The sequence below is a fragment of the Vanellus vanellus genome (assembly GCF_965231255.1).
Source record: "Vanellus vanellus genome assembly, chromosome: 10".
NCBI lineage: Eukaryota > Metazoa > Chordata > Aves > Charadriiformes > Charadriidae > Vanellus > Vanellus vanellus.
In genome coordinates this window covers 13,530,826-13,652,721 of record NC_138915.1, presented here as the reverse complement: position 1 = coordinate 13,652,721, position 121,896 = coordinate 13,530,826, and the positions used below count along the sequence as shown (strand labels likewise).

At 48.4% G+C, this 121,896-nt stretch overlaps 1 protein-coding gene across 1 annotated transcript; it reads right to left on the bottom strand.

Annotated features, from left to right (window-relative positions):
* Positions 1–11,936: 11,936 nt before the first annotated feature.
* AR (androgen receptor) lies at positions 11,937–71,049 on the bottom strand (the record flags this gene model as incomplete). The annotated part of the gene is made up of 8 exons (XM_082488496.1): positions 11,937–12,092; positions 13,056–13,213; positions 13,778–13,908; positions 14,772–14,916; positions 22,346–22,633; positions 29,559–29,675; positions 40,947–41,098; positions 70,031–71,049. 8 exons carry the CDS (start codon positions 71,047–71,049, stop codon positions 11,937–11,939), a joined length of 2,166 nt encoding a protein of 721 aa, XP_082344622.1.
* Positions 71,050–121,896: the final 50,847 nt, after the last annotated feature.

Genomic DNA, 121,896 nt, shown 5'->3' with positions numbered 1-121,896 from the left:
AGTCAGGAGGATTTCTGTGTGAAGCTGGTGTGTGCGCACATAGCAAAAATAAATAAATAAATAATAACGACCCCCCCCGAAAAGCCTCGTAGCAGAGGCTTGGCATGGACAGCATATTGCTGCACTCCCACCCCGGCTGTGAGCTCCTCCCCTGTTGAAACCTGCACCTTCCAGCACTTCGTGGTGCTCCCACAGGGGTTCGGGCTGCGCTGAGCAAACTGCTGAGCCGGGCAAGAGAGGAGCAGCGAGCTGCAGGAGCCCACCGCTGCCTGCGCCCGGGTCTCGGCCGCTGCCGGCAGCAATGCCGCGGCACTGATCACAGCCCGGGTACCGGAGCGGGGCGGTGGGATGGCCGCAGCCAGGCTCCAGGTGAAGCTTGGGGTTTTAATTAGTCAGTCCCAGAGGGACCTGCAGAAACTCGTTATGTAAAGTGGAGAAACTAAACTAAATTTAAAGGACTTTCATAATAAGCAATGAATTTGCTCATTACCAGGCCCTGTGGCCTCGGGCACACCATCCCATTCAGCTTCTCTCAGCTGGGAGTCCTTTACCGCCCGGGTCTGTACAAACAGCAGTCTGGGGCCATTGTCTGCAATGGCTTTCTTTAAATAGGCCATAGGCAGTTTGAGACCTGTGGAAAGCTAATGTCCTGGTGGCTCCTGGTCCTACTTCTGGTCTTTGACTGGGCTAAATAAGTGCTGTAAGATATCATCAGTGTCAGGACAGTTTGATGGATGGATTCTTAGGAAGGGTGGGTTAGATGAATGGACAGTGGCGTGGACTGAGAACTGGCTGACATAGAGCTCAGAGGGTTGCGGTTAGTGGTACAGAGTCTGGCTGGAGGTCAGTAACGAGTGGTGTCCCTCAGGGGTCAGTACTGGGTCCAGTCCTGTTCAGTATATTCATCAATGACATGGATGAAGGTATAGAGTGTACCATCAGCAAGTTTGCTGATGACACGATACTGGGAGGAGTGGCTGACACGCCAGAAGGCTGTGCCGCCATCCAGTGTGGCCTGGACAGGCTGGAGAGTTGGGCAGAGAGAAACCTTATGAAATTCAACAAGAGCAAGTGTAGGGTCCCGCACCTGGGGAGGAATAACCCCCTGCATCAGTACAGGTTGGGGGCTGACCTCCTGGAGAGCAGCTCTGTGGAAAGGGACCTGGGAGTCCTGGTGGCCAACAGGATGACCATGAGCCAGCAATGTGCCCTTGTGGCCAAGAAGGCAAATGGCATCCCGGGATGCATCAAGAAGAGTGTGGTCAGCAGGTCAAGGGAGGTCATCCTCCCCCTCTACTCTGCCCTGGTGAGGCTGCATCTGGAGTACTGTGTCCATTTCTGGGCTCCCTGGTTCAAGAAAGACAGGGATCTGCTGGAGAGAGTCCAGCAAAGGGCTACAAAGATAATTAGGGGATTGCAACATCTTTCTTATGAGGAAAGACTGAGGGACTTGGGTCTTTTTAGTCTAGAGAAAAGAAGATTGAGAGGGGATCTTATTAATGCGTACAAATACTTAAAGGGAGGGTGCCAGGGGGATGGGAACAGGCTTTTTTCAGTGGTGCCGAGTGATAGGACAAGAGGTAACAGGCACAAACTTGAACATAGGAAGTTCCATCTAAGCATGAGGAGGAACTTCTTTACTTTGAGGGTGGCAGAGCACTGGCACAGGCTGCCCGGAGAGGTGGTGGAGTCTCCCACTCTGGAGACATTCCAAACCTGCTTGGACGCCGTCCTGTGCAACTGCTGTGGGTGACCCTGCTCTGGACTAGATGATCTCCAGAGGTCCTTTCCAACCCTGACCATCCTGTGATTCTGTGATTCTGTGATCCTGTGATTCTGTGATTCTGTGATTCCGCACCCTTTGTGCGCTGCAGAGGCACGACACCTGCGTGGCCTGGGCTGCGCGCGCTGGCACCAACCTGCCGGCCGGCACGGCTCCGCTCCCACCCCGCTCGCCAAGCCCGGTTTGGCGAGGGGGGACGGAGGGGCTGCCCAGGCCAGCGGGGACAGAGATGGTGACCACAGCACGCTGGGTGTCCCCGCGGTTGGAATGGATTTGGGCTGTGCTGCTGAGTGAGGTCCATCCACATCTCCTGACATAATCCAGCGTGCGGAGCGTCTCCCTCCACCCCCCTCATCCTGGTGCAGCCTTAGAGGGTCAGTGCAGCCCAAACCCTGATACAACTGGAAGGCATACAGGGAAACGGTTGCCAGTGCAGCTGTGTCAGCGCGCGCAGCGCTCCCAGGGCCCCCGGGGAGGTAAAGCCCTATTGAAATGTGTGTTTAAAGCAACTCATTATCGTTTCAGGAAATAGAACATTTTTTCTGTTTTAAAACATTTCCCACTGGCTGTTCTAAGGACAAAGGCAAGCAAACGGCTTTAAAGCAAGGAGCCATTTTAGGGCTGCTTGACATGACATGTTTTCAGCAGGAAAAAAAAAAAAAAAACCAACAAAAGCAAGCCTTCTTCCTCACTTGGCCTCTGCTGTTCGATCCCATCCTGCGGCAGATGGGCCCCCTGCCAGGCACAGCCTTGCTGCTCCCCGCTGCTCCATCGGGAGACGCAGCCCCTGATGGAGTCTTTCAGAAAAGGTCCCGCTGCATTCGTTATCGCAAAGGTCCAGAAAGGGCTCCCGGCAGCCTGCCTGGGACAGGGGCTATTTGCTAACCGGGCCAGGAGGGTGAGGGCCAGCGGTCTGCAGAGACCTACAGAAAAATGTACCTGGCAGCGTGAAGTGGAGCTCTGCAGCCCTCTTAGACCTCCCAGCAAGACAACCTTCATGAGATTTCATACGTGTTTCTCTTCTCCCTCCGCTTCTCTCTGTGTAGAAACATGTCACCCCGAGACGCCCCTCACCAACATGTGTCAGGCCTGGTTGCCCAGGCTCTTCGCTCGCCCACCCTGGAGCCCCTCCACACCGTGTCTGCCTTGCCCTGTTTTCTTCCTCTGGCTGGGGAATGATGAATGGCTGTCGGAGCTGATGGGGCAGTGAGTCTAGCGGCACAGAGTCTAGTTGGAGGCCTGTAACCAGCAGTGTCCCTCAGGGGTCAATACTTAGTCCAATCTTGTTCAATATATTCATCAATGACCTGGATGAAGGGACAAAGTGTATCCTCAGCAAGTTCAATGATGATACCAAACTGGGAGGGGTGGCTGACACCCCAGAGGGCCGTGCTGCCATCCAGCGTGACCTGGACAGGCTGGAGAGCTGGGCAGAGAAGAACCTCATGAGGTTCAACAAAACCAAGTGCAAGGTCCTGCACCTGGGGAGGAAGAATGCAAAGCACCAGTATAGGTTAGGGGCGGACCTGCTGGGAAGTAGCTCAGAGGAGAAGGATCTGGGGTTCCTAGTAGACAGTAAATTATCCATGAGCCAGTAATGTGCCCTTGTCGCCAAAAAGGCCAATGGAATCCTGGGCTGCATAGGGAAGAGTGTGGCCAGTAGGTCGAAGGAGGTCATTCTCTCCCTCTGCTCTGCACTGGTGAGGCCACAAGTGGAATACTGTGTCCAGTTTTGGGCCCCCCAGTTCAAGAGGGACAGGGAACTGTGGGAGAGAGTCCAGCAAAGGGCAACTAAGATGATTGAGGGCTTGGAGCATCTGCCTTATGAGGAAAGGCTGAGAGCGCTGGGACTCTTTAGCCTGGAGAAGAGAAGGCTGAGGGGAGACCTTATTATGGCGTACAAGTATCTAAAGGGTGGGTTGAAGGAGGATGGAGCCAGGCTCTTTTCAGTGGTTCCCAGTGACGGAACGAGGGGTAATGGGCACAAGTTAGAACACAGGAAGTTCCATTCAAATACACGGAAAAACTTCTTTACGGTTCAGGTGACAGAGCACTGGCACAGGCTGCCCAGGGAGGTGGTGGAGTCCCCTTCTCTGGAGATTTTCAAGACCCGCCTGGATGCAGTCCTGAGTAATGTGCTCTGGGCACTCCTGCTTTAGCAGGGGAGTTGGGCTAGATGATCTCTAGAGGTCCCTTCCAACTCTGAAAATGTCATGATTCTGTGATCTGCACAGCATGGCACAGGCAGCTCTGCAACCTGGTCGGGAGGCAAACGAGCCCCGCAGCCCTTGTTTTGTGTGTGTCTGAGCAATGAGAAGGATTTCCCAAAAGACAGACCAAAGTGACGCTGGCAGCTTTATCTGAACACCTCGTGCTCTGAATTCAGAGCCAGGGCAGAGAGTTGACGAGTTCTACCATTATTAGTACCAGAAGCTGTCCCTGCCAGGCGTTCACTGATGGTGTCTTAGGTGGGCGTGCTCGCCGTTGGCAGAGTAAGGACATACAAAGGAAGATGTTGGCTGAACTCATCCTGGACTTGCACACCATGATTACCTTCTTCTCCCTCATGGTAGCTGGACTTTCTTTGGAGAGATTGGTGCTGCTCAGTTGGAGAGCAGAGGCTTCTCCAAGGGCTTCTCTCAGCGCAAGCACCGGCACCGTGCCGGCGAGGCGGCAGTCCCCAGCTCTGTCAGCCTGCACGGCTCACGCGCTGTTAGAAACCATCAGGGGTATCAGCAGTGTCCATGTGATCTGTAGGTCACGGTGAACATCGTGGCAGATGGATGCATGATGTGCAGCAGAAATGGCTGGAGCATAACAGAGCAAAAATAGTTCAGCTGAAGGGAACTTTTGGCCAGACCCAATCCTCTGCAGACACTCAGACTAATGTCCTTACTGTCCTCATACAGGCGAATACTGTGCAAGCCACACAAGGCTGGAGCCCATTCAAAGCACAGAGGCCGGCGTAAGACTGGGAGACGAGTAGCCACGTGAAGGACGGTCTGTCGCCCCATTCCGTGTTGGACTGGGGGACGCTGGTGGCCAGGTAAAAGTTTGATGGGGGACACAGGGACTACCGTGTTGCCAGGTACCTGAGACGGCACCGCAGCCCATGAACGGTGACGGATTTTTCAATGTCAATTAAGGGTGAATTTTGAAAATAACACATTCATTTTTAACCGTGACTCAAATAGAGGGACAGGAGCAGATTCTCTGCAGATGACTAAGCATGACACTACTCCACATGGGCAAGGCTTTTTGTACTACTAAGTACATTGTGCTTTCAGCTTGTGGGGTATTGGTACATGTACCACTGCTGTGCAATTATACAGTAGACATTGCCAGCTATTTGTGGACTGATGAGGTATTATTTTTTTTCCAAGCTCTTTAGTTTGTCTCACAGTGAATAAAATCTTGACCCTGTGCAGTATTCACATCTGTGCCTTGAATTAAAAAGTGGGCTGATAAGCAGTCTTTTTTATTACTTGGGGAGCACAGGTCAATTTTATAAAGAAGTTCCAGCAGAATGGATTTACAATTGCTCATAAAGATACTGAAAACAACAACAAAAGGAGGAGGACACTGGCCTTTATTAGCTCCTTGCTTTGAGAAATACATTAATCAAATGAAATTCAATTTAAAAGACCCAAAGAGGCATAGATGAAAGGATTAGTCAATTGATGTGTAAATGAATTAACAGTTCAGACATGTGATTAATAGCAAACTCTGACTGTGAAAAACAGCCTATGAGTGACCCAACATACAGCCTTGTCCCCTGAAAAATGACCCACTTATTCCTGGCATCTTCAACAGCTAATGTTTGTCACACCGGATAACGTTTTTCATGCACATAACTGAAATGAAAGCCAAATACACGCATTGCGCAGTGTTCCAACACACGAGATTTCGTCTTTATCGTACTTAGAACAACAACAGATTTTAAGATTACAAAAAGAGCTGAACACCAAGCGTGAGGGTCTGCCCTGTGGCACAGCACAGGCGGAGGGCTCGCGTGGGAACCAAGCACGGACCAAAACAGTCAAAAAGTGAATATTTTCATTTCCCCATGCGTAGCGTAATTGGGTTTGTCTTTAGCCTGGATGCCAGACAGGCTCCTCTGTTTGGTTATGAGAATAAATGTCCTTCGGTCCCATACGGTGACTTCTGAGTCAAGGTCATCTCCTGGGCATCCTCCACCGCATCTCACTGGCCAAGGCAGCGGATGTCACTGCTCTCCGGTCTCAATGACGTCGTAACACAGTAGGTCTCTATTCTCCTTATTCAATGTAATCAGTTCCAATTTAAAAAAAAAAAAGAAGAGTGGCAACAAGCCAACTAACGTCCTTCTCTAGAAGCAGGATTTGGCCTCAGATGCTATTAATTTAGGCAAAATACTGCCATTTCTAAAAGGTGACTGAAAAAGACTAGTGTTGCAACTGCAATAAAATGATACGAGGATGCTTTGACCTCATTGCACATCTTGCAAAGGACAGAGGTTCACAACGCAGCAGCAAAGTCCCACCGAGTCAGGGCAACGGCTTTTTCCACGTCACGCGTAAGAACCTGAAGGCTTTGCCCTCGCCTTGGAACCGCTCGCCTTGGAACCAGGCCTAGGGAAATAACCACATTCTCATACCTGGAAGTCTTGCTGCCCATTCTGTAGGCTACTTGTTCTTTTCCTTTCGGTGGTCCTGCGGTGTTTGCTTCAGGCCTTGACTCAGCTATGGTGAAACAAGCAATTACAGAGACATTATGCTTTGATACTTTCATGAATATAGCTGTGGGCTGGGAGTCCTCCCCAGGCAAAAAGGCACCAGCAATGAGCTTTTTGGCTTATTACAAAGAAAACAAAATATATCAATATAGAGAACTCTTTTTATTACAGAAACATGTTAACAAATAAAAACAGCATTAAATTGCCACAGAACACAAAATACCTGGCACAGAGAGCAGCTTATTATAAATTTGCTGTGGCTTTATGTGTGGTGCAGATATTTACTTTTCGAATCACGAGTGCAGGTTCCCCTGCCATTTTAAAAGGCAATGAGCAAAAGTCTCTCCGTGCTGCCTGGGAGTAGGTGAGCGAGCGTAGGTGGGCGCCGGGGGGGGGTGGGGGGGAGGGAGGGCTGCATCCTGCGCCATCCCCCTCCAGCCCCACGCCGTCCCCCCAGGAACAGGCTGGAGCATCCTGCAGCAGGTTTCCGTCCCCGCTGCCCCGGGGCAGCACGCGCGGTGCCAGCCCTGCGGCGCTGGTCCCGCTGCCTGTCCCCCTGCCACACGGGCACCTCGTGCGGCTGCCGGTTTCCAGGTACTCTGTCCTTTGATAGCGGGCACCAGGACACGGCGGTGCAGAGCGCGACTCGGCCAGTCGTTATGGTACAAGAAAGGGTTTCTGTGCCTCTAAAAGTCTACTTTGAAACAGTTGGAAAACAGCTACCACTCTACAATTCCGGGATTCTGCCCTAAAGTGCAAGGACACTTTGTGCAGTCAAAGATGGCAGAAACAAAGGGCACTCTGTTGTCCCCCAAGTGCAAATACTATCCCTGTCTAACCAGAATCAGCTACAAGAAGGCTGGAGAAGCAGATACCGACACCAGAAAAAAATATTAAAAGTTCCCATTAATATTGGCACATACTGACTCACCTCCTGAAGAAGATTTGGTTGCAATCAGAAAAAAAAACTCTTCGAGCATTATATTAAATAGAGATCTTTAGCAATATAAAATGGGGCATGCCTTTTTTTTTTTTTTTAAAAATATATATATATGTTTAACATATATTATGTTATTGGAACATCTAGGGAAAGAGATCAGTAAGGGGACCAACAGCCACATGTGGCAGGGAGCTGCAGAGAGAGCCCGTGTTGGCAGGTGACTCTGCAAGGGAGGCCAGCTCTCCCCTCTGGCTGGGAGGCAGGTGACACCTTGGGTACCACCTCAGCGTCCCTACGGACCATGGCAATGACCCCACCGGCATCACACAGGCCAGAGCGACAAGGGTGAAACCAGCACATGCTGGTAAAGGCGGTGAGTGTCCTGCCTTCCCTCCACAGGGCTGACTCACTTGGTATTTACCTTGCCCTGCACGGTGTGCGATGCTCATGGCTTAACTCCATCTCTCCGGAAGCCAAGCACAAAGGGCCTTTTGACTTCTCTGGGAACAGCGTTCGGATGCTGCCAGGCTCCCCAGAAACTGTCACACAGTCTCGCCAAGCGGAGAGCTGCTACCCTAGCTCTGACTCTTGCTAAGCGAGGCTCCCGGCCGACCACGGATGGTGGTGGTGGGATTCCGCTGGGTGAAGGTGGGCAAAGGCGGGCGAAGGTCTGTGGTCGCTGGCGCAGGCGTGCTGCCTACCCAGGCATGCAACTGCACCGCGGCACCTGGCTTGCTTCTTCTGGCATTACATAGCACTGAGGAAGACTTCCTCCTGCGCTAACCTCATCTCACACTCTTTATCTCATGAAATTGTGCTCTTCCGTGCAACAAAGCTGCTCCCGGGCCGAGACCAATGTGTGTGTTCCTCGTCGTCCATCTGCGCCGTGACCCGGATTAAGCCAGCAGAAAAGCCCCCACACTTCCCAGATAAACAGCCACTGGAACCACAGAGGGACGCGGTTTGTTTGCTGGCTGTGCCAGTCAGTGACGCCGAGGGGGTCCCCTCTCCCGGGGCTCGGCCGCCCCGAGGGAAGCCTCAGGGACAGCTTCTACATGACTGTGAAGATGGTGAAATTCTCTTTGCTTTATTAAAGCAAAAGTAGACAAGAAAACACAGAAAAAAACCCCACAAAGTACAAAGATATATGGCAGTATCTGGACTTTGGTATTTCTTAAACCTTTTTTTCCCCAGTTCCTGCAGCAGCTCATGAAAATAAAGAAATAGTGTTAACTCCCCCCAGCAAATACACGCAGGTGCTACTGATCCTGGTTCCCACATCCTCCAGTCATCTCTCTAATAATATCATAAAAAGTCAACTTTTGAATAAAAAAAGCTGCAGAAGTTTACTTTGGTGCTGAAGAGACAAGGGACGCGAGCCCGGTGCCCCACGCGAGCGCAGAGGGGCTCTGGGGTCCTTGTTGCCGAAGGCCGCCTGACCGCTCCCCTGCCCCATGGGCCGGGGGGTACTGCATGTGAGCTCCTGCTCCCTCCTTGAGGCATACGCAGCTGGAGAGGTTGCACGCACGTGAGTTACACGCATCTGGCAGATGATACATAGGCAGTATCCCCTTCGAAACCATTTTTCATTCGCACTATGCTTCCACCAGCAATCAGTGTATGCAAATCCCTATTAAGTTTGATTTCTTCCCAATCTCCCAGCAGAAAAGTACCCAGCAGGATATCTCCGCTCTTATTACCTAATAAAAACTTCACTGACATGAGCTCGTACAAAATATAAAGCTCTCCAAAGGAGCCATTCAGATTGCTCACAAACATCCTCCTGTTGATGACAGAGATCGGGGCATTACCAACCCAGTTGTCATTGCATTCTTCTGCCAATAGCCAGAAAATGTTCAAGAGGAGAGGAACGCACCAGCAGGATCTTTGTACTGGTTCATCTGCAAATACTAGTAGATCATATCTACATTTAAAATGCTTGCAGCCCTCTAAAACAGGAAAAGCTATTGAGAACAAACATCGTCCTGTTGGCTGGCATTCAGAAGGTTATCTGCAAATTCTGTTGCCACCTACATGAAGGGATTTCAGGAGGAAGAGCACAATCAGAGCCGTATCTAGCAGGGGGGGAAACTCATCACAAATAACTGTAAAGAGAGATCCTCCCCTTCAATAGTTTGGGGTTTTATTTCTTCCTTACCCCTTCCCTAAATGAAAATCCGACAGCATGATTGAAAAGTATCAGGAAAATTGTTTGTTCTTACTGAGAGTTTGCAAAGAACCCCGACGTAGCATGAGGGCATTTGCCCGAAGAGCTGACGGTGATGCTCAGCTTGCGGACAGTCCGGGCAGCAGAAGCGTTAGCACTGTTTTCTGCACGACTCGTACGCGGCAATCAGCCGGCCTAAGCCTCACGCCCTTCAAATTAAAGACACCTGACACACACAGGTAGCTGGTACTACACAGGGGGAACACAGCATGATGTGACGCACGTGTCTGATCAGGTCCACCTCTCCAGACTCCGGCATTTGCTTCGTGCTTGTGGCGTCTCTGTGCCGGAGGACCACACCAGCGCCCTGGGTGGGCACAGCTCCACCACAGGCTCCGCTCCATGCCGCAGCAGCGGAACCGCCGTCCGCCAACGAACCGCGAACTCGCTGTTTGCCGGCGCCGGCAGGAGGAGCCCTTGTAGGTGTCTGGCGGTAGGGCCAGAGCGCGTTGCAGCCCCCCATGAGAAAGACTACCCTGGCACAAGCCGGTACATGCCTTGCCTGCCGACAACCCCCAGCCAGGCCTGACCAGACGGTTTTGGTGGGCTCACGGCTGTGTGGGAAGGGGGGAACTGAACTACCGCGGGGAACGCAGGCTTGGCCGCTTTGTGGGAAGTGGAGCCCACCGAATCAACAAATCTGAACAAGGGCGTCGGGTGGGCCTGCGTTGCCTTCTGAACTTGAGGTATGAACGGGAGTCCAGCCAACGCTCACGCCTGAAAAAACAACCGGCTTTTCCCAGATGCTCCTGACTGCCGGAGTCACCAGCAGCTGCAGACCCATCAACCATTGCTGTTTGCTGGCTGTGGACCGAGTGCCCCCGTTAGCCAGGGCGCGTTTACCCATCCTTGCGGCAGAGCTGCAGCCGGCCCTGCGCCAGCCTGGGCGCGGGCTGGGCCACCACTGTCCCACCTGGAGCTGCTGGGGACAGGCGGCACGCGTGGGATGGTGTCCCTCCAGGCTGCAATCAGCCACTGCAGTTAGCAGGAGCCGTGCACGCACCACGCGGAAGGGCAGAAGGTCTCTTCTGCGTTTCCTTTACAACCCCCTGAAGCGCCACGGCAGCACCAGTCAGTCACCACAGCCACCTCCCAAAGGACAGGATCAATGGCGGGAGTCCCCTGGCCTCGCAGGTCCTGCAGATCCCGGCCCCGCTGCTTCGCTCCTGGGACGCTCGTCTGCTGGCATCAGAAAGAACAGTCGGGACAAACGGAAAGTAAGTAGTGTAGCTGGAAACGCGGGGTCTGGTGACACCCGGCAGGAGCAGAGCTGGTGAGGGGCTGGGCAGGGGGCTTCGGGTGCCCAGAGGAGGAGGGGACAGCGTGAGGTCTGAAGACATCAGGCACTTGCGGAGATGGGTACGGCTGTGTCGGAGGAGCAGCTGTCGAGGACGGGAATGTGACTGCTGAGCACTCGGGCATCCATGGGGCAGACCGAGATCCAGCTTGACCGGCCGCAGGAAAAACATTCCAGATGGAAAACAGTAGCCATCCGCCATCTCTGGGCATTTCCGAAGGCCACCTTCCCCTCCAGCCCTTTTGCCGACAACCCCGTAACGCTCCATCAGCTGATATTAACGCCCGTCTGTGCTGCGGGGCAGGCAGGGCTGCGGGGCCGCGGGCGGCAGCGGGGTGCTGTGCGGGGCAGACCCCGCAACGGCTGCACGGCACCTTTCTGACCCGGCAGCAGGTCCTGTAAATTCATCAGGCTGCAAATTCATCTCTTCCCCCAACTCTTCGCTGTTTCTCTACTGCAATATTTTAACTCACCTGCTTCTCAGCACCATAATGCAAATAAAAAGTCCCAAAGGAGGCCAGTAAAGTAACCCACACTCAAACTTATAGGTTCAACCTGCTTCTTGTCTTGTTCTGTTTAAAAAAAAAAAAAAAAAAAAACCACAAAAACCAACAAATCCAACAACTGCTGACATTTCTCGCAATCTCCCGTGGCCCGGGCCACTAAAAGTTACTGCAGAAAACACACAAATGAGAGAGCACAGACACAGTGCCGCTGCCACCGTGCCACAGTCCCCTGTCCCAGCACAGCGAGCCAGCCAAATCTAGGCAGAAGCCGTGGCAGGTAGTTCAGTTCAGAGGTACCTCAGGAAAAATAGAAATCTCAGGAATCCCAGCAGGTAGTCATTTCTTACTGTCCGTCTTCTCGGCCTCTGTAGAGGGGATTCCCCAAGGCACTGCAGTACAGTAGTGCAGAAATAACAGGCAAGAGATGGCTGAAATGGGGGTGGCAGAACTGGGAGGTCCCTCCGGAAGATCACTGTGCGTGGAAGTAGATAGGCTTGACTTTTCCAGACAGGATCTTGGGAACCTGCACAGAGATGATCTCGGCCATCATTTCAGGGTAGTCCACACTCACCATATGTGCCTTAATTAAAAGGTCAAATGTAAACTGATGCAGATCCTTGGCAATCTGGGAAAGGAAGAAAGTTTGTTAGGCAAGAAGTCCCTGGTCAGTGCTTTCTCCGGGAAGATACCGAGCAGACATTAGCTGCACAGCAGGTCAGGGCTGGCCCTGCTGCAGTGGGACCTGCGTTGCTCTCTGGCCATCGCTGCCTTGCTAGCAGTTATCAGGCGGCAGGTATGCATCCCGAGGATTAGCGAGGGAACTACGCGGTCTGGGAGCATGTAGCGTATTTTGCCATGGCCCTTCACACTCAGACATTACTGAGTCCCACCAAAATGGGGATGTATAAAAATGGCACTTTCTTACTCCTGCTGACTTACTTTTTGCTTGTAGACATATAACTGCATGGAATGGAGCTGAGCCCCAGGAAAGAGGAAGGGTCTGGCTCACTTTTCACCAGTACCACTTTCAGTCACAAATGGAGAATTTGTTTTCACTGCTGTAATCAGAGAAGATTCATTTGGGGCACTGAGATTCTGAGCTGTTCTGCTAGGCTGATGATGGAGAAGTATTGTCTACAAACAGCTTTTCATTGCTAAAAAAGGAAACCCATAAACCCAAGCACAAGAGTGGTTATTGCAAGGAGTGACAGACACGGATAACTTCCACCCCTTCAGCAGAGTTAGTGGCTGTCTTTTCTCTGCAGCTTAATCTGGGAGCACAAGGCAACACCATCCCTGCAACGGTATGCCAGGAGTTAAAAAACAAACCACAATGAACCACAGAATCATCGAACAGCCCATGCTGGAAGGGACCTCAAAAGGTCACCTGGTCCAACCTTCCCTAGGAAAGGGAGCCCAGACGAGCCTATCATCTAGTGCCCCATCCAATCGCATCTTGAAAACCTGCAGTGATGGGGACTACCACAACCCTGGGGAGGTTGTTTCAGTGAACGATCATTCTCACTGTAAAAAGTTTCTTTCTTAGATTGTTATGTGTATAGATAGACATTTCACCGTCCTCTCTTACAGGATGCACGGAGTCCAGGACCTTGGTGAGCTGGTAAAATCGCCGAGAGCAGGAGGTAGGGTTTTTCCTCTTGCAAGCGATGATACGGTCAAGTTCCTTAATGTAATTCATTCGAAGTTCATCAAAGAGCTTCTGGTTCTTCAGGCCATCCACTGGAACTGGGTGGAACATGGGAAGGAAACAGTAAGAGTTGCCCAGAGAGTGGAGAGAATAAAAGAGCAAGAGGAAGGCTGGAGAAGTGGTCAGGGCAGACCCAAGAGGAAAGATCTGCCCCCCAGCCCCGTTTCTGCTATGTCCCTCACTCTGATCAGCTTGTTGGACTACTGCTAACCCAAGGACCCTTCTTCAGCACTTGTTAGAAAAGACAGGCAGTGTAACCAATGGCAGTGCTATCTTCGTGCTCAGCAGCTGATGCTCAGAGGTCCCCATGATGGCCGCAGTTAGGCTGAGGAGCAACCTCTGGCAGGAGCTGCATGGGAGAAACGCCGCACTGCCCACAGGTGGGACGGGCTAGCGGCAGGGCAGCTGGGTGGTGGCACCCTTATATTTGGCAGCTCATTGTCTCTGAGTGGCTCAGCTTGAAGCAGAGAGGAGAACCTCCAAAGGCATCCCTTGGGAAGTGTGAGTACATGCCCCTGCCCACGGAAAGCACCAGATCCCTCCAGGGCGATACAGAGTACAGCAACTTGAGATCTGTGGGAGGAAAGGATGTGAGTACTTACTAATACTGAAGAAGAGTAGAGCCTTCATACAGAGAAACTCCTGGGGTGTGATCTGAAGCCACCCAAACTCCTGAGAGAGGTGCCGCATCCTGACACATTGGCTGTACATTCTGGATTTGTGCATCCGGTACCTGGCACGGCAAGGAGATCAAAGCGTTGCTTGCGTGATGTGTGGGGGAGGACACCCTCTGCCCAACCCAGCAACCCCAGCCTCGCCTGGCACATCCCCGCTGCTGGGAACCTCAGCTCGGTCGCAGGGGATGCTGGCAGCAACACGCCTGCATGCAGGAGAGGAACGTTTTCCAAAATGCCCACGTGTAATCCTCTTTGTCTGGAAATGGACGCCTACCTGGGATCTACAGGGTTTGCCTGGCTCTCCGCCTTCCTGAAAAACGCCCGCAGTGATTCACCAAATGCAGCTAGCCGCAAGAGATGCAAAGCTGAGCTCGAAGCTCTCAGAGAGAAGGTGGGGTTTTGCTCGCTGCCGTCCTTATTGTTTTTAAGCTCTTCTACCTTAGTGCCAAAAAACCCTCCCCAACTCCAAGGCGATGGTACATCAGAGAGAACCCATCAGGAACTTACAACATACACTTGTTTCTATTTCTGCCCACTCCGGCTGACCAACCAAGCTGAAAACAGGAGCTCACATCCCTCAGGAAAAAGGCAGGTCTGTACGGACCGGCCCTTCACACCCAGCAGCAGCACTTGCTGCTGCCCTGATGGAAGCTGAACCCAAGGCAAGGTTGAGGGAAAGGGAAGAAGGACCAGGAGAGACATTTCAGCTCTCCTTATTGCTCCTGGAGATCACTGCAGAGCAATTAGAGGGGAAAAGCAGGGCCCTCCTATGCTTTGTTGGCCAGCTCTGAAAGCACGATTACTCAAGCTGCACATTTCATAAGCGGACAGGAGAGGCAATTCCTTGTTTTGTTCTCATGTCTCACTTAGTCTGACCCAGACAAAGCACAGTATTAGACAGCTTTTATTTCGTACTGACTCGTTAAAGACCAAATCTGGAGCGAAGTAAAGCATCCTGGAATTGACGTTGGTGAAAGATCTCCAACCCATAGCAAAAACCATAAGGCCCATCCAAGAGTACTGGATTATTGACATCTGGTCATCCACATGCAGGTTGCGAAATCCTATTGAAAAACGAGAGAGGGATGTTACAAATTAATATTGTCTCCCTGCAGTTACCAGGCCTGTTTTCGTGCAGGCTCCAGCTCTCCCGCAGCGCTCCTGTTATGACAAAATGGTCCACAGCCTAACCTCAGCTTGTCCCAGGAGGCCCACACGCAGCGGGGTGACACAACGGCAGTGTCAGCAGCAAGGTGCTCACAGCCTGATGGGCAACCACTAACAGCCAAAGCACAAAACTGCAACTGGCAGGGGAGAAAGGGGATTCCCAAACACAAGGAAGGGATAAAGACAAACACAAGCAGCAAAGCGTTTTAAAGGAAGGCAGTGACAAGTGGTAATAAGCAACATCTTCCCCCTAAGAGTCTCAAAGATCTCCACAAATTGCGTTTGAAGGCTGTGCGAGACCCCGTGAGGTGAACCAGCCTCATTCTGCAACAGACCGGACAAAAAAAGATGCAGCAGGATGGGATTCGGTGACTTTCTAAAGTCCCCCGGGATAACAGATCCAAGGAGGGGTGCTGAGCAGGTGCAGCTCCCCCAGCACCAGGCTCGCCCTGCCGCAGCCCTCGTTTCTGGCACTAATTAGACGCTCAAACCAACCCAGTCTTACTGTGCCATATGTTCTGCAGTCACGGCATAACCCCCAAAGTCTCCACCCCAAAACGTTCACAGTTACCGTGTGAGACGGTATGTCAAAAGCGAGTGAAATGAACAGCCCGTGAGGATTTGTCTGCTTTGCTCCGCTAACAAATCCATGAGGATTTGTCTGCTTTGCTCCGCTAACAGAAATAAATCAGCTGAAGGGGAGCGGGAGCCCCAGCAGCAACGCAATTAACCGTATCGTATTCTCCAGGCACTGAGGCAGAAACAAGCCCTCATTAATCAATTACCTCATTTGGTCCAATTCTGGCACTCAAGGAAATAAGCTAAAGAACTTCCTTGATTTTCAACCCATTAGGACTTCACCAAATTTAAGTAAACAGATGTTAATGTGTGATGCTCAGAGCCAGCAAGTAAACCCGAGGGCTCATCCCACGGTTAACGGACTGCGGTTTCTCTGTCAAATACACAATGCATTACTCTAATGATTATGAAAATGAATACAAAGACCTCTGCTGAATCGCAAGCTAAACAAAAATAGCAATTAAATTCAAATTAGTATTCCCAGATGGTGGTTCACAGTTAAATCCCAGGCATGTTTACAACACATGCACAAACATCACCTCCAACACTGTACTTTTTTCCAGATACTTATAAGTAGTCAAATGTAACCCGGTTTCAAGAAAATCGTATGTTATTTCAATCAAATATTAAAGCAATTATAGCACCTCCAGTGTACAATTATAAGCCGTTGAGGCAAGCATCTGTCTCTTGCTTGGGAAGCCGTCAACTGCAAACACGCACAAGTCATGTTTTACTGCTGACTAAACTTGCTTTACATTTGTACATTATCCTTTCGGCTTGCAAGTCACCGGATTAAAAAACTGCAGCTGGCCTGCAAGCAGTGTCCTACCGAACCTGAAGAGGTTTGGAGGGCTCTCAGCTGCTGGCTGAACATGAACCTTCTGGCAACCAGAGTGAAACTCGTTAACAGCACGGAAGTACAGACCGACAAGGCATCTGGGCAACTCAAGGACTTCATAAAATCGGTCATACTCATCTCCAGGACGTAAGTTTAAGTTAGATTTTCATATTTAATTACAGTACTGCACGCTATAAAAAACCTTTCTATTTATCCAGTACATTTGGTCAGAGATCAATCGATCCCCTGCCTAGTAAAACCTATGCCATTCACAGCAACTGCTTCCTTGAATTTCCTTCTGCTCCATATTTGCCACTGTTCTTCTTCCGTGCCCACACTTTCTGAGAAGATTGGAAAAATTTGAGATACTTGAAGAGGAGCCACGCTGCTCCTCTCACAACATTGAGACTCCGTGGTGAGTAGGCAGTGAGACGGAGCAGGGAACTCTCCCGCACTGGCACAGAGGGATGAGGATTAATGTTTCGGCAGTCTGCTACACACTCATCCCGCCCCAAACCCATAACATTGTTTTTTTCCCCTTTTAAATTGCTCTTTGAAGGAAAAACATATCTTTTCCTCAGAGAGAATTAGCAGACAACACTCTCTTACAAAAAAGGGCGAACATGAAACAGTACATCAAACTGAAGACTGATGGCCAAAACTTCTTCTGTAGTTTGAAGGAAGCTCTGAGGAAGGCTCAGTGCAGCTCTCCTGACAGGATGGTGAGGACACACACCCCAGCAGGCTCGGGTGAAGGAGTTCCCCAGAAAAGATCACAGAACCATAGAATGGTTAGAGTTGGAAGGGACCTTAAAGATCACCCAGTTCCACCCCCCCTGCCATGGGCAGGGACACCTCCCACCAGCCCAGGCTGCCCAAAGCCCCATCCAACCTGGCCTTGAACACCTCCAGGGATGGGGCAGCCACAATGCTCCTAACCACACAGACAAGAAAATCCCGTGAATACAAATGTATTTATGACGGCGGATGCTCTGTCTTCAAAAGAGATGCAAGAATGTCTCAATGAGAAGTTGGGCCCAAGAGGTGCTGTAGGGCCAGAAATGAATCGGAATCCAAGGCATGATGGAGAGGATGAGGTGGGGCAGGAAGAAGGCAAATCAGAAGTCTCTGATGTTTGCCTTCCTTCATGCCTATATGCTGGGAGCGAGGCCCATAAATCCTACTACCGAAGAGAAAACCTATACACTGTAGGTGACTTGGGACAGAAAACATACCCATGAACAGCCAATTCTGTGAAACTTAGCCCTAATTCACAGAAGCGATCCATCCCCCTTTTGCTGGGTTCAGCATCAAGAGGACGAAGCCACTGGAGACATCAGCATCCATGGCAGAACCTCCTCACCCTGCTCGCCCCATCGTGACGCTCCAAGCACTGCCTGTGCCCGGGCAAAGCAGCGCCAAAGCCACCTCTGCAGTTCTCATCTCGGACTGGCTTTCCCTTAACCACTCAGCATCAGCTGTGAAAGTATTTGTTGCACCTAATCTTTGCTATGAGAAGGATTTTGGTGCATTTGTTCATTACCTCGTAATTATGTTCACTGAAAAAAAAATATTTGTGCAAGCTTTATCACTGGTTAAGGAAAGGTAATTGAACACAACAGTTTTGTTGTTACAGGACTTAAAGTTTGCTTTCTGCTTGTCCACAAAAACAAATTCTAGAAACACAGTGCCTAACTTTTCTAAAAGGAATCACTGCTTCCAGTTTCTGAGCTGAAACGCCTTGACACAAAACTGATTTTCAGAAACCAGATACCTATCATTTCCTGGAAACCTCCTCCCTCCAGGCATCTTAGATGATGTATGGCCAAAATCACTGTAAAAGAAAATAAATACAAACCTAACAGCACAATATATTGTTAGATTTTTAGTACTGGCATAGCTTGAAGAGACACAAACGAAGACGCCTTCTACAGAAAGAAATCATAGCAAAACTAAAATTAAATTTACTGATAACTAGAAAAAGATCAATGCATGACCGTTCTCTTGTGAATAATCTTAAAGCAGCATAGTTTGGAAATAAATGCATTATCTTCTCTCTCGATGCACTGCTGTGCCAGAATGGCATCTTCCGAAGAGATCAGCAGCTGAATACCTCACCTGTTACCATAAAGTAACATTTCCAGTATAAACAAATATTCATTTTGTAGCTGGAAATTTTGTTGTCCAGAGAAAAGAAAAAGATGCAGAATTAGTTGTATCCTTATAGTTACAGGGTGATCTAGATATAGTAGGAGGCAGTAGATCTGAAACAGAAAAGCAAGCCATGACCTGGAACACCCGTAAAGCCCTAGCTAATGGCAAGTACAGAGATTTTGCACCGGCTCTAATAAGTAGGTCCGTCTCCCGTGATCCCAGGTGGAGCATTTCACCTGATCACAGGTGCACTGAGCTGCTAAAAACGCGGAGGCTGTTAATCTGCCTCCCTGCCCGTGCCCTGCCCCGGCTCCGCTGGGAAGGAGCCATTCCCCGCACAGGCGTGGGCCGGTTGTGTTTTATAGACTGATTTCCTAACAGCTTTGGGAATGAACTGAAGACTTTTCATTTGCTGCCAGTTAAAACAGATCTTTAAAGTAATGTGCTTGAGTGCTGATCTAAATTAACTGAAACACCTTCGCTGAATTTATATATATAGGAAAGGGAAAATACATACTCCTTTCACTTACCCTGAAGTGAACAGATTTTAGGAATTTAATCAGATGTTTTAATTCTGTGTTTCAGCAGCTTTCTCAGCAAGCTGTGGTTATTTAATCTTTCCTTTCCAGTGAAACCACAGTTTGAGTTGACCTTCTCCTGTGCAGAATTTCAATTGCATAGGGTCCAAGGGGCCATACGGTACATTTTATCCACTGGACAGAGGCTGATATTGCTGCTGTGGGCACTCAGGATTCAGAAACGCTCCCACCTGGCACAGCCTTGTTTCTAGGACATCATTGAAACCTCACTGGAAGAAGCGCAGGAGTACCTTGCTGCACATTAATCACTCTTGGTATACAGGTGGTGTTCAATGCAGGATGCAAGGTTAATCACCTATTAACCGACATTAATCTATTGCCAGGACAATCAGGCTGAGGCTACCTCTATTAGAGGTGCAAGCTCCCCCTCCTCCCACCAGCAGCAGTCACTGGGAAGTAAAACCTTTGCCCCTGTACATTGATATATATTTTAACTGACACGCAGGGCTGCTTATGCTTACTTAAGCCAACACTCGTGCCAGATGTGCTTCGTTAACGGGGAAAGGGGAAGAGGGGATAACATGTCCACCCTCACTGTGGACCTACTGAGGACCAGGCAGCCGATGCCTGCTGCCGGGCTCCTTGCAGGGCAGGGGACAGAGTGAGCTTTGCCTGCTCGGCACCAGAAACCCCGGCTGAGATGCGCTGCTTCGGCTGTCGGCCGTGGGCACTGTTCCTCCTCCCGGCCGAGGCAGGCTGTGCCGTGGCACTGCAGCGGCCGGTCGAGCCCTCGGGTCTGCTCCCATCGCACCTCGCCGGCAACGGTGTTCATTAAACAGCCTCCAGTCTCCCAACAGACTGTGTGAAGATCTTTCTGTTTTGATAAAAACAACTGCATCCCGCTGTTTTAAATTGCTTGGGCTTTGTTTCCATTACTTCTCCCCCTGCACGCATTCGCCCGCGTCGCCCCTCTCCTGAGCGCGCCGGGCGCCAGGCTACCTAGTGAACCCGCAGACCCGGGAACTGAAAACACTTCTGCTTTATTAACCAAAATGTAACTCAAATAAATCACAGCTAGCAAACTACCTCTGGCTACGGGGCAGGATTCTGCAAGTTTACCCCAAAAGCGAGGCAACCGTGGTGCGCGCAGGGAAGGGCACGGCTCCCGAGGGAGCACCAGCACCGCAGCGGGCAGATCCCAGCAGTGGATGAGACCCTGGATCGCTGCTCGAGCGAAGGGGCTGCGTAACCACCGCCCGCAGCACCAGAACAGCAACAGTGCTGCAGTTGTTTACTCCTTCCTTGGAAAATATCAGGAGAATGACTAAATGGCAAATTTGTGGTTATTACTGTTGAATAACAGTTGGCACATGTCAGGGAACTGCTGAGAGAAAGCTGGGGAAAACAAAGTGGCTTTGCCTCTCGCTCCGGACACAGTGATGCTGATAGTCCACGCCAGCTCCACAGTGGCCAGCGGGATGGGGAGGCAGCATCCCACCAGGCAGGAGAGCTGGCTTCCGAAAGGGATCCCCTGGCCTGCGGAGGGGGTTGTGGTTGTACTGTAACTGCCCAGAGAGCGGTGGCCACTCAGACATAAGATTAGAATTAGTTTTGCCCAAATGCTGTCACCGGCACCGGGAGGCAGCGGTGCAGCAGCCGGCACCGCCGCGCCGCCACGCACCGCGAGGGAGCACCGCGGGTCCGAGATCTGGTGCAGCGCAAGAGAGCGAAAACCTTTGATGAGGGGGTGGATACGACAGAAAATTTTTTTGAAACCCTTTCCATTAGCGCTACCCTTAGCACTATTACAACCTCAGCCCCCGGTTCGGCGGTGTCCCCATGTACTTTTCTGAAGAAATCTTGATGTCTGATGCACATCAGCCAGAAGAGAAAGCATGATTTATCCCTGGTTTCACAAGCTAGGTAAACCTTTTCTGACTCAAGAATAGAAGAAATAGAATGCGCTATTCTGCATTTAAGCGTATGCAGACTAACACCCATCCTGGAGCGCTGGTCACGCTGCTTCCAGGGGAAATGCTGTATTTCTGGGAATGTCAAACGTCTGACTACAGTTCATCACCAGGTTTTGGCATATAGTGGCAAACTTATTTTGCCTCAGATTCCTCCTTTGGTTTTATCACCCTGCACATAAAAAGTATGATCCCTGTTTTCTGTGGCATTTCCCGAGGAACAGGGCCAGGGTGCAGATGGCATCTTGGTATCACCCCCACGCCCCGGTCTCAGGGATGCGGGAAGGTGAACTGGATCCCACCGCACCCAGTGATCTCGGTCTTCTGTAATTTCACTCGTTCGGTTGGCAGGATTACTCCGCACAACGGGCAGTGTGTTACAGACTGGTAACTTCTATGCTCACAACCAAGGAGCGTATTCAACGAAACACATATATCACCAGGATGTTTTCATTTACAGCACCTGATAACTATTACCATTTGGAAACTTCCCAACGCTAAGGTACTCCCATATCACAACTCGGAATGCATCATAAATATATTCCAGCAGTCTGTCACACAAGAGCAACCTGACTGCCAGGAAGAAGCTCTTTGGGATTTTGTTTCTCTCTTTTGCTCTTTTACAATTAATTGGCTTGTGAAATACAAAAACAGCGAGGAAGGATCTCTCCCATCTCTCAAGCCCCAACTCCTTTCAGCCCAGTTTCCCCCACCCCACTTTCACATCACGAAGTGGCACACCTCTCATTCACCTGGGGAATTTACCCTTTTCACCACTTCATGCAGGTTATGGGAGGGGCTAAGACTAGTTTAGAGAAGACTTGGGCAGGTCTGGTAGACGCAGCCCTGCAAGCGGAGCAAAACCCCTGCAGGGAGAGCGGGAAGAGAGCTGAACCCCTCACCAGCAACAGCCCTTCCCATGCGGGGAAGCAGACGTCTGCCTACACAGTACCACGTGGTGGGGGTTATCAGAACCCAAAGCGTAAGTTTCGACATACTTTGTCACCCCTTAGTCACCTCTCCCATCAACTAGCCACCCAAAGGAGAGAAACCTGCCACTGCCGCGGCCTGCTTGATGGAGATATTACACAGCCAGCCGCCTTGTGAAGATGCTCCCCAAGGAACAGCGTGATGGTGGGGCACAGGCTGCAGACCACCTCCTTCAAAACCCATCCCAGGCCATGCAAGAAAGGGGCTTTAGGAACGTGCCAGGGAAGGGACGGGATTTGTTAGTTTTCCTCCTCACCTGGCAAAGCCTTTGCCCATTTGACCACGTAGACCAGCTGCCTCTCCCCGAGCTCATTCAGGCTGGTCAGCAGGTTGGAGAAGGAGTCCGGCTGGCTGTTGTCATGGCCGGCACACACCACACCGGGCTCAATGGCCTCCAGGACGTTGAGGAAGATGGGCTGGCACTCATACCCATCAATGCGCGTCATCACCATCTTGGGAGCTTGCTCCTCTGTGGGGCTGGATAAGCTGGCTGCATCAGCGTCGTCTTGTGTCTTCAGGTTACCCAGCTTCTTCAGCTTGCGGGCTGTGGAAATGACACATTTTAGTGTGAGACTTAAAAATATAAATGAAGCTTGAGGTTTCCTGGCTTCCAGCTCCATCACTTATATTTACGAGGAAAGGGAAACCGATGGCCAGCAGCAGCTACTCCTTCAGTGCACACTGCCCAAAGAGTGCCCCGGCATCCCAGACCTCACATAAGCACAAAAGGGAGCACACACTGTGCAAGGAAACCCATTTGCTCATTAATCTTATATGGAAAAGAACAAGTATTATTTACATCTCCAGCCGTGACTCGTCTCACATTAACTCCCACTTAGAAACGGAGAGGAAGAACTGGGGAAAAGAGGGAAGAGGTGACTCTGTTCAAACTCACATGCAATTAAAAAGGGAAACAACACAAGCAAATAAACTCAGTACCCAGTCACATTCCAGAGAAAAAAAGCCATTGCTCAAGTGGGATTGTTCCACCCCAGGCCAGAGTGGAACTGGGATGCAACCGAGAGAAAAGCCTTCTCCCTGCCCGGGGCTCCTGCAACGCCTGCTGCCCTATAACCGAGCTCTCCCAGCTGGGTCATTACTCTACAAATATATTATCGAAAATGCATTTTAAGAGCTAGCAGGTGATCCCACGGCTGTTTCCCTGGAGTCTCCCCGGCTAGCCCACCAACAAGAAGACTCTAGCAGGGGTGACCTTGGTCTGCCAGCCAGCCTCAAGAGTAACGTCCACAGAGCGGGCTTGTGGGGTTGGGACTGGAGGCAGCCAACGACTGTGCCCGTGTCACTGTGACAAAGTGTCTCTCCTGTGCACCCAGCTCTTAATTACAGCTGCGAGTCTGCGAGCAAAATACACCAGGAGCTTCAGATGTGTGACTTCAGAACTCTTTGAGAGCTAGCATTCACCTGATTTGATATCTACATGGCGGTGATCAGCTCAACACAGGTTGGCGGGCTACTGCAGACAGGAACGGCTTTCACCCCTTACCAACTCCAAAAAACACTAATTAGTTACAGACAAAAAGCCCATCGTTTAATTCAAGCAGAGAATATAACATCAAACCAATTGCCCTTGGGGTTCTGGCTCCTTCATTACATGATACTTATCTCAAATTTCCTTTCAGCTGTAATTAGAAAAATAAGCAGTGAAACATAAAAACGTCAAGTTAAAGTGCAGCTTTGTAAATCAATTCAAAATGTTGATCTTTAAGTAATGTACTTTGGATGATCTACTGTACGAGCAATTAAGACAAGGCTGCTCTGTAAAAAAAGGAGGGGAAAGAGGAATAAAAATAAGAGAGGGCAAGGGGAAAAGAGGGCTGCAGTGCGGCGTGACATCCTTCAGCCACGGTCTGCTCGGTGGCAGCCCAGGCAGGGCACCGAGCCCCCCTCTCCCACCCCTCCAGGAGTCGCAGGCGGCACAGGCAGCACCAGGGCCCCGCAGGCTGCCGACGCTCTCCTCGCTAAACCCCGGGGAGCCGATCCCCCGGGACAGGGACGGCATCGCTCCCCCTGGAAGCTGCGCTCGGGTTTTGTTCCCGACACGCAGCACGGAAGGAGAGGAGCGCACAACGCTGACCGGCGCCTCCCAACAACCTCGCGCTGTCGGCCGGGGCTGACTCCACCTGAGGCTGAAGCCATGTCTCATGGTCGTGCTTGGCCCCGGACCTTTAGAGACCGGAGTGCTGCTAAGAAAGAAAAGCTCCCGGGCTTAAAAGAAGAAATAAAAACCAAAGATGAATAATCAGTGCCCATGAGGTCCTGCGCACAACTGGAGCCAAACCCACACTGTATAAAACACACACATGGTTTGGCTTAAATGTTACTTTTTTTTTTCTTTTTCCTTAAATATGAATTATCTAGTACTAAAAGATATTGAGGGAAATAAGAAGAGAGCAAGCAGCCGACCATGCAGGCTCTGAGACTGCAGCTGTAAACCAAAGCCGTCCACGCCGGAGAGCGGTGACGGTGGATGACAACTGCTCTTATCAGAGGAGCCTCATGTCTGCGCTTTCCAGGAGCAGCTCTTCCACGGACCACTGAAATACTGTGGTATTCAGAGGTAAAGAGTATCTTATATTCAGTCTAAAATTTATGGATTACGGCAGGACTCCTCCAGGTTGTTAAACTGCCGTGCTTATTGCACCCTAAAATTCAGCTGCTGCAATGGCCTTAGTGGAATCTTCACATTTATTTTAGAACGAAAGATATTGGGGTCCAGGTCTTCTCACAAACACAACTTTAAAGACACTAACCCTCTTGTAGTAAAGCCAAATACTTTTGTCTTAGTTTTATGTCACCTGTGCAAAACCCCTTTTTGCTGGTAGCTCCTACTCAGCAGCTACTGGAAACAAAAACAGAATAATAAAAAAAATAAATTGAAGAGATCTGTTAATACTTTTATTCTAGGATGAGCTAAGCTAGGCACTGGACTTCTCCAAACCAAGTTGGGACGAACGCGTGACTGAAAGCAGGCAGTTCACCGGCTGGGCTGTTAGCCGGGACGACAGGACCGGGGAAGCCCGGAGAGGCAGGGCTGGCACCGCGCTGCCCCGAGCCACCCCCCAGCGCCTCTGCAGTTCGGCTGGGCTCAATTGAGAAAATGTATCAGGCCAGTTTGGAAAAAAAGCTTAGAGGCTATAATTATATGGCAGCACGACAAAATATTCACCAGCGCATTCGCCCCAGGGAGCACACTATAGAGCGATTGTCCAAGCGACACACATTTTAAGCAACTTAACCTGCCCACCCTCCCGCCAGGCGTTTCTGAAGCTGGTGAAGGAGCGCCCTGGGCTCCAGCACAGGTTTTTCACGAGTGCTGGGACTGGGGGAAGTTCTGGGGACCGGGAAGGAAACTGCTGTTGCACCAGCAATGGCAGAGAAATCCCGCCAGCCCCAGGCACCAGGCGCTGATTTCAGCTGCAGGCAAAATGGCACAGAAGCTGAAACAGGACTTGACATATCCTGTTCTTCAAAGTTTCTACTAACGTCGACCAACATGTGGCTTGTCAAAACCAGATCCCATCAAGCTATCAATCTTTTCTGGCACAATAATTTTAGTTGATAATTGTACTAGTGCTGGTATAGCAGACATGTTTAAGAGGTCTGAGTCAGTCAGGCCCACGTGAATTAAAAAAACTCAAACGGTATAAAATCAGACAGTACCGCTGAACGGTTTTAAATCACTCAGGTGACACATTTCAAAAGTAATTATAAATGTTGAAGCAACATCAGACGGGTTTGTTTCTTACAAGGGTTGCTCATGGCCCTTTGCTAAGTGAATGTCTACATTCATTCCAAAAAGAAAATTAACCATTTCTACTAAAAAAGCCTGTGTGACTATCCATAGATGGGAAACCAGTAATGAACATTAAGGACTGAACAGATTGATCAAGGTCTGCTGATAAGCTCAGTCTATTGAAGCAAAGTACATTTCACTGTAAGTAGATATATGGAGCGACTGAAAAAGTGAGCCACACTCAATGAGTGTCAAACCCCATCCTCAGAAGCCTGAACTCACACCAAAGGCTGACGGACAAACACACACAGTGGCCCGTGTGGCAGCACGGTTCAGTGGACACAGCACTAACGGGATCCTGTGTCACGCGAAGGAGGAAAACGCTGGCCTGGAGAGCATCTTACCGCCACCCTTAAGCACCGACGCTGCTGACACTGGGAAACTGTGGTTAGACATTCACCGTACGAGGGGGGTGTTTGCAAACTGCAGAAGTCATAAGAGTAGTAAAGACCAGACAACACAGCCTGGAGCACGGAAGTAAAGAATTTTACCTAGGTGGTTATGCAGAAGGCTAAAGAGTTATTAAGTCACAGCCAACAAATACCCATGGCGGGGACAGAAATTCAATTAAAGTAGGTTTTTCAATCTTGCAAGCAAAGCTGCAATAAAGATCCACTTGCTGGAAATAAAGGACAGACAAGATGAAAAATACGGTACATCTATCACAACACTGAACGTAATTAACTACTGCAACTGTGCGGCAAAAAATGTGTTAGATTCTCCACTGCTGGAGATGCTCACCTCGATATCAAATGCTTTCATAAGACACGAGCTCTACTCGAACCACAGCAACCGGACCTGAATTAGGTCTAAATACAGCTATGAGTCATGCCTTGGGCTTTTACAAGACACCGGCAGTTATTACATGAGTTTTCTAGTCTGACCATCAATGAACTGAACTGAATTTTATATGTTTGGGAGGTTTCACCCCAAGACAGGACCTGCACGGAGCGCAGTCGCGAGGCTGAAGGTGCACAGCAGACGTCCCACAGCACCGGCGGGCTGCCAGCTCCGGCCGAGGCGCTTGGTTTGCACAACGGGAACAGCCTACGCCACCTCGCACGCCACGATCACAATGCGCTGGCAGCACACGAACAGGAGGCACCTTAAATCCGGAGCGCTGCAGTTCAGCGGCAGTTGCGCTGGCGAAGTGATGGGCAGGGTCCGGACCCGAGCAGGACAGAGGGGTCCGGATGCCCGTGTGTGCAGCGGGGCTGGCGGGATCCCCGCAGCCCTGCAGGCACCTGCGCTCGCAGTAGGAATTGCTGCTGTGGGAGAGGCAGGACAGTGCACCAGCAGAACCAAGCACACGAAACTGGCATTATCGCTTTTTTTTTTTTTTTTCTCTTTCCTTCTTTTTTTCTTTTCCTCCTCTTGGGCTTTGCAGTGTTGATCAGGAGAGAAGATTCTGTTTAATGGATTTCAGCTTGCAGGTCAGAGTGATCTCAATCAATAATGAAGTGCTTCTACATATTGCTATTCTGTGCCAAAGCAGAGAGTCCTAAATAAGGTATTCAGTGTGTCACCTCCTCCTCCCATTAAACATACTGAGAGCTGCAGATCTGCTGGTCACAGGCAGCTCTATTATACCCTAAACAGTGACTGGTAATTAACAGGCAGTTAAAAACAACTGTTTGGGGTTTGGAAGCCTTTTCAAATGCTCTGCCTCTCTACTGTGGGAGAAATAACTGTGGACAAACTCATAGCACGCATGTTTTTAACAATTGCCTTTAAACCGACATTCAAAACAAATGTAAAACAGACCAGGCAGAACAGGTCAGGGTGACCCAAAGAGCTTAAGAAAAAAAAAAGGGGGGGGGGGGAGGGGGCTATCAGTATTAGCATTAATTTTGTCAGAGTGTCCTGCAGAAGAAGGTTACACTGACGTATGTCTTCTCTTACTTAAGGAAATTTCACCAGAAAAGAGCACTTAAAAACAAGAGCACGCTTGGTCCGGATGGCATTATGAAGCCCTTCTGCTGGCTGCGGACTGGGGAGCTGGGTTTGGCTCCTCACCCCTCTCCCCCGGCTCGGGAGCCCAACCATCCCGCCGGCAGGGTGGTGGTGGCATCCCAGTCCCGACCCTCCCAGGCAGACAAGGGAAGTGTCCCAGAGGAATCTCCCTGCTTCCCCTGGGAAGCGACGGCCACCAACGGCCACGAAAATGACTGTCATCAGGAACTCCTGCAAGAAGGCATGCGGGCAGGCACTGACGGCGCTGGGACGGGCTCCTCTGCCCTCGCACCCTCCCAGCTGGGCTGGATGACCGGGGCCGGGGGCAGCACCGGTGAAGCAGATCCCGGGGAACTGAGTCGGAGATAGCCACTTGCTAGTTCAGCAAGCAAACTATCTGCTTGGTCGCAGCAAGTGGATGGGCAACCTCCCTGGTGCTCCGAAATCGTGCTGTGCCTTTGCAGTTGCCCATACACATCGCTCCCGAAGCGCTGCAGCAGCAGCACCCCGCTGTTTGCCGCCGGCTCGCCCGCCACGGCGGGGGGGGGGGTGTCTAAGTGAAGAGCGGTCAGAGCCAGCGCACGGGGTTGACGTCGTGAGGTTTTAGGACTGCATTACCTTTCGGGATGTTTGTTGCCTCTGCTTGCTACCAGGAGGAAAGGAGCGAGCTGCACGTCTCCGCATCACCCCCCCTCCCCAAGAGATGTGTCCCGACCGCGCTCACGTTTACTACCCGCTGCTGCAAAAGCAGAGGGGAGCAGGCTGGCTCCGGCCCCGCTGACTGGACGGGTTTGTTGGTATCTGAGCTCTAAGAACTGTTCTGGAGGAGAAATACAGTTGTAACCACTGCTCCTCAATGAGCAATAAACCAGCACCTTTTCAGCAGCAAGTTCTTCAAGACAACATTGCAGCAGTCCCGCCGCTTCGGGAGGCACTGCCCATCCCAGCAATGGTGGAAGGATTTAAACTAAAATGTTGGCAGGTTTAACTAGCCAGGGCTCCCCCGCTGCCCTCTGCGCTGTGCTCACACCGCCGGTGGCTTTCCTTTCTCTGTCACCGGGACTCCCCCCTGCTTCGCCACAGCTCAGGTCCATCAGCTCTGTTTTTCAGGGTATTTTCTTTCTCACTGGTACATCAAATGAACTCAAAGATGAGCCACCCGCTGATCTACATCGTAGCTTCTAGATTTTGAGCAAAAAAACGTATTTCGGATACGAGCACTCTGTCAGGTTTTGGTAGAGCTACAGGTTTTGGAACAGAGACAAACAGTAACACAGATCTTTACCAGTGACACAGGAGCAACTTCCATTCAGTGAAGAAAATTACTGGGGCTGTAATTTTATAAAGAAAAATGCCCCTTTCTGCCTGGGAAAAGGCATCTTAAAATGCGACTGCTCTATTCAAAGAGGCTTCGGTGTGAGCAAGAATCCAGCTTACCCGGCCATCTACATTTTTTTCAGATTAACAAGGTTTTAAATTAAGGAAAAGAATGTTTCCTGAAACTCAAATAAAAGTTTAATGAAATTCACAGCTTTGGTATTAGAAACCTGCAAATGTTTTCCAAAGCTCATTACGCTCCATCAGCCTCATTTATTCAGACATTTACTGACTATTAATATGCCAAGTGCATTTGTTATCTGCAGGATTAGCCCGGCATCCCCAGCCCATCGCAAAGACCCAGGGGATGTTATTCAGACCGTACCTCCGAGAGTCATCCCAGCTTCGTAGCACTTCCGCAGGCGGCAGGACGGGCAGTTTTTCCTTCTGAACTTGTCGATGGTGCAGTCGTTCCGGCTGGCACAGAGGTATTTCTGTTTACCTACAAACAGCAAGGGAAACGGCAGATGGGTGATGGGTACCGATCAGACCAGGATTCTAAAGAGAAATGGGCTCAGGCTTTCTCAGTATCACCGGAGAGGAGAGGAGAGGAGAGGAGAGGAGAGGAGAGGAGAGGAGAGGAGAGGAGAGGGAGAGGAGAGGGAGAGGAGAGGGAGAGGAAGACCAGGATTCTAAAGAGAAATGGGCTCAGGCTTTCTCAGTATCACCGGAGAGGAGAGGAGAGGAGAGGAGAGGAGAGGAGAGGAGAGGAGAGGAGAGGAGAGGAGAGGAGAGGAGAGGGAGAGGAGAGGGAGAGGAGAGGGAGAGGAGAGGGAGAGGAGAGGGAGAGGAGAGGGAGAGGAGAGGGAGAGGAGAGGGAGAGGAGAGGGAGAGGAGAGGGAGAGGAGAGGGAGAGGAGAGGGAGAGGAGAGGGAGAGGAGAGGGAGAGGAGAGGGAGAGGAGAGGGAGAGGAGAGGGAGAGGAGAGGGAGAGGAGAGGGAGAGGAGAGGGAGAGGAGAGGGAGAGGAGAGGGAGAGGAGAGGGAGAGGAGAGGAGAACCATATCAGTGCTGATTTTCCAGTTCACCCCCCAGGAGGAAAGTTGGAAGTTCATATCTTTTGGGAAAGCAGCACAGTTCTTCCTCTGCTGCTACTGGAGTGGTTCACCGCCAGATACATGCACCTTGTACAAGAGCTGGCTACCCGAAATGCAGACGCGGTCACTGCTGTTTTGCCATACTTCAGCATCCCTTCTCTGCCTGCCCTCCCTGCTGCCAGACGGCACTGCTCCCCCTTGACCGGCGCACAGCGGAGGCTTTTAGACCAAGATGTCCAAGGAGAAAATTCACTCTGCGCTCTGCAGCACAGCAGTCAATAAACAGCAATTAAAAAGTAATGAAATATGGTTCTCATTTTTTAAATGTCATACATCTATTGCTTGGCTTTTTGCTGTGAAGAGTGGTTTTTCTCCCAGAACGCCTTCAAAGCACAGTGTGATCCTCCTGCCACAGCACTTACCTACAGCTTGCTGAATGTAGTCCCCAGACAGTGGCCGCCCCTCTACAACCACGACTCTCTTTACAGCCCCGTTTTGGGGCTGGATTATTTTTTGCGCCATCCATTAATATAACTGGGTTTGCTGCCCGCAGGTTACAGACACTGGGGTTGGGGAACCGATTGCATGGGGAGCTGCTGCCCCACGGGCTCTGCCACCGTGAGCCTCATGGCACCAGCCACCCCGTCCCCTGGGCTGCACGCACAGCCAGCCAGCGGCAAACTGGGACCAGCGATCCCCTGCAAGGGAGACCCTGCGCAGCAGCAGGTTTAGGGGGGCTTGCACAAAATTCCTAAGTTACTTATTGTCAGACCAACTGGTATCTTAGACTCACCTTTCCACTTGTTTAGAGAGCAGTCCCTAGAGCTCCTTCCTGACTCATTATTTGTTTTCTTGTCAAGTCTAAACACATTTACTGGATCGGGATCTATCTGATGTTCTTCATAGTGTTCCAAACTAAACCAGTCTCAGTAGATAATAGAGCTGTGCACCTCACAGGCTCTGAGTAAGAAGCCTACACGGGAAATCAGTCTATATCCAGCTTGACCTTTATTTATCATCCTGCAAGCGTTTGCCTTCTACATTCTTACAGGAATAGCCCGTTGTAATCATCAGAGATCCATTAAAAGGATGAGGTTGAATCTAACCGCTTAATACACCAGTTTTGACAAGAGATGCACTGATTTGGGTGCACCGATTTAACAGCTCCCCACCTCCCACACACACATCCACAACTTCTGAAGGTGCTGGAATCATAAAAAGTGGCACAGTTTTAGCAGTCCAGTATCACAGACCTCACTGGCACCGTCCATTGCTTCTCCATTGCCCTCCCAGCGCCAGAGAGAAGCTCTATTCCCTGTACCCTGTGGAGCGAGGAGCCCACGGAAGGTCCCACCGCTTCTCCCCGGCTGTGGCTTTGCTGGCGTGACCGGCCACCAGCTGCAAAATCCCACCTGCAGCCCCTCATCACAGGGGCACAGAAAAGTCATTATAAGTCTCAGCGTATAATCAGCTCCTCATAGTGCGTGTGCACGGCGCTACGCCAAAGGGCTGCAAAAAACACCAGGCTTTTGCACTCCTTAGAATTGTCCCCATTAAAAGCTGATCATTACACCACCCCCAGTGCCTTAGCTGTTAAGACTGGAGACATAATGGGGCACGAGTGCATTACCTGCAGCACGTGACACCTCGCTAAACCCTTTTAACAACGTTCTCATCAGCACCTCTTCTCATCCCCCTCCCCTTGCTCATTACCAGCGTTAAGGACACTTCGACAAGCCTCAGGAGCAGCGGTTACACCAAATCCCGGAGGACACAAGCACCATCCTCCCTTTCAACGGTTCATTGAGGAGGTTGAGTAATAAACAACTTCAGCTGAAACTGGGTTACTTGGAGTTATTTTTGTGCTATGGGAAGCGAGCGCCGAGGCCATACGCTCTCCACTTGACCTCTTTACGTGCATACATCAAACAAGAACGGATGCCCTACTTTCACGGGCACGGGCATGGAGAACTGTAAGGTGATTTTGCTCTCCTTCCCCTCCAGCTGCACGGCAGGATTCCTGTCTCGTGACAACGTCTGGCACTGGGATGCTCCAGAGCCCATCAAAACCACCACGAGTATAAAATGGCTGGGGTGGGGACTACTGGGGAAGGCTCAAGCCCAGCCCACAGGGCTAACTCGGTCTCTGGCCGAGGCCATCGGGCTCGGTGCTGCCCTGGGAACATCCACACAACCCTCCTGCTCTCCCCTCACCCTTCGGCTCCTGCTCCTTCCCTATCTTGCCTCTCTAGTCTAAACTACAGCGTTTTTTGCAACAATAAGAGCTCAAAATCTTTAAAAAGGTCAAGCCTCTCCTGTGAATGGCTTTAGGAAGGGAAGGCGGCGCAGTCACTGCCCGAGCTCCCCAAGGACGCTCCGGGGCCAGGCGCAGCTCTATCTAAATTCCTCTGCCAAGAGGAGGAACATCCACCAGCCCCAGCCCCCTCCTCTCCCCCACGCTCCAGGCAGCATCCCGACACCCATGCTTGTCCCCAACCCCGCTCTGTCCCCACAGGCACCCACGGGAGGGGTGCGGGGAGCGGGTGAGACTTGGGAACCGGGTTCAAGCCTCGATCAATGAAGCAGCCAGGCCGTTTCCCACCAGCTCTTCCGCAGCACCCGCCACCTCTGGCGCTGCTGGGAAGGGACGCGGAGAGGGAGCGATCTCCCACCAGCCGAGGCCAGGGAGGTGCCTCAGTGCCTGCGGCTCTCCCGGATCACTGTGCACAAAAGGGGCACATTGGAAGAGTCTCTATGACAACTTTACCTCCCTGCCGATGGGCTCGGATGAATGCAAGCTTTTAAGTTGCAGTCAACAACTCACCCCCACGGTCATGGTACAGTGATTTTGCTGAAATAGCGAGGGCCTGCTTCCTGGTTCACAAAATAAACTCTTTGGGGCAGGAACCGATTTTCTGTTAACTCTACTCACATCGTCTGGCACTGTTTATTTTAAGCTGTTAGCCATTAACAAAAAGGGAAACAAATGATCATGCAATGGCTATTCATAAGTCTCCTTCTGCTCAGCATGAGAATACGCTGCTCCCTCATCTTGTCCCAATTCCTAGGGATGCAGAGTTTCCCTTTTTAACTACTGGAGAAACCCAGCGCCCTCATCACTACTATCCCCAGGTGTGGATACGGTCTGGGAAAGAAATCCATGACCTGGGAGAGGGACCACACCATGTCACTGCCCCGGTGAAGCCAACCGTCCCGAACCTCCTGCGCTCGTCCCATCTGCTCGACACTGGAGATGTATGCCAAGGGAAGTCCCCCCTCCTTCCCTGCCGATCCAGATACTGTTCGGCATGCACGCAGGCGAGAAGTGAAGTCACAAAGGTACTCGGCATCCCTCTGCTATGTCAGACCAGTGCAGGAATCCCAGGAGATCAGTCTGTGCAGCCGAGGCTCTCGCAGGCTGCTGTAGTTCCCCCCTTCACCGCACACCATGAATCCGCTGCCGTACCACTGACTCCTTCGCCAGCTCCAGCTCCCTCCTGTGCCATCTCACGGCAGGCAGAAAGACGCTTCTGCCACCACTAAGTCCTCCTGCTTATCACCTGCAATAACCATCAGGAGCAGAGGCAGTCGGGGAACAGCAGTTCTCCAGCCTCGACTGAAAATAAAGATTTATGGAGAAAGATTAGTTGTTCAGTCCAGGGAAGTTATTTAACTAAAAGCCTGTTGCCACATGAATTGTTGTGCCTGGAGTAGCTTTCTCTTCCAGAAAGCAAAGTAATCTATGCAAACATCTGGAGTAAGATTTACAACCGTGAATGTGAAAACCCATTAAATGCCTTTTGGAAGAGAGATATACCCTTGTATTTCAGGGCATAAACCAAATTCTGACAGTTGAGGGATAAGGTCAAGCTTTCTAAGAAAGCGAATCCCCCAGGGCCTCATGTAACCACAGGGCCTCTAGTGCTCTTCTGTAAAAATAACTAAACCACTATTAAGAAAGTATCTTTGCAAAGTAGTTTTCGTAATAGTCACCTGTATTTACCAGAAGACTAAAGAAAGCAGAAGGAAAGCATCCAGCCCCAGTGACACGGTGCAGGCTTCAGCACCAGCTCCAGTTCTTTCCGAGGGCAGCGACTCCAGCAGCCGGCGGTGGCTGGCAAGGCAGGCTGCCGGCGGGAAGAGCGAGGGGGAAACCCTCCAGGGAACCAGAAATGATGGTCTGCAAGTGAGAACATTACCTAGCCAGAGAAACGCAAGCACGAAAGTTAGAGATGTTGGTGAACTAACAGCGTGGGCAGATAACAGCTCCGTAGAGGAGACAATCTAGCAAGAAGCCCGGAGCAAGCCAAGGCTAAGCGACGAGCTTTAAAAGCAAACAACTATAGGACTGTGCAAACTGAAATGGCTTTATTTTAAAGATGCTTAAATCCAGCAAGCAAAAACTTTTTAATTCCTCAACTCTCTGGCAACAAGACAAAACTGTAATGTTTCAACTCCTGAGCCTGGCTGAAGTCAAACTGTCTGCTCCAGACGCCAACCAACCTCATGGCTGACACTTCGCCGACAGCTCGCTCGAGCGCAGGCTGAAGCGGCGAGTGGCTGCCAGTTAGTGGCACAGGGCAGAGAGCTGCCACCCCTCAGGGCACCCAGCGGAGCGGATGCTCACGCATCAGGTAACCCACAGAAAAGCACTGCTGGGCTGGGCTGGGAGGAGCTGGTCTGTGGACACCCAGGGGAGAGAAGAGCAATCCCACCGGGCAGGGAGACACGCAGGAGACAGGCAGTAGGCTGTGCCAGGAGAGCCTGACCTTTCAAAGGGCTGATTATTCCACCTCCCGCTCTTCCCACGGATTTTTAAGGCCAATAATAACCAAAGGGCAGCGGGAAACCCACCACTGCAGCAGGAGCATCATGGTGCTGCAGCACCACAGAAGTCTTTTGCCGACGCGACTCTTTTGCATACTGTCAGATCAGCCACGAGATGGAGAAGAACGAACTTTAAAACATGCTGATCGTCTTGGAAAACAGTTAACTGTAACTTGTTGTCATCTTGAAAACTGGCAAGAAATTGCTGAGTTGGCCCGCAGACATTTCTCCGGTGCAAGGCAGGATCCCCAGCAGGTCGGGATGTAGAACAATAATCCATATGGATAGTGACTGAAAGGGAATCGGGACAGACTGCACAGCAGTCTGGCTGTTAGCCCTCTAGGAAATTTGCCAAATACTGTGTTATTTTTTTCATTTAGCTCTCTGCTACTTAAAGGCAGCCCCATCAGGAACACAGCCTAAGGCATCCCAGTCCTGCGCTGCCAGATGGCCATCAGATTTCATGCAGTTTTGGAGGGATGAGGAAGGTCTACCATTTTTCAGGGATGGATTCAGGGGACAGAAAACCAACTCCCTTCCCAGATAGGATGGTACAACAGGAACCCCTGGACTGCCAATTGATTTGGAAGTATGTCGTGTTTGAAGCATCTTTCCGTTTCAGGGACAACTAGGATACCATGAGGAGCAAACCATAATGTCTTCAACTCATCTGAGCCTAACTGTGCATAGAATCATAGAATTGTTATGGCTGGAAAAGACCTTTAAGATCATCAAGTCTAACCGCTATCTAACTCTACCAGGTCCACTTCTAAACCTCGTCCCTAAGCGCTATATCTAGATGGCTTTTCAATACATCCAAGGATGGCGATTCAACCACTTCCCTGGGCAGCCTGTTCCAGTCTTTGATAACCGTTTCAGTGTAGAAGTTTTCCTAGTGTCTAACCTAAATGTCCCCTGGCGCAACTTGATGGCATTTCCTCTTGTCCCATCTGTTGTAACTTGTGAGGAGAGACCAACGCCCACCTCTCTACAACCTCCTTTCAGAGAGCGATAAGGTGTCCCCTCAGCCTCCTTTTCTCCAGAATAAACAACCCCAAGTCCCTCAGCTGCTCCTCATAAGACTTATTCTCAAGACCCTTCACCAGCTTCGTTGCCCTTTTCTGGACCCTCTCCAGCACCTCAATGTCCTTATACTGCGGCGCCCAAAATTGAACACAGTACTCAAGGTGCGGCCTCACCAGTGCCGAGTACAGTGGGACAATCAGTTCTCTACCCCCACTGGCTCCACTGTTCCTGATGCAGCGATGCCTGGGACACAAAGTGATGCCTTGCCTACTTGTGCTGAGAAAAGCAAAATCTGCGCTGAGGTGAACACACTTTTGCTTCACCAAACCTTTGTTATTGTAGGAGAAAGAGTAATTAGAAGGAGGAGGAGTCCTCCTTTGCAGGCTGCGAGTGTGTCTGGCAGCAGAGGAGCAGCAGCACTCCTTGCCGGGGCTGCGAGCCCCAACCATCTGCATCCCTCAGCGCTCGGACACCAAAGGGGTGACAGAAAGGGAGAGATAAATGCCCGGTTCGGTTACAAAAATGAGGCTGGCCATCTTGCAAGTGAGGAAGTCCACATCAGTGCTAAAGAATCTGCAGGATGTGTTTCAGAGCTTGTCTATATATAACCTGGACATCTTGAGATAGTCTATAAATCAAGAGCACTGACAGAAAGAGATCAGGAAAATATTCATGCCTTTTCTGTTAACTCTTCCAGCATCTTTCTGGAAAAACCAATTGGACTTGAGCTTGGAAAAAAATTCAAATCTGTCAAACATTTTATCAAAGCAGGAGTGATCTGCTCTACTGGAAACCACACGAATCCCTCAGTGTGTTCCGAAAACGAAGAGGAATTATTATCAAAACTTTTTTTTTCAAATCTTTTACCTTTCTAATCCCTTAGAAACCAGTGTATGTCTATAAAACCTTCTTAAAAATCCCTGAATTACTGCCAAATAAGTTCAGTATATGATAAAAGAAAAACTACATCTAGCTATTCTCCGTTCCCTCTAATGTGATCTGTTTGTGCTGCTCTTCAGTTCCCAGTCCATTGCTTCTCTGATCCGTCAGAGGCTGCCGGTTTACACCAGTAACAGGACGGTAATAGAGGCAGAAGAAAAGGTTTCTTTTCTCATCCAGGAAGCTTTCTGATCTGCTGTTGTAAAAAGTCTCCAAAGGTCACCTAAGGTTTTCAGAGGTGCATTTTATGGACTTTAAAACATGAGAACACGCTGAAATATCAGCTTTCAATATTGCTCCTCAACTTTAAAAAGGAAAGGTCTGGCTGGAAAATCGCCAAGAGTTAGGATAGAAATCATCACCTACTACTACCCTGCATTCAGTATTTATAAAGGGCTCTGATTTATTGTCTCTTCTCCAAAACGAGGACTCTATCCATGTACCGCAGCGTAACATAAGGTGAAACCTCACACTCGGGCAGGTACCCCCCACCGCTGCCGCTCCTCACTGCAGACACACTTCACTCCACAGTCTCATCCAGGGGAAAGGCAAAAGGCTGCTGCTGCCCGATCCTAATGCAACTGAACACTTCTAACCCTTTGCAATACCTCGAGGCTTAAAAACTAAGAGGAGGCATAAATACGACTTAAATTAATGACATAACACAATCAGGAAAAGGAAACAACACCACAGCATACGATTAAGAGCAGTGCAAGCAGCCCCCTCTCCCCCGGCACATCTCACAGCCCTCATCCGCATGCCCACCGGACCGAGCCCACCCTGGCATAAAAGGAAGAGCATCGCTCCGGGACTCGCCAGCCGACACGGGGCATTTCATCAGCACTTTATCTGACAGACAGAGCCAAGACTCCACTTACTATAAATCAACAATAACTTGCTGACTTAAACAAGCATCTGTTATTTACTCTGGCTGCACAAGCCAATCCATCTGGCCTTACACAGAATTAGTGTATAGCAAAGAGACATATCTGTAAATAATTTACTTGGGGGAAAAATGCCAAACTTATTATCTATTAATATTATTTGACTGTCCTATTACGGCAACAGGATGCTGCTGTCCTCTACGGCACAGCCCCGATTCATCCCTGAACCAGTGCTAGCAAGTTCACTGGGGGCATGCATGATGAATGAGGGAAAAGGTGACTCCCAAAATGTGCAGGATAATGCTGGAATTAATCAAGAAGCAGGGCTCTGGCAACAGCAGGTGATCACCCATCGGTTTGAGACCTCCGCTCGACAGCGGGGTGATGTAAGGCGCAGGAGGGGAAGGTCATGGCAAGACAAGCCAGAGACAGAAACCTCCATGCCTGTCACTGGCCACTGCTGGGAACCGCAGTGCCCCCCTCTCCCAGGGGTGCCATGGCCTCTAACACCAACTGCCAACGGTGTGCCGGTGCACCAAATAAATTACGTTAGCACCAAGGAAGAATGATGGTTTGTATTGGTTCATCACTCCAGAAAACAAGTCAGATGTGAGATTTACAGGCACATTACATTACTGGACAGTTAAGCTTCCTCAGTAGAGACTCACTGCTGCCAAGGAATCACGACTCTTAGAAACCAGATACCGCTCACCCACAGCCGAAGAAAACAGCTGGATGAGGTCCTTCTACATGCTAATTACCAAGGAAAGATGGTGAAAAGACCTTGCTGTTGACAGGGAACACCTGGGCTCACATGTCTCTCCGGCGAGCCTGACACTACAGAGCTGGACGTGAAGAAGTTGCTTTCTCAAGGGTTGAGAAGGATCGTGGACACCAAGGTCAGAGCATGACTCTTGATGGACAGACAGTTCTGCCGTTTTGCAGGTATCGAGAGAAGTGATCCTCTGAAAGGGATACAAGAGAGGAAAAGCATCCCCTAACTTTGGAGTTGTGGGTCTGAGCTTGCAGAAGGGTTGATGGGAACTTAGAATCATAGAATTGCTGAGGTTGGAAGGGACCTTTAAGATCATCAAGTCCAACCGTTAACCTACTCTGACAAAAACCACTTCTAAACCATGTCCCTAAGTACCACATCTACCCTTTTTTTAAACACCTCCAGGGGTGGTAAATCCACCACGTCCCCGGGCAGCCTATTCCAATGTTTAATAACCCTTTCAGTGAAAAAGTGTTTCCTAATATTCAATCTAAACCTGCCCTGACATAACTTAAACCCATTTCCTCTCATGCTATCACTTGTCACCAGGGAGAAGAGGTCAGCCCCCACCTCTCTACAACCTCCTTTCAGGTAGTTGTAGAGGGTGATAAGGTCTCCCCTCAGCCTCCTCTTCTCCAGGCTAAACAACCCCAGATCCCTCAGTCGTTCCTCATAAGATTTGTCCTCCAGACCCCTCACCAGTTTTGTAGCCCTTCTCTGGACACACTCCAACACCTCAATGTCCTTCTTGTAGCGAGGGGCCCAAAACTGAACACAGTACTTGAGGTGGGGCCTCACCAGTGCCGAGTACAGGGGGACGATCACTTCCCTAGTCCTGCTCACCACACTATTCCTGATACAGGCCAGGATGCTGTCAGCCTTCTTGGCTGCCTGGGCACACTTCTGGCTCATGCTCAGCCGGCTGTCCACCAACACCCCCAGGTCCTTTTCTGCCAGGCAGTTTTCGAGCCACTCCGCCCCCAGTCTGTAGCGCTGCATGGGGTTGTTGTGACCCAAGTGCAGGACCCGACACTTGGCCTTGTTGAACCTCATACCATTGGCCTCAGCCCATCGGTCCAGCCTGTCCAGATCCCTCTGCAGAGCCAATCTACCCTCAAGCAGATCAACACACTCGCCTTGTTTAGTGTCATCTGCAAACTTACTGAGGGTGCATTTGATCCCCTCATCCAGGTCATTGATAAAGATATTAAAGAGAACAGGCCCCAGCACCGAGCCCTGGGGGACACCACTTGTGACTGGACACCAACTGGATTTAACTCCATTCACCACCACTCTCTGGGTACGGCCATTCAGCCAGTTTTTTACCCAGCGAAGAGTACACCTGTCCAGGCCACGAGCAGCCAGTTTCCCCAGGAGAACGCTGTGGGAAATGGTGTCAAAAACTTTGCAAAAATCCAGGTAGATAACATCCACAGCTTTTCCCTCATCCACTAAGCGGGTCACCTTATCATAGAAGGAGATCAGGTTTGTCAGGCATGACCTGCCTTTCACAAACCTGAGCTGACTGGGCCTGATCACCCTATTCTCCCGCATGTGCCATGTAATGGCACTGAGGATGACCTGTTCCATGACCTTCCCAGGTACCGAGGTCAGACTGACTGGCCTGTAGTTCCCCGGATCCGCCTTCCGGCCCTTCTTGTGGATGGGTGTCACATTTGCCAACCTCCAGTCAGCTGGGACCTCCCCAGTTATCCAGGACTGCTCATAAATGATGCACAGTGGCCTGGTGAGCACTTCTACCAGCTCCCTTAAAGCACCCTTGAGAGTCAAGAGCAGAAGGAGACACTGGGTCTCACTAGGACACTAAGATAATCAGGCATTGAAAAGGACTGTTCTTTGCAAATTGCTTTGGCTACTTTTTGAGGGGAATTTGTAATGTGGAATAACAAACATCTGACAAAGAAATCAGTTTATCCTTGAATTTTCTCCTTTACTAGGTTAAGAGACCTTAGAAACCCACCACACTTTGTCCCCACCACTCCTGCCTCAGTCCCCTCGGCTTGGCAGGCTCCCCAAAGCAAGGCTGCTCAATCTTCAACAGGAGGAAAACAGATCACGATGCCGCAAATGCCTCCAGCACTTATACATTAATGACCGGTGATGAGAGAATTTGTGACAGCAGAACTTGGCTCTTAGGCTACTATGGTAGAGAAAGCCAACACCTGGAGGTGGGAGTGATTGTCCCTCCTCTCTTTGTATGCGTTACCTTCAGCCGCCCGTTTGAAGAAGACTTTGCAGCTACCACAAGTGAGGGCTCCATAGTGGCACCCAGATGCTTCATCTCCACAGATCAGGCAAGTCTTCTGCGGTGGAAAGTAATAGTCAATGGGCAAGACGTGTTCATGGCCAGTCTCCAATCTGCAGTGTAAAAGAGAAAGAACAAGGGAAAGCGTCAGCAAATGAGGTTAGGATGAGCTATGGGCGAATGCAGCGGATGGCGCTTGGGAGAACTTTCGTGGCAAACCCCAAAATTTTGGTGTCGGGACAAGCCAAGCACTGATCAGAAAGGAGGCAAGAGATGACTAAGCCAAACCTCGCTCTGGCCATGCAGAAGACCATGCTGGGGCGCCCCTCCTGACACTGCCCTAGGTACAATATATGACTATGTGTGGCAAAGTACAGGCACAGTGACAGCACATCCTAGAAAGAGAACACGACTGGGACTGGCTGTTGCACTGTTCATGTAATTTTGGCTTAAACAGTGAGGCTTGTATATCAAACAAGGACTCTGCATGCTCATTAAGCTATGTGATCCCACTTCATTAAAGTCACTGTTGTCACTTCACTACAGATTAATTTATCGTTTTGATTCTTAATTTAAAGAAATTAATTTTTTCCTGAGCTATCAAACTCCCTTAAGCTATTCTTTTCTTCTCGCTTTTTTCTCTTGCCTGTTTTCTACCCATTCCCTCTTTCAATACCCAGCAGTGGCTGGACTGACTTTTCTTCCAGGATGCCTTGTTCATCCACATGACTACTAAAACCAGCCAGAAGCCTCTGGTGAAAACATAAAGCATTTGCTGTGAATGTGTCCAAGCAGACTCCTGTTTATACCCATCCCATGACTAAAGGCACTGCCTCTGCGTCTACCAGTCACACAGGGCACATTGGCATAGTGCCACCAAGGTCCCTGCTCTGGGATGGCCGCATGGGCAGGGCACAGCGCTGCCAACCACGGAATGGTGAAAACAAACCTGAGAGACAAAAATAAAAGTCGCAGGGTCTCCCATATAATAATTATGATTAAATGCTGGAAGCGGGTCGGTGTGGGTTACAGAGCTTCACGTTTTCCACTCACCAGCTCAGTAGTCTGAACAACCCATTTTGAATTTTCAATCTGGGTAGCTGGAAACAAGGATGGGGACAGAAACCGGCTGTTAGCAAGGGCAGAGCACGGACTCCCACGAAGACCTGGGGCCATCTTTGCCTGTTGCTGCTTTCCCCAACCCCCAGTTTTGACATAACCTCTTCCAAGTTCCGCTGGAGAAGCACGAGGAGCCTCCTGTAGCCCTGGCACAGCCCAAGCAGGTGCCAAGCACAACGAGAGGACCGCGGTGGTGCCAGGGTGCTCAGGAGGCAGAGCTCCACACCTCCGACCCTCCCACCACTCCCCGGCCAGCACAGCCCGCAGCTCACGTGGTGTTGACAATGTGGGACGGGTTCCCCGTGAGACGGAACGCTGCGGGAGGACTTCGCGTGGCACGGTGCTGCCCGCGCGCGCGCCGGGATGACATAGTGCCAACCAGCTGCGTTAACCACAGCATCGAGACGCTCCGAGAGCCAGCCCTCCTATCCGACCACGTATTCCTCATGCTTCCCGCCATCCGCATGCCCAACCCCTTTTGCCTTGGCTGGTACCCGTCCTGCCACCTCCCTCCCGACACACGTTTGCCACACGCTTGTTAGATCAGACCTATGGAAGCTGCTTTTTTGGAAGGCATGGCGGCACGAGAGGTGCTTATCGGACCTGCAAGTCAAGGCATGTCTGGGCAGTATGGGGAGCAATAGCATGTGAAGTTATTTGCTAAAACGGCCTTTTTGTCAAAAGACCGGGTGAGGCAATTAGCTTCTAACAGTCAGCCAGGTCACTGCAACTTTTTGGTCAAAATTAGATCTGCTTTTAGTTTCGGGGATTGTTTGAATGCTTGCAGGTGAGCTCTTAGAAATCAAGTTATATTAAGAGCAAACGTGACAAAGCTGGGACTTCTTGGAAAAAAATTTTATACTCAGAAAAGTCCCATTTGGGCCCATAGGGTGAATAAACTCAAAATCCACTGAAACAGAAAACAGCCCTGGGAGAGATGGCAGCCAGAACCCATACCATGAATCTTCTGAAAAGTCTTGCAACTTTTAGAAAAAGGGGTCAAAGACCAACACAGACCGCGGGGCAAGGGAACACTGTCCTGCTTCTCAGCCCCTCTGCCCTGAACTGCCGCCCATGGCAAGAGCCTCTCTGCATCCCGCAGGCAGCTCTGCCCGTCCCAGCACGAGGCAAGCAAGGGGACATCTCACTCACTGAAAGAGCAGCTGGCAGCATCGAGGTTTAATTAAGGAAAGATACGCGTGTTGTCTGGGCTAACCATCAGCTTTTCCACTGGGGTTTCCATCTCTGCAGTAAGTTACAATTCCTCAAGAACAGACGAGGAACCAGTATTTGACTGGTTTAAACCGTACCATAGGCTGAAAAACACCTTCAGGTGCAGACAGGACTTAAGGGACTGTTGCTGTTATGTGAACAACTAGCTGGGATGCTTAATTTCAACCAAAGATTAACTCTGTTACCAGAGTACCGGTGCGGTTTGCCTTTCCCACGGGTCAGGGCTCTTTGCTGAAGTACGGCTGTCTTTTCTAAGCCCCTCACACCTTGACAGTAAGGCATGAAATGGGACAATTATTGGTGAGATCAAAACCCAGGCTCACCTCTCTGCTCTGACCTTGCTGTCAGTTGTGTCCTTCAAGAACGCTATCTTCTATTCCTCATACGAGAGCTATGCAGATCCTACCTAAATTGTAGGTTAATAACTGGAACAGCAATTTTATCCTCTGTTTTTAAGGCAAGAAACGTTTTGAGTGATTTCTTGTCTTTTTAGCAGCAGCAATCAGAATCAGTGACTCATCTGTAGCTGCTGCTCGACTATCCTTCCCTGCCAATCTCAATTTCCAAGGCTTTTCTTGAATTATTGATGAAGCGGAGGAGATACAGTTGGCTGCAACATACCTGCCATAGTTAAGTCCCGACGCGACAGACATCTCCCTGCCTCGCCCTCGCAGCATCCCGCCTGTCCTCCCGGCGCGATCCCACTGTCCCATCCCCAGCAGCAGCCCAGGCCACCCCCCACTTTCCCCGCGCCACGTCTGCACAAGCACCCAACGCTCCACGGCCTTGGCACTCACTTTGAGGTGCTGCCGTAGAGCAGACACCACTAAGAAATAACCAGCAGCAGATATAAAAGCTTTGCTAAAAACGTCTTGTTTACCCAGCAATTTTTTAGATTCCAGTAGTACCAGACCTTTCCTCTAATGACCCGTTACCTTTTTTCTCCTCTCTGTGCATTCAGAAATCTGAAAAGGGCTAATTTATGTTTTTCCGTAAGGCCTTCCATACTGTGCTTTCCCCGTTCTTTGCACTACGTATTTCAGGTTGGCAACGAGCAAAAGTGACTCTCACAGCTGTTGCGATGACAGAGGCAGGACCCCCAGAAGACCTTGGAGCGGTTTGTGAGGCTTAACTACTTAAAGCTGCAAAGTAGGTTAGCAATTTTAAGCAGTTTGGTAAATAGCGGTTTCTGCTAAATAACTTAATAATTTTTCTGCTAAATATTTAACTCTGTTAAATAGCAGAGTTGTGCAAGTACAAAACCGCCTTCGTGCACGCGTGTACGTAGCGCACCTATCCACGCGCACCTGCCTACCAAGGTGCTGAGCGGAGCATCCCAGAGGCGCTCGGGCTCTCCCCGCAAACCCCCGTGGGCTCGGCCAGTCTCGCCCCCAGTTGCCCACTTACGGCGGGAACTCAGAGGGGGCGGGCAGACACTGAAGGTTAATCCTGGCTGTGAGACAGGCTCGGCCCCAGCTGTAACGCTCCTGCCCTTGGGGTTTGCCCAGGGGAGCATTCAGCCCCCCGGCGTCCCATCCCGTCCATGGGGAGCTGACGTTTCGGCAGCCGGGGAGCGGCTGGGCTGCAGGCTGAGCCCCGCGGCACCAACGCGGTTTCCAGCTCATTCCCGCGCCTCTGCTACTGGCAGCCACCGTCCACGGCGCAGAAGGAATTGCCCAGGAACGCCCCTGATTTTAAAAAGACGCCAATTTGCCTTTTCTTTTTTGTTTTTAGAGGGAAAATTGTAAAAAAAAGATAACTGAAAACATGGGCAACTCGGTGTGAGCTGTGATAATGGCACCTCTAACGATCTATTTTCCAGTTTCCGAGAGACTTTTTAAAGGCGTTCTCAAAATACGTAGGCAATAACACCGCAACGAGCCATAAAGATGGCTTACGGAGGCTGCAGGGGTGTGCGGACTGGCAGCTTTCTGGACAGAGCCCCAGACACCCACCTGGCACGGGGGTCCCGGCCACCAGCAGCGTTTGCAGCTCCTCCAGCCCTGCCCCGGGGAGCGGAGGGGTGGCTGAGCGGGAGGCTCACCACGGGCTGCCCAAAGCTTTCCTCCGAGCGGAAGTTTTTACTCCGTCGGTACCTGCTGACACACCGAGAGCGTTGCGGAGGGCTGCAGAATACGGGGCCGTAGTTTGCACAATATATGGCAAGTGTCACACTGCCTCAGAAACCCAAAGCAGGGAGATAGCGCGGCGCGGGCAGACACAACTGGTGCAGCAGTGACGTCGGGCAGAGATTCCAGCCCTGGCACACGGCTTGAAGGCCAAGGTCAGGGCTGCTCACAAAGGAGCACGGCGGTTTTTAGGGGATAGAAAAAACAACCTCAGTATCTCTCTTAGGGCTATAGGAAGAATTTTACTGCCGTCTCAGAAGGGTTCTTTAAGGAAACGAAGAGCATCTATTGAGCTCCTGCCACGTGCAAATATTTCTGTACAGTAGGAACTACAATTTCGCCACGCAAGCCCTTGTTTGTCAATAGTTGATTTCACCCAACAGCCCAAATTTCACAACGCACCCAGAAAACCAAGGGCAATCACGGATAACAGAAGTCAACCACTTCTCATAACCCACGGAGAAAGTTTCCGTCTCAGCAAAGGACAGCACACGCAACCCAGAAGGAGCCAAGGCACGACTGCCCCCTGCCCAGAACTTCTGGCTCCGAAGACAGACCATGAAAAAGTATGTTTGCTGCTTTATCTGCAGGGCTTCTGCAGTCCATGCCTACCTGCTGGAGTAAGATTAATTCATTAAGCAATTCACCATGCTAATACAACACGATGCATATTCCTTACGCTCCCTCTGTTTTCCATCAGTCTGACAGAACTGAATAAAATTTCCACCTCCTTGGCTCTTAAATTTGACTACATTTTCCCCGTTGAAATGACTCTAACAGTTGCAGCAGAACAACCCCCCAGCCTGAAGCGGAAGGCTGCAGCGTTGTTCCCTGCAGGGCTGTGCCCTGAGGGCTGGCACAGCCTCCTGGTGGCATGGGCTCACCGCGTGAACTGCTCAGTGTCGGTGTTTGCACCAGCGGGCTCGGCACCCGCTCCGGGATTTAGCTGCCTTGTCCAGAGACATGCCTGCTAAAGCACAACGCTGTGGATTTGCAAGCACGGAGACCCAGCTGGGCTGGCCTTCGGAGAATCCCTAACCGGGATTTGCCCACCAGCCCGCCCACGGCGGCTGCCACGCGCCCCAGCTCATCCCAGCCTGACCAGCCATCAGCTGGGAATCCCCGGAGCAGAGCACACACCGTGCTCTTTGGGGAAAGCGGCTGGTGGTTTTGCACCTTTACAATGCTGTATCTAAAAATGTGCCTGGCCAGGATGCTCAAGAAGATGCTGAGCCATGAACCAAATAAGTACTTGCACACAAACTCGGATGACACGGAATCCTGTCCAGTCATCTCAAGCACTGTCATTTCTGAGATACTGTGATGTTATCAGTAGTAAATGTTGCCTTTAAAATGGCACCATCTGTGCATGACACTTTCGAACAGAATATTAAACATAACTGGCTTCCCGTCAACGGAGTTGCGTGGCTCCTGCCCGGACAAAGGTCTGTGACTCCCAGCGAGGTGCAAGACCCACGTTTAGCTAAGAGCAGGACTGTCCATTTCAGAGTCTCACGTCCCCTTGCACATTCCCGTTTCACTGCCAATGGCTTCAGCCAGATCTGAACCGAATCTTCAAACCACAGCCACTAAGCCACTCTGATTCAGATAACAAGGCCTGCACGGAAACTTTAAAGCATCCCATCTGTTAAAATGCTTTGAGCAGTTTAATCTATAAACACACAGCCTTGTACACTGAATTTATTTCCTTTTTTTTTTTCTAAATAGCCTTGAATATGTTTCTAAACTGACCATGCCTTGTTTTCATGTGTAACTGCTGGAGGCGGAGAGGCAAGATAGCATCTCCGAGAGAGCAGAGCGTGGTGCACAGTGTGAACAACAGGGACGCGTCTGTGGTAAACACATATGGGAACCTGATCTTCATTGGATTTAAATAAACATTAGCAGATGACAACAGGTTCTCCAAACATCCCTGGCAGAGAGGGCAGGCCGAACCAGCACGCCCTCAGGAGAAGGTCCTCCCACCAGCAGCTCCCGGGAGCAGCAGCGTGGGGCTCTGCGGCAGAGAGGGCAGCAGCGGCTCGGGGGCTGCCTCCCCAGCCCAGGGGGCACAAAGAACTTCAACAACAAATCCACAGATCCATTCGCAAATCTCCTAAATTAAATTCTCCCTCTTTTTTTTTTTTTTTTTTTTTTTTTTTTCTTTTCAAATGCTCTGTTTATTTATTGTGACAGTTTCACACATCGGGTCCCAGCCGCAGCCAAAGTGCCATCTCCACCAGCCCGGGCAAGCCCACAGCTCTTTGTCCTTTTGCTTTCTTCTGCTGCTCCAGCCTGGAGCTGCTCAGAAGCCGGCTGCCGTTCGCCCTGGCACCCAGGGGACAGTCCCACACAGCCACCCCAACCAACCGAGCCACCCCACGCCTACTGACGGGATGGACGGCAGATGCCGTGTCACAACCCAAAGCACTGGGGAGTCTCCGGATTTTAATGACCATCACCGGCTCTCGCCTTCCAGCCATCCCTCAGAAGGAAGCAGAAAATGAGGTTAGAAAGGTGAAAGGAGGGAGGTATGCTGTATCTGAAATGCAAAGCCTGGGCAAAGCCACTCTGCAGCCTCTGTGTCACATAGGTGGCCTCTGTATTTTGGATACAGTACTGAGACCAAAACTTCTGCCTCAAAACATGATCTCCAGCCAGTGAGCTCGGGGAGCAGCTTAAATAAATCAGCTCAGAGAAGATGAAACATTTGATTTCCCCAGATAGAGAAGGTATCCACGAAAAGAGACAGCATAAATGTACTGCAAGGTTACTTCAGATGGGAACTCACCTGATCACGAAGCACAAAGGGGACAAAAAGCAAAACAGGAGTAATGCAAGCGGGCTTCAGCCCTGACGAGCACCCCCGAGGTCATCAGCGCTGTACACCATATCGTCCTGGTGACTGCAGAGTCACCTGGAGCCTCCAAGGACAAGACCTTGGTGTCCTCGGTGCACAGAGCGCCCTACTTATTTCCCAAGGAAACAGTCTGTCCTGACTAATATTTTGCAAATAAGTTTAACCCACACCATAGTCTTCCATTCTCAAATCCATCTCCTCTGCTGACAAAAAGAACATGTGACTATAAAGAAAATTAAAAATAATGCGATACTTTTGATCCATATATTTCACACTCCAAGAAACGCTGCCATCGTGCCAGTCAGGGAGTACTGCCTTACAGTCCCCTAGAAAGCATCCTGGCTGTTACTGTCCTTGGCAGGGTACCGCGGGCTTGTAGTACCACATACTAAGTCTCCTTTTATAGCAAGACATTTAGCTTTCCCTCTTCGAAAACCAAGCGCAGTGATGCTTATGAAACACTTCGGCAGAGATGATGCGAGTTCCTTGGTGGCTTTGCACAGCAGCCAGGGCTGAAGCGCGAGTCTCCAGAGGTAACAGAACATCTCCTTGGCTGCGCCAGCTCCGATCCCGCTGGCCAGGGCCACCCCTTCGGCAGCCCAGGTCTCTCCCACGGGGCTGGGAACGGGGACAGGAGGCTGCCGGACCCACAGCCGGCCGTGCCAGCAGCACGGCTCCCGGCGCCTCGGAACAGCACCGGGGCGGCGCTCCCGGGGCAGGAGGGGTTTTCTCACCAGGAATCCCCATCCTCTCCCAGGGCTTGCCGGGCTCACGCAACCACAGAGATCAACGTGGGGCTGAAGACCAAAGTCACTCTCTCCACACATCCTTCACGTACAGATTAATGTTCCTTTTGTTTCTGTAGCGCACGGATCTGAATGCCAGCACTGCATTTCTAAATTAGACAAGTAGTCCCTGCTCCGGCTCCCAGACCCTCTGTAGAACAATACCTGCTCTGAGACCTTTCCCTGGCAGGGTTCAGGGACAAGGAGAGGTTTGCAGGGGCTGGTGGCCGGCCAGCACAGAGCTGTGTCCAGTGACGGGGCGCAGCCAGAGCACCTCATGTGAACCGGTCATTTGGTATCTCCACAAATCTTGGCCAATCAACAAAGTTCTGTCATGCTTAAAACTGAAAACAGCAGCTGCTGGAGGGAGAGACGATAGGGTACGCATGGCGCTGGCAGGATGGGGACACCGATGGCAATGCCCTCTGCAGATGCCCCGCTCACCTCTGTGCTCGGACAAGGCCAGAGCTCCTCTCCAGCCCACGGACATCTCCTCTGCAGCCTGGCAGCAGGATGAGCACCACGAGCCCCATTCACCAGCCTGGGCTGTCTAATACAGAATGGGAAACCTCAGGACCCGCATCCCCCTGGGTGCTGTCGGCAGAGCGCTCGCCATCACCTCCAGTCCACAGGTAGCAGAACCGGGCAGCCGACCCTCGAGCATCTCAAGGATCTCAACCCCCTGAGCCCCCAACCGGGGATGACCCCGAGTCACACTGTCTCATTCCGAACGCCAGGCTGACCCCTCCAGCCGTCCCTGGGCAGGGACCGAGGGGCTCGTGCCCTGCAGGAGGGTGCCTGCTGGAACAGGGCTTCCCCCATGGTCCCCCCAGGACCTTCAGCTAACTCCATAGAATCTGGTAAGTTACTGCAGAAAGAAACCCAAGGTGGGCTGATTTAAAACAATATCATATAGAACTTCTAATGTAATCAGAATTTAATTTGGCAACAATGATCCCTCTACTTAAATAATCGATTTCCATCTTTTCTATGCCTCTCTTGCAGTGATTTTCCTAAAGAATGCTTTCAGCAATGTTCCCTACCTTCATGTTTTCTCTTTGCAATGTGCAGAATGTGTTCATTTTAAATAGGGTGTGTTGGTGCCTCTGCAGAGGATGTGACTTTGTTAGTAAGAGCCTTCTCCTGTTTAGCAAATATGGTGGGGTTTTTCAAGCAATTATACAGTTTGTCATGACTTTTCATTTTCCATTCTATAACTTAGAAAATGGTATATGACACATTTCTTATTTATTAGATGCTGGGTTAATATTTTGTGATACCTGTCAAGTTGCATTCAAATGGATCCATAAATTCAATGGAAATGTGAACATTTTAAATCACTCTTCCAGTAAGTCAGAACTAAATTTATCAAAGCAGGCTATTTCAAATCAATTGAGCACTAAAGCCAAGTCAGGCTTATCTGTGAGCTGCAAACTCTGCCGACTGGCCTTTTCCTAAGGGATCTCCAAGATTTAATAGCTGTTGGATACCGCTGTCCCATGCCTCATTCTCTACACAGGTTGGAAGAAAATCTCCCACATTTTCTGGCTTTTTCAACTCTGAGTAGGTCTCCGTTTTGAAGGACTAGCCTTTGAACTGAACTGGCTAAATAAATGGGATTTTCTCTGCTTTCCAGAGCTGGTTTAGCAACACAGCGAATTCCTGGTGCTGAGGTGTTGTCTTCTGCTGGGAGCCTGACCTCTTCCGAGACGCCAGCAAAACCCATGAACCACCCACCATTATATTTTACTGACCTCCCGTGAGCTTCACAGACTCTAGTAAACACAGGCTTCCACATTCTTCCGTGATGAGAAAGTGGGAATACGGCTCCACACCTTGCCCCGCTTGCAACGTGTGCTTAACAGCGTTCCTCTTACGGACCACGAACTGCCCCATCAGGTCTGTAGCAGCCGGAGGTGGCATCCGCCACTGCTTCTGCGGGAACCTGTGGAAACCTGTCTGATAATCCCACTCCCGAGTTATTCCACCAAAGAACAAGTCGGTGCAAAGAAGGGCCGCAGACCGGAGCGCTCCCTGACCCACTCAGACCTCAGCCCACCAGTGCAACGGGAAGGCTCCCAGACGGATTGCTGAGGGATGTTCAGGAGTCACTTCCAGACGCGGGTATTTAAAATACCTAATATCTTCCCCACTTCATTTGGCAGTGGAATCATTGCTAAGGAAACCGCTGCCGCAAATTCCGCATTTTTATTTCTCTATTGGACGAAGCAGGAGTTGAAAATGGGCAGATGGCAGACAAGGGAGGAATCCAGCATGGAAAAAGGAGAAGACCACAAATACCCCTTACGTCGGCAGCAGCCGACCGGGGAGGCACACCACGCGAGCAACACCTGCTGGCGCCGGCAGCAAAGCAAAAGGCAGCACCGCTGCCCCGGGGAGGGTCGCTGCTCCTGCCTCTCCCACCTCCCCGCTGCGGAGCCGGACGGCACCCTCCTCCTCCTCCTCCTCCTCCTCCTCCCGGCAAAGCACGGCAGCCCTGGGGATGGATGGGGAAGGGAGAAAGAAACAGCAATGTCCCGCTCGGGGAGCAGCTCTCGGCCCCGCAGCATCCCCTCTCTCGCAGGAGGAGGATGCCGGGACTCGTCGCGGTGGCTGTGCATCGCCAGCCGTGACAGCTCCTGCGCCGCATCCTGCTCCCGGCACAGCCGCCCAGAGCCTGCGGTGGGGTTTTCGGGCTGGGCTAGGTGGGAACTTCAGCTGGGGCCAGAACTCACTGGCAGAATTGTTTTATTATTAGGCGTGTTTATACCACGACCAAACCTTTGTGGAGACACAGCTGCAGGGGCATAAAAATGCTTCTCCTTATTATGTCTGGAAGTGGGTATAAGCTATATCTGCAAAATTTCTCTTCTGCAAGCAAACCACTTGTTTTCTAGGGGAGACTTCACAATTTACGCAACAATATCATCTCCCCGTGCCCTCAAAGCAGATCATGCCTTGAGTCATCTCATAAAGAGTAAACACACAAATTATAATGAACGTTTCACATATCTATGGTCTTCTTGGCACTCTTAGCCCTGATCTCAGCAACAGAGGCAACACAGAGGCAAATTCCTCAGCATCCCGCAGCAACCGGCTAACCTCCAGCCGGGTCCTCCCGCTCCGTGGCCTTGCCTTCCCCAGCGGCCGCCCTACGGCCGCGCGTGCCCGTGGCTCCCAGCTGCCCACCCCCGCGGCTGCAGTAGGACCCCGGCACCTCCGCGAGCCGGGCCGGTGGGGATGAGCAGCAATCCGCGCGGGTATGAAGCCCAGCGGCACGCTCGCGGCAAGCCCAGGGCATCCCAGCCTGGCACGGACCCGGGAAACGGTGCCTTGATGCTGGTACACTCTTTTAGTGAGACAAGGCACGGCTGGCCGGAGCTGTCGTTTTGGGGGCTGAATGCATTTCTTGGGAAATACAGAGGGCAGAACCCCGCAGCAGCAATCGGCTGATCCCAGGGGATCCGCGTGTGTGGGAGGCATCCCCATAACCGCAGTCAGACATGGAAATCTGCAGACACGCCAGCCCTGCTGGCCAGCCGTGTCCTGAGAGAGCCCGGACGCTTTTGCAATCGTTTAAGAGCCCAGCACCCTGTCTGCTTCGCCTCTGCTTCACCCTTCCAAGCAGACAAAGAATGAAAGCAGCCAGGAATCTTTTTCTTTTACTCCCGCCTGCAAACAAAACACAGATGCCACATCTAATTTTAGGTCTCCTAGCCTTGAGAGCGTTCTCGTCATTCTCTTTTAAGCGAGCAGCAAGATAGTCATCTGGGGACAAAGGCGCCGAAGCGGCCGAGCGCCTGCCTTGACCCCAACTCCTGGAAAGCCGGAGGGTGTGCAGGGCAGAGCCCCATCCCCTCCTCCGGCCGCGAGGGCACGGCTCTGCCCTGCCGCCCGGGAGCGAAGGGATCGCCGCTGGTCCCAGAGCATCCCCGCAGGACACACAGACCCTCTCCATTAATGGCAAACAGGCGCGCAGAGGGATCAGCCCGCCGCCCTGCTCACCTCAGGCTGCCACCGTATCCCTGTGGGAACCTGGGCAACTGTCCCAACTCAGGCCATAATTCAAGAGTTTAAGCACCAACGTGGCAAAAGGGAGGGCGAGCTGAACAAAGGGAGCACCGCTGCCCCCCAAGCCCCTCACCCTCAGCCCAGCCCCGTCCCAGCCTCAGCACAGCCCTGGGGGGAGGATGCTCCATCCCACAGGCGTCCCGGCACTGCCCCGCTCTGCCCCTCTTTCGAAGCTGCCCTCCGAAATGGCCCAGAACCAAGGGCCTGGCATTTGGTACAGGCTCTGCTTTAAACAAGAAAGGCAAAAAAAAATCCCTGTACTGTTATTTTTTTTCTAACCATTTAAAGATGTTCCTGGGGACTCGGGAGTAGATATGGAAGTAACAGATTTCTTTGCAAGTGAAAGATCGTGTTATCAGGGAAAGACTTTCCTCTCCGACCACAGGGGACGCATCAAACCAAAGCAAATAAATGAAAACCAGAAAACTAAATCCATGTGAACAGGCTGAGCTAGTTGGGATGACCTTACACGTTCTGAAGCGTAGGAGCACACGCAGGGACAAATCCCGGAGGCAGCCGAGGAGGGGATGCGGTCCCTGTGGGACCCATGGCTCCAGACTTCGGACGCAAGCTGGACACGTGCCACCCAGACCTGCCCTGCTGAATGGAGACGGCACTTCCAGACGGCGGGAGAAGGGATGGTTGTACCTGGAGGGTTATTTCTCAACTTTGTGCCTGAGCAGTGAGAAGCAACGATGCCGGTTTCACGCCAACCCTCGCAACGTCCCGGCGCAAAGGCTTGCAGAGCGCCATCCAGCCGAGGGGGGACCCGTGACCTTCCCACGGACAGGATGGTGCAAAACCCCCGTTTCTCCACATCTCCTCCACAGCGTCTGTATACCGATTGCTGCAGGCACTGGGACAAGGAATGGAGATGTTAGTTATACAAGAAGAGGTTACACGTACAAAACCCATGCGTTGTGTCCATGGGTAAAGGACACACGCCCACAAACGCACACACGCGATTCAAGAAAATTGTAGGTCATCTGAACAATATTTGCATGCAGTATTTCACTTTCCAGCTAATGCACCTAACGGCCAGCCAGATGAAAGCAATTAACCTCATCTGCACGCAAATTATTTTCCTCCTTTCCTCTTTTTTATAAGAGGAAAGAGGAGCTGCTGAGACGGCCCGTCCAAACCCTCCCCAGCGGCACGCCGGAAAATGTGGGAGCGCTGCTGCTGCCCGCTCCAGATAGGCGGGGAGCGGGGGGAGGCAGAAGCCTTCGCTAGGAAATTACTGATACAAAAACTTGCGCCTGGACTCCGTTCTCAGCACATGGGCCAAGGTCAAAGCATTTTTTTTCTGCCATTTCTAAGCAGCAAAGAAGCTAATGCAGCTAAAATATGTAACACCAGTCAAACTGCTGAAGGGTCGGTGAGAAAACACTGGAAAAAGAAGTAAAGTATCATCTTGGGGAAGACAAGAAGCAGCCCTCTAAGTCCTTCCCCGACCAGTGAGAACACAGGGGGAGAGAAAGCAAAGTCCAGGGTTTTCCCACCTCATCCCGGGAGCTGACCCTGTCCCAGTGACTCTATAAAATACATTTTAGGAAATCCGCAGCCTTCCCTCTGGCATTTCTGGGGATTGCTCCTGACGGCAGCAACTCCAGGAACACCCAGCGGGACAGTGGTCTGGCGGCAGGGGTGAAGATGCTGTTGTAAACGGGATTCACCCCCAGGACTCTTCCCAAAGCTGCCAGCCGCAGCCAGCCCCAGTTTCTAGTCCCAGCAGGAGCACATCGGTGCGGAGGGACAGGGCACCCACCCGCCTGCACCCACCCAGCGCGCACCCACCCACCCCCAGTGCATCAGACCCCCTAGACTCCAGCAAGAGCTTAACCCCGAGCTCCGCAGGCGGTGCTGGCACCCCGGATCATGCAGCCAGCATCCAGGGACATCCCTCCCAGCGCCGCCTGTCAAAGACAGCCAGCTAAAGACATAAAACAAGTTAAAGATAAATCATTACAACTATGCCCGTGCACAGCGCGCGAGCAGTCGCCGCGACAGGCTGAAGCAGTTCTCCGTGCTCTGCCCAGCATGACCAGGGCTCTGCCGGCCCAGGCGCACAGCAAATGTGTGCTGGAGGGAGTCCAGCTCCCCGTGGTGCAGACCTGCTGGTGTCCACCATGGTTACGTACAGTAAAGCGTGCCTGGCTGCTCTCCCCGGCTAACTCCCGGGGCGGCTGCCCGCAGCGCTCCGTCGCTGTCACAGCAGAGGATGTCCCGTACAAACATTACTGGTGTCCCAATATTTGCCGTTCTGCACTGACTTTCTAAGCCTTATTTAAGACATATCTTTTGCTCTCAGAGCTGAAGCAGCAGCCACCTTAGTGCAGTCTCGAGGAGCTCACTGTGGTCCCTGGCACCGCACAGCCCCTCGGCAGCCCCACACCCCAGGCAGCCACGTGGCGGCACCCAACCAGCCCCTCCAGCAAAAACACGGGCTTATCCACCGCTTTTCACTGGGGACTGTTAATTTATTTATTACGGTGTGCTCCATTCCACTTTTTGACTGCATGGGAAAGCCACCAGCTCGGGGTGTAATCCACCCTGTGCGGATACCCGAGATGCTCGGCGCAACGCGGTATCCAATTGCCGCCCCAGTGGGACGGATGCCTGCTGCCCACGGAAAGGGCAGCAGCTATAAATACCTGTAGAGCTGGGCTATATTTTTAAGATTATTTCTACTACCGCAAAATCATTTAATCTGCGGTCTGTGTCCCGACAAATCATTCTTACCACTTCTGAGGACATGTCAGCATTTGACTTTGTTCTCATTATTTAAAAAAAGGCCTCCCCAGAGAAGGGGGGGGCTGGGGAAGTTTCAAACCACAGAGGAGCGCGGGTGACCTTGCTCTTTCTGGCTTCTGCTCAGATTGCATTAAACGGGAAAAAAAGCAGCAGCAAGACAGCACCCGAGCCAAGGCTGCCCTCCCTGCCTGCCCCTGCCCGCCACCTGCGCAGGCAGCCGGGGGCTGCGGAGGCTCCTGCCCGGGTCCCCCGAGGTGAGACGCTGTACTCCCGTAACCCCTCTCCTGCAAACACCGTCCTGGAGCGGGACGGGGTCAGGCATCCCTGAGGACAGCGCTCGGCTCTGCTAAAGTAAATGGGACTATTGACAGGGCGTAAAGTCCAGCGCAGAAGTACGCTCCTGCAGGACTCTCTCCCAAAACGGCGCACAAACCCCAACCCAGCCCCCCCGGCAGCCCAGCTCCGGCGGCTGCCAGGGCCCGCGGCCGCTCCGACGCTCCAAGGGACTGCTGCCACAGCCACCAGCTCACGACAAACCTCACCTCCCTCCATCTTGGGAAAAGGAATAATGCCTATTTTGCATGGTTGCCGGGAGGCTCAAGGAATTGCTGCTCATAAGGGCTGCAGAAGAAAAGTGCCATAAAAGCACAAAGCACGATTACTGGTAGTATTTTCATTACTGTTACAGGATACATTGACCTTCACTTGAGAATACTCGTGAGAAGAATCGGGGTTGTAACCATTCTTTCTAAAGCAGAATAAACCACAAACACACGTTGCAACAACTGCCAGCGCCGCCTGTTGCAGGCACCTCGCCCCGGTGAGTGAGGCGTCCTCGGCTTTGCCCCACATCCAGAGCTGGGAGAAGGATGAAGCTGTAGTTGGATGTGGCTGAGTAGCACGGCCAGATCAGCGGAGAAGACAAAGACAGCAGCGGATACGGCAAAAGGGAATATGGATGAAGATCCTCCGTCACAAGTCTTTGCCATGACAACTAGGTCCGTTCCTTTCTATTTTAATGAGCTTGCTCATACCACTATTATTGTTAAAAAATAAAGCCGGTCCTGGTCCACACAGTGTGCAGTAACTATCGATACCAGGGCCAGCAGCCCACCTGAGTTAAAATCCCAGTGATCAAACTGCTTTCTTCCACCGCAGGAAAACAAACAGAGCCGGGCTTCTCCCCAGCACGCAGCCTCCAACGCCAGGTCAGGGCTGGACGAGCTCACCCCAACTCTGAAGCCAGGAGTGCTCATTCACGCAGATGCGGCCATCAAACCGCCTATGCCCATGCGGGTGTACTCATTTGATTCCCTGCGAGGGCGATATTCCTCACCTTTCACTTGCTGAGGAGGGACTGCTCTGCTACCCTCTGGGAAGCCCCGGGATGCTGTGGCACGGCGGCTCTGGCATGGCTGTGCCCAACCGCCTGCCCACGGCCGCACAGGGTCGGCCGGGATGCAGCTCTCAGGCTTTTTTCAAACCACATCAGTCTTCCGAACGCTATGACAGACTCACTAATCTAAACAAACTCTCTGCGCTCCTCAGCTGAAGAGTAATTGATGCTGTATCTTGATAGCAGAACAGATTACGGCGTCCAGTCACGCCGCAGTGACAGCTGAGAGAGTCTCAGTCGGCACTGGCACATGGTATAGCGCGGTGACATTGACTGAAAAAGCACTACACCCCCACCCCGGCCAAAGGAGGATGAAAGGATAAAATAGCCATTGACCACCACCTGTCTCCCTTCGGGTCCCCCCCGTTGTCGCAACCAGCGTCTCAAAATGCCCAGAATCATTGAACGACGGGAGATGACAGTCATCTCTACATTTTTTCCCTTTCCCCTGCAGCAATACTGCTGTGCATTGCATAAATCCCAAGCCCTGAAACACCTCCCTCCCAAAAGACAGATGCTTTTACCCAGCCAAGAGCAGCTCACCTGCCCAACCGGACTCCAGCTTGCCTGGCTGCCAGCTTCCTCCAGGTCCAGATTTAACTCCCTCCGCACGAACGGCAAGCAGAGGATGAATGCCCCCCACAGCCTCAGCCTCGGCTCTTGGGATTTCCACTGGGATCACAGGATAACGCGGGGATCCTTTGCTGTCAGCATGGAAGCGCACTAACGGACGAGGCTCCCTGCCTCGCTCACCCGCGGAGCGCTCGGCCAGCAGGACACCGCTGCTGGCAGCCCATCTGTCAGCCCCGCAGGGACACGTCAGCTTCTTCCACGGGCTCTTTTTTCTCAAAGCGAAATTTCTACTTTCTGCTGCACAGCACAGATCTGAAGTTCACAAGCCAACTTCTTTTTTCATAGGCTTTAGCTTTTTCAAGCAAATTCTGTTAACAATCAGCCCTGACTTCCTACCCCTGGATGCCAAAGCTCTTTCCAGAGGAAGGCTCGCCGCTCTGCAGCTGCAGCCTGCGAAACTGGGGCCTCTGGACGTCCTCCTCACTTAGGTGCTAACACAAAACTGTGAGTGGTGGGGCCGCTCAAAGTATATTGTTCTCACCCCTGCGGGTGTATGTAAAATCTAGGATTTGCTTCTCACCCCCCAAAATAAACGAGCGTTTTTATTTTGCTTTACGCCATGTGACCCATGTCTGCAAAATATCCGAACCTACAAGAAAATGAACGTGCCTTTGTGTGCCAGGTGAAAGTTCTTTGTGTCCTCCTACTGTTCACATTCAACGTCAAATCCTAAGTTACGCTTTCTATTAATTGATTTAAAGCTCTTATGCAGAGCAAAACAAGCTTCTGCAAGGACTCGTACGTGTGCCGATACTCGATGCACGGGGGTACCTCCTGCACCGCCCAGGGAGCGCGCTGCGGGACGCCGTGGCCGTCACAAGAGAAGCAGGGACGGTACGTGCACGTGCAGCATGGTGCTCCATATGGTACGGCACAAGCACAGCATCCTGCATCCAACAACAAAACCCCACTGAACAGCGTGCCGGGCCCAGTACAGACTGAGGGACCAACCCTTCGGGCTGGCTGGTCTGCCCTCGAAGCCAAGGAGGAGAGGCAAAGGAAGCGGGACCCAGATTCGGAAGTGCTCCCATCTGAGGCCAGCTGTAGCAGGGCAGGGACGCCCCGCGGGTGAACGCTGGATCTCGGCGTCAGTGTGGCAGCCCCCTAACGCCCGGCAGTGCAACCCCTCGGCCCTCACTGCATCCTACCAGTGTACTGGAAGGTAACACATCCACTGCTGTCCTCAAGACTTCTTCAAAGAACACTAACGAGATCCAGAGAGCGGTCCTGTGGCCTCCCCCCACTCATCGCTCGCTGGACCGTGAAGTCTGGACTGCAGAGAAGGACTCTGAGCAGGTTACCGGTCCCTCTAAGTCTGTGCTGCGGTGTACGCTTCCCACACAGAAGAGGGAAGTGTCCAGAGAGGATCCTCCAGGTGTTCCCTGGTGGTATCTGTGCCAGCCTGTGTGGGAGGAGGAGAAGATCCAGCTGAAGCAGAAACTCACAAAAGACACTGCCAGATATCTTCTACAGCCATAGCTGTCTGGGCAGAAGCCAGCGAGGTGCCGTCCAGAGCTGCCTCTTCACCCCTGGTAGCAACAAGAAGTTGCAATACCGCAGTTTGGTTTGCAATCCAACAACTGTGACCAGAGGAAGACAGTCGGCAGAGACAGGACGGCACGCCTGCACTGGCCAGGTATTAAGAGAGAATGTGTATGTATCTGTCTCTTAATTGTTTACCGAGTGTAAATGCTCCACTAAAAAGGCAGACAGAACATCTGCCTCTTGTGCACGCTGTCTCCTGGCTCTCTGGAGGAAAAATAGAGAGCTGGAAAGGAGCCGGTACCCATGCAGAAAACTTTGTTGTTGCTGCATTGCAATGACTATGGTGTAGAAATGGGTTCATCCAAGGCGAGAGGAGATCGTTTCTGGCAAATGCGAAGAATAAGAACAAAGAAAGGTGTCCACGCCATCTGCGTCACGCCACCAACTTGATGTGGTGTCAAAGAGCAGCCTCTTCCCAGCTGACATGAGTTGGTTGGTCTGTCCCAGATGACTTTACGGTGTTTGCTTTGTGTGGGTTTCTGGTGCAGATGTCCCTTTTGGCAGAAAACATTCTTCAAAAAAAGAAAATTCACTTTATATTGGAAAAAATATTGAAATCAACTGAACAAGGGGATGAAAAGACCACGTCTCACAAGGCCTGCAGGCAGCTAGGTTCATCTGATGCTTCTTGCTTCGCATTGCCTTCTGGCTTATGATGCTGTGCTGGTTTTTTTCCATTTGCAAATGCATTCAAGACTAAGACCCCGAAAATACAACAAGGGAATGCACAGGGAATAGAGCAAAACAGGTAAAGCTGATACCTCTCAAGGCACATAGATCACCTTACAATATATCAAACACTAAAATCATCCTTTAAAAACTCACGTATATATGGAGGTGTGAGGTTTATTGGGCTATTATGTCAAGATTTCTGTGAGCTCTAACAGCAAAGGAGGGGTTTGAGGAACAGTGTGATGAGGGGCAGAGGCTGCTCAGGACCTCTATAAACAACTGCAGTGCAGTGCATTCACAGATGATACTCACAAATTACTGTGCACCAGCTGAGCTGCATCACAGGCGCCCAGTGCCGTTGCAGAGGAGCATCTGCTCTCTCAACCCACCCTGGCTGGCATGGGCTCCCGCCTGCTGCCTTGGGGACAGCGCAGCCTGGCAGCTACCAGGGCTGGGGGCCGGCGGGCTGAGCCCCATGCAGCGGGGACACAGTCCCAGCCAACACCGGAGCCCCACCTGGGAGCATCTCATTGGGAAAGATGCTCCCAGGTATCATGCTGAATGCCTGTGCAAGGGAGAACTTCATTTTCATAGAATCATGGAACAGTTTGGGTTGGAAGGGACCTTAAAGATCATCCAGTTCCAACCCCCCTGCCATGGGCAGGGACACCTCCCACCAGCCCAGGTTGCTCAAAGCCCCATACAACCTGGCCTTGAACGCCTCCAGGGATGGGGCAGCCACAGCTTCTCTGGGCAACCTGCGCCAGTGTCTCACCACCCTCACAGTAAAGAATTTCTTCTTAATATCTAATCTAAATTTACCCTCTTTCAGTTTAAAACTGTTACCCCTCATCCTATCGCTACGCTCCCTGATAAAAGAGTCTCTCCCCATCTTTCCTGTAGGTTTCCTTTTGGTACTGGAAGGGGCTATAAGGTCTACCCAGAGCGTTCTCTTCTCCAGGCTGAACAACCCCAACTCTCGCAGCCCGCCCTCACAGGAGAGGTGCTCCAGCCCTCTGATCATCTTCCTGGCTCTCCTCTGGACTCGCTCCAACAGGTTCACGTCCTTCCTATGTTGGGGGCCCCAGAGCTGGACACAGTGCTCCAGGTGGGGTCTCCCCAGAGAAGAGTAGAGGGGCAGAATCACCTCCCTCGACCTGCTGTGGGGAGGTGCTCTTCTATATATTTCCAACGTTTAACTGTTAAGAGTTACACAACCGCTGCACAGATCTTTGGGATCTACCAGAGCAGCTCAGAGAAACAAATGGGTTTTACTAGAAGTAGTAGAAAGTCTCCCACAGAATAGTTTTCTTTCAGCAAATGCTCATTTGATAAATTCAAAAATGTTCCACAGGATGATAAAATAATACAATTTTTTTCTTTTATATTTAACTTTGTAATTTTAGCCTACAATCACAAGCGGGAAGTATCCATTTCAAACTAAACAGCCTACCAAAGCAGCCCAGTGGACAGCCACCAGTGAGCGTGCCAAGTACTGACTGAAAGCCCATTAGAATAACAATTACCAGTACAGAAATGGCAAATTAGTACAGCCATTTGAAAATCAGTAATTTATAAAATATGAATGAAGATCAGTGCTAAGACAAAAATGCAATTAGAATGAATGACAGAAAAATACAAAGAACTGTACTACTGCTATTACAAATTACTTTTAACTCTGTGAAATGAAACATTATACCAAAACAAAATGTTCCCACATGACTAAAAAAAAATTTTGAAATTTTGGAATTTCCTCCTGCGGTAAATGGCAACATTTCCAGCTTTCTTCCCCGTTCGGGGCCATGCTTCCCCGCCCCCCCCTCCCCCCCCATGCACAGACTGACTGCTGATCGGCTCCAGCTTTCACTGCGCTTTTCCCTTGAACTGCCCAACTGCAATTTGCACTCAAAGCACTGCACGCCTTTATCTTCCATGCGCCCGAGAGCTGCGATTCAAAGGTGCCACCCTGGCAGGGACACAGAGCGAACTGTTGTCTCCTGCCTGGAGCTAAGCGTGGCCTTGGAGGTTCCTCGGAGCGGAGGAGAGGGGAGTTGCGCATTGTCCGGAGGGGCTGCCTGGGCGGCGGATGGCATTCAGCATTCACTGCCTGGCTACAGTGTTTCTGCTTTAATTCTTGCTGCGACTGTCCCACGCCTTCCTCAACCTGAAGCAAGGGGCCAAAGGCAGAGACTTCCAGGAATCGCCAGCTCCATGCCGCTGGGACAGGCTGGCAGCAGCCGCGCGCTCCCCACGCCAGCTCCCACAAACCTGACGGAGGCTGCCGGGCTCCTCGGCACGGCACGGCCGTGCTCACACCTCCTATGCCACGAAACCCACAAGTGCTTTCAGCAGCGTGGTGACAGATCGTCACCGAGCGTGACCACACTGCCAGGCACCCGCCGGCAGTAGCACTGTCCGCCTGGCTCGGTGTGCAGCGACAGCCCCAGAGGAAGCACAACCCAAGGGAGGAGGTGATGCTGCACCGGGGGCTGATGCCCGTTCCCGGGGGATGGTGATGCTGCACCGGGGACTGATGCCCGTTCCCGGGGGATGCTGATGCTGCACCGGGGGCTGATGCCCATTCCCGGGGGATGCTGATGCTGCACCGGGGGCCTATGCCCGTTCCCGGGGGATGCTGATGCTGCACCGGGGGCTGATGCCCATTCCCGGGGGATGCTGATGCTGCACCGGGGGCCTATGCCCATTCCCGGGGGATGGTGATGCTGCACCGGGGGCTGATGCCCATCCCCACAGCTTCCCAAGAAGGAAATGTAGGTGGAAAGGCACAGGCATGCACCAGCACCCTTTTCTTTCAGATATGGCAATATGCAAAGCCACAGGTTCCTACGGGGGCTACAAAACATGCTTTATCTCTCGTTCGCAGTCAGTATTTTGAAATGTATCGCCATTTTGACCTCAGAAAAAGCATCAAATGACTAGCTCTCTTCGGCAGAAATGAAATTCTCGGAACAGGAAAACCAATGGGTTATTCTATAGACTGGCTGCAAGAAGTAATGCAGAGCACAGCTAGCATCTGCATAACAAATAAATACCAGCAAATACCACAAAAGCAGAAAAAATGTAAAAGCTGTACAAGTAGAACAGCTGTCACGGACAAATCCTTTACTGCTTCCTACCCAGGAGTCCTCAGTAATACAGGACAGAGTACACAAAATGCCTGTATAACTCAAACCCACTAATACCCTTAACAGCTTTTTATGCATTATTTCTTTGGTGAAATTTGCCGAATTCTCAGCCGCTGTTTTCTATGCCAAGTGTCTTTTAAAGCTTATCCTTTCATTGCAACCAACACTTAAGAGAAACTGGGGGGGGGGGGGAGGAAAGTAATCACTGCTTATATCAAACATGAGATTTTGCAACCAGTTTCCAGAGGGTGTAAGAGCTCAGAAATTCAAGACATGGGGAGAAGAGGATGGGAAAGCACACAGGAGGGTGGGGAAATATCTGCCCTTGAACAGTCTTATAATGAACAGATGAAAAAGCAAATAGATGTTTTGTGTTGTAAGAGCAGACGGGCAAGTCCCACACAAACACACCGTGAGTGTATGCCCTCCATAGCTGTCCCTTAACAAGGTCATGCAACTCCCCTTTCCAGTGGGTAGGGTGAGCTGGAGAGTCAGCAAGAGAGGGAAAACAGGGAGGGATGGATAAAGGAGGCAGGGGGAAAGAGGGAGACCACTTTATGATACTTGGTATGTGCCATGGAAACAGTAGGAAAACTCCAGAAACAAAATCAATTGAGCAGGAGTGAGTTGGAAAATAAAAAACACTGGAAACAGTTATTTTTCCTTCGTTCATTGCCAGGGCCATAAATCCCAATTTAATGGCACAGGAGAGGGCTGTGCCAGCCCCTCGGGCAGAGCTGTTCACCACCTCCAGCACCGCGCTTGGGCTGCTGCACCGGCAAGCACAAACCTGGGTGAGGATTGAGAGTACCGACACTTTTTTAATGCCCGTGGGCTCAGGCAGTGTGTTAACGCGAGGACCACCATCCTTCAAGGCTGCAGTGGTTTCTGGGCATCTCCAAAGAAAAACAGCCAGCCTCTCCGTGTGTTACACCACCAGGACGCAGGCTCCTGGTGCAGATTTCAATGTGCACCCAGCATGAAGGCAAACAGCCGGTCTTTAGAAAGGGCCACTTGCTCCCTCACACCCCTGCGGGCTGAGTCTAGGTAACCAGCTGTGAAAAAGGATAATCTTGTTTATCAATTTAAATGAAAACTAACTAACAGAAAAGAATAAATAGATCAGCATCCTCAAAAGGAAATGAAAGCAAGTCAACCGGCTAAGCGCAGAAGAAAATAAATAAGCTTTAGCGTGCATGCCACAATCCTTCAGGCAGCAACTCTCAGGAGCAAGACAAAGGAACCACAACTGCTATGTCCCGGCACTGGGTGACCCAGTGGCCATGCCAGCCACGGGGGAAGCCAGCAGTGCCCGTCTCTGCTGCTCTCCCTGGTCACGAGGGGTTCGCTGCACCCACTGTTGTCCTGCGAGAATAAGGCTCGAGCAGAACTTGAACATCCCGGCTACTCCAGTTACCCTGCCCCACTGTATCACTTGTTTCATCACCTTAACTCAAGCCAGGACAGGTGAGTGTCTTGTCTTAGCCCAGTAGCATGCCGGTACATTTTTAAATGAGTCCCGAGTTCTCTAAACCAGGCGCAGCACTGGGGCAGGACGGGCGTTTTTTGCGGTGCTTACAGCAGCCCTCTCCCGCCTGTCAGTAGGAAACCTGTGACAGCAGCTTCTCCGTTAACACTGGATCCTGGGGAAAGCTCAGCTCCGATCCCTCCCGAGCTTTGCACGGGTCTTCTGCTTCGTCCCCCTCCGTGTTTAGGCCGTTTGACAGGCAGCCCCGCTGGCACAGGCAGGCAGCCGCCCTGCCCCGCGCTCCAGAAGCCACCCGTGACTCAGCTGTGCTCCATGTGGATCTGATTCTGCACAGAAAAGCGGAGTTTGGCAACCAGGGACGAAACTTGGCTGCAGAAGACTTAGCACGCAGTTACAAACCCTGCAGATCTACAGGCTTCGAACCAGCAGCCGCTTGAAGCCAGGGAGCTCCTCGGCCAAGTGCCGCAGGGTCCGGGGTCCCCTCTTCCACTCCGGGGTCCCCCTCTGACCGTGCAAAGCCCAACAGTTAGCAGTGACTGAAGACAGCTTGGCAAGCACCTACACAAGTTCGGCATATTTTTCAGGCGTGTCCTAGGAAAGATTTCTCCTGCTGCAAACATGCTGGGATCTCTGTTGCAACCTGGAGAATTAAGTGCTAATTTAAGGCAGAGTCACTCCCGGTGAACAACAGCGATGCACGCTGGCCTGCCACGACATGAAAACACAGATGACCGTGATTTAAGTGTACACCACTGAACTCGCCGCTACCCACCACTCGCCTCAAATCTGGAAGTGATCAGGAAAAATATGGAATCTGTAGTTTTCCAAACAAGATCTGCCGAGAGATCAACCAACCCTATCGCCCACTAAAAGAAAGAGACGAGAAACTGGCATTTCCTGGTGAAGTTGCAGTGCTCTGAAGACAGCATTCGTTTGCCTCACAATGACTCATACCTATGCCGAAATGTCAAAACATGATGCCCAAAGTCTCCTGAAAAGAGCAAAACCTCAGCTGCGCCTCGGGAGAAGGACCTGATTCCAGCCAAGAGCACTGCTAACAGGAGTGCCTGATGCGTAAGTTTAAAGAAGAAAAAACAAGAACTGAAAGGTGATGAGGAAGAAAATTTTTTATGCTTTCTCTTCTGCTTTCATCAGGAACCATCAAAAAGCTTTAGCACGTCCATGACGTTCCCAGCCACCCGAGGTTTACCATCCATGGATCTGTACCAGCAGCTGCAGACCACGAAGCTGGCCAGAGGGACGGGCTTCAGAAAAAGCATTCTTCCACGCACCGCTTGTCTTCAAAAAAAATATTTACATAATATCGCCTTTTGCCCGCCCAGAACGGTCATACTGACCACAGCGGACGGGAAGGTCATCCCCTTCCCAAGAGCTTTTGAGTCCCACCAGTGACAAGCTGCGGGTCCCCAAGAGCTCTCCTGGGGAAGGGGATGCCAGAGCAGTGCCCAGGCAGGAGCGAGGGCAGCCCGGAGAACGGCCTCCTGCCTCGTCTCATCTGTTAGTGTAATCACCTGCCCTTGATCTTTTTATCTGACTCTTATCTCCTTCAGTAGGTAGAAATTATTACAGGTATTATCTGTAAGCGGTATCACAATTACATAGCTGGCCACAAAAAGATTATATAGCCATTATGCCAGGTGATGCATAAACACATGGCGCTCGCCCAAGCTGACTACAACCGAACCGAAGAGAGGAATCTGCAGGTAGGCGCAACCGGCAAACACAGGGATACCAAACAGGCAGCAGTAGTAACGGCAAATGCCACTTAAAAAAAACGCCCGAAACTACACGGACGGCCAGATTTTTCTGAGCCAATTACCCCATAAATTCATTATCACCTTTGTTTCTATTGCTTCAGTAATAGCTCCTTCTTTGATTCCATTTTAACTTAAACCACCTACACCACTTACCTGGTGTTGTTTTGGTTTTACAAGTCATTTTGACACGGTAACCTTGGATTTATTGTATCGATGCTACATCTCGCTCTTAAAACAGGTTATTTAGTCACCTCAAAGACTGCTGGTAGTAACTATGCAATAACCAGAGCACAAAGATAAACAGCTACGAGTCCACAGTGGAAGAAAAGCTTGATTAATTTGCTAATTATACACAATTACTACTGGCACAATCAGCTTCACCATATCAAAAGCTTTAAATTAAATCAAATTGCGTTAATGCCTACTTTGTTTCCTCTGCACTGTTTCAGTGCCTCTAAACCCAGACAAATCCCCCCCTCCTCTGCCCAGGCAAAGGGGCCGGCGGCGGTTATGGATCTGCCCGGGCGCTGCTCCGAGCACCCGTCCCAGCCGGCACCCCGGGAGAGCACCGACCACGCCACGAAACGGCGAGGAGGGCTCCTGCCGAGGGGGCACCTTCATTCGGTCCCGTCAGATCTGTTGGCCTGCGAGGCAACCCCGGCCGGGTGACAGCACTTGTTTTATGGGCCGTACGTGCTGTATCCTGGAGCGGGGTGGAAGCCAGCACCTGATTTTCCATTAATGATCCCTCAAGCAGCCCAGCCCCCCCCCTTTCTCACCACTTCAGAGGTAAACTCTTCTACTAGGAACCCCAAAACCAAATTGATAGTAGTTGACACAAAGAGAAAATGTAAACAACCTCCTCACAATATTAAGAAACTGTTCGTGCTTTAGTGTCTTATATGAAGGGGAGGGGGGGGGGGACACGAGGACGTGTCTCTAACTTCAAAAATACCGATCTCTACCCGACTCAGAGTGCACCAGAGCGGGGCTGGGGTTTTGAAGAGAGGTTCACCTTGGAGGGAAGAGATGTGGCTCCGCTAGCACAAGGCAGGACCATTCAAAAAGGGAAAGAACTAAGAGCAACACCCCTTAAAATGCTCCTTGACTTCAAAGAGGACTGGGCTGCAGCTGCCACTGCCAGCGCTGCAGCGGCGCGGGCATCTGAAGCGCAGATCGCCTTAGGCTGGTAAAACTGCAGAGACCCCACAGCGGTGCCCTTCACCGCTCTCAAAGAAAACGCCGAGACCCCATTTTCGGAGAGGCTCAAGCTTTCTGTGCAGTGCCACATAGGGCAGGAACTTAAACCTAGCACTAGAAGCTAGCAGGGGAGTACAGGTCCGAAGCAGACCATCTTGAGGGAACTTCACTATAAAGCATTTTAGCCCCCATGACCCTCTTTCTGTACGAGCGCTGCTGCCTGGGAAGCTGGCACGCCATCCGCTCGCTGCCATCAGCTCCAGCTGCAGCACAGGCTGCTCACTGCACTGGCACTGTTGCGTGTCCAGGAGAAAAATCAAAAGCCATGGCAATTGATAGGCAGCACACCGTAAAATTAATGGAGACTTTGCTAAGATAAAATATCAGCTTGGCAGCAATTAACCTGTACAGCTTCAGACAGACCAAAAAGGAGCTTTCCACTTTCCTTCCAGCATTTTAAAACTGCATCTGAGCACAGAGAGGGGCATAAATACTGTCAGTCGGTCGCTCACTCACAGCAGCTAGGCAATGCTGTACGAGCAACGCAGTTCAAAGGATGAGATAATGGTATTCAAAAAGCTCTCCGTGCTAGCTCTCACTCCACTGATCCCTGCAGAAGTCTGCCAGCGGGAGCCCAGGCCCCCTTGGAGCCACTGTGCCAGGGGAAGCGGGGACACGGACACAGTACGCTGAACAGAGCGAGGATACAGTATTTCCCACAGCAATAAAAGGGAGATGTCATTCATCTGCAAGGCAAGGCTTGGGCAAAATGTACCTGCTGCCCAGGTCCAGCCCATACGACTGCCTGCTGGCCACCGCATAAGCCCAAACCTCTTCTCCTTCCCGCAATACTCCCTGTCTGCGCAAGGTTCCATTGCACGGGCTTCGCCGGCAAACAAACCATTGCAAGGCTGAGCCTCTGCTAACAAGAATCCGCATCATACACTAACAGCATTTGGAGAGTTGAACTTTTCTAACTTTATTCATCCCTGCTCGCTCTGCACTGATTTCGGCAGAGATTTATCCAGACTCCAGAGGAAGATACACAGGGTACACACAACTCCCGCCACTGGTACGACACTCATTTGGACCTTTACTTACTTTCATCCAGTTCTTTTGCCAAGCCTTCAACTTCTTCATAAAATCCCCACGTAAATTGTTGTGTGTATGGCAATTACTACACTGCCCAAATAAAGCTGTGCGCATTGTAAAACGGCAAAACAAGCACAGAAGCAGGAGTGTGATGCATTTGCCCTGTGCTAATTTAAAGGGAAAATTTAACTGTTTATCTTTGCTCCCACCACTCAGAGTACCACAGGGAGAACATGTGGGTGTGAAACTCCAACGATGCAAACCCCGGCTGAGGCCGTACCAACCACTTGTGGCCGGGGCTACCTCCAAGCCAGCAGAAAAAAACCTTTTGCATTCATGTTCTCCCTCCCGTTTCTAACAGCTGCAGTGACTCTCACGCAGTAATGCGTTTTGCCGTGATGAAAGGTGACGATGCAGTATGCCCGCTGTTTGTGTACGCTTACTTTACAGAGACAGTTAATCTCCTTTTTTGAGGTTAATCCACCAGGAAAAATTGCTTCTGATCTAATCCTTCTCAAACACATAAACCTTTCCTCCTTTGTTGCATTCCTAAACATTCTTCTATTTACTTCAAAACACATCTTCTATCTGTACTTAAAACAGAGCCTCAAAGCACAAGCAGTATTCCTCTGCCTATACATTTAGCAGTTTTGGCATGTTCTGCGCAGCTAGCTCGTGCCAGAGCAAGGTGTGGGGAGAATTTTAACTCGATCCCAAGATCAGTCCGTGCTTGAAGCGCAGCGTCCCAATTCCTGCACACTTACAGCAGCCGAGAGAAGGGGGATAACAGATGCATAAAGAGATGAGATAAACGCATAAGGGGGTGGTGGAGAACACCGGGGGTTCAGCGCAGTATTTCTGGCGCAATCTTGCCTAGCACAAGTGACAGCATTTTGGTGAAAGGGAAGGCTCCGACAGCAACGAGGTGAATTCAAGCCGGGGGCAGCCGGGACAGAGGCGGGCTGGACCCGCGGCATTTGCCGGGGCAGCTGCGGGAGGCGGCGGGGCGGCTGGGGGCTGGGGGGGGGGGGATGCCGACGGGATGCGGAGTGCCGGTGAGATGAGGGATGCGGGGTGCGGGATGCCGATGCCGGTGGGCTGCGGAGCGCGGGATGCCGATGCCGGCGGGACACGGGTACTCACCGGACGTCGCCATAGGCGCCGGCGTAGCCCTCGGCCCAGGGTGCCAGCTCGCTCTTGATGCAGGCGGCGGGGGCGGCGAAGGGCGCCCGGCCCGCCGGGTACCAGGCGTCGGCGGGGAAGTCGGCGGTCTCGGCGGCCGGTCCGCGCCCGCAGCCGAAGGGCCCGGCGGGCGGCTCGGCGCAGGGCCCGTAGAGCTGCCCCTCCTCGGCGAAGAAGGCGGGCCAGAGGGGCGCGGGGCCCGGCGGGGCCAGCTCGGCTCCGTAGCGGCACGGTCCGCCCCAGCCGCCGCCCGCCGCCGGCCCCGTCCCCGTCCCCGTCCCCGGCGGAGTCTCCAGCTTGATGCGGGCGGGCGGCGGCGCCAGGCTGAAGGCGGGGGGGTGCCGCGCCGCGGGCCCCGGCGAGCCGCGGTAGAGCCCCGGCCCGGGGGGCGCGTCGACGGCCAGGGCGGCCTCGGCGGTGGCGAAGGCGGCCAGGGCGGGCGGCGGCTCCGGCGGGTCCCCGCCGGGCGGGCGCGGGGCGCGGGGCGGCTCGGCGGGCAGCGCGAACATGCAGTCCTCCCGGGGCAGCGGCTCCCCCGGCGCCTCCAGCGCCTCCAGCGCCAGGCCCATGGAGGCGGACACGGCCCTGCAGAGCTGCTTGGCGCTGTCGCCCAGCGGGTCCTCCTTAGGCGCCGGCTCGGCCTCGGGCGGCGGCAGCAGCGGCAGCGCTCCCGCCTCGCCCAGCAGCTCCCTCAGCTCGCCGGCGCAGGCGAAGGGCGAGCCCATGGAGGGGCCGCCGGCCGGCAGCGCTTTCCCGGCGCCGCGGGGCTCCTGGGGCGGCAGGCAGGCGGGCGAGCCCGGCGGCGGCGGGGGGCTCGGCGGGCAGGGCGCGCACGCCGGCGGCTGCTGGCTGGTGCCCGGCTCCTCCCGCGGCGCCTGGAAAGCTTCGCAGACGCTCTGGAAGAAGCTCTGGAAAGCCCCGCGGAAGGTCCTGCCTCCCGCCCGCGGGTAGACGCGGCCGACCCCGAGCTGCACCTCCATGCCCGCCGAGCGCGGGGCAGCGAAAACGGCAACGGCGGCAGGCGAGGTGGGGGCGCGGAGCCCCCGGCGGCAGGCGCCGTCCGCCCTCCCGGCTAGCAGCCGTGCTGCCCCGCGGCGCCCATCCCCGCCGGAGCGGCGGCGGCGGGCGGGATGCTCAGCGCATGCAACAGGCAGGAAAAGTTGGAGCCGGGAGTGCGGGCAGGTGCGGCTGCGGCGGGCGGCTGCCTGCGGTCGGTGTGAGCGGCGGCGGGGGCAGAGCGGGAGGCAGGCTGCCGGGGAAGGAGGTGCGGCGGGGGAGACCGCCCCGCGCCGCCGGCGCGGTCCGGGGGCTCTGCAATGATTAATCCGGCGACCCGCCGCGGAGGGAAGCGGCGGCGGCGGCGCCCGCCCTGTCCTCGGCTCGGCTTCCCCTCCGGCGGCGGGGGCGGTGAAGGGAGCCCGCGGGGCGGCCCCCCGGAGCAGCGCGGCCCGCGGAGCCGCAGCGCCGCCGCCGGTGTTGGCCGCAATTTCTGGGCTCGGCGCCGGCCCCCGCGGGCGGGACGGGACGGGACGGGACGGGACGGGACGGGACTGCACAGCGCCCGTCACCGCGGAGTCCGGAGGGGCGGGCGGCCCCGGCTGCCGGGGGAGCGGGGTCCTGCGGCCCCGGCCCGGGATGGCTATCCTCCCCCCCGCGGGTCGCAGCCCGTGGAGCGCACGCACAGCTGGGCGGGATTGAGGGGAAAATCCGCTGGCGCGGTCGGGGGTCAACAACTCCCTCCGGCTGCGCCTGGCGGAGGGGCTCTGGGTCACTCAGCACCCGCGCAGCGGTCACGGCGCACCCGAGGGAACGGGGCGCCCTCTCCTCCCCCAGTGGGTGAGTTTGCTCCCACCTCCCTCTGCTCCGCATCTGGCAATAATCCCCGCTCGCCACCGGCGAGAAACAGTGGGTCCGGGCATCTTCTGCATACGTACCACCGCTCTGGTCACGCACAAGGTTGAAAAAGACCGAACAGCTAGCAGACATAATTAGTGTAGGACCTACTGTAAACAAGACTTGAGCTCCCCTTACTGGTCCTGTAATAACAGGCTTAAAGCAACTTCTAGTAGGCACCATTCCCAGGCAGCCTGGTAATGGAATCATGCTTATTTGAGATAGGTTAAAATAATTTTAATTTCAACCCCTTTGGAGACAAAGGGAAAAAAAGTAATAATTTGCTGAACATGGAGAAGTGGAGCCAGTTGGGAAAATGAAGAATCTTGTCCAGTCTTTTAAAAGCTTTTTTACAAGCCATAGAAGATGAAAATAGAAAACTAAATATAGCCAAGCAAAATTTGGCAGTGTCTGCCATACTGCCTGAGTGGCCAGAGAACCCTGCCTCCCATCGGCAAAGTACCTGGAGAAGGTGAAGGGTTGGTGCACAAGGTGAGGGTGGCATCGCTGCCTGCCCCACGGACCTCGCCGCTCGCTGGTGCCCTTGGCGAGGAATTTACGAAGCAACCTTGTAGGCTTTCGGTATGGATGAAACACCAAGTTGGTTTTTAATGACAAGTAACAGAGCCCTTGAAATAATAAAGAAGCACAGCTAAAGACTGAAAAGGTAAAAATAGAGGGAGATACTGTAAAATATGTGCAAAGTGCCTGTTTGAACGCTCATAGGTCTCAGCGATCCCACCTGCATCACTGGAGACGGGCTCAGCCGAAGCTGTAGGTTCCCTCTCTGCGTGTGGCCCAGAAGCCCCAGCCCAGTGACTCAGGCACAGCCCGGCCCCGCAGTAGCAGAGAGCTGCAGCCCCAGGTATGAGGGAGGGGAACGCGATGGGAGAGGATCAAAGAGGTGTTTCGAAGGGATGCAAAGAAGCCTGTAGAGACAAGGAGGATGTTTGTGTCCCAAGAGTTAACCACATTACAAATTGTTCTTCACATACCCAGGTGGGGAAAAGCCTGCCTGTAGGATGCCTTTTCATGGGGTAGTCCTGTGAGAGAAGCGTCTGCTGCAGAAGTAAGGTTGTGTGCATTGCTTTTCAAAAAGCTGGTATAAAGCCTTAATTGGATTTTCTGACATATTAGTACCATTAGTTCAAAGAACCTCCTTTATTTTTTTTTTTTCTCCTGGACACAAATGAGCGTACGCACTCACTCTTCTTACCAGCTACGCAGTACTACTGGTAGCCCAGCTTTGCTGCACTTCAGAAACAATGGCAAAAACCTAGAGGCACAAACCCAGGTTTCACAACTGAATCTTATTATGGTATCCCCTGTAAATGATGCACACACCACCCACACACCCCCCCCCCCCAGTCCTGAAAAATTAGCTGTTGCCCTGAATCCATACAGATACCTGCCAAATGGATGTGGATTCCAGTGTTTTTGCTCTTTCAGTTTCCACTAATTGTCAAGCCTCTGGAGTGAAATATACAGAGTCTGGAAAACATCAAGGGGAGGATTCTCCTCCTTAGCTTCAAGAAACGTATTGAAAAAGGCTGAGGGTCGAAGATGTGTAATATCACTTAAAAAAACAGATGGCTTTGCGTTTTAAACAAAAAGTGGGTTACTCACACGTGTGATTCAGACCAGCCACGGAAGAACATTGTTTGACATCACCATTCCCACCAAGGAAGAAATGTCCCCAGTCCGTGTGCATGGAAAAGAAGACCTTGACGCAAGTTGGACTTTTCTGTCTGGGATCGGATCTGTTTGGGCCTTTGCACATGTCTCCTGGCTCGCTGTCTCTCGGGTTGGTATTTGTCCTGCTGCTCGCCGTGTTCTCCTGGCCTCTCCTATCTCTGCAACATCTGCAAGTGCATGGATTTTCCCACAATCTGAAGTTTGCTGCCGGGGTTTGGGAGATGCTAATCACAACAGATGCACATAAAGAAAGACTCCAAAACGGTTTATGTTCTTTTCAGTTTACAGAGCCAACACTTGAGTTTTGACTGATTGTCTATGTGGTTAAGATGTATTATTTTAGAAGCAAGTTTGTGATTAGATCTTAACATAAATTAGAAGGAGCTGGTAGTTTTCTTTTTTTTTTTTTTTAATTTATTTCCTGAAAAGGCATCTTGTGAGCATTTTTTTTTTCCTGGTATTCATGTTTCTTTTAAAAATTATTAAATGTTAATGGATTTTCTGGATGTGTATGCGTATGGCTGTGCATGCTATTTTTTAAAGGCTTCATGTATTTTAATCTTTATACTTGGTTGACGAAGGAAAATCTGTACTGCTAATGCACAGAGTGTTGTACTTGCAGTTACTATCTTCCAAATATTAAAATGTAACTTTCTTTAGTGTTTCAAAGTTCTTTTACTAGTCTCATTAAAGCTGAGTTAAATCCTTTCCATAAAATCACTTTCTACAGTTTAGAAGTCAACCACAATCTCAGTTTACATCTTAAATTCTGAGAGCTATATTTTAACACAGTAAAATAGGCATCATCTATGGAAAGACCAGGCAAAACCTACGCAAATGTATATATTTTCTGTACGCAAGCTAAGCTGTAGTTTCATTATGAAATTAGTGAAAAATGAGCAGCAGTATGAGCCTACGCATGTTTCAGAAAAGTGCCTATCTCGTAAATGAGTCTGTGCTTTTCTTTAGAAGTTGAAGACCGTGTTATGGATTGTTTGCTTGGACTTTATGCGCGGCTGTCAGTGGTTGAGGCTAAGGTATTCATGCATTTGATTGCATTTTATTGCTAAAACATTAAGGCAGGCTGAAAGTATTCTGTTTCACTTTACTGCCTTACAAGTACTGAAGCATTCTTTTCTGACTTTCCAGTAGTATTTGGGTTTATTCATTAAATCTGAGTGTAAGAATTATAATACATTGTTTTCTGTTACGAAAAATAACATTAAAACCAGCAGCCGGGGTGGACATCCAATCTAGAAGTACCGCAGTTTAAATCAGAAAATACGTTTGGAGAGACATGCGGACGTATCCGCTGTTTTGACAGAGCGAAGCCAAGTGTCGCCTGGCCGGTGGCACTGCCCCCGCGCGGGGCTGAGCTCTGCCCGTGGCTCTTTCCTTATCCAGCGCTCATCTCGATATTTTCTAGCGTACGTTCCTTCGGGTTCTCGCGGCTTCGTGCTGAGAGGAGAAGGGGAGAGGAAGGGGGGCCCATGCCGTAGGAGGACGGTATTGCCAAGCCAGGTTAGTGCCAGCGGCTGGGGGGGGGGGGGGTGGGGGGCTGGCAGCATCCTTGGCGTGCAGTGGGGGGGGGCTGGCAGCATCCTTGGCGTGCGCCGGGAGCCGGACGGCTGCGGGGTCCAGCGCAGCTGCCGCAGGTCTGCGCGGGCCCCGGCTGCTCCTGCAAGGCTGCGCTCTGCCTTGCGGCGCTGCGGGGGGCTGCTGCCTCGGTTGTCTTTTCTGGCGGGTGGGAAGGAGGCACAGCTGGCAGCGCGGTTCGTTAGTCTGCGTATGCGAGTAGCGTACGGACGTGGTAGTACCTGGCATTCAGAGAGAGATGAATTTGTGTAGCGGGGCGGAAGAGATACAAATAAAGATGTTTCAAAAATAAAAGGCGTTAAGTGCATAAAATCATTTTAAGAGGAACATCACCTTTTCCTTTATTTTATGAGTGGTTTACTGGTGTAAACAAAATGCATATTGATTAATTTTTTTAAAAAATGGATACCCTAGACTCATGTCTAAGCTTCATGTAGTTTATAAAAATGATTTAAATTAAGCATCAACACATCATATTATTTCCTGTATTTGCTCCCAGGATCGTAAAGAAATTTTTATCATTTGCCTGGTGGAAGTCACTACATGAGCACCTAAAATGAAAGTTTATGGAAAAGTTAAACCATCATTTCCAAGTGTCTTATTAAGGGTCAGAGGGAATTTTTCATTTGAGTTCATCCAACTAGCCTAATTTCCGTAACTCATGAGCTCAAAACTGGGAAAGGCAGGAAACCTCCCCTGTTTCTATGTTTCTATCCTATGGTCAAAATGGGATGTGAATGGATGAGATCTACTACTAAAATCGGGAAGGAGACAGGGGCCATGTGCAATGCATTACATGTGGATAGCATTTTATTTATTTAATAAAATACTTCTTTACTTTTTAAGTTTTTACTCAGAATTTAATAGCATTTTCTTTATCTGCAAAAACAATCTTAAAATTCTGCATGTATGTTTTAACTGATTTTAAATGCAGCTTGATACAGCACACAAATAAAAGCAGTAATCACAAGAATTAAGTTAAGAAATTAAGTAATTAAGAAATATTTCACTGGTTTTAGTGTAATAAATGTTAAGAAAAATCTGAAAAAAATAACACTGAACAAGATAAAGTTCAATGTTTGCAGTTTGTTTCTCTTACCTAAATAATTAAAACTCTCTATTAACCTTCTACTGGCCTGACCTGTGCAGTAGAATACAAGTTATTTAGATCACCACTGGGTTGTACGTGTATTGAATACAAAATAAAAAGCAACTGAATGAGGTAACCATGTGCTTAGCTGTAAAACAAGATGAAGGTTTACCTGTTTGTTTGGATTTTTGGGATGGGAAGAGAATTAGTGCAGTGCACTATGTACATTTGCAAAATAGACATTTTAATAAAGGAATCCATTTATAAAACCTTAAAGATATTTTTCTCTATTATCTTAATTTAAAAAAAACAGTTTGCATGTATTTTATTATTTCAGCTCTACGTATCTTACAAGCAGTTTCTCCATGAAAAATATTTAAAAAGAACACATCCTTCTTGCCATGGTTAGGCACAGCTTAAAGATAGTCAAGAAAATGGAAGCAAACTGTTACTTCATTTACTTCATGTTAGAAATCTTCATGGTTACTGTCCAGCCGGGTTGGTTAAACTTGCTCCGTAGGGACCAAGCATATAATAAGAATCCCTTTGGCTGCAAGGCAGTCTACCCCTTACAGTGCTAAAATGAAACAGGATTTCACATAACCAGTTACTTATTACTGATGTCAGATTAACAGAAAGTCTGCCCAAATACAATACAGGAAAAATTGACATAAAAACCTTTGGGTCTTTAAAACCAGCTCTGTGTTAGCTATATTGTATTCCTATAGCTTCTGGTTTGGTCTTTATACAAGCTTGCTTACCAGTAAATATGTCTAATATTTGCTTTCTAATGACCCTCATACAAGACCAAATCATTTATATTTTAGTTTATCATAAACAATGTTAAAATACATATTTATCACTCAGATACGGCAAGAAAAAAGCACTATGAGGGATTTTAGTTAACATTTGACCTAATAAGTGTCCATTTTTCCTTCCCAAGCCCCTGTAGCTTTTTAGCGATTTTTTTAGCTCATCTTTTTATCTTTTCTAAGGATGCTGCTACCTCTTGTCAGCCACGGGGTTAGCTTTCTGTCCTTACGCTGGCGCCCGTGTGGTGTCCAGGAGCGGATGGTTCTTCTTGTTAGGATTCAGTTGGCGAAAGGAGCGAGAGCAGATTCTGCAAGAACAAAATGTAATCCTATAAAAACATAATTTTTTTTTTTTTCTTTTGTGTACCATCGCTTCCCAATCAGAGGCAGAAGGCGCCGCCTGCACTCCAGCACTGCCCGAGGGATGGGGGCAGGACTCGCAGCAACACGTCCCTTCACTTCTCCAAGCAAGGGCGGCGGTTCCAGTGCCTCACACGGGAACCCACACGCAGCTTCCTTCACCGCCAGGGCTGCTTGTGCAGAAAGGCACAGACAAAAGGGATTAAACACCTATTTTAAGTCCGAGCTTTTTAAGCGTGCTTTATCCAACCACATCACTGTGATTCATAGCACTGTGTGTTGTACGGGGTTGGCCTCGGACACTACAGAGCCCCTGAGTGGAGTCAGGGGAGCAGCTGGAATTATTCTGAAACTCAGATTTTCTTGTCTCTCCCCTTCTGCTGAGCACCCACCCAAGCACTCCCCACGTCCTCCACCCTCCTGCCACACCAACCCCTCTCCAAGCAAGGGCTTCCTTCCCTCCTCCTCCTGCCAGCACTCTGCCTCCCGTGGAAAAGAAGTAAGAGAACAACTTCTCTCTTTCCATCTTCATTCTTTTATTTAGCGCTACCGACCTCAAGAAGACAGTAAAAATCGAGAAAAATTAATTACGTTAAATCCAAAAGCGTGACAATATTTATACTAATGCTGCCCTTTAGAACCCCAGTCCTGTTCACATCTAAATGACTGACCTCACCTGCCCATGGAAGGTGCTTTAAAAAGAAAATGCAGGATATTAGCCAGAAAAATGTGTTACCAACAGTCAGTAAGACAAAACCCATACACAGTGCTGGTAACACCACTCCAGCTGTTACGCAAGTCCTGCTGACAAATCCGATCTTCTGTGACAAGGTGACCCACATAGTGGACCAGGGAAAGGCTATGGGTGTTGTCTACCCAGGCTTTAGTAAAGCACCATTTCCCACAGCATTCTCCTGGAGAAACGGGCTGCTCATGGCTTGGATGGGTGTACTCTTCGCTGGGTAAAAAACTGGCTGGATGGCTGGGCCCAAAGAGTTGATGGTGGCTGGTCACAAGTGGCGTTCCCCAGGGCTCAGTATTGGAGCCGGTTCTCTAATGTCTTTATCAATGATCTGGATGAGGGGATTGAGTGCACCCTCAGTAAGTTTGCAGACAACACCAAGTTAGGTGGGAGTGTCGACCTGCTTGAAGGTAGGAAGGCTCTACAGAGAGACCTGGTCAAGCTGGATCGATGGGCCAAGGCCAATGGTGTGAGGTTCAACAAGGCCAAGTGCTGGGTCCTGCACTTGGGTCACAACAACCCCACGCAGAGCTACAGGATTGGGGCAGAGTGGCTGGAAAGGTGCCCGGCAGAAAAGGACCTGGGCGTGTTGGTCGACAGCTGCCTGAATATGAGCCGGCAGTGTGCGCAGGTGGCCAAGAAGGCCAACAGCACCCTGGCTTGTATCAGGAATAGTGTAGCCAGCAGGACTAGGGAAGTGATCATCCCCCATACTTGGCACTGGTGAGGCCCCACCTCGAATACTGTGTTCAGTTTGGGGCCCCTCACTACACAAAAGACATTGAAGTGCTGGAGCGTGTCCAAAAAGCAACGAAGCTGGTGAAAGGCCTAGAGCACTGGTCTTGTGAGGAGCAGCTGAGGGAACTGAGGTTGTTTAGTCTGGAGAAAAGGAGGCTGAGGGGAGACCTTATTGCTTTCTACAACTGCCTGAAAGGAGGCTGTAGCCAGGTGGGTGCCGGTCCTTTCTCCCGAGCAAAAAGCAATAGGACAAGAGGAAATGGCCTCAAGTTTCCCAGAGGAGATTTAGACTGGATATTAGGAAAAATTCCTTCACTGAAAGGTTTATCAAGTATTGGAACAGGCTGCCCAGGGAAGTGGTTGAGTCACCATACCTGGAGGTATTTAAAAGACATGTAAATGTGATGATGAGGGACACGGTTTAGTGGTGGACTCGGCACTGCTAGGTTAATGGTTGGACTTGATCTTGAAGGTCTTTTCCAACCTAAAAGATTCCATGATTCTGTAAATGCTTCCTACATTCTTTCTGTAGCTTGTTTCTGCATTACTGGTACCAGAGGGCTTTTGGCATTCTTTTCCATAATACCTACAGACTCACAAAGTTAAAAGCTTGACTCTTCCAGCCCTTATTACCATTTACGATTCTGAATCCTTACCGAAAAAAAAAAAAAAAAAAAAATCAGTTCCCAAAATGCTGTTTTTCATGACACTACCTAAAATGCTTTGGCTGTTCTCTCACTCACCGCACCCCTCAGGAGAAGCCTCGGCAGGACCACATGGTCACCATCTCGGGGAGCGGGCAGGAGAAAGGTGGGGGAAAATTGTCAGTAGCGAGGCGGGCAGACAGACAGATTCTTACTGCATGGAGAAAAAACCTAGTCAGACCGATTACATGCTACTTCTGTTTGGTGTGACAGTGAGAATGTCCCTGCAGAGACTTAATTTTATTCTGCTGGAACACGCACCTTCTCTTGAAAGTCAGAGGAGGTAATTCTTCAAGGCGGCTTTCCCTGGCAAGCAGCGGAATTAGATCAGGAGTTTTATAACAGATGAAAATGCTCTCTGGAGACATTATACAATTGCTCATCACTAGAAAGCTCAAGGAGGCATTGACTTTTCAGAATGGGAGGAAGAGAACAGCACAGAGGTTTCTTGCTGTAACTTGATAGACGCTTGCCGGGTGTTGCAGTGGAAATGATTGCAACAGAAGATTATTGATACGTGCGTAAGGTACAGTTTGCAACTGGCACGCAAGCTTTGCAAATTTCAAACAGATTCTCATCCATGTGCAGTAGCTGGCTGGGAATTGCCTTAAAGTTAAAATTAACCACTGGGACAAGGAAGTGCAAGTAACAGCAGCTGATAAAAAAATGGTATGCACTGAGATCTGGGACTGGCCTCCACTGATTGAAGGGGGGTTCCCAGTATTTATATATGTAATCGTATACAGAGCTAACTGTATGCTGCAATTGCTTCGGTAATAAAGTCCTTTGGGATGCCTTTTCTAATTGTATTAACTAGGAATCTTTACCTTATTATCCTTTCCCTCTTGTATGACTTAAACATGTTAGAGTATGATTTGGCAGCAGTGAGTATCTGGGTAGGTGAGAGTTAGCGTCTGAGTGTCCTACACTGTAGGAACTTACTCCAAGGAGATGATTGCAGTGCTATTCACTGCAACCCCATATATTAGAATCTGGCTCAAAATGTTCCATGCTCTGTACATACAATAGGACAACAGCTATAAATACTCTTCAGGCTGTGCTAAAGGACAACAAACAGCAAATTGAGGATGGTTAGTTATTCTTGAATGCAACTGTCAGAGGAAATTAGACTGTTTCTTCTGCCACTCTGACCACAGACAGGAAATTTTATTGTATGCAATTTTCAGTTTCTTTCTACTATGAAGTCACACATCTTCAGCAAGCTCTTTGTGCCTGTCTACAGCATACAAAAATGCTTTTAAAACTTCTGCTTGTAAACTAACTGCAAGAAATTTGTTCAAACCTTGTCTGTAAAGTTTCTATTTCAGCTTCAGCACTGAAATCATCATTCTTGCTTGAGTATTTTAGACTATCATCAGGATAAACTGCAACTACTGAAAGTTGCAGTAGCCATCTAATTTCAAATCATTTAGGCGCTGGCATAGCAAATAGTAGTCATACGCTGTTAACTTTAGGCAAAAGAATTGTTGTTTTCAAGTCTATGAGGCCTCTATGCTTAAAATGCAGCACGTGTCCACCATGCTTTATTGGATAAGGGCTTTGCACAACGAGGGAAAACTTATTACCTTCTGTGAAAAGATTTTTCTCTATTTCAGTGATTTGCAGCGGGGCTTGCCATAGCAGAAAACAATACAAAGAAGGTGCGACAGGCATTTGCTGTTTGGGGCATAAGGAACACAAACAGCGTGCAGCCCTGACTTGTTTGGTCTTGAGTCCTTCTGTGTGGGAGCTCTGTCCTCATCTTACTCCTGTATTCACATGCTGCGCTCAGGATTCATCCCTCTAACCGCCACCTACCCACTGAAGCACCTACCCAATGGTGCTGTTGAAACGTGGAGAGCTCTTTGGTTGAGGAGCGTTATTGGGCACTGATTCAAGACTGACTATTTAAGAACATAATTCTGCAGTGCTACCGGGGAAACTTGGACATGCCAGTTTAGGAAGGGTCTGAAGAAGAGCTTGCAAGTAATTCATCTGCCCCTGCCCCTGCCCCGCTCCAGCCTAGCAGTTCAAAAAACTAGATTCAGTTCTCCACAACTTTTGCTCCGCACAATTGCCAACGCTCCAGTTTGAGCAGTAGGCTGGGTGCAGATTTGAAGGGTGGGCAATGGCGTCCACCCAAAAGCAACGGAGAAAATAGGAAAACAGGTACCATACCACGGTGCAGGCTTCCCCTGCGCTCGCCCGCGTACTCTCCAGGGGCCAGCTGATAGCAAGCAAGTTCATTCCCATGGCCACAGTCAGTGTTTTGCCTCTCACTGAAATGGCCAGCTGGAGCTATTGGAAAGACATTAAAAAAAAAGAAAAAAGGAAAAAAAAGAAGCCATTTTAATGAACATGGTAATTTCATTAACATTTTCAACTTATTAATACTCTAAACCACTGAACTGCTAGGAAGAACTTCAAATTAGTGTCAGCCCATCAGTGGTATTTGCTGAGATATCACCCCTGGGAGGAACTGGACGGGAATTCCCACCTTCTTTCACAGAACCGCCTTTGCTGTCCCCTCCGTGCCCCCTGGATACATTGGCTATCTCCCTTTTGCTGTCACTCTTTTTTTTGGGGGGGGGGGGGGGACGGGGACGGGGGACGACTTTTCCCTCTCCCCTGCAGGGAGCGGGCAGGCAGGCAATGGAGAGCTGGGCTGGCTCTGCCATGGAGGCAGCTGACTGGAGCAGCCCGTGGGGCCAGAATGCGCATTCTGCACCTGGCCGGGGGCAGGGTCCCTGGAAGCACAAGGGGAGTGGGGAAGGAAGGAGGTAGATCGTAGTTCTGCATCTCAGGGTAGCCTGCCCCACATTTGGGGTGTCTAGCATGCTCGGTTCCTCCCAAACCATCAGCATTCAACAAAGTCAGTGGAGAGATCAGTACCGATGTCTGCGTGCAGGCCGGGTGCTGTCACACCTCGCTTCACTCTCTCCGTTCAGGGTTCCGCTTGCTCAGCGGGATGCAGGGAGTTTTCAGGTTTCAGGCAGCCTCTGGCTTACCTTGAGGAGACATACGCTACGGTTATAAAAGCAAAGTATTTTGAGTGTATTCCTAAGGTGTGAAAGAGAACTCAGTGGAAATACAGGGGAGTTAATCTTCATTCGAGGAAGGTTCGGATATGCAGCCTTTAGAAAGCTCATCTCTTCGATCAAATAGGTAGAAAACTGTCAGACATCTCTCCTTTTCCCATTCCCGTGGTTTCCCCTTTTGTGAGCACCAAAATGCTTTACAACCTTTTTCAAACTGAACCTCGGTGCAGATCTGGGAAGAGGGAGGCGGTGGTATCACTAATTGTCCCAGTTTCCCTCCCTGGGAAACGCGTGGTGGCTGCGCAGCGGCATGACCTGGTGGCGATCGGACGGTGAGTCAGTGGCAGGGCTGGGAACAGCACTCAGCTTTTTTCTCTTTCTTGGGCTCTGACCCCAAGCTTTTTCCACGTATGGCTTATTGCAATCAGTCACGGTTAGAAAAGTTATCATCTATCTGGGTATTTCATATTACTTCTTCCTCTGTCAGTCCCAGAGACAGCTTGCTCAATAAGCAGAGCAGGATTCTTCCAAGGGGTAGGACTGCCAGGTCAAAGAAGGATAAAAAAATTCCAGCTCTTTTTTCTCCCATATTCCCCAACCCTCACTGAGAATGAGGGAAAGCAGAGTTCAAAAGCCTGCCTTTGTCTGTCTGCGTTGGGCTCTCTGCTTTCCAGAAGGCAGAGAAGAAACCTGGGCTGCCCGGCAGAGGAGGCAAACAAAATATCCTGAGAGAACAGTATGAGAAAGAACTTGTTCCCTGGCCCTCCTTCTGCTTTAGGCATCATACAATATTTTGGACATGACCTATTCTCGACTTGAATTTGATATGTTTCTGAATTTTATTTTCCCATTCTCTCAACACCATGTATTGAGGTAATTTGTATCGGTTTGTAAATATGTTTTTCAAGGGTGAATTTTAAAGTACCCTACAGATATTTATAAGGGACCTTCACCATAGGCTTAGGTTTGATCTGTGGACGTCACTGAGAGTTTTATCTTTCAGTTCAGAGAAAGTCAATTTAAATGCACGAAGAGGAAAAAAAATAAAAGACGATGGACTTGATTCTGCGTTACTGAACAGGCACTTTGTCTGACTTCATCACGAGAAGCGTGATGTATGGTTAGGGCAGGGTGAGATGCTGAAGAGACCTGATCCAGCAAAACACTTCCACACATTTTCGTCTTTAAGTATATAAATAGTTCCACTGAAATCTAGGAAATACTCATGTGCTTAATGCTAAACATTCACTTAAGTGCTTTGCTGGATCAGTACCAAAATGATTATTTACGAAGTGCTGTCATATACATCAGACACCAAGAAAATACTTTTTCTGATAAAAACCTTTGGCTCAGAATATCCTATGAGACTGCTCAGAATTGCAGCAAGTAACATTTTTCAGATAGATAGGGGACATTCCATTAAAAATTTCTCTCTAGACTCAGGATTAACAGCTGTTACTTTGTTTTGTTTCCTAAAAAACATTCAACACCAGGCGATCTTTAAAAGCACAAATCTACAGCCATTGAGAGCTCAAACGTTACCGTAGTCCTGTGGAGCTTGCCAGGAGCAGATTCAGTCATTTTTTGCCATTAATCTCTAGTGCCAACAGCACACAGTTCAACAGCTTCGCTTCCGCTCATTTGAGGCAAGTTGCAGGCATAACCCCTTAGCCAGTTGCTTACAGTATTATCTTGATCGTACCCCTTCTTTTGTGCCATCCCAGCTGAGGTTATTAACCTATTTATGATATAGCTGCAGAAGATCTGCCTTATTAATGCCCCATAAATGCTGAAATAACGAAGTCCTTTCCAACCACAGTAGCCTGTATGGGAAAATTAGGACTCGTTCTTAAAATAACGGCAAATATTCAAAAGGAATCTAGAGCACAAACGGCATCCTGCTCTTCACCTGGGGCAGAGGCAGCTTCATTAGCCGAAGGCGCTTGCAGCCGTGGTGTGAGTGCTTGTGCGTGTGTGTATTTGAACTTGTTACTCTTCTCACCTAATTATGATGGGGAAGCGAGGATTCAGCGGCAATGAAGGCCATGTAATTTGAGGGAAAGAAACATCCAAGTGGGTGAGAGAGATCTTATTTGTACCTCTTGTGGATGCTGTCGCTGAGGGAACCACGATGTGAGCCGACGGGTTATTAGGATCCAGAGAGCTGGTACAGCAGACAGCCCCAGAGACCTCCCACCAGTCCGCACCCACAGACAGTAACAGGGCAGAAGTCTGCAGGAGACCAGGCTTCGTTACTTCTACCTCCCACAGCTCCTCCTCGTTATTTGACCGAGTCTGTTATTCTCAGATTGCCTAGTGCTACACAGAAGTAGCACATTTCTTAAAATGTTGAATATTTTGGCCACTTGCATCAATCCTGGACTGCTAACTTTGCCTCGTCTTGTCAGATAGACGTGTGAGTTCACGTGGGTGGGTTAAATGGCTTTAAAAATTGTCTTTGCAGATGGGTGCAGAAAATGTTTTCACTTTCATCTATTTTAATTCTGAAAGGTAAGAACGCCTTACGTCTCTTGGTGCTCAATATGTTGCATCCTTCTGATTTAGGACCATAGGGTGCTTAACTCTCCCCTGTACCTGTCCTTGATGTCCAACGCTCCTGCTGCTTTACTCAAGAAAGCCCAAACCTCATGTGCTCCCGGGAGAGGAATTGCCTGGCTCCTTGCCACTGCTTTCAGTGAGTTTTGATCGCTCTTACGGCACAGATTAGTGAGAGGATCCTGCTCTGTTCATCAGTCACCCTGCATGGCTTGTCCCAGCAAGCGGGGGGACATTGATTGAGCGTCATTACCTCTGAAGAAGAGAGCACTTAGGAGGAGATGGGTTTGATCAATTCCAGGCATGCGGTAGGACCCACCGGCCAGCCCCTGCCCAGGAGCAGCATCAGGGCCAGCACCAGGTTGCTCAGCAACCGTCAGCATCCTTGCACAGAAAGCAGCAGACCTGCACGGTGGCTTTCAGATGCCTTTGTTCACACATTTTGAAACAAATTTTGCTTTAAACACAGGACTAAGTAGATATCTTGGGTAATATTTCTGGAACAGTTACAATCTGAAATGTTATTCTTCGCCCAAATTCATCCCCGTCACCTCCAAAGAATCGCTATTTTCCTTCTCTTACAAATTGGAGACAGATTTTCAGAACAGCCTGTTCATGCACCTTGATGAAATGACTAGAGTGCGTGGTCCACTTGATCAAAGGCAATCACTGCAGTGCTGAGAAGTTTAAGAAACTTCATTCCTAATGAAACACACATTTGTACCGTTTATCGTGTCTTACACAATTGCATTTGGGGCAGAGTTTGAAGTTCTTCAGGAGCTGGGGAGGTGCTACCTGGGGTTGTGACTTCTAAGGTCTTATATGAAATCCGGTCCAAGCAGCAATGCTGACAGATCCCTTTTCCCAGTGTACAGCAGGGACAAGGCTGGGATAAGGCCACTTCCACTGCCGGACAGGGACGACCACTGAAGATGAGATAGCAGAGGTTGATGAAGATTCATTTGGTCCACTGAAGTGCCTTCAGCAGTCCAGCATTTCATCCAGGCTTAAATACATAGTTGACATTAGGTAGTTGCTACTTGTTTGAATACTCTGAAGATCTCAAGGTAGCATCAGAACATTTTCCTTTATCTGAAGTTTCTAACGTTACCGGCCTTTGTCCCATCTTAGCAGGCACAGCTCTTCCTCAGTACATCCTGTAGGTCATTTTAAGTTCTTGTTTCCAACACTGCTATTTAAAGATCCTGTAACATAGCTAAAGAATATCATAGAGGAAAAAATGTGTCATGGCTCAGCTGAGAGTGTGATTGAGGGGATTAGGTTGTGTTGATCATAGTATAAGCTGCTGTGGGAAGGAAATTTCCCACTGGAAACTTCAGTAAAATTACACACCTGTATCACGTTGTTATAGTGTAGGTCACAAAAACTCTGATGCAATGTTCTAGAGGTCTAAGACTTTGCACAATTTACTTCATAAGCATATTTTCACTGCTAATTGGACACTGAGGAGTCCATTCTTTTATCAGGTAAATATATTGTGTGACTGAAGGAGTAGTTTAATGCATCCTAGTTCTTTATTAAAACTTGCTCCAACGCAAACATATTTTGCCTTTTCTGAAACTCTGAAGAGCAGCTCACACAGGCTGGAGCACTGGAAGCAAAACCTTGCTCAGGACGGAGCTGATCCCTGCTCTAGGTGGCTGGAATGCTTCTGAGGAGCAGCGGCGACTGAGGACAGCTATACACATCTGCTATTGCAGAGCTAGCTGATAACACAACTGTTGGCCAGCAAGAGACTGTAAATCTCCCAAGCACTATGGCAATGTATTTAAGCTGCATGTGAGAACTGATTTTTCTGATTTTTTTCCCTATAGTCCCCTTACCCATCCTTCTTTCTGAAAAGTCTTTGCCCGGGCAATTTGTGATCCGGACATCAGTAAGCCAGCAACCAAATGTGCAAATGCAACCTGTTTAATCTATCTACACACACTGCATCACTCCCACGCCAGTTTTAAGTCATTCCTCTTGAATCTTGAGTTCTCTCTCCAGCCTCCCCATCTACTGCCTTTTCTGAGCGCGTTGCCTCCCCTAACCGAGCCCAGAGCCCTTCCTGCAGAGCATCGCGTGCACCCGTACGAAAAGCACCCTTTACAGAGCAAGGCAAGTTTCTCAAGTGGATGGTTTCTGCCTCCTCTGTTCTTGTCCACATGCGACTCCTTTGCCGACTCATACACGCCCTGGGGCACTGACCTGGAGGCAGCTGCAACTGTATTCCACGCTGGAGACCACGCAGCATCCTGGAACAACAGGCAAGGTGGAGCAGATGCGTCCCTGGGCTTGCTCTGGTCAGGTAAATCCAGGCCTGGCTGGTGCGTACTGCTTATATGCACTTTCTGAGGAACTGCCCTGACTCTCTGGAATAAGGAAGAAGCATGCTGGTATAATAAATTAAAAGGAAAACTAGAATAGTGCATCCTCATGGGAGACAGTAGAAATGAAAAGTATTCGGCAAGAGAAACCTCACTTGGATGACCTGGAAAAGAAAGCCATAAATAGTAAAATGGTTGTAACACACAGGTGTGTAGGATTGTGTCATTTCCCCCCCCCCCCTCCTTTTTTTTTTTTTTACAGCTTCTAAGCACAATGATGGGAAAAATGCCAGCTAGTCTGCAGGAGAGCTACTTGCACACAGCACTGACACATAGGGGCAACAGCTATGTCAACTGTTCCCACCCCACCCCACCTACTCTGAAAGGACATCCCACTGAGGGTAATGTGACAGCAAAGCCCACCACAGCTGGTCCAAACCCAGCTTTTTTGTGTGGAAAGTTAAAATGGTGATTGTCAATTAGACCCACTTGTGATGATGAGTTTGTGGTGGGGAATCTGTTTGCCAACAGTACTTACAGTCATTTGTCTCCAATGACCAGGATGGGGTGGTCAGTATCCCTGAGGATACCACAGGTCTCACCTGTAGATTTGACAGAAAAAAAGCACGTCATGTGCTCATGGGCAAAAGGGAACTGTCTCTCAGTCATCCACTGCACAGATGCCATAGGAATCACTTGCTGTAGGTAACAACCTCCTTGAAGTTCCTATTGGTCTCAAGTCTTAATTTTTTAAATTTTCTGTAGCATAAGAAATACCAGAATGCAGCAGGGTATCATGGATTGAGGGTCCATGTCTTAAAGACTATAATTGAATTCTCCTCATGCCGCACAGCAAATTGTGCAATCTATAACATAGGTGATACTGCATAGAAAGAATCAAGAAATTTAAGGATGGCAAAGATCAGTGAGTTCAGGTGCAGGTATGGATAGACTGTCATAAAAAGATGCAATAGATTTTGTCCTGCTTATAGGAATATACTGTTGACTTAAAATCACTATATGGTATAGTGGCTCCCAAGAGTCTCCAGTGAATCAAAATAAAAAAATCTTTTTATGCAGGAATCTGAACTGACCAGGAAAAATATAATATGGTATCTTACTCTTAACAGAGGTGAGAATAATTTAAAGAAAACTCTGAGAGGCCGGATGGGTTTATGTTCGCTAAGTGTTCTTCTGCACTACAAAAGTAACTTGCTGGTGAAACAGGTTTTCAGTGATTTGCCTCCTACTGCCCTTCAATTAGTATTGAAAAGTTTTGGCTTATAGTACAAAAAATTGTTAGTGGCATCATTACAGGGCAGTAAATCTTGGCATAAGCAGGCAACAGAGACTTCTAGCCTTTCTGCATCCTGAGCAGTATTTCTAGGATACTGCTCCCAAGGGGAACGAGATGTTGTCTTTATTTCTTAGGCTTTATCTTTGCTGCTCCGATTGCAGCCTTAACAGCACACACAGACACACACACACACGCGCTGCAGTTCTTTCAGCCCCTGTGAATGACACGCACCCAGAAAACGAAGGAGGTGTGTGCCTGCATGTGCATTACAGGAGGTAGCTGGATCAGACAAAGCACTTTGTTTCCAGGATTCTGTTTGTACAGAATGCCTAAATCTGGGGGCTCGGGCGGCACTTTCCATCTGTTGGGTTTAGCAATGTCTTAACCTGACAGCAGGACAAGGCTGGGATGCGCAATGCGCTGCTGCCAGTATCCTTTTCCCCCGGAAAGGCAGCTTGGGTGCAGGAGCCCTGTCACCTTTCAGACAGGTTCCTGCTCCGAACAACAAGCAAAGGGCAATGCCAGGCGCTGCGGGGCACACCTGCCTTGTAGCGCCCAGAGCAACGGACACCGCAGGAACTACGCGATTAGCGGGACTGTGCAATCAATACTTGCTCTGATATATGGTTGAGAAATATCTTACTAGGCTTTAAGATGTTGTGAAATCTCTGGAAAGGCTTTAAGAGTCAAAAGCAACCTTCTCGAACTCCAGTCTTCGATGCCAGGCTTGCATTTGAACGGCCGCAGTCTTGTCCCGTTCTGGGAACAGAGGTAAGGAAAGCTGTTAATGGTCATCACCCATCTCTAACCCTTTGGTGGACTGAACAGAGAACAGAAATGCTAAGTGGAATGTTGGTCTGTGCCTTGCTTGACCAACAACTGACATTTATTGGCTTTAAAATTTTACATAATTGTAACTGGAACTGTATTGTCCAAAGCCGCCTTTTTAGAGCTGATTATTGTTCATGATGTGATATTCTGGGAACTTTCATAAACTGTTGTTGCAAGTTCATTTGAGGAGTCTTTTTGTGCTCGTAAAGTATCAGCAGATGTCTCGTTTTTCTGAAACATTCAGAAACTGGCAGCTTTACTAATAAAAAAAAAAAAAAGAACATTTTTGTTGTTGTTACTGTAGCTCCCTATTAGTACTTGCATATATTTGTATTCTGTTGTTTTTCAGTTTTTCCCCTAAGGAATCGGAACTTTTGATATCAAGCCCGATTTTGAAAGCAGAGACAAGAAATACCATGTCTGTCCAGTCAGGTTTTGAAATCCTGACCTATCCTCACTGTGGAGAGGCTTTGCTAGCCTGGTGTCCACCCCTCCCCAGAAAGCCGTGCTCATTATCAGATTCACTCTATAATTGCCACGCTTGTGACCAGCCAGTCGCTGTTTCGCGATCCCTCTCCCCTGTAGATGCAGCAAGCTGCTGTCTTTTTACTGACTGAAGGGAAGCCCGATGGCATTGTTTCTCGTTCCTTTGCATCTGGAAGCCGAGCACCAGATTTGGTTCCTGGTGTCTGGTCTCCACTCCTCCCCCTGGACCGGGGGGCCGTTTTGGCCACGGTTGGCTGGAAGGGGTGGTGGTGGGCGAACAACGCCTCTGCAGCTCTGTTCGTTCTGCCGAGCTACACTTTACTTATTTTGATGAATTTGGTTTCATGTTTTTTTTTATTCCATCTAGATACAGTTGTAACCCTTCAAAAAGAACCTGACGCAGCGTCTTGTTCTAATCTACCCAGAGTTAGCCTGAAATGCTAACTTTCTGGCCTTGTTTGCGCCAAACAGGCAACTGCCACTGAGCCACAGAGAACATAAAACTGTTCCGTGATTTTCCCCACAGCAGTTCAGCCCAGGCATGTAACAAAGCTGGTCCAGCATATCAACACACACTCGACATTTCTTTCAAGCTGGTACATTCTGTGATCCCTTGAAGCACACACTCTACAGCGTCCATCAATTTTGCTGAAAGCAGAGGCTTTTGGATGTGTTAGAAAAGTGAAGCCAGCTGCATGGATTTAGAAGAGCTGTCTCGCTGGAGGATGAATATTGTGTTTGTAAATCTGTGGCAGAAAGCTAGGTAAAACATCCATGGTATAAAAAACACAGCTTGAAAGAAAAATGGAATTCCCTCGTGTCAGAATCTCTGTCAGTTGCCTGACAACCTTGTTTATACTATTTTCTGGGAAGCCAAGAGTTTCAACCAATTATTTAGTGCTTCCTTCCTCTTTACGAGCGCTGCTGACACCAGCTCAGCAGGGGCATCTGTTTTTCTGCTCCATTAGACAAAAACCTATTTAGTGTTAACAAAATAAAGTAGAAAACAAACAAAATGAGTAGTCTATTTCAAATCGATTGCCACTATTCAGGTCCTGCCTCACAACTGATCTTTGACTGCCTTAAATCTGTACTGTCGGCTGAACGTGACCTGAACTGAGTTGGTCTTCACACGGTAGCACAAAAAAACCCCCCACAAACCCCAAAATCTTTTCAGCCCGGGAGAAACAAGTTTAGGGGAAATGCAAAGAGTGGGTGCCCCAAGGCCCACAGGAAAGCCAAGCAGGTGATTTTTCCCCTTGGTGTCCGCGATTTTACCGCAGGAGGAGGGAAAGGCAAACGGCTGTCCAATTTTCGTCAGTCAAAGGACAGAGGAGATAAATTAGCAGGCTGCTCTCCCTCTTTTTATTTTAGTGCCGGTTAGTCCTTCTTTTCCCTTTTTTGATCTTCCTACAACACCGCATTAGGTCTGTGATCCCCCGATGGCCTCAGTGCCTTCAGGGCATTGTGCTTTTTTATAAGACGAGACAGCTCTGCCCGGGCGCGCTGGCGCAGGCAGGCCAGCTGCTGCCCCTGCACTCCGCGCTGCGCTCACGCGGGTCAGATGCTTTCGTCTCACAGGCAGGGAAGTGTAATCATCCTGCTGCGCGTCCAGCGGAGCTCGTGAGATTCTCCCGCCCCAAAATTTAGCTGCCATGAAACTGAATTCAAGCGCAATGAGAAAACTGATCTGAGCGAACAAGAATGAAGCTGCTTTATGTACAAATAATCCCGATAGACCCAGAACCACAAACACACATCTAGTATTATTAGATCAATGAGCCGCATGGCAAATAACAAGGATTGGCGGTTTTTACTCTCCAGTGTAACCGATACACAAAGGGAAAAAAAAGGACGGGAAGGGAAGTCTGAGAATGAGGTTTTTGCATGTCGGTGAGGCTCCACAATCTCTTGGGCTCTGAGGTCTGTGTAAAGTCCAAACCATCTGTACTTGTCGGTGGAATCCAGCCACGCCTGAAGAATCAGAGACCTGAGTCAAAGAAGGAGAAATCAGCGTGTGAAATAGTGCTGCAGATAAGACTGAAGTCTTATCCGTGATCTTCTTGGGAAAAAGATTTAAGAGCTCAGGAAAACAATGATCTAAAAGGAATCAGTTGCTTTCACCGGTGTGACAGCAAATATTTAAAGTCCCATTGAAAAATCCCAGTGTGTCTCAAAGGTATTAATAGAGCAGACAAATGTAATATTTTCAATTCAGATTTTTCTCTGCAAAGAAAATCTCTTTCCAACAAACTATCTGCTCTTGTTCCAGACCTCAGTAACAACACTGCAAATCCATATTAGTGCTTATTAGGTAATGTGGGACATGTTGCCTCCGTACCGTCTTATCTATCTGTCAATCTGCAAGAAGGTGCCAGGTTCTGTCTCATGTTTACTGACTGATTGCTGCCTTCATTGTGTCGGCCCATCTGGCAAAGTGAAACGCAATTCCTTATCCAGCTCTATCTTCTTCTCAGCCATGCAAGAGTGATTCATGTGCAATCAGTTTCAGCGAATGCTTCCAGTCATTTTTAAGGGTGGGACCCTATTGATTTGGGGTGAAATGGTAAGTTTTGAGAGAAAAATGGGGGACCAACAGCTGCAGAAACTACAATATAATAGTAAATAAAACAACAAAAAAAAAGTTGATGAAAGAATCACAAACACCCAACAGAGAAAAGAGACCTTCCATGTCAGCTCTGCCCTTCCTTAGACTGGACAGGGTGTTGCTATCTTGAAAAAGCTGTCTTGTCCACTAGGAAGAAAATTCCTTTTCCTCTGTGTAAGGCCACTGGCATAAAAGACAGAATTCCCCCTGTAAAGTTCCGCCAGCCCTCGAGCGGACCAGCCCCTCGGCCTCTGTCAACAACTCCTCCCCTGGAACCAAACTCTGGCAACAGTCAAGCTGGAAGACACGTGCACTTTCCATAGCAAAGCACCAAATTCCTGGCGAACTGCCACTTGCTCTGTAAAACAGGAGGGTCCGAGGGTGTGCATGAATTCTCCCCAAACCCAGAGTTACTCTCGCATTTCTGTCCATGGTGTTGGGTATCTAATTTAATAACTTTCCGGTTTGAACTTAGATTTTTTGCATCCTTCAGTGACACGCCGACCGGACGATCCATCACGGTGCTGACTGCTCGTGCAGTACCGAGCTGCCCGGCTTCCTTCGCTCCTGACAAAACCAGCTCCTTTATTTTCTTTAACGTTGCAAAAGGTGCTGACAGTGCTGCTGGTGTTTGCTTCTTGCATCTGAGCAGGTGAAGGAAGAAAAAGGGCAAAAATTTGGTCTCTGTGACTGCTTCCTACGCTTGTTGTTCATTTGGACAACACGTTGCCAGTGGCTCGTTGCCTGTGATTCCTGTCACCAGATCGACTTTGCGTGTTGTGGTGACTAATCAGGCTAATAAGGCTTTTACCCTCACTAAAAGAATGAGGAAACACAGCAATTGCATATTAACTCGGAAATATGTACCCTTTAGCCAGGTTGCCAGCCAACAGCTAGGTAGATGGGTAGCTTGTAGATGTAGACAGGTAAACAGATAAACAGACAAACAGATAGACAAACAGACACATATATAGACATAAATGCTACTGTAGAGATTATTTTTATTACGGCAAATGGGTCCTGGATATGTGGTGTGAATCTGCAGCTAGACATGCTCCAGTGGAGGTTTCTCCATCTATCCAAATTTCTAGCCACTGAGCTAATGTAATGTGTATTTAGGCATGTGACTCCAGGCATGTAATGTATGGGAAATAATGGCTTGTTTTCCTCGACGCTTTCAGAACCACACTGTTCTAAAGATACGGTTTCTTGTGAAACAAACAAGACCTCTCTAACTTTTGCAGAATTTAAATGAAACGTATCCTGAAACAACTATCAGTTTGCTTTCACTCTAATTAAGTTATTGGGGTATAGCTGATGGAAGAATTTATTGTACTCTGATTTTTTTAATGTTTAAAAAGAAACAAAAGCAGGTTAGAAATAGGGTTTGTCTCAGTTAAATCTGTTCATTTAAAGTAAGTTCTTCTGTCTGACAGTATTCAAAGTCTATAAAGATGATTTTGCATGAATGCTTAAAGAAACATTGTGAATACCTGGAATACAACTCTATTACAGAAAATAATGATTATTTTAGGATGAACACGTAAAAAGACTTTTACTTCCCTCATAAATCACCAGCCTGTGTAGGGAATGAGTAGAATGTAGGGCAACACTGAGCTGTGACTGCAGTGGCTGCTAGAACGGCACGTCCAGACCCTGGCTGTGTCTCCTTTACAGACAGTCATTCCCAGCTCTGTCTGTGCGACGGCGCTGACGCTGCCCGACGCAGAACTCCAGGCTGCTGTCCCACAGTCAGCCTTCAGTCTGAAAACGGCCTATTACTACCTAACACAGTGCGCCTTAATCTTCATTTTAATGTAGCCTCGTGCTGAGGTCTTATGCCCGGAATTTGCATATCTTTCATAGGCTCAGTTTTGTTCACTACCACTTGATATTTTGGTTTATACTGTGTTTTCCAAATCCAATCACTTCTGTTTCTGCTGCTGATGCAGCTGGAGAACGTTACAGTGTTCCTCGTTCAGTCCATCAGTGTGCAGCCACGGTGAAGAAACACGGGGGCAGTCCATTTTTGCAGACGGTGCTCATTAAAAACACCCCCAAACCTGTCCATTTCGGTTCCTTGAAAGAGAAGTGTTGAAAAGACACATTTGAATGGATCTCATAAAGCCTTCTGGAGGAAAGGTCTGCTATTCCCACAACCCTGTGGGAAAGGCAAAGGTGCTTATTAAATATAATCGTAATTAAGGAGTTGGGTATAAAGCAAGATCGCTTCTTAAGGCTCGCAGGTTAGAGAGACCTTCCAAAGCAAACCAAAATGGTCTCTGATTCTCTCTAGAGTTTTGACATAATTAGGAATCATCTGTGAGAGGTGTGGGGTCTGGTGGATTCTCCTCTGCCACGACATGATTCAGCGATGCACTTTGGCAGAACGACACGTCAGCACCAATGCGATGCACGTCTGCAAGCGTGTGCACTCAGGCCAGTACTCTTTGAGCCACTACAGTCAACTTGCATTGTGGGAGAAAAGAAATTGGAGTACGATGTAGGTGAGAAAGGGAAAAGAATAGGACTTTTCTATTTCCTCCACCCTCTGATCTCAATAGAGGATCAAGTACACGGCTTAGGCTAAACAGGATCTGAGCAACTTCTTGTTTCAGAAAAATTCCAGGAAGGGTTTGCATAAACCATCTGAGGAGTTCTTTGCTCTATGGCATGGACAGTTTCTGGAAAGAGTTCAAGCAGCTAAAAAAGATTACCGGCTTGCTAATGGTCATTCAGAAAAAGCCGGCTTATATAATGCAACAAGACGAGATTTCTAATGGCTTGAAAAAAACAGTTTAGGCTATAATTACAAGAAGAAAATTTCTCTGAGATTAGTGAACTCCAGGGCTCTAGGAACACAAGCTGAAGAACTATTAATAGCATCATGTAGTTTTGATACTTAACAGTAGTTTTGATACTTAACAAATTATAATTAAAATCATTTACAGCCAAGCAGATATTTTTAAGGCATTCACAAAAAAAATCCAAAGGTGTTTCTAGGGTTTGACATAACATCAGGATTTATATAACCAACATTTTAATCAAAATCAACAAGAACGATGGGAATTTTTAGCTTGCTACAAATAGTTATTTCACTGATATTTTCCGGTCCAATATTGATTACAAAGGGGATGAAAAAAGAGATATTTTTCAAAAGTTGAGGATTTCCCCCTCTTTTCTTAATAAAAGCTACTTTCTTTTGCATGAAAGATTTCAGTCATCGCAGTTGCTTCAGCAATGTTCATAACTATGACCATTATATATTATGTTATTAATAGCATTATATATTATAACTAACACCCCTAGATAGAGGTGTACAGCTTACCGGAGATTCTCCCCCTTCTAGGTACCACGAGTTTGCCATTTGATGAAGCAAGAAGGGCACAGTGAGCTTTTCCTGTACATTTCAAATCATTGGCACAATAGCAAGCAAAACACTGCTGTTCTCTGCCCTCTCCTGAGACCCTGTCTCACTTGTCTCTACCACGTAATGCCTTCTTTTGGGGAGCTCTCTGAGAATCAGATGAGCTGCAACCTCTACTATACCCCATGGGAAACAAGTACAAGGCAGAACGTAATGTAAGGAATCCCAAAAATAAATAGAGAAGACGGATAAATCAGCCAGCGCAGTGCCGCGCACTGATGCTGCCTTGTACCTTCCAGTCGGTGGGTGCTGGGTTGAGAACTTGCCTGGGAATCCGTGCATCGCACTGTGTGTGCCTACTGAAGAGTTTTCTGTCTCTCTGCAGCCAGCCAGCTAGCGATGTGCTTGCAGTACCCTATGGTATGGGAATTTCGACTCCATAACCTCTATTTATTTTCTGTTTCTGGCACTTGAAACACTTCTACTGGAAAAAGACAAAATCGATAGTTCATTTCTCTTTTTATTTTGTTTTAGCCTCCCCATTCTTTTGCACTCTTAATGCTGGCAACTGCAAATGGTGCAGTAGTCAGCCTTTACTGCCTCCTAAAATAGCTTGGTGGACATCCTCTGCCCAGCTAAAGTAAGTAGCCGCGAAGCATCTTTTTGTATGCTTCTTCTCAAAGAAACAGTTTTCGTTTATTTTTACATTTATCTTGAAAATTGGCCTTATTTCTATAGACAAATGTTGGCTCTGGGGAAGACAGGTTTCCATAACTTCTGCAAACCCTTTTCCCTTATTGGTTTTAATGATGCTGGACTTGGCTGTTGAAGAGCGCAAAGCAAAATATTCCCCATGAGTAACACTCCTTCTAGGCTGCAGAATGTATTTCTTCAAATTTACTTCTGAGCCGTCTTGGCTTTCAATGCACAATTACTCCCCAGTCCCCTTGCTTTCCTCAAAGGTAGAGTACTTGTTCTTCTTACACGGCAAAAGGGACCATGCAGAATGCCAACTCCTGAAAAAAGAAATCATCACTGCTCAAAAAAAAAAATGTGGCTTCACCAACCCACCAAAAGCTGAGTTGCCAAAAAGTCCTTGAAGGTTTATGAAATAAAGTTCAAGGAGAACAGAAACACTCATTTGGGCAGATTTCTGAGCCGAAGTGACTGTACAGGCAGCAGTAGCACGTAATATACCTGAGTCTTAGTTGGCAAAATAGGGAAAGCTGTTTGGTGTGCTTGGGTGTAGGGCTTGGAATAGGAAAATCTGAAAAGCTCGAGCAACAGAAGTAGAGCTGTTAACTGCAAACAGGTCTGAGCTGATAGGACGCTGCAGAATGTTTTCCCTTTCTTTGTTATGGACACGAACAGCTGCAGTGTTTGAAGTTTGCTTGTTTTCTTATAAAAGCAGCAACTGACCTGCAGGGTTTCACCTGTGAAGTCATGTCTATGCCATCATTTGTGCCGAATCATAATGTTTGAAATTGGCTGTGGGCATTCTATGATTCTCTGTGCTCTCTCGCTGGGCTGCAGTCCTACTCTACACAACGATTCATGACTTTAATTGTAGCCTGTTTAGCAATTTTTACTGTGCGCTTAGCCGAGTGCTAGGGATTGACAACTGACAGTCAGTAAAGCTGCTAGAAACAAAGCTAGGACATGAGCATCCGAGGTGCAGAACAGACATTCTTGCAGGCAGGATCTCTAGATTCGCCCTCAATAAACTGGCACCACTGTGTTCGACCTTCTTGCCAAATTGCGTGGCTGTGATTCCTCCTCAGCCTTCAGCTTCATCGTATGTCTCCTCCAGTGACTCAGTGTGACTACAATGTTTGTCCCGTGCCAATGTGTATGAAGACAGTTTCGCTGTCTGGCTTGTTTTCTTTTCACCTGAACCTCTACTCAGTGATTATTTCTGAGGACCATTAAGTTGACCGTTTTCATCTTTCATTTTTCCCTAAGGCATAATTAAGCTCATTTACCACTGTTCAGTTGAAATTTAGATTAAAGGATCAGGCACTGGTTGCACAGTATCCTTGGAAGTCCATTTGGTAATTACCTGTCAACCTTAAGAATTAATGTTGTCGATGGTGGAAGCAAATGCTCTAACGCTGTCACTCTTTGGCTTCCTGACCTACAGAGAAATGGTTCTCAGAAACTGGAAACTGAGTTGGTTTTTTGTACTATTCCCATTCCTTTCTTGTATCCGAACCATTCCTGTTCCTCCCACTGAATTTGCAACAAATATTTTGCAGCTGTCTCAGCTATGGTTTGATCTGTTTACAAAAAGTAAATTTTCTGATCGGGTGTACCTCTTAGCACCTTTTACATGCAGAGCACTACGAAAATAAACCCTAATTAATGTGCAAAACTTCCTTGTAAGGTTGGTGAGCTTTCAGATCCTTCATCTACCCGTGGTGAAGTTCTCCGTTTTCTCCAAGCTTATAAAAAAGTCCATGTCAGAATCAGGGTTAAAACTCGGAAATCCTTAGCTCCTCTTCCTGGGATCTGACCTTGCTCTTCCCGCAGAAAACCTCCCCGTTCACTTCACAATTGGCACATTGCACGATCCATTCCTGCCCACATCAACAACTTCCAGGAGCCTTTAACCTCTTCCTGCTCCCGCTGCATCAAGGAAAAGGCTGCGGGTATGCAGCAATGCTGGGTACAGACTACTCCTGCCTGAGAAGACGAGAGTTTGCCCCAAATGTCACTTTTCACCTTGGTGCGAAACGTCCTTGTTTAATTCTACGTGCTCTGGAGTGGGCATCTCTTACTTGCGTAGAGAGTCAGTATAATTACCCTCTCTGTAAACAAAGATTTTAATACACTGAGGGGAATTTACTTAACTTGGGCCATGGCAGATTTATGGTTTTTAAATGGAATGCCAGAAGGTTGTTGGCACTTAGGGTATCCTGGTTTGTTATTTCATAATCACATATTTATGGTTCCCACAGCATATTGTTTTTGTCTTGCTGTTCATTTATTGCAGGTCTATTAAGCTGTCACTGCTTAGCTTTGAGGCACTGTACTGTAACTCTATCCATCGCTGTGATTGTACTTGCATTCTTCTGGGACTGTTTTGATGGAGATCAATATCAGTGCCGTGGGGAATATATAAGGAGCGTGTTCTGCCCTATGAAGCAGGTACAGAAAAAGCGAAGATTGTGAATGAGCTATTGTCCGAGGAACACACTCCCTACAAGAAGGATTAATTCTCAACGAGCCCAGGTGTTGGCTCTTTGAGTGTACTTGCTGATGAACAGGATCCCATGTATCAGGCCCCACCCACACAGTTACTTACTATTCCTGTTCTTGTCCATTTTAGCAAAGACACCAGAGTTAAAGTAGGTCGTTGGTATTTAGCTCCCCTGGAAAAAAAAAAAAAACCAACACCAAAGCAAACACTTGGAAACCTTTGTGTATTCCTTGTCTAGGCCAGGATTTTGCAGCTTGTTCTTGTTGTTCTTCATTTTTTCTTCTCTTAATGGGCACTCATCTTCTTCACTCAATTTCAGAAAAGTTGCTGCCCGGTTGTTCCTGTGAAGATAAAGGCAAACCAGAGTCCCACACTGGGCTGCTTGCACCATGCAAAAACACCTAGTGGAGACTGAAATGAAATGCTTTACTTAATAAAAGGTTATGTGTGTGCAATGATGAAACAGAAAGACCTGAAACCGGGAGTGCTTCCAGTGGCCGCTCTCAATGTGGGCAGAGGTGAGGGTGGAGATGTTGATGGCACCGTCTCCTGGCAGGGGAGTGCAGACGAGGTCACCAGGAAATGTGCTGGACTGACCACATGGCTCCCGAAACGCTCACAGGGCCCCCTTTGACTCCGAGGCAGGAGCTGCTGGTAAGAAGGGTGGTGAAGTGGCTGATTGTTTGCCTTGTGGCATCCGGACCTGGCCCTGAGCCCGCCGTTCCCAGAGCGATGAGCTGAACACTGGGTGCGTCGCAGGGCCCTTGCGAGGAGCGAGCAGATCCTCGCACCCGCTGACAGCTGGACTCGCATGCAGAAACTTCACAGGCTGTCTTACCCAGCATGGCCAACACATGTCCAGACCCACTCTTTTACCTTCTCTCTCCAGCTTCTTTTAGGTCTTTCAGTTCAAACGCGCAAGTCTCAGCCGGTTTAGGGGTTTTTCTGCTGTTAATTTATCTCTCCCTGCCCCACTCTCTTTCTCACTATTCTCTCTCTGTTTCCATTAAGGTCTGGGTGTCTGTGAAGCTGTGCCAGAAAACCCAACCCCAGAACACAGGAATCTCAGAGTCTGCCACCAGCCCATGTTCTGGATAAGCTTTTTTGTCCGCTCTCCCCTTATGTGATCTGCCCTTCCCCATCACTACAGCAAGCCCAGTACTACGGCTGGACGCTGGCAGGTCTCTGGCAGTTCCCAGCATAGTTCTCTCCTCATGAGCTCATTGCTCATCAGCTCCTACATATCTATCTGCCATATGGAAGTGAATCTCCCCCTCCTCCCCTTCTGCTAGAGCATTTCTGCTGCTTTCTAATGCCTTTCTGTAAATGCTCTGACTCCTCCAGTCCCCCCTCCACGGGCTGTCTGGCTCTGCTGCCCTCCAGATCTCATTTCGTACTCCTCCCCCCTCGCCCCAGGCGTGCCCTCAGCTTGATGCACTTTGCCAACCTGTTCACCACCCTCCTGTAGCTTTTCTCTTCCTTGCCCATACCTCAAATCCCTTCCTCAGTCTAGTGAGGCAGCCTCCTTCTACTGCCAGACCTGGCTCAGAACAGATGTATACACTTGTATGTATATATGTATACACTTACAGATACACGAGTTTACCAATAGTGATTAAATCTGTAAGACTTTTTTCTCCCCAAATTAGACCCCATTGATACTGTCTTTAAATGCCCATTTAGAAACTGGGAGAGTCTGAGACGCGTGTGCTCTGTGAATCGGATGTTCTCTAATACATACTGCAAGAGAGATATATCCTTTAAAAAAATCTAACAGAAATTTTAAACAGCTATCTTCCCTTCCCTTCCCTCCTCTAAATGTCTATAACGCATAGTCACGGCAGCTCTCCTCTGCATGCAGCATCGTTTTTTCCCGAACTAAAGTGAGGAGGAAGTTCAGGTCTTTGACCAGTATGAACACATTTCAGTACTTGATTTGTGCCTTCTCCAAAATCAATATAATCCATTTTTGCTAGGAATTCAAACAATCAGTTGAGCTGTAACTCAATCTGACCATTAGGGCAATTTGGTTGTAAGACTGAGAGACAGTTGCCCAAAGGAAGTCTGTGGATTACAGTCTGCTCCTGGACTATCAAGATGAACCAGGCGCAACCTGGTAGACAATTTCCCTCTGTAGGAAAATTATTAATTACCTCATAATTTCATAATTATTTATGTCTGGAATGCTGCTAACATCACAGATTTCTAGTATAGCCAGCCCAGAAAATACTCATTTGACGAAGACTATGGATGCCATGAGAATTTTACATACAACTATTTTTGAAAAAGTCAGTCTTGAGACTGGGTCTTGGTGCATTGCTACGCCAGTGACAATCCATGATGCTTTCTTTCTGGAATACCACTTTGGAATAGATAAATGCCTGTTTGTCACAAAGCATTTCCAATCCATTTTTAGTAAAACAGAAGGGAATGGGAGAATGTGTTTATACACATTGTTTTTTCCTAGCTCTACTGTGGCTTCCAGATTCTCCTTTCACTCCAGGAGAGAGCTACATACTAAGGGACACTCCAAAATATCACCTGGTATGAAGTTGTTATCACAAAGACAATTTACAACCTTCTGCTGCAGAACCTTCCAGTTACCACATTGCAACGTATTCCCTTACCCAGTCTGGTCTCATTCTGGTCTGACTCTACTTGTGTTATTTAATTTGTTCCCCACTATTGGCTGCGCCACAGCACACAGTGTTATCATTCCCATTTTTGGTGCCACAGGTCTCCACAACAGCTAGAAGCAATACTGTAGAGAGAATCTGACCGAGCATCTAGGCTAGAGCATGCTTCAGATAACATAGCTACCAGACTCCCAACTGGTCTCTACAATGCAAATTGTAAATTATTAGGGCTTATCCTATGGCTCTATTGGGGCAATTTCACTTTGGAGCAGTACGGAAGGGACATCCCTTGCTCTATGGCGATCCTCCTGTCAGATTTGACCTGAAATGCCCACTTTTCAGGTCAACGCTCTGCACTGTGCTGAGGTTGCCAAGTTTCCTCAGTCACCAAAGGAATTAATCTGGAGGCCGAGAGATGAAGGTGGACTCAGTCCCTTGGGACAAAGGAGGCTGAAAGAAGAACAGCAAGCAACTGCTGATGCCTCGTGCCTTTCACAGTTTTTTTCTGAATAATTTACCACCTGCTTACTCCTGACTTTCAGGTATTTAACGGCCACTAATTTCCCAAACCCATTTCTGAAGAATTTCTGTCTGTATGGGAGCTTTAAATCACCTGAAGTGCTGAGAACATACAGGATTGATCTTTGCCCCCCAGATTGTCACTAGGACTCTGGGAAGAAAATACGTGTCACGATTCCTGTAGGTTACCAGATGGATGTCAAGCTTGCCAGCTTGCCAGCGCTGCTCAGAGACAGACGCACAGGCTCCCGAGGCTCCTGTGACAAAGTGACATAGGACAGCACATCGGGTGTGAGCCCATGCCCTGCCCTGCTCTCTGCCGGCCCCCTGCGCTGGACCAGCCTCGCGACACCAACCCCACACCGGCAGTAAGCGTTCCCTGCCGGGGCTGTGGGAAGCGTGCGCTTACTGAGGTCATTCCCCAACAACAAAGAGAATTTTTTGGAAGATTAGGTACCAAGTTGGATCCTAGCAACGTGGAGGTTCTCTATAGGAGGTTACGAGACACAGCTTGTTTTAAGGGCATTGAATTGCACAAAGTCTTTCAGTAAATGACCCCGTATCTCAGCCGTTATCTTACATCACCCTGAAGAAGCACAGGAAATCCGAGGCAGCCCAAGTCAGCATGAGGATTTTAGAGCACTTATAGTAGTTGTCCTTTAAGTAGAGAGTGATGTTCAGCCATAGTTACAACGGAGCTGGCACTCTGCTCTAAACAAATCCCTTCGCTGCAAACAGGAGCACCATGCCCTGCGGTCCCACTCTGGCTCCTGCCAACAGCAGGGCTTGAAGTCAGTGGACGACAGAGGTTCAGCAAACTCAGCATTTCTGCCTCATCTACTCACTGCTTTTGAAGCCAAGGATGCTACTCCGAGCTCAGGCTAAATTGGATACACTACTTTTTAGAGGAGGATTAGAGCCCTACTGTGCTACCCAAAAGTTAGGGAATTAGGTGAAATGAGGTGTATTTGTAAACAGGTGGTATTTTAAGGGGCCTTAAAGAGGTGGTCTTGTCTCAAAGGCAATTCTAGTTCAGGAACTATTTCCAATTCAGGCCAACAATGTACAACTGCTCTTCAGTGAGGACAGTGTTTAGGGCAGACCTTGGGAGTAAGCTGCACTAGCCACAGATGGCCCTGTAGGAGATCCATATATCGCACCCGTTCTGGAGACAACAGGGGCTGCGATTGTCTGAGACTGACACGCCAGCACATTTTATCAGCCTTAAATTAATTAAAAATACAAAGAATCCTCCCAATACAGTTTTTGTTTCTTTCCTTCTTCTCTATTTCTTTAGTAGCAAGAGATTCAGCTGATACACTGAAAATCCTTGTCCAAATTTCAAATTATTTCAGAAACTTTTAAAGACAGGATCTTGTGCTGTGTAGTAGTTTAAGTTTTGCAGCTGACTCATTCCCACTCAGGGAAAAACCTGGAGAGTGCTCTTTTGGTTTTCTCTTTAATACCACCATCCGTTCTTTAGAAAAAACAATTTTGAAGTTAATGGATAATCTGGAACTCTACAGATCTTCAGTCAAGTTTAAAAAGCAAACATACCAAAAGAAAACCAAAATTTTCACTTTTGTTTTGTACCCAAAATAAAAAAAGCAAAGCACTTCATAATGGTTTGAATTCGGCAGCCAACTTATAGACATACATGTTCACAAGTTCTTGCGACTATCAACACATTTTTTTGTCTCTGCAAATCTTGCATTCAGTGCTAGGAAAAGAAGAGGATTCAGCAGGAACGGTGGAAACTGTCCCTTTCTACATATAACCACCACGGTTCGTCTATAAGCATTGTGGATGTGGTCCTCTCTTACAGGTTCGGATGCCCCCAGGTCAGGAAACAATTACAAGTGTGACAATAGTAACAAAGCTAATAATAGTTGAATAAGGCAAGTGTCATAGCTGCCCTGCCTGGAACAAGTACTTACACTAAGATGACATGTTAGCCAGCAGAACCAACACCACTGTCAGCGCTTCAAAAATTGATATAGATGCTGTTTCATTTGTAGTTCTTCAGAGCTCGTTTCTTCGGCTGGGTCAGTTTGTCTTGCCCAGAACTAGACTCAGATATGTCCAAAGGAACTTTCAGGTCAAACAAGGTATCCTCCTAGTTAGAGGGATGCTGAGAGAGGTAGAACTTTTCTTCCCATTAGACTGCAGTGTCTGCATTACGCATGTAATGCCTGCCAGTATTTTGACTGGGATTGAAGTGAGTGACCCAGGTCCACAGGTGGAGTCAGAGGCACAGCGAGGAGAGAGCTCAGGCGTGCTCAGCTTCCCAAAAGCAGCTGCATAACGTACACTTCACAATTTGCTGTATGTGACGAGTTGCTTTGGGGATTTTAGGCATCATCCAGCAGACAGCATGAAGATTAGCTCTTATTATTCCAGGTCCTTTCTTTGTCTGGCTTCTAGTTTCTTTCTGGTGTGAATATAGGAACTAGTCTGTGTGCATACGTGTAAAAGATAACAATCCATTCAGATACTTACAAAAGGTTTAAAACTATTTCTTTGTGCTTAAAAAATGAATAGATGCAATCGAAATTCTGCTCAAGAACCCAATTAAATAGAGGAAATAGTGAATATTGTGTTTGTATGAAGGGAGGGCAACAAATAACTGAGAGTGCTTAGCAATTACTGATTTAAATTTTCAGCATTTTGAGGTTTTATCCACCCTGGAAGTTTCTCTGTGAGGCCTGGACTTTCTAGAGAGGGCAGTGGTTGTCCCCCTGTTCTCAGCACTGCTGAGGCCTCACCTCAAGTACTGTATTCAGTTTTGGGCCCCTCACTGCAAGAAAGACACCGAGGTGCTGGAGCGCATCCAAAGAGCAGCGAGGCTGGTGAAGGGTCTGGAGCACAGGTCTTATGAGGAGAGGCTGAGGGAACCGGGGTTGTTTAGTCTGGAGAAAAGGAGGCTGAGGGGAGACCTTATCGCTCTCTAGAACTACCTGCAAAAGGTTTAGCGAGGAAACAAGTGATAGGACAAGAGCAAATGGCCTCAAGTTGTACCAGGGGAGGTTTAGATTGGATATTAGGAAAAACTTCTTCACCTAAGCTGTTGTCAAGCAGGGACAGGCTGCTCAGGGAAGTGGTTGAGTCACCATCCCTGGAGGTATTTAAGAGACAGGTGTGTAGGGACATGGTTTAGTGGTGGTTTTGGCAGTGTTACGTTAAGGGTTGGACTCAATGATCTTAAAGGTCTGTTCCAACCTAAACAATTCTGTGATTCTATGAAATCAGCTTTACTGGTGCTGCACACTGTCCCTTGGCCCTTACCATACTGAGATCATGATCTTCTCTGCCTGTCATTGATAGACGGGAAGTTTTCCCCAAGTATTTCTAGCATCAAGGCAAAGCATTCCCTACTAAATGCTGGGTCAGTTCTGGGCTCTCATTAGACAGGCTTGACCTCACCCCAAGCCTCCCTTCAGTCTTCAGTGCCTAGGTCGGCTCCAGCCTCTGTCGGCATGCGCTGGGCTGGCTGCCGTTCTTCTGGCAGGCGGTCACCCGTCTGGCCTCGTTACAAGCGGAATGTGCTTCAGCTCCTTTCCAGCTCCAAACACTGCTGCTCTTGCCTTGGCCTTTTGCAAAGCAGCCCTTCATCAAACACAAAGGGTACCCCTGGGAGTGCTCCCAGGACCCCTTACCTCTTCCTTCTTTTCAGTCTGCTAAAGCAGTTTGAGTTTGCAAAGCCAGTGCTGAGGTCATTCCATTCTGTGTTGGGCAGCTGATGCGATTCGTTACTCCAACCACCTTGCAGGTTCCTGTAGCAGTATTACCCAAACGGCTCGTTCCTATCAACACCAGTCCTCACATATCACAGGTATATGCCCAGTATGACCCTGTAATCACTGAAGAACAGATATAAGGAAAGCACCTGGAATACAGTGCTTCTCGTTAGCAAAGAATGTGCTCCAAACCTCCTTGCCCGGATACTGGGGTTCCTTCTTTCCTTCTGTACCTACACACAGGGTCATAGCTGTGCAGGCTTTTTGTGCTATTTCCATCTGCACGGAATTTGCTGGACGTTTATCTGCTAACAAATTTATTATGAATAATTTTTGTACAATTAACACCAAACGTAGTTCTAGATTTAGAAGAAGAGGACGATTTTGAGGTTCAGTAATCAGGGTGCATTTGGAAACAGGGGCCACATTGCAGTCTGTTGTTACAACAGAGAATTGGTAACCTAACACGAGGCAGGCAGTGACTACTTCTGCGTGAGACAGGACCTACAGCTGTCATTCTTACAGCACCTTCCATTGCACACGGTATGTTCCTCTAAAGCACTATATAATTTCTGAATGCATGCTTATTTTTTTTTCATTTACTAGATCATTCCAGAAACATTTCAAGACTTTCTAATGAGAATATTTAGTCCTTAATGGCACAAGCTTATGTTTTGTTTGAAAGTTAAATTCCTTTGGAAATACCACAGAAAGTAAAAATCTGTTTTGCAAAGCTGCAAATAACAGAAAGAACTCTTCATGGAACAAACACCGGTATTCCTGTGTATTTTGCTGCCCAGAGAGATTTTGATGTTCAATTTACATCGGAAAGCAAGAAGATTTAAATAAGCTCTAAAAGAAGTGAAAATAAAACAACTACTTTGTCACACCCTTCTGCAACCTTGATGCTGAGGCTGGCAGCCGGGTGGGACAGGGCCAGACTGATCTGTCTCAGCCTAAGTAAGGACACAGAGATGTTTCAGAAAGGCAATGCTTCCTGGCAGGCAGCGGTAACGCTATAGAGCTCAGATGTCAAGAAGCATTCAGGGAAGAACAGCTGACAGGTTGCTTGTAAATAGCTGATTTATTTTTAAATACAATGGCAAATAAAAGGTTGGTTTTGGTGTTGCTAGAAAGCACAAGTGCATTGGCACTACCCAGCTGGCCGGGTGAAATGCCGGCAGGTGAGGTGGAGCAGTAGAACTGCCTTCTTTATGGCTTCCCTCCCAATATGCCAACCCCAGAGCTAAAGGTACCACTGGTAACGAGGCAATCAACCACTGATGGATATTTCACCCCAGCTTCCCAACCGCAAGTTCTTTACTGGGGCAATGAGGTACCAGCTCCAACACTACTGAACACCCTCTGCTCAGGAGCAGGCTGAATGACCATCAGGTATTGGATTTTGGAGTGACTCCTCACAGGGTTCTCCCCTGAACCAGTGGCTTGGGTCAAGAGCCACATAGTGTGTTTCCAAAATCTTCAACTATCCAGTGCATGATCCATGTTTGGCAGAGTCGATGCCTGTGGGTAGGGATGGAGACAATAACACTAGCTTCATGACTGTGTTATTGCTGGATGTGAGAAGAAGAAAGGAAGGGTAAGGATCCCCCTGCTAGCTCCCAGATACGCTGGTCAGGGTGTAGCACAAACGCTGAACATCCAAGCACTTTTTGCTTGAAAATGTTTACAGGCTAAAAGACAAAGAGCTAAAGCAAAATATGCCCGTGTCAGGAAATGTACGTCTTCTCAGTGAAAGGTCTCTTGAGAACAACAAACAGCATGTTAAAATTACAGAAGAGGGATACAGCCATGAGGTGCACTTTGTATTTACAGTTTGAGAAATTTATATCATCTGCATCTCATTAGCTCTCTTCTTCTTCCCACTTCCCAGGCTGGCCAGCTTCTTGCCTGTTTTCTGCTTCAGGTGTTCGCTCCGTCAGCAGAGAATCGAGGCAACTAGCCCCAAAACAAACAGAAAAGGGGCAAACCTTAGAGTTGGTAGTTTGGAAACCCCCTTGTTTACAGGAGCCCTCACGTCTGAGCCTGGGCACAGCACAGAGAAGGTAAGCTGGGTGGGGAACCCACTCTCCTGGGCAATGTTACTAAACAACCAAGGTTCCTTCTGGATGTTTTTTTTGCCATTCACTTTTCCGTCTGTTTTGGGCTGTTTGTTTTTGTTTTTTTTTTTTTTTAATCTATTTATGTCTCAATCTAAACTGCCACATAGCTTTCATTCTGTTGTTGTGTCAGAGTACAAAACAAATTAATTCCATGTTTGTTTATTTCATACATCACTGACCTGGGAAGGTTAAATGGTACTTCCTCTTCCTCCTCTCTTTCAGCCTGTTTTCCTAAGGAAATTAAATTAATTCTGTCATGCTGCCCGTATGTGTATGTCCATACACATGCAGGTGTGGGGATCTTTTCACTGCCTCCAATATTTTTGATAGAGGACTATTCCCAGGGAGCCCATGAAGTTAAATCCTAACAGTGTGAAAAAAGTGTATTTGTAGGAGTTGGAAAACCTACTAATGACTCGTTGGAGATGAAAAGCTGCAATGTGACCTCGGTCCCTTTTAGCCACTAAAGAAGTCACATAAGGGAAAGGTATTACCCATTTGCTAAACATGGGAAAGAAAAGCTTCAGTTAGGGTTCACGCTTTTGAAGACATTTTGTTCACTAATACCTGGTAAGGTGCAGATCATACCATTGCCTTAATACATTTCGCTTAGAGAGTAGCAGCTCCTTCAAACTCATTTGGAATATCAACCACATCACACACACCAAGAGGAGACCAGACATCGCTACTTCTGATTCTGGGGGAATTACTCTGCTGATTTTGTATGATGTGGATGATAGCCCAGGGTTACATGAATCAGGATACCAAATGAAAACTTCACCTTTTCAACAGATGTTCCAGTGGAGTCTATATTACAGAATTTAACTGTTAGGGTGTTTTAATTGCTTATAAATTCGAATATTTCAAGCTTTCAAACAAGTTCACAGGCAGACACGCTGAGTGAGACTAGTTCTAGAGCAGAATAAGAGTTAAGAAGACACTGAGTCATGTCCATAAGTTTAGTTAGCCCTTGGTAAATAATTGACCCAGCATGTCACAAACCTACATTTAGGAGTATTTAAGAGCAAAATCATGCACATAATCAGTCCAATCACTTAGCTGCAGCAAAGCCAGTGGTAAAAATAGCGTTTGTACCTTGACTTTTGCATGCAGCTGAGAAAATTATATATTTAAGGGGAGTCCCAGCTTTATGATTTATTGTGACTGTGTGACTGTAACGCTGTCACTCTATGATGACTGTACGCTAATATTTATGGATCGCCCGGTATGAATTTATGTCACGTAAATCGCATAAGCACAGTAGGAAAGCTGTTTCTGCAAGGGGCATTTACAAACTCCGACAGGCGAGGTGCAGTGCACGCAGACAGATTTCACCAGGGAGGCTGAAACTGGTAACACAGCAATTCTGTCCCATTATTCAGATTCTGCTTCAGAGCTATTAATTACTTGTCTACCGCAAAATATCTCTCTCCAGCACATAAAAATCTTAAATAGGCAGCGTTATCAGCAACATTAGTTGGCCGATTTAAATCCTCACCTGACCAAACATCATCTTTTTGTCTGAGGCCTCCATTTCCCACCTCTGTGAAAGGAAAAGACTAAGTGAGCAATAGAGCACTGTTTCACAGCAGAGGAATGAGGAAAGATGCCTGAATTTATCTAGCCAAAAACCCCATGAAATCTACTCGATTCTAAATAGATGTTAACCCCTTTCAAACTATGTTTTTTTTTCTTACATATTTCTCAAGACCTTTCTGAACTGATGAAATATTCATCCCAAATCCTCTGTGTGGGGATACGTAACCAATACCTATGCTCAGATCCTTCTCCTCTCATTCTGCACAGATTCATCAGAATTCACAGCCTATACTGAGGATCAGACTCACAACTCTGAATTCTGTTTCCAGTTAAAAAAAAACAAAACAAAACAAGTGTTCTATTATACACACTTTGTTTCATATCTCAGCTTTTTTTGGTTTAGGCTTGACGCCTAATCAGAAAATGTTACCGATATGTATAGAATTTGATTATATTAAACCCAGGTCAATCTATTATGCCCATTTGATATAAATTTAGGAAATGCTGTTTGTTTAACAGGAACTGAAACTCCATTCCTGGCTTTGTCACTGACCTGGGAAAATCTGTTTTCTGTTGCTCTTTTAATCTCCAGGTTATAACCTTTCTTGTCTCTGAATGCAAAATCTTCAGTATAAATACCGCCCACAGGTACAGTGCCTCGAAGAGGCTGATCTGTGTTAGGCTCCGGACTCTCTTGGAATACTAACAGTTACAATATGCATGCTCAACACATATGCTATTTGTATTGCAGGTTGCCATGTTCTGCTATACAGTGAAGGGAGGAAAAATCAAGCCACGGTTCATTTGCCACTCCTCTAGAAAGGAGTGTCTGAGGGATGTCTGAACTCAGGCTACTGTCCTGACCGCCTGTCTCGGTAGAAAGGAGGATTGTCCACAACCCTGGCTTATACTCAAAGCAAAAAAAAAAAAAAAAAAAAAAATCCTTATTGTCTGTTACACTGCTAAATTATTCAGAAGTTCCTTTTTTCCTTGCAAAAAACTGAGAGAAGAAACTAAACAAGGTAGGAGTGTCAAAGGCACTTTCCCCTGAGCGCACCACATAGCCTCCACAATTTGAGGTGCAGCACGATTACTTTATGATCCCTCTGTTCCTACAGGAGAATTCAGAAAGCAGAAACCTTGTCTAAATAAAGACAACCTTGGCAAAGCACATCGTTCCAGCTAGTGATTTCTGTCAAGGCAGCCTGCGGTCACAGCAAGGCCGTGCAGTAGGAACGGAGAGCAAAGAAACAAGAAAGACATTTTTGTTGAAATAAACATGAGAGAAAATGCAGCCCAACGGTGAGAAACACATGTAACTACCAAGGGGAATGCCTCGTTACTGTGCCTGAAGGAAACACTCCAAGAATGGTTATTTCCAGACAGGCTCCTCTCCCGGGCAGGGGTTTTCAACCGGTGACCTTTACAGCCTTTCTAAATCCTGGTCTAATTCTAAACAGAAGGAAAGCAGCACAAGTAAGTATATACATCCTACTATTATACTTAATAGTGCTATATATGGAATAGTGCTACATAGAGGGGACTATGTATATTTTCTCATAGGATCTGAATTTCCCTTGAAAATTTTGTATGCCTTCATGAATTCAAAAGAAGTTGAATTTCAGCCTCGTAACACTCAGAGATAGGGCAGAGGGTGAGCACCGTCTTTCAGACACAGATCTGCCACAGATACGGTTTGGTACAGCAGCTTCTTTTCTATGTCAGCCAGAAAAGGAAGGTCAAAGAAAGCACACCCCCCGACGAACAAGACTGGCAACCTGGTAACAACAGGTGAGGAGAAGGAAGGAGGTAGGAAAAAACATGCTTCTGTAGAAGAAAGAACATCCAAATATCAGTCTGATAAACTTCTCTGTCTAGCCCTGCTGAAGTGCAAAAGCAGTTGCTCGGCTATTAACTCTTTTATTTCCAGTTTCTGCCTGGGGTATCTCAGAAGAAAGTTTCTCTTCCAATTCCATTTTCAGAAGGAACTATCATAAGTTCCACAGACAGAACTTACAGTTGACCTGAACTGCAGTTATATTTGATCTAAGGACAATATTGATCTAGGGACCCTATTAAACAGCAATGACATTTTTGCATAAGGGTTCTGGTTTCCAAGGTACTGACTTAGAGAAGTAAATGAATTTGTGGTCTGTGTGCGACCACATGGCTGGATCAGGAAGGAGGTTCACATGGGCCCACTTCTCTAGCCTGTCCAGGTCCCTCTGGATGGCATCTCGTCCCTCAGGCGTGTCAACTGCACCACTCAATTTGGTGGCATCTCCAAACTTGCTGAGGGTGCACTCGATCCCACTATGTCATTGATGAAGATGTTAAATAGTACTGGTCCCAATATGGACCCTTGAGGGACACCACTTGTCACCAGTCTCCATCTGGACAATGACCATTGACCACTACCCTCTGGATGCAACCATCCAACCAATTCCTCACCCACCAAACATTCCACCCATCAAATCCGTATCTCTCCAATTTAGAGAGAAGGATGCGGTGGAGGACCATGTCAAAGGCCTTACAGAAGTCCAGATAGATGACATTCATAGCTCTTCCCTTGTCCACTGATGTAGACACTCCAACACAGAAGGCCACTAGGTCGGTCAGATAGGACTTGCCCACAGTGAAGCCATGCTGGCTGTCTTGAATCACCTCCCTGTGCTCCATGTGCCATAGCGTAACTTCTAGGAGGATCTGTTCCATGATCTTCCCAGGCACGGAGGTGATGCTCACAAGTCAGTAGTTCCCAGGGTCCTCCTTTCTACCCTGACTTTGCAGCGACTTCCACCCATTTTCTCTTTTTTCCCCCCACTAGACTAGGGAGGAACGGGCCATATATGCTATACAAAGAAGTGTTTATGATTTTTTTTCTCCTTCCTCTGTTGTCTTTTTGATTAAGAAATTAATTGAATACAACTTTAAGGGCAAGTTCCTTTGCAGAGGTTGTAACATATATTACAAAATTCTCTTGACTTTGCAGCATTTCTAAAACTATCTGCTTTAGTTTTGTTAATCTTAGAATTGGTGACATACTCACGACTTCTTATAAAAGCTACATGTGAGAAACTGACAACAGGAATAACACATTTGACAACACAGTGTAGGTCAAACTGCCTTTCTCCTCCCTCCCCCAGTATATAATTTTTTTTTTTTTTATTATTACAAAGGTGCTCTGAAGACAGAACCCTCAAGGGGCTTTGATCCTCAGATACCTGACCCAGCATTCGTATTAAAATGCTGACCGAAAAAGCAAGGTAGAAAGATCACATACTTCGTGCTGTCCTATCAAGATTCAGAATGTGATCCCATGGGCACTGTGAGGTATATGCAATTACAGAGGAAAACAGAAGCATTTTCTTTCTTTGGTCAGGGGGGTTTTGTAGCTGTTGTTCTTAGATCAGAAGTACTACTGTATTCAGGGAAATGATGTAAATGGAATCCAGTTTCTAATTTTGTACTGGATTCCCACTTAAACTTCTGAAAGGAACAGCAAAAAATATCCAGCCTAAGATCAGGAATGAATACAAATAAATAAAGAAGCAAATACTGTAATTTATCTGGGTTGCAGTCACCACAAAATGATTACTAAATTCAACAAGATAAGTAAAACTTTACAGTTTGGTTGGTATTTTGGAACAGGGGCAACAGATATCATCTTGCAAAGAAGAGTGATTCATCCAAGCACTTAAGAGGACGGGAGCCACGTATAGGTTCTGAAGCTGCTGACCAACATAAACAGGCTGTAAATTTAATAGGTAATAGTGCAACAGAAAATAAACCATACAGTCATAGTCTGAAAAGTGGATAAAAATTTCAACTGGGAAAACAAATCCAGTAATTCAAACAGGGAAATGCTTGGTTTTGGTTAGGCATATACAATAAATCATGTTAAGAAGATCATATATGACTGTTTGCCTGCAAATTAATCAAATGGAAAACTGAGTTCTGGATACCTCTGAACTTAATGTAATTTGCAAATCTGCATCTGTATTAAGTACCAAGTAGGCACTTGACTTAACTCTGAAGAAGTCCAGTTGCAAATTTTGTTGCTCTGACGGCTCTCTAACAAAACACAACCTTTAGGCTGTTCTGAAGTCGGCTGCGTTATCTGATGAAAGCTGACACAACTCAGTAATTACACCCAGATGTTAAAATGTTGTGAACTGAAGCTTTCTGTTCAAGAGCTTAACCAACACCGAAGCATGGAAGTTGTGCAGCGTTGTAAAGATGTGAGTGATGTTCCCCTTCAGCTGACGGTACCATAGGCAAGTGGGTTCGTGTTAAAAAACTTCTGTCAGGTTGGCAGCATGTTATAGAAACCTTTTTATTTTTTGCCTGTCACCTGGTGAGCTATGACTTCTCTTGAGGGGAGTTCACACCTCAACATCATTTATTTTTGGTCTTAACAACTACTCACTTCTGTGGTGAATGAGAGCATTTGTCCAAAAGCGATCAGATATAAGTAGCTTTGCAAGCCCCTGAGCAAGATCACTCTCACCGCAGAACATATCCAGTACTGATAAATAATCTCTGGTATCTTTGAGATCTCATGACAAAATATTTACCTGGGAGCTTGTATTGTTGCCATAGATGACAGTAACACAGGGTAAGATATATGCAGTGACGCAGTTTTCTCTGTGTAAAATGGTACGTTAACATGAAGTTTTTCCCCTTGGTGAAAAAAGTTATTGGGGAAATTGAAGCGGATTGAGGTTGTGAAGTATTGAGAAATACTTGTTGTACTCTGCATAGCAAGGACGTATCTTGAGCGCTATCGCACCTCTAGTCTGTGTCCCTTGCCTTTCAGGATAGCAATGTTTGAGATTCTCCCCACACTGCACTCCAACCAGGGCATGCCCGGTTCTGAATGCTCATTCTAAATGGTGAGGCATGGTGGCTACGGGGGCTACTGTGACTAGAAGCGAGGGGCACGCTGTGTTTCTTCAAGTACTGACCCAGCAGCACCGTGTTCCTCAGGCAGCACAATGAAAGCAGCTGATGATACTGAAAAGGAACCAGCCCGGATCTGCTAAGCCCAGTTTAAGCTTGCAGTCTGCAAGGAAAATAAGGGTTCAACGCACAACAAGGATTTGCTAACAGCCAGCTAAAATTCCAGGTAGGCAGAAGGGGTAGGTGAGGCTGGCATTTGGGAGAGCTGATGCCGGCAGAATATAAGAAGATATCAGAGTAAGAAATTCATCTTGGAGTAAGCTTTTCTTGGGAAGAACTCTCTGTATTTGCATGCACGGTGCACGTTGATGGTGCACAGCTGTGGACGGTGGCTGGAGTGTATATCTACCCCCTGCCTGAGCTCCAAAGGTCGTGGAAAGTACTTGTTCTGGCACGCAAGTAGAGAAATCTTATGTGGGTGTAGCTGTGTGGCACAGTCACAAATACAAACCAGAATTATAGTGTGGCTTTACCCTTTGTCCTTATTACTTTGCCTTTAAACAGACACAATGAATGCTGTTCATTACTCAGATTTATTCTGAAGGAGTCTAAGCTTCCCCAGCTCCCTCTTTAATCATCCTCTGGCTTACACTTTTGTCCTTCCTTCCAAAATGCTAGTAATAAATAAAGCTGTTGAATTGGTCACAGCACTGCAGCAAGCCTGCTAGCCCATACATCTTTTTGTATTTGTCTCTGTTGGGTTTTTTTAACTGTCTAATATATAGCCTCTGTATCTCTTCATTTCAGAAACTTGAGAACCTCAGTATTTCTCAGCTTGCATTCTGCCTCAGAAAAAGTCTTATGAAATGTCTGCTAATAGCTTGTCTCTAATATTAGCAGCAATGACAGTCAAATAAGAACAAGGTAGCAGCTGTTTGATGGTTGGGCCAAAGGACAAGGAGTCAGGAAAATGTGCAGCTCGTTTGTCTCCATCTTGTCTTCCATAACTGAACATGAAGAGAAGGCATGAGCTAGTATCTCAGGTAGATTTGGGGCACAAACTAAAATACATTTAAACCCAAGTACAATTTTTTTTACTGTAAGGATGATCAAACACTGGAACAAGTTGCCCTGAGAGGCTGTGGAGTCTCCATCCTTAGGGATATTCAAAACCTGCCTGGACGCAGTCTCGGGCAGCCTGCTCTGGCTGCTCCTGCTTTTAGCCAGGGGGGGTGGACTAGGTAGTCTCCAGGGCTTCCCTTCCTACCTCAACCATTCTGTGATTCGTTGACACGTCTTGAGTTGTGAAATGTCAAAAAATGCTGCATGCTGTTGCTTTGATATGTTATTTTCATAATCTGTAAAATAGCCATGACTTATTCCTTTGCTCTAGCAGTGATTGAGAGTCTATACTTACAAGTGGGTTTTTCTGAAGTATGTTGTGGTTTTTGGATGGAAGCTAGTAGAAAAGTTCAAATTACTTGGCTTCTAGCTATCTGAATCATTAATGAGTTTGTCCATCAGATGATGTCACCTGCATTTACACAGACAGATGAAGAACAAACTCAAGACTTTCTATCTTGGTGAAGGTAAGTAGGACAGTGTCAGAGCAATTTTAGGGAAATGGGTCCATTACATGCTGACTCAGGATTCAAAGAGATGGGAGAGTTCTTCACAACTTTGTATATCCAACTACCTAGTATTAGTATCACAAACTATTATTATTAAGGCCATTTTGGAAGATGGAAGCTCAAAGATTCTTCAGGTAAGAAGGCAGGATTTCTAGAAATCTCTGACTGGATTCAGAGTGGAGGAACAAATCAAGACAGATGTTCATTGGCAAAGCTATAGAGAAATGTCACGTGCCTGGATCCTGGACCAGCCTCATCTGCTCAGACCCCCAGGCACACACGTTACCAGAATGCATTTCCAAAAAAAAGGTAAAGTAATTGCTTCCTTTCCTATAAATCTGTGTTCAGGCATTTTGATTGAGTTTGGAGGTATTTTAATAGCTATGTCTTTTTGAAAGTCAGGTAACTAGCATAACATACACACTTGCTTCAAGTGTTTTGTTACAGTTGACAAAAACTGGACTGAAGGAGAAACAATAACATCTTTTTTTGAAGAAATTTAAAGAAACCCAGCAAGTCTTGCTCTGAGCATATGATCCAGAAGATAATGCAAATTAGTTCCACTGAGAACTCTGACTATCTTTTGGGAAGTTTTACTGGTAAATAATGAACATTAGTACTTTCCCCCTATTTGCAGTTTTGTACTCTACATTTGTACTGATGACCTCCACCTGGCTCATGTGCAACTAGAAGAATCTGCTCTTAAGTGAGATGCCAGCATGATATTATACAGCTTCCATTGCTAGATACCTCTGAAATTACCCATATTGTTAACAGATGTTCAATCACATACCCAAACTCACAATTTTGAAAGTAGAATGCCATGACTATTAGTAGGCATTGAAGCTCTTTGTATATGCTTACAGACTCTTTGTTACCCCAGCAGTCCTCAGAGCTCAGCTGGCCATGTGATGATGTTGTCTTCCCTTTTCTTCAGGTAAATCTGTCATATTTTTACGCCAAAGCTTGCAAAACAAAGGGGACTGCGCATAATTCCAAAACAGTAACTGAGCCATCTACACCCAAAAAACTGCAATCATGTCAGAGAGCAGCTAGTATATAAATAAGAGAGGAGAAAAGGCTATAATATAAAGAGAAATCATCACTATTGTATACCCTCTGTGCTGCCAAGCAAGAAAACAAACAATGCTGGTATCAAAAAATATCTGAATGTCTGAGTGAAACAGGAGCAAATGTCTTAGTAGCAACAAAGGATGACAGCACCCATTCACCAACCAAACTCCAAGATTTTTGTCATTTTGGAAAATTCAAGACTGGAAGGGCTACCAAAATCTGGAATGATGGATCCATGACTACTTCATTGCTGCAGTGAGTTCCCCTGGACTGACTGTGTCAGCTGTACTGCCTTCCATGGATGGAGTTCAATCATATGCATGAGAAAACATTGGTAGAGAAATTCTATGATGAAAGTGAATTCAAGCTTTTAAATTATTTAGATTATTGGGAAAGACTTATTCTGTAGAGCATTGCTTCATCCATCTTGTGCTTTTAAGTTAATCAACTCTGTTACACAACCGTAATCTATCTTTTTTCTGGATTGCAAGCATTAATCAATCAAAAAATAACACTGATCTGCCTGAAGAAGTACTGATGGCAAACTGCTCACTTGGAGAGGATCTAGATATTCACTGAAGCCTGCAGAGAACTCCAACTGCCCAATAAACTTCAAACCTTACACATTGCCAAATCATCAGCTTAGGACTGTTCTAGGATATCCATGAAGAACGGAAAGAGCATTATCTCTTTGGCAGACAGCTGTCAAGCACTGAAGAGAAGAGATTTCCTTTGTTTGGATTTTTCTGACACAGATCTCAAAGATCAAGGTGTGACTTCTTTTGATACTGCTTACTAAGTATTGGGCAAGTCTTCACATGAATTGCAAATCAAAACGCCAAGGAATCGCAAGGTCCCTCTAATTATTTTCCAAGCACTCATCAGAGCTAAAACTTGTAATTCAATTCCTCCACAGACTGCCTTGATCAAGTTGCTTGGTCTAACTGTAAATCAGGAATAATATTTACTCAATGACTACTAAAAACATGAAGGAAAGCATCATAATTATTCCATATGGTTGCAGTTCACGAGGTACTGGTCCATAAGCTGTTTTCCAATCACCTATTCCTACCTGACAGTATGTTTTCATAAGGACTCAATGGTGCACTGAAAGAATCCTTTATATAGTCAAGCCAGAAAAGATTTTGATTTTGAAAGAAAACAACGACCACTCCAAGCACCACCCCAAGGTACCGTAGGAGAGCTTACTGAAATTCCTTAGAGGACATAAAGAAGACTAGACAATGAACTTTGGCTGATTCTTTCTCCAGACTTGGAAAAGACAACATTAAAAGGAAGAGAATGTTAGTTTGACTGACAACAAAAGCAAAACTTGTTCTAAAGCTGGAACTGAGTTGGCATTTCTTTCCAATATGTGCAAAGTATAATAAAATGAAACACCAGGAAAATATCACTTCTTACAATCATGGTTGTAATTACATCAGACTTTCTAAAAGAAGCTTGATGAATATGTTCAATAAATACAGAAATAAACACAGGAAAAAAAACAAACCCAAAAGTCAAGTGAGTTTAGATAGTACAAAGCTGAAAACAATTAGGAATGGCATCAACATTTACCCAGAGATTTTCCAACAAGAATGACAAAGTACTTCATAAACTTGAACTAGCTAAACATCCTTTTAATAATTTGAGCAAATATATCCCTTGAATGGGAGATAATTGAGACATGGAAAACCTGGGCACATCAACAGAGGTGAAGAAATGAATCAGTGGCAAAAGTAGGAGAAGCCTCCTTTCTTTCCCATTCAAGACAAAGTTATGTTGTCATAAAACTGAAGTAAAGCAGCTTTGAGTCGATGTTATCGTCTGTTGCAGGTATTTGCAAACACTGACTACCCCAATAAACCATTTTTATTTTTTCCTTCATAAAATGCCTTATTCAGGACAGCACCACTATTTAGGAAAGATATGTAAGCACAGATGTGAGAACCTGTAAGCAACAATTTCAGATGGTTCACTGACATATTTTAGAATGCTGTCAACCTAGGATATTTCAAAAAACAATGCTGCCTAATGCTATGCTTAAGCTGTATATGAATTATGGGAAACACAGTGGAAAAGAGGCAAGAAACAGGAATATTTTTGTATTCTGTGGGCACCGAAGGCCTCTAAGGATTGCCTTCTCCATCCTAACAATGGAATCTGCAAATACTCATTTGTTCTGAGTCAAAGCCAAGAAAGTCCAAAAGGCACAATCTGGCCAGAGAGTAAAGATACACCTCTGATGGTCAAGAAGAACAAGACAAAGAAACCCAAAATTTCTGTGAGTAATCAGCAAATCCTCCAAAGATGACAGGTGATGACTGGATTTGGGGCAGTTTTCTGATTTTTTTTTTCTGTGTTATGATGCAATCCACAAATAAATATCACCAAGTTTTGTGAAAGATAACACTTTCTGCTTAATTCAGTCTTTGTCCCTGATAAATAAAACCAGCAGGTGCTGTCCTGACTTCAGATATGCTAAAACGGTCTCAGGCTAACTTGAAGAGACCGCAACGCTACACCTTCAGTGAAAGCGATGCTGAGTCTTCCCCTGAAAACAGTAAAGGCTGAAAGCCTGAGTTAAGAAAAGAATGCCTCAGAGTAGCCGCAGTTTAACTCACCTGGACTTCTGCAAATGAAAACATTTATCAGCCTCAGGGAAGGCCATGAACATTACGTACCTATTTAGAGCTCATGTCTAATTCACTCTGTCTTAACCTCTCTCATAGATGAGAAAGTGCTTTCTAACACGTTTTCAAGACGACTATGTTGTTACCAACTACATGGCATCATTTAATTCGGTTTTACTACGGTAATAACAAACAAAACAATGACAGAAAGCGTCCCGACAGTTCCTTTCTGTATGATCTGCAACTTTCCAGCTACATCAGTTAAAAGTAAGTGTGTTGATGTGGCCCATTGCTCTTGACTTTAATACCTGTCTGAGGCTACTTAGTTTCTACTGCTTTTGGCTCTGTCTTCATCTCCCCATTGTTCTTTACAACTGCTATGAAGCATTTTTATTTATTAAGAGATGGCGCAAGTTCCAAGATCAAAAAGCAAATAAACCATTAATTATCCCTGTACCAAATTAAAATCTCTCTAACCTTTCTACGTCTATCTTTATTTGTTTTACTAATTTCATGGCTGGAAGAAGCCTAAATATAAACAAAACTTCCTCTGCTGTCCATCCACAAAGACTAGACTTGTGGCTTCAAGAAAATATGCTGACGTTGTTAAAGACAACCTACAGCATGAAATTCCAGCAGTTTTCAACCTTTCCTAAATTACCATTCAAATGCTGTGAAGTGGGGTAAAATCGGGAATCTTCAGCCCACTAAATAACATAGAAAATGGAGCGTGTTTATCGTTCTCTGACACAACTTCACAATTCTTCTGAGGGCTCTCAGAGGGCTTCTTCTGGGGCTCTCTCAGGCTAAGAATGCAGGCAGGTCAGAGGTTTCTTCTACCCACTGTGCCTTGAACTTGCACAGCAGGTAGAAGAATTTCTTTTCTTCTAGAGAAGACTGACAAGACCGAGTACCTGGAAAGTCTTCACAGCAATGTCTTTTTAAGACAGTGGAATTATCTCTTATTGAAAGGGGTTGAAAAATCCATCCAGCAGCATTTCAGAAGTGAACATCAAAATGTTGTCTATGGACAGACAGACAGATGGATGGATAATTTCATGCGTTCTTTGTATTTCCAAACTCTGTAATTCTGCCTCTTTGTCTAACTAGGTGCAACATTAGCCAGCCCACACTCCAAGCATGAAAAATTAGGAAATGCATCAAGGCAGGAGTTTTGAAAAGTCACTGAAAAATGGATTATAAAAACGGATAAACAAGATTGCAGTGATCTAGACTGGGAAATACTGGGAAAGACTTTTGGCCTACTTGTATCAAATAGTTTTTGAGAATGACTAATATGCTATTTCCACGGGCTCCAAAACACACAGGTACAAATTAATACACAAAGATAAGAAGAACTTCTGTTCTTCCCCAGGCTATTATCTTAAGACTTTGAGGTTTGTAATCCCCAGTTTCTACCTATGTATTAATGACCTGTGTATGTGGTTGATTGACCAACCAGGCCCGGTGACAGAAAGCAGAGCTCTTGTTGTGCGGTTTCTTTTCTTCTAACACAGCAAGAAAGGAATTTGAGTCACCTGGGTCATCACAGGCCTCTGAGGGTCCTCAGAGAGTCACCATAGTCAATCTCCTTAGTAAACAGTAAAACACAATGTAAATTTCATCAAATTGATGGAACTTTTACAAAAAACATTGTGGAAAGGAATATTTCAATATTTAACCATTGTCAT